The following is a 124,500-nucleotide window of genomic DNA, read 5'->3' on the forward strand; positions in this document are numbered from 1 at the left end:
AGGAAGAAACCATTCGACAAACGCCGAAGGGCTCTTTTTGGTCTCCAGAGGCATGTTCTGGATATATCCCCATCCTGAGGTATTCCTTGATATCATGAAACCAGGGTTCGCCATCTGCTTCTTCTTCTATGGCATTGCAGTAGGTGTGCTGATCACGGACCTGGATGTGTAGAGGATCAACATACATTTTGTCAGGGTGGTGCAGCATTGATGCTAAGGTGGCTAAGGCATCCGCAACCTCATTGTGAACTCTTGGGATGTGTTTGAACTTCACCGATCGAAATTGCTTGCTCAGATCATGCAAGCATTGTCGGTATGGTATGAGCTTTAGATCTCGTGTTTCCCATTCACCCTGAATTTGATGTACCAAGAGGTCCGAGTCTCCCAAGATCAAGACGTCTTGGACATCCATGTCAGCAGCCAAGCGCAGACCCAGAATGCAAGCCTCATATTCGGCCATATTGTTGGTGCAATAGAAGCGTAGTTGAGCCGTAACAGGATAATGCCGTCCTGTTTCAGAAATGAGTACTGCTCCTATTCCAACCCCTTTTGCGTTTGCAGCTCCATCGAAGAAAATCTTCCAACCCGGTTCCTCGGGTAACTCCAACTCATTCGTATGCATCACCTCTTCGTCAGGAAAATACGTTCTTAAGGGCTCGTATTTTTCATCAACGGGATTCTCTGCCAAATGGTCTGCCAGTGCCTGGGCTTTCATGGCCGTCCTCGTTACGTAGATGATATCAAACTCCGTGAGCAGAATTTACCACTTTGCCAACCTTCCCGTGGGCATAGGTTTCTGAAAGATATACTTCAATGGGTCCAAACGGGATATGAGATAAGTAGTATATGAAGACAGGTAGTGTTTCAACTTCTGAGCTACCCAAGTTAGGGCGCAGCATGTTTTCTCGAGTTGAGTGTACTTGACCTCATGTACTGTGAATTTCTTGCTAAGATAGTAGATGGCTTGCTCCTTCCTCCCTGTGTCGTCATGCTGCCCCAACACACAACCAAATGAATTTTCCAAGACCGTCAGGTAAAGAATTAAGGGCTTCCCGGGCTTAGGCGGGACCAATACGGGTGGATTAGACAGATACCCTTTGATTTGGTCGAAAGCTTCCTGACACTCTGCCGTCCAACCTACTGCAGCATCCTTTCTCAGCAGCCGAAATATAGGCTCACAAGTTGCTGTGAGTTGAGCGATGAACCTGCTGATATAATTGAGTCTACCCAGCAAACTCATTACCTCTGTTTTGTTCCTTGGCGGTGGCAAATCTCGGATGGATTCAATTTTGGATGGGTCTAACTCAATCCCCCGTCGACTGACGATGAATCCTAGCAACTTTCCTGATGGAACCCCGAATGCGCATTTGGCCGGGTTAAGCTTGATATCATACCTCCGGAGTCTTTGGAAAAATCTCCTTAGGTCTGCTACATGGTCCTCCTGACGCCAAGATTTGATGATCACATCATCGACGTACACCTCAATTTCCTTGTGTATCATGTCATGAAACACCGCAGTCATTGCTCGCATGTATGTTGCCCCAGCGTTCTTTAACCCGAACGGCATTACCCGATAGCAGTAGGTTCCCCATGGCGTAATAAACGCTGTTTTCTCAGCATCCTCCTCATCCATTAGGATCTGATGATAACCTGCATAGCAATCCACAAAGGATCCAATCTCGCGCCCTGCACAATTGTCGATTAAGATATGAATGTTGGGCAGCGGAAAATTGTCCTTGGGACTTGCTTTGTTGAGGTTGCGGTAATCAACGCACACCCTGATTTTTCCATCCTTCTTTGGGACTGGTACCACATTGGCCAACCACTCGGGATATCGAGTGACCCGAATGACCTTCGCTTGTAACTGCTTAATCACTTCTTCCTTGATCTTTACACTCATTTCTGTTTTAAATTTCCTTAGTTTTTGCTTGACCGGAGGGTATGCCGGGTCAGTGGGTAATTTGTGAACCACTAAATTGGTGCTTAATCCAGGCATATCATCATATGACCAGGCAAAAACGTCTTTGAATTCCCTGAGAGTTTTGATCAATTCTGCTCTGACATTCGGCTCAATGTGGATGCTAATTTTGGTCTCTTGGACGTTATCAGCGTCTCCTAGATTCACAGCCTCGGTGTCATTTAAGTTAGGCTTGGGTTTCTCTTCAAATTGGCACAGTTCTCTGTTTATTTCTTCGAAGGCTTCACCTTCGTCACATTCAGATTCATCGTCACAAACGACCTTTTGCATCATTGAGACGGTTTCAGATTGATTTATTAGACTAGGTCGAAGATCCGTTGTGCATGCCATGTCATCAGAACCAGTAAAAAGAGAACTGTTCAGAAAGAAAAAGAACAAGACAAAAATTAAAATGAGACAAAAGAAAAGAACTTTATTAAATTTGCGAGATAAAAAGGGTTCACACTTGTACAAAACGAAAGTAAAATTTGGATTACACCCTTGAATAATCCGATCAAACAAACAAACAAACAAAACATTAATCAAAGCCTACTACCAAGACTCCCCTCGGACAGGAAGAGGAGTAACCGTCCAATTGTTGGTCTTGGCCTCAGGCCCCACAAATTGTATCTCTGCTCTGCTGGAACCTTCTCCAGCTTCCACCATACTGACATCCGTGAACAGCCTCTCAAAACTCTGATTCAGGTCTTCATTTATACCGATCAAAGGTCCTCGAATCTTTGGGATCGCTGACCCCTTGGCACTTGCTTTAACAAAAGACCTTGAGAGGCGTGGCACTGGTTTAGGCAGAAACCAGACCCTCTTCTTCATTCTTCGCGCCTCCTTCCTGTCTGCTGCGGTTGGTTTGAACCCCAACCCGAAGGTTTCCAGATTCTTAGGAAGGGAGACAGGTTGGACTATCCCTTGAAGTTCAACTCCCAGGCCTTTTCCCGGCACAAACCCATTACCCAGCATTTCTGATACCATCATGACTGTTGCGGCAGCTACCCTAGGGTGCGGGATGATTTCTCCTTCAGAAATTTTGTTGGCCGACCCTGTATCGAGAATCTGGTAGACCCAGGGACCCTTGTCATCAGTGGTCTCTATGAAAGGCACAATGGTTCCGCCCATGGTGCATGTTGTATCCTCGCCGTGCAACACGACCTCTTGTCTTTCCCACTCGAACTTCACTGTCTGATGTAGGGTGGAAGGCACCGCTTTAGCTGCATGAATCCAGGGTCGTCCTAACAGCAAGTTGTAAGATACCGTGGCGTCCAATACCTGGAATTCCATGGTAAACAGGACCAGACCAATGGTCAGTTCAAGTACAACATCCCCCACAGTGGCTGTTCCGTTTCCGTCAAACCCCCGGACACAGATGCTATTCTCCCGGATTCTTCCACGGTCAATCTTTAACTGGTCCAGGGTGGATAATGGACAAATATTGGCGCTTGAGCCGTTATCCACCAATACTCGGGTTACCACCGAGTCTTCACATTTGACAGCTAGGTATAGAGCTTTATTGTGCTCCGTTCCTTCCACCGGCAGGTCATCATCTGAGAATGTCACTCTGTTCACCTCGAAAATCTTGCTGGCAATGGTTTCCAGGTGGTTTACAGAAATCTCACTGGGTACATGGGCCTCGTTCAATATCTTTAACAGGGCCCGACGATGTTCCTCGGAATGGAGGAGTAATGACAATAGTGAGATCTGGGCAGGTGTTTTTCTCAGCTGCTCAACCACAGAATAGTCTTGTACTTTCATCTTCCTCAGGAATTCTTCAGCCTCTTCTTCTGACACTGGCTTCTTGGTTGCCACTGGGTTGGTTTTTCTTAACTCCACCGGAGCAAAACATCGACCTGATCGAGTCAGCCCTTGCGCTTCACAACTGACTTCTTCCACCTGTTTTCCTTGGTACGTCACCACTGCCTTTTCATATTTCCAGGGCACAGCCCTGCTGTCAATCATCGGCAGTTGGACCACCGGCTTTATGGTCACCCGTTCTCTACATACCCCTTTCAACATGACTGCCGGTGTGGGCAGGATCCCTGGTATTACCAACTTGCTTGGCTCGGGTTTGCTTGCTATGACGGACGGGCTCTTCCCCAATATCACTACCGGCTTGACGCCTTCTCCCTGCGACTGTACACTCGTTCCTCCACTGGTTAAGACTTCTTTCGGGGCGGCTTGGATCATCATCACTGTTTGTGAGGGTTTTCTTAATTCTCCTCCCTCACACACCAACTCAATCATGTGAGTTTCGTGGTGCGCTGGCAGTGGGTTTTGGTTGATGTTAGGAGCCTCCGGTGTCTGGACCTCGATCTTATTGGTGTCAATAAGATCCTGTATGGCATGCCTTAACTTCCAGCACTTCTCGGTATCGTGCCCGAGCATCCCTGAACAGTATTCACAACTGATTGAACGATCCAAATTCTGAGGCGGGGGATTTGGTTCCCGAGTATGGACAGGACTAACCAAACCCAATTGCCGCAGCTTGTGGAACACAGCGGTGTAGGTTTCTCCCAGTTCGGTGAAGGTTCTTTGCTTCCGCAACCTGTCATTCCTAGCATCTGGATTTCCCCGGAAACCTGCCCCTGAAGGGTTTCTATATGCCCTTGGTGGAGGGTAGGTGTTTTGTGGCGGTGCATATATGTTCTGGGGAGCCGGTGCGCGCCATTGTGGGCGAACCGGAGGCTGAGTGTATACCTGGGCTTGGTGTACGGAACAATGTGGTTCTCGAGGTGGATAGAAATTTTGTGGTGGGTTGTATGGGTAATTTGACCTGTGAGGCCTGGGTTGGTTGTAGTGCGGCCTGCCAGCCCTGGACCAACTGCCTGCCTCGATCGTGGCAACCTCTTCTTTCTTTCTTCTAAGCGCACCTCCCGTGCCGCTTTGAATAGCCTGGGTTGTGGCCTTAAGTGCCGAATAGTTTAAGATCTTGTCCGACCTCAAACCTTCTTCTATCATGACCCCTATTTTGACCACCTCGTTGAAAGATTTTCCAACCGTTGTCACCAAGTGACCAAAGTAGGTTGGATCCAATGTCTGCAAAAAATAGTCTACCATCTCTCCCTCTCTCATGGGAGGATCGACCCTAGCTGCTTGTTCTCTCCAGCGGAACCCGAACTCGCGAAAACTTTCCCCGGGTTTCTTCCCAGTTCTCAATAACGTGAGACGGTCAGGGACTATCTCTAGATTGTACTGGAAATGACCTGCAAAAGCCTGTGCCAGATCATCCCACGTGTACCACCTGCTGAAATCCTGCCTGGTATACCATTCCAGTGCAGATCCGCTCAGACTTTGGCCGAAATAAGCTATCAAAAGCTCATCCTTGCCTCCTGCCCCTCTCATTTTGCTACAGAATCCCCGCAAATGTGCCATGGGATCACCGTGCCCTTCATATAAATCAAACTTGGGCATCTTGAACCCAGCCGGGAGTTGGACATCTGGGAAAGGGCACAGATCTTTGTATGCCACGCTGACTTGATTGCCCAGCCCGTGCAAGTTCCTGAAGGATTGCTCCAGGCTTTTGAACTTTCTCAACACTTCATCCTGTTCAGGGGCCTTAACCGGCTTCTCAACCTCTGCCGGTACTTCCAAATGGGGATTGTAAGCCTGTGGTTCGGGTGCATGGAATGTAGGCTCAGGGGGATAGTATTGGGTATCGTGAGCCTGAAACAATGGCTCACTAGTCGTTCGCTGCAAAGGGGCTGATGTAGGTCCCACAAAAATGGGAATGTTGGGTGTTGGGAGAGGTTGATGGGGTGGTGGAGCTTGGGAATCGTGAGGGCTTCTTTCTTGATGATAGAGGGGATTTGGGCGGCTTGTGGAAGGGCCAGAGTGCGGGTATTCCGGCATGTGTCCCAGTGTCTCAGGGCTCTTTTGTGTTTTGGCCAGGGCTAGCTGCATTGCATGCATCTCTAGTCCCATCCTTTCAATCTTTTCCATTGCTTCTTTTAGCAACTGGCTCATCGGCCTTTCTTCCTCATTACTATTCTCTGAAGTAGTCATGCTTGTTGCTACCAGTCCTTTGGATCTGGTTTGGTATGAATGTGTTGCCAGAATTCTTTAACAACTAACTGTCTGATATCAGACAACAACAAACTTTGTTAGTGTTAGAGCTTAACAGATTTGATCATAACACATAGAGGATGCAATGCACCTAGGCAGTTAACCGTTTCTACATGCTTTGCTTCAAACAACATGCGTCATCCCGGTTTGCTCATTCGTCTCTTTAAAGTATTTTGCGAAACTCTGCGTTTTATTTTATTTACATTTTCTTTTCTTTATTTATTAAAAGCGGTCGAATCTTATGGGGATTGCCTACGTATCACGTCCCCGCGTGAATCAGACCAGGCGTAGTTCTGCCTCAAAGCAAAGACACACAGTAATTCTTCTGGAGTCACTTAATTTCATTATCAAAATTTGCTATTACACAGTACTTAAAATAAAAATAGCAGAAGTACAGACTCCACGGTTTTAAACTTGGTTTAACGAAAAGAAAACAACATATGGGAAAACAACCAAAGCCAAATAAACAGGACTTGACCAAAACTAATTCTCCAATTTAAGGGCCCGCGAGGCATCATTCGGCCTTTTCGCGGCTCTAGGTGTAAGGTCTCTTTGCAGGCTCTTCAACTCGTTCATAATCCGGCGGACGCAGCCCATGATGGAAACAAGGAGGGTCTTCCGAGGTGTTCGCTCACATGCCAAGCATTTCATGTAGATGTAATGCCCTATTTCATCAATCCTTGCTCGAATGTTATCTCTTTCACTGAGCAACTGCCTGATTTGTTGGTTCTTTAACCCCAGTGCCTGAGCATCGTCGGCAAGTCGATCCTGAAACAACCCCATTTGTCTTTCCATGCAGGCCATTGCATCGTAGCACTGTCTTCTGTCGGCCTGGGCGTCTCGTGCTTGTTTGACGATCCGATCATGTAGAGTGGAGCTCGTCTCCCTTAATATTCTGACGCTCATTTCATAATCCCTTATGACCTGTTGCAAACGCTGCTTCCGGGCCATTGCGTACTTTGCCCCTCTGACCTTCATCCTTGTTATGCAAGCTCTTGATTGTTCTAATTCTTCTTGGCTTTGGATGACCTGATTTCTCAAACTTGCTATCAATCTTTCATCAGAGCGACGCTTCTGTCGGTCAACGTTACTCTTACTGGCTTGGCGAAGGCGGGCCTTCAAGGTTTGGTTTTCTTGGGCTAACTTGTTTCTTTCAGCCTGCTCCGAGGCGACTTGCACATTGTTCTCAAATACAAGCCTTTCAACTTGTTGCTTTAGCTTCCCGATTTCGACCCGGTAACCTTTCTCCCTTTTTAACCATCCCCATTGCTCTTGTGAATCATTGGTGAAGTGTTGGACGTGGGCCCTTTTAGCAGGTCTTTGCCGAGTCTGAAACCTTCTTTCGAACCAAGCATCGTACTTTGGGTCTACCTCACCTTTAGCTAGCTCTCGTACCATGGTTTTGGGCTCCAAGAATCTACATTCATGCCACAGTTTTCTAATCTTCCCCTCGGGGAATATGACTCCCGGGCTTAATTCCAAGGCATGCTTGCTCAGATTTTCATCATTAGGGACTACTTGAAACCTGCCCAGTTGTCGTAATACCCGATGAGGGGCATATGGCTGGATGCTGCGAAGCCCCATTAAGAGAACATGACATTCTTCAGCCGACATGTAGATAACCTCAGTATCAGTCAACCAACCAAATGCCCATTCAATTTGGTCAGATGTTGTTGACCTTAACCGTGTAAACCATTCTTCGACACCTTCAGGAAATCTGGCGCCTGTCATGCGCTTCTTGAATCCGCTGATACAATTCCTCTCGGTCAACCCGTGGTTCATGTATCCTACTCGGTGATGGAGGTGTTCCTGCATCCATAGCTGAAGTAACAGGTTGCAACCTTGGAAGAACGTACCTCCTTCTCGGCATATAGTCAGAGCCCGGTAGATTTCGGACAAAATCAAAGGAACCACAGTACTATTGGTTCTTTTGATTGCCACGTCGGCCATCCCTACCAGACCTATCTCTATCTTTTTGTCCTTCCTTGGGCAGACCATGACTCCCAAGAATGCTGTGATAAAAGCCAAAGTACGTCTTGCTTCCCATTTGTTTCTGTTCCCGCCGTGAGTTAGCCCAAGGTTCGGTTCCTCGAAACCCTGCGGGGTTCCGTACCGCTGATACAAGAAATGGAGATCACAACACCCTCTCGATAAATCGTCATGTTGTACCTTCCGACTAATGCTTAGTAGATCCAGAAACGCATGCGGGGACACTGGCCTTGGCGAAAGCAAATATTGCCCTCTTAACTTCTCATTCAGTCCCGCATATCCGGCAACTTCCTCAAGTGTCGGTGAAAGTTCAAAGTCAACAAAACGGAATACATTGCAGGTGGGGTCCCAAAATGGTATTAGAGCTTCAAGAATATCTGTCCTCGGCTCAACACCCAACAAATTTACAAAACCTCCCAATATTCTTCCTATTACCCCTTTGCTATCGGCTTCCAAGTCATTCCACCACATGTGGAGTTGTAGAGGGACCTCGCTGAGGGCTGAGAATGGTTCATTTTGCTCTGTGTTCATCCTGCACATTTATTAGGGTGACCTTTTAGGTGAAAACAAAAACCTTTATTTTGACTCTAACCAAAAATCTTTGGACAAAAACAAAAAATTTATTTATATACATGTGTATACATATATACATATATGCTTTATGGTATATCATTTTTGGTAAAAATGGAAAAAGAGTTGGACCCGATGAGGGTTGCCTACGTATCTCACATCCGGTGAGAATCAAACCGACGTAGTTCGGGTGATAAACTAACTGGTTTATTTATTTCTATTTTTTATTTATTTATTTATTATATTTTATTTTTTATTTTTTTTATTTTTTATTTTTTTTTGTAAAAATTTCCCAACATTCGAAACCGGTCATCATGCATGTTTGAAGCAAATAGATGCACAAGCAGTGAGTAGGATGCATCAGGATGGCCTTTTCTATTTCAGGTTGCTATTCCTAGACGGACCCAACCCCTGTGTTGAGTCCCCTAAGTCAAATGCACATGATGCAAATAAACGTTCCTACTAGGGATCCGGCATGTGGCTTTGTTATACTAGGTTCAGAACCTGGGTGTTTGTTCTAGACCTGGCTTACCCGAGCGGACAGCTCGAGCCGAGGGGGGCAGCGTACCGGGAATACAGAAGCTTCACCGGCTTAGCAACTTATCCGAACCTCGTTCTAAATTGGGATTTGACACTATACAGAAAAGAAGTCATACGAAGTATGCCCTTCTTCATGATTTAGAAGACTCAGAAAGTATAGGGGTTTCGGCACAGTTTATATACAGTTCAGATAATATTAAAGCGGTAAAAGCATCATTTAGCACATTAAGCATATATCATGTAAAAATCAGATAATAAATAAAGCCAAATAACAACAATTATTCTGAGCTCGAATTCTTAACCCTGAACCAGTGGTTCTGGGTAAGGATCCCCAGCGGAGTCGCCAGAGCTGTCACACCTCCTTTTTCCGCACCAGAGAGGGTGCAAGGGAGTTTTTCCAATTAAAGGACAATCGAAATGAGATTGGTTTATTAATTTCAGAGTCGCCACTTGGGGGATTTAGGGTGTCCCAAGTCACCAATTTTAATCCCGAATCGAGGAAAAGAATGACTCCATATTACAGTCTGCGCACCAGAAATCCGGATAAGGAATTCTGTTAACCCGGGAGAAGGTGTTAGGCATTCCCGAGTTCCGTGGTTCTAGCACGGTCGCTCAACTGTCATATTCGGCTTATTTATCTGATTTTAAATACCATTATGAACCAATGTGCCAATTTTAACTTTTTACCGCTTTATTGTTATTATTTCAAAAGGATGTGAACATCGCTTAAAACATGTCTTTGGACTGCGTCACATGAAATGCACCCACAATCTGGAACATATTTTATTTGATGTTTTGGGATTTGGATCTGGGTCGCATGAAATGCACACCCCAAGTTTTAAGAAAGTAGATTATTAAACACGCACCTAAAGAGACTATCGTGTTATTATTTTGGGAAGGGCCGTGAAATTTGCTAAACGGCCCGTCCCGGAATCTAAGTATTTAATATATACATTTAGAGGGCCCCGCAGCTTCTACATTTTTGTTTGTCGAGGCTCGTCTCATTTTTATTTTAAAGGATAAACCTATAATGACTATATTTCCTATTAAGTTCGTCTCTAAAATAAAAGAAAATCTCTTAATTATTTACATGCTTGCAGATTATTTACAGCAGGATCCGAAATGCTTTTACAGAATAAGGAAACATGACCATGCATACGGACAGCTGATCGAACATTAGGGGCCCAAATCCAGCTCATGCGGAATGGGCCAGACCTGGGCCATTGTTTATCCGAGGCGGGTCTGTTTGGTCTGTTTTGACCTGGGCTCGACCTTCATAAGGTTGAGGGGCGCGGACTTGTGCTAATTGTTATAAGGGTGTGGCTTGATAATTATAACGAGGCAGTTTATCAAAAGAGAATGAAAATTAACTAAGGCGGATAGTTTTATTCTTTGACATGCATTAAAAGAGAATGCTAATTACAAAACACAACTAATTTCCAAGACATAGCCTAGTATACTGCCAATCCTTTTGTCTGTTAACCTAACCAACATATGATATTAAACCATACTACATTTTTTGTATTCACTATATGAAAGGACCAACTCCAATACCCAAACAAGATTGTAAACCATTACACACTACATAATCATCTATATAGCAACTACATGTGGACATAGATGTCTTCAAATCTTCCCTTTTGTATTCATGCTCGACTTTCAAATTACATGGACAGTATTAGTTGTGTACCTGGTATAGAGGAACAAAAGAAGAAGGAAAAGGATCAGCTGAGTAGTACCCAGCAAACAACAGCCACAGCAGATTCACAGCAACAACAACCAGCCAACAATGATGAAGCTCAGCAAGGAGTCGAGCAACAAATAAACAATCCCAGAAAAACAGAGTAGGAAATAACAGCCCAGAATGTTGAATGTAACAGCAACAGAAATCCAATGACCACAAGAAAGCTTGGCAAACGACAGAAAAGCAAAACCACAAAGACAACCTGATCAAACTGGACTCTTACACAGTTTCTTCTAGACAATACTCATTCACAATGTTCTGAAATTTATTTCTGTTTTTCCTTTTTCAGTTTTCTTACTCACAGAATCTCCCAAGACTCCAAAAAATGAACCCCCTTTCTAATGGAAGGTCTGCCTCTTTTATAGCCTAACCTTAACACTTTACAGTCTATTTTACAACTCAAAATTGCCCCCCCTCGTTGTTTTTCCACTCACTTCTTTTAAATAAACAAAACTCCCATCAAATCCCTGACAGGCCCTCTCTCTTTTGTTGTTGAAATGTACTAATCATTTGTTTATTTAACCAAAGTATGGGCAGTAGGAGTATAATCTGACAGCACATGCTGTCCAATTATTTTAATTCCTTAAAGCTAACCATACACATGCTGCCCACGGTCTAAACCAAATGGCATCGTGTTTTAAAATCAAAGTCTGAATCTGCCATTATAACCTTTCCCCTAGATGTTCTTTAATTCTATTTGAACAAAATCAATAGGCAATACAATTCAGTTCCTAATGGGACTCAAATACGATCACAGCAGAAATAAGCAATACGAATCAAGTTGTTACCATTAACGATTGAAACTAATTGACGACATATATCGACTCGACTATATTAATCGTAACACATAACAATCAATCGTTCATATAAACAACACGTATAGAGTCCCGAATGACTTCAGACAAATTTGTTCAAACACTGGGAACTTATTCGTATTGCTAATCTAATTGATGAGCACGTATATCATAGGGTATATTCAGAACACAAACAGAAGACAATTGACCAAATAAAAAGTCCTTTAACAGAGATGGAAGAAATCCGAATGAAAAATAACAAAATAACAAACAAACACAACGAAACATGCTGACAACTTAATTAGAACTAAAACAAAAGAAAGGAAAACTTACCAAAAGAGTTTGAAATAAAAATGACCCAAATCTGACTCAACTTCGAACTCTTGAGGTCGAACAAAACTTTAATCAGGGTGTTCTCACATGAGAACACCTTGATTAAGGTCTATTAGACCTCAAACCCTTGTTAAGACCGGCCGGATTCCAAGGCTATTAGTGTTCTAGGTTTTGGATCTCCAGATCTGATTTTTAGGGAGTTGTGGGTAGATTCGGACCAAACCAAGCTTGGTTTGGTCACGAGGAAGGTCAGGGGAGTGTCTGGTATGAAGATGGGGTAACTTGGCATAGGTCCGGGTTCGACTCAAATCTTCAAATGAAGATTCGAGACGAACGAAAGTGATTCGAGGCAAATGGATAGTAGATCCATGTTCAGGAGAGTGCGGTGGTCCTAGGGTGTTCAGGAGGTGGCCACCGGCGTCCATGCCGCCGGGTTTTGGTGGAAGGGAAACCAGGGCGGCTTGCTAGGGTTTGGAGTTTCAGCTTGGGGAAGGAGACGAGTGAGGGGTGGGGTTCGGATAGGGGGTGTGGGGTGAAGGGTTGAGTTTATATATGGGGAAGGGATTGGATCTGAGCCGTTAGATCAGATGATCTCAACGGCTTGGATCTGATGCTGAGAAATGAGACGGGGTCGTTTGGTAGTTAAACGGGGTCGTTTGGTTTAAGTGAGGGGTTGGATCGGATTGGTTCCTGGGTCGGGTTTTGAAACGGGTTACTGATAGAGGTCCTGAGCCGTTGGATCGAGAGTTTGAACGGCCCAGATCAAACGCATGATGCGGCGTCGTTTCGGGAGGTGGTCAGGGCAGGCCTGGTTTGGACCGGGTCAGATCGTTGGTTTGGGCCTGTTTTTGTCTTATTTTTTGGGCCCAAATTGATTTCAACTTTCTTTTGTTTTCCAATTTAAAAATAAAAATAACTAATAAAACAAATGAAATTAAAACAAATAACAATATAGCACTTCAACATAATTATCATACCAAATAAAAATGTTTAAGTAAGTTAAATCACAACCTAAAACGGACGATGCACACATATATATTTTGAATTTTCTTTTAATGACACATATTTTTTGTATTTTGTTTGATAATGATTAAAATGCAAAATGGACAGACCTACAAACGACTAATAACACATGTCACGAAAAAAAAAATCGAAAAATTGTATAGCGAAATCATTCGTCACTAGTTTTATTTTTTGTTTTCCTTTTGGAGTGATTGCTCGTGAAGCAAAAATCACGTGCTTACACCCCCTTATAGAAATGTGTGTGTGTCTAAATTTTTGGGAATGTTGCACACAACTTTTTTTTTGTTTTTTTTGGTTTTCTTGTGTATTTGTAGTCTCTTAGGTGAAGGAGTCTGTTGTTCTTTTAAGATTAGTTATCTCTTTAATGGGAAGATGGAATTACAAAGGGAATCGAAAAATGGCTGCTTTTTTGGTGAAATTCAAGAACAAACAAACAATCGGACTCCTCTATCTATTTTTTTGGTCTGTTGCGGCTGTCAACTCTTAGGGTGTAGGTCTAGGAATTGAAAACTTAGGGTAGGGTTTCTATAATTGGGTATTTTATATGAAAGTGGGAAGGGATGATGGTCATTGGATTAGAAGGAAATAGATGGCTAGGATTAAATCTTGCATTTAAGTGGCCTAATGGGTTGGGAAGAATGGTCTAAGGGTAATTGGGTTGGACCATGTCTTTTGGGTTTGAACTTAGGCTAAAAAGACCAAATAATACAATGTATCTATAAAAATATAAAAATCACTCTAAATTAAAATAAACTAATATAAAACAAAATACTACGAGTGAAACTAATTTTATTTTTGTATTTTCAAATGTTATAATACTATAAATATAAATATACTAATTGACTTTAACCTAAAGATAAAAAAAATTGTAATTTTTTATTTTTGTGATAAAAATAAATTGAAAGAGCCAACACTATTTAGAATAGCGATACTAAATCTAAATTAAATATTTACGCTAAAATGTATAAAATCTTGGGAAGGTAAAAAATTACATGTCTACAGCTGCCCCTCTTTGACTGGAAACACGAAGAATTTTCAGACAAAGAACGACGAGAAAGGTTTTTTGACCCGACCCTTATTTAGAGAGACCAAAAACTAAGAAAACGGAGAATATGACCGAGCCCTGGTATCTGAGCTGCCTACATATCATTGGCTATAAAGGAATCGGGCCACGTGTAATTCAGAATTAGGAAGAGTGATGGAGTACTGAGGTGGAGAGTCACGTGTAGTTCAGAATTAGGAAGAGTGATGGAGTACTGAGGTGGAGAGCCGATTGAGGTGCTGTTGAGGTTCCGGTCTGCGGTCCTGTTATTACATCAAAATCAAAAAAGAAAAAGACTAATTAAGCATATCAGCTACGAGTTACAAGATTCTTATCTATGAGTTTTCTGAAGCTTATCTCGAGTCTTGGTTGGTTCTTCCTGCAGATTCTGATCTGAATCTTGATGCTCGTTAGCTGCGAATGCTGGTTCATTTTTATTCAGCTCTTCAGATCAAGGCAGGTGCGAAGCTTGTGACTTCAATCATATCTTTGAGCAATCTGCATCTTTTCTCCGCTTCTACACTTCAAGTTCACTTCTTTTCTTGTTTTCTTTTCTTTTATTTGAATCGAGACTTCTTCTTTTGGTCGCCTCGAAACTTGTGCCTCAAGGTAAAAACCTGTTCATGCACCAAAACAAATAAACAAACGAAATTTTTCTGCCTCAGTTTTCATTAGGAAAATTTCGTGAGTTATTGTAACAAAAATCTAAACTACTTTTTTATTGAAAGCAATAAAATCAGGATTGTATATCCTTAGGAAAAAATTGATTAGGGAGTAAAGCCCTATATCCAAAATGAAATCAAATGGGGAACGGAGGCCCTAAGTTGGAAAGATTAGCAGGTTATGCTGGTATCAAATAGGGAGTGAGAACCTTACTGAAAAGACTACCAGTTTATGCTGGCAGGGTCACCGGGTTATATCGGAAAGGTCCTCGGGTTATGCTGGGAAAGTCATCGGGTTGTGCTGGAAAGGTCCTCGGGTTATGCCGAAAAAGGTCCTCGGGTTATGCCGGGAAAGTCATCGGATTATGTAGAAAAAGGTCCTTGGGTTATACCAGGGAGGTCCACGGGTTATGCCCGGAAAGTCATTGGGTTATACCGGAAAAGGTCCTCGGGTTATGCCGGGAGGTCCACGGGTTATGCCGGGAAAATCATCGGGTTATGCTGGAAAAAAGTCCTCGGGTTATGCCGGGGAGGTCCACGAGTTATGCCGAGAAAGTCATTGGGTTATGCCGGAAAAAAGGTCTTCGGGTTATGCCGGGAATCAACTAGGGAGTGGAACCTTGTGCTGGAAAAGATTACCGGGTTATGCTGACATCAACTAGGAAGTGAGACCCTATGTTGGAAAAGATTACTAGGTTATGCTGGCATCAGCTAGGGAGTGGGACCCTATGTTGGAAAAGATTACCAGGTTATGCTGGCAAAGCTAAGGAATGGGACCCTATATTGGAAAGATTACCAGGTTATGCTGGCATCGACTAGGGAATGAGACCCTATGTTGGAAAGATTATCAGGTTATGCTGGCATCGACGAGGGAATGAGACCCTATGTTGGAAAAGACGTAGCTAGAGACTGGAAACCTTATGCTACCATGATTTTGAATTCTTCTTCTTATTTCTTTTCATTTCATATTTTTTATTTAAGAAAATGAGTAAAAATTTCCTTTTGTTGTTGCAGGTTATGCAGGGAAGAATTCGGAGGAGACTTTCCTTTTCGATTGATTATCGTTGCAAAGCTATTTCTAGCCTCTGCGCAGTTTCCTTTTGTTGCACCTGCTTCTTGCAAGGTTGCTTCTGGATTGCACCCGTTTCCTGTTTTCAAACAAAGAACAATTTGTTAGTTTGAAATGGTGGTTGGTTTTGTGGCCATGGGCGCTTCAGTCACTTAATCTCAGCCCGACTTCTTTGATGAAGATCTCAACTACAACTGCTTGTTCCATGAGGACGATTTCATTTCAGGTCCTGGAGAACCTCTGGTTTTTCCAGATTTTCCCATGACGATTGGTCGGTGGAACTCAACCTTATTGGCTTTATTTTGCCTTCGTAGGCCTTTCCCTTTTGACTTCTTTTTTTTCTTTTTTTTTTAATTTCGGAGCATTGGGGAACTTTTGGCTCCTCAAACTTGCTGCAATGGTTAGTCTCTTGGGACTTAATCTTTTCCAACTTTATTTCATCTTCGTAGGCCTTTTATTTCTTGCTTCTTTCTTCCAGCTTTAGCTTCGGAGCATTTGGGGGTACCTTGGACTTTTCAAATCTTTGCCGAGACGATTAGCCACGTGAGACTCAACCTTTTCAACTTCATTTGCCTTTATAGGCACTTCAATTTGATTTTCTCCTTCCAAGAGTTTTCAATTTCATAACATCAACCACCATAACCGGTCGAAGTCGACTTGATGCCCTTGACGAGGCTGGGTGCCTTATTGCACATTAGCTCGTGTCAAATGAGAACCCTATAAATTAGTCATGCCATCCCTTCTTTGTCTCATTTTCTGAATAGAGTTAGACCGAAAAGGATTTAAAGAAAAACAAATAATAGAATGGACAATGAATTTAAACGAGAGGCATCCCTTTCGGGGAGGAGAAAGAAGGACTTATCTGGAGTGCATGCGAATTTCAATGAACATGACATGCCCTTTGGACTGGATGCCTGATCTGTATAAACCGTCCGACTCTCAGAAATTCATCACAACTTTACCTTGAAACCGAGGAACCTCGCTAGGACTCTGTTGATGCTGAGGGTTGCGAGATCCTCTTTTTGATCAGGGGTGACCTTTGCGGGTTTTCACGAGCTGACCTCTCTCATTTCTTTTCTCACCATCGCCTTTTAGTGCTCTTTGCGAGTTTTCACTAATGAGACTCTCTCCTTTTCAATTTCTCTGCTTACCATCGCCTTACGGTGCCCGTGTGGGTTTTCACCGATAAGACTCTCTCATTTTATTTCTCTCATTTTGATTGCATCGGATCCAAGTGGCTGTATTCTCCAATCCTTTAACATTCTCACCGATTGATCGGAAGGACTTGAAAGAATTTGGGTAAAACGAATTTGGACTAAATTACAACTTCGGAACCATTCAGGCGGGATCATCGCCGAACCATTATAACATCTGCCCCAGTTTCACTTTTGGGGGGAATTTGGATTTTTGTTTTGGTGTGACTGAACCCCAGAGAGAGGCTGCCTACGTATCCTTTCTGAATCAAGTCGAACGTAGTTCAGGAAACTTTGTTTTTGATTTTATTTTTGTTTTTGTTGTTTTGTTTTGTTTTCCCTTTCTTTTTCCTTTCCTTTTCCTCTCTTTTTTCATTTTTCATTTCATTTTCTTTGTCGTTTCTTCCCTTTTTTTATCTTTATTTTCTTCTTTTTTTTCATTTTTTTTATTTTTGCCCTTTTCTTCCTTTTTTGTATTTTCCTTCTTTTTCTTCTCTTTATATTTTTTTTCATTTTTTTTTTCACAAGTTTCAAAAAGGGTAATCAAAGAAAAGTAATCGGCTCAAAGAGTTTGCGAAGGATTGATAGTGTTTGGGTAGAGAGAATATAAACCTTCTTCATCCCAACCGGAGAACATTATTGTTATATAGAGGATCCAACATAGTACCTTTTGACTGCACCTGCATTGAGAGTTATTTCAGGATCATTTCCTTCGACGTTTCCCAGGTAGGACGCTCTCTTTGGCAGTACCCTTGTTACCATGTATGGATCTTTCCAATCTGGAGGCAATTTCCTTTAGCTGTTCCAACTTTTGTTTCATTTCATTAAACTTATTTTCATTGCAATCTAATTCTTGATTCATTATTTCAAAGTCCGACAACGTTTTAGGATCTGAGCATGAAAGCATGTCATGTTATTGAAATCTGCATTTAACAGAACTAAAAAGAGAATAAGAAAAACGACAAGATTAAGAAAAGAGACATTCCTGGACAATAAAATATTAATTTCATTTGATTTTTTGATTTTTGAATTTCAAAAGATAGAAGGGTTAACATCGGAAAGTAAGATAATAAAGTAAAACATCCAGATAATACCCTTAAATAGTCCGAATGCAGAAAGGGTAGCAAGACTATCTACCAAGATTCCCGTCTGATGGGGAATTTTCATGCCTGGCGATCATTTTTTGGCCTTTCTTCTGTCTCGACAATGGCTGCAATGGCCTTCAGTGTCGGATTAAGTTCCTCATCTTCATAAATCATTCTGACTATTGGCCCAATGTTGTGGGCATGCAATAAATTATTCATCACATCAGGAGCTTCTTCATCCCGAAAAACAGTTCTTTCAGCTTCAATCAAATCTTCAACTACCCTTTTGAGGGTCCAACATTCCTCTATACTGTGTCCCACTGCTCCAGAGTGGTATTCACATCTAGAGTCAGCTCGGTGCGTTGGGGGCTCGGGGTTTGACCGGTTCGGGGCCACTGGCTGCAATAGATTTTGCCTGATTAGGTTTTGGAACAAGCTTGAATACGATTCACCTATAGGGGTGAACTGATTCTTTCTTAAAGGTTCTCTTGGGCAAGGATTGTATTGGGGATCATTTGGTTGGGGATTATATGAAGCTTGGTAAGGATGGCATTTCTGGGAGGTGGAGCTCAATTTTGCGGATAATGTTGATTGCGCGTTCATCACTGCATAGGGAGGCGGTGCCACGGTATAAGCAGCATCTTGAAGGGGATAATAGTGTTGAGGGACCTAAGGAAGCATATATGATTGGCTGAATGACCTGCGGGTCCCCCTCGAGTTGGAAACCATCATGACTCCTTCTTCTCTCTTGTTTCCATTTATCAAACCCTCTGAACCATTTTGAACATCTGGTAATGTGGCTTTAAAAGCAACATAACTCAAGATTCGACCCGTTTTTAGCCCACTTTCTACCATCTCCCCAATTTTGATAGCCTCAGCAAACGGCTTTCCCATAGCGGACATCATGTTCTAGAAGTATTCCGTCTCTTGGGCCAGTAGAAAGATCGTGAACATTTCAATTTCGTCCATTGGAGGCTTTACCTTGGCAGCTTGCTCACGCCATTTGATGGCATATTCGCGGAAGCTTTCCGCGATTTTCTTTTTCAAATTGGACAAAGTGTTTCTGTCGGGAGTGATGTCCACATTATACTGGAACTGGCGGACAAAATCTCAGGCCATATCGTCCCACATGTGCCAATGGGTAACTTCTTGATCCGTATACCACTCAGAAGCGATTCCGGTGAGGCTTTTCCCAAAATAAGCCATTAGCAGCTCCTCTTTTTCACCAGCACCCCTCATCTGGTAACAATATCGTTTTAGATGAGCGACCGGGTCTCCGTGCCCGTCGTACTTTTCAAATTTTGGCATCTTGAAGCTAGCTAGAAAGTGGACATGAGGGAATATACAGAGGTCAGAGTATGAGACACTCTTTTGGCCACTCAGACCTTGCATGTTTTTCAGGCTTTGTTCCAGGCTCTTCATCTTCCGAGCCATTTCCTCTTGCTCGGGATTTTTAACCACCTTTTCTTGCTCCACCGAAAAATCATATTGCGGAGGTTTAGTGAAGGAGTATGGGGTCACATATGTTATTTTTGGTTGAAATTGTAGACCCTAAAAGATGAACATTGGAGGCGGTGCCCTTGAAGCCGGTGCCTGAGGGAGAACCACAGAAGGCATGCCAGGATCATTGGAGGGTGCCCGCATGGGATGAGCGGGTTGGACACAAGGGCGTTGGTAACCTCATTTGACCTGGGGATCAACTCAGGGAACCCAGAGATTGAACTTGGTGGTTCCCTACCATTAGACCAGACGTCCCACATTTCCAATATGCAGAGACGCAACATCTTATTCTCCTCAGCAGCTACTGATTTTAGCTGCAGAATAGCCGATGTCGGGCTATCTTCAGGACCGATGATCGGTAGATTGCTTGCGGAGGTCATCTGTGCTTTTGGATCTTGTGAAGGAGGGGAGGCTAAACTACCAACAAAATCAACCACCAAAACTTGGCTTGTTTGCACACCCATCAACACTTATTAGTTTTGGGACATCTAACATATAGGAAATCGCACGTTGGGATGCAATGCACCTAACAGTTAAATGCTTCTACCATGTATTTGAACGGTTGCATGTTTCATCCCGCCTTAACTAACTCTTTCAGTATGTAACTCTTTTCTTTTATTTCTGCCTCTCTTTAATCACTCTTGATTTTCTCATTTTGTTTTTGCCGCTCTTTTATTTTGGCACTCTCTTTTTCTTTTCTTTTTTTCATTTTTTTTCACTCTTTTATTTTTTGGCATTTTTTTTCTATTTCTTTCTTTTTTCACTCAATTTTTTTTTCAAATTATTTTTCACTCAGTTTTATTTAATAGCTATGATCGAATCCGATGAGGATTGCCTACGTATCATGACGTCGCATGAATTAGATAATGCATAGTTCGAAAAGATCGAGAATGGAGTAAATAAGCTAACTCTTGTTTTTATAAAACTTAGACCATGAAAGCTTAAAGAAAAAGAAAAACATATTTTTTTTTTGGTGGAATTTTCAAAATAAATGCTTTAAAAGAAGAAAGGAAATATTTTTTGGATTTTTGATTTTGACTCTTTTTTTTTTTTTGAAAGAAAGACTTCTGAAAATTTCTTTTCTTTTGATTTGAACTTTGGGAATTTCAAAAGTAAAAGGAAGATATTTTTGTTTGAATTTTCATTAATTTTCTCTTTTTCTAAAGAAGAAAGAAAATATTTTGAATTTTGGATGTTGCCTCTTAATTTTCGAAAGAGGGACTTTTAAGAAAATATTTTGGATTTCTGAGTTTTTTTTTTAAAACTACAAAAGTACTTCTAATGAAAAAACAAAAATATTTTTGGACAATTTTTTTTCTTTGAAAGAGACTTTTAAACAAGGTTTTTTTGAATTTTTGGGAAAAGACTTCTTAAAAAGGTGGAATATATATTGGATTTTGATTTTACTTGTGAATTTTCGAAAGGACTTTGAAGAAAACATTTCGGATTTCCGAGTTTCTCTTTTTTTTTTCTTTTTTAATTTACGAAAGTACTTTTAAAGGAAAGCGAACATATTTTTGGACTTTTATTTCTTAATTTTTTTTGGACATTTACAAAATAAAGACTTCAAAAGAAGAAAAGAGTATTTTTTGGATTTTTGTTTCTGATTTTTTTTTTGGATTTTCTGGGAAAAATACTTCAAAATGAAGGAAACCCGTATTTTGGATTTTGATTTTTGATTTTTATTTTTATTTCTTTTTTCCCATATGAAAAGGAAACTACTATTTTTTTTTTTTGAATTTAAATTTTTTTTTTTTTTTTTTGAAGTTTCTAAGTAAATGCTTCTAAAGAAGGAATTAAAGGAAAATATTTTGGATTTTTTTAAAAGTGAGGCCGGAACCGATGATGTTTACCTACGTATCTCACATCCGATGAGAATCAGACCTTCGTAGTTCGATCAGTTTTGATAGAAAAGGGGAACATGACACTTGAATATTTTTTGGCTCAATTTGAAATGACCTTTTCTTTTTTTTTCTTTTTTTTTTTCAGAATTTCGGCAGAGTTTCAGAATTTTCCAAATATCTACTTCTCGCTCTTGTTTTTTTTCTTCTGATTTTCTCTCTTTTTTTTTTTTTTTGATTTTCTTTCTTTATTTTAGAAGCCAGTCAACATGCAAGCCGAAACAAACAGATGCGCAAGTAGCATGTAGGATACATCAGGATGATCTTTTAATTTGGGGACACCTGTCCTAGACGGACCCAACCCCTGTGTTGAGTCCCCAAAGTCAAAAGCACATGATGCAAACAAGCGTTCCTACTAGGGATCCGACATGAGGCTGTGTTATTCTAGATTTAAAACCTGGGTGTATTGTTCTAGATCGGGCTTACCCGTCAAGCTAATATTAACCTAAGTGACGTAATGAAAAAAGTCACTTGGTACTTTTAGGACAAAATCTAAAAATACTTAGACAAAATCTAATAAGAATTATTGATCAAATTTAATCTAATGGTATAAATCAATTAGATTGACTCATATTTTCATTGTAAATAGATTCCAAAACTTTTCAAAAATAAGAATTTCTGTTTTAGTAATTATTTACTAACAACATGATCCGTTTTCTTCCATTTTGTAAATTTTTTTTTAGAAACATTATGTAGAAAAAAAAAATGACAGTGGAACCATTATTGTAAAAAAATTGAGATAAGATTTTATTTAATAATAAAATATGATAAGAAAAATCACACTTTGAAATATGAGCAATAGAATCAAAGTTACTATTGAAATATTTTTATATTTATTTTCATTGTATTAGAATAAGTATGGTAAAAATGGATATTAAATTTAAACAAGTTAATGAAAAGCCACAAGACAATATAACAATATTAAGTATTGAATAATATAATAGCAAACTAAGGAACAAATAAAGAAAAAAATTAAATGTTTCATCATACAAAAGAAGAAGGATAAAACTTATTTAAATTTGAGATGAGAAAATTTTGTTTAAGTATGATAAGCAATGACATGCATGTATATAAGGCCATATAATTAAAGTCTAATAGATAAAATAAAAACAATTAAAATTCAAAAAAAAACTATATTGGAAATAAAAGGAAAAGACTATTTGAATTTGAGATTAGAAAGTTCTTAAAATTATGATGAGAACGCTCAAAATACGGATATGACCACAAAATTAAAGCCTTGCTAGATAAGGAAAAATAAAATTTTGATACTAAATTAAAAATTTGAAAATACAAATAAATATCTCATGTAAGTCATTTCACAAATGAAAATTAAAAGTCAAATTTATATCTTGAAACTAAAAGAGAAAATAAAATAAAAGCACGTTATATAAAAAATAATTATAAGAAAATTTAAGAGATTTGAAACACTATAAAAGAAATTATGTATTAATTTTTAGACTAATTCAAAGTTATATTTTAAAATAAAATATGATATTATTTTTAGTATAGGTAAAATATTTATGTAAAAAGCTAATTAATTTTTTTTAATAGGGAAGAGAATGTATATAGAGGAAATTAGAGATAGTGCGAGGATACTTATATTTTTAGATTTATTTAAAAATAAATAAATTATATTATTAAATAATACTAAAAAATATTATTAATAGATTTAAATGATGAAAGAGATCGAATAAGAGGATAATAGTGTAAAATACATTAAATTTCAAGAATAATCTTTTTTACATTTATTGATAATTATTAAATGAGTAATAAAAGATCACATTATAGTATAACAATATTAAGTAATAAATAATGCAAAAACTATAAGCAAGGAACAAAAAAGAGAAAAAATTATGTCTAAAAAAGTAGAAGAATAAGACTTATTTGAATTTGAGATGATAAATAAAGTGGTAATAATAATTTTATTAAAATAATATAATTTAATATGCTCAAACAAGACAGATCACAACGTTTCATGTTTAGTATTATTTAATATTGACCGTAAAATATAATACAAGTGTCAAAATCAAGAGGTTGGGTTATTACGGATATAAAAAAAAATCATGTTATCCATTATGATATTTAAAAAATGGTTTCATGTTCTGCTTCTTAATTAATATCAAATAATTATGGGGTATTATCACTTTTAGCCCGCACCAGAAACTATTTACATCTGGTAGCCGAAAAATTGTATAATTTTTGTATATAACATACAAATGTATATATATACAAAAAATATATAAAATTTATATATTTTTTCGGCTATTATTTTTACAGCGGCTATATAGTATCATTTCCTCGATAATTATTTATAATTTTTATATAGAAGGTTTAATTTTAAGGCTATTTGCATATAATTCAAATAAACTAAATCATAATTTGACATGGTTTATGTCCGCGCATCGTGCGGGTACTAATACTAGTTATATTAGTTATGAAAAAAGTTTTATGTCCAAATTTATTTTCTTTACGCGGTCAATAAAACAATCATTAGAATTTAAATTTTTTATATGCAGATAGTATAAAAAAATTAATAATACATTCAAGTCACTTTAATTTTCTATAACGCTCATAAGCTGGTAACTTATAGAATATGGTAAGTGAGCTTGAATGTGCAATATGGTAAAGCTACTCTTTCATTATGGAATACGGATAGTGTCATAAGACAGGTTTGTTTCAACCTATTAATATAGCAAGAGTGCACATGACCACTAAAGGATGCGGTGCGGTGGATGAAGTTGTTCCTCTCTTTAATCAGAGGTCTCGAGTTCGAACCCTGGGTATGGAAAAATCCTTGGTAGGGAGCGTTACCCTCGAATGGGGCCCTACCCGGCGCGAATCTGGATTAGTCGGGCCCCAATGTGGGTATCGAATACCGGGTGAGAAATCAAAAAAACAAGAGTGCACATGTATTTTACATATATGATAAACTTAAATAGAAAAACACAAACCAAATATTAAAAAGTTAAACCAAACTACAAGCTTAAGAACTGAAAACACATTGAAACAGAAATTGTAATAGAACTGATACAGCTCAAGGATAAGCCAAAATAACAGATTCAATAGCGTTGATGTGCTTAATAGAATGACTATTGAATCCAGCTGCAGTCAAAATTTGAGCCCATTCTTTGGCAGTTCTTTCTTTTCCATTTGTTGTGTGAGCCATCATTACCATATCCAGCATAAAACCAACATCTTTGAGCTTTTCATTTCCTTCTCCTTTTTCTTTCTCAAGCACTACTTCCACCATTATCACTTTTCCTGTGTCTTTTGGGATAATCTTTATGCAATTTTTCAAGATTTGAATACATTCGTCGTCACTCCAATCATGTAAGATTGACTGATATTCACCACAAGAAAGATTCAAAAACAAATTGAAATAGAGAACATTAAGATATGCATATACAACAACAACAACAACCCAATATAATAGGGTAGTGTGTACGCAGACCTTACCCCTACCCTAGGGTAGAGAGACTGTTTTCAAATAGACCCCCGACATCCTTCCCTCCAAGAACTTCCCACCAAGTGGGGGTTGCTTACCATCAGAGCAACCCCTCTAATTGTCAAAAGGAATTGAAAAATTTAGGTACATTCACTTAATTGTCAAAAGTAGAAACAACTCAACAAGCGTATACAACTATCTTTTAAAAATAGTAACCATATACGGCTTGCTTAACTTCCTATAATGGTGATTTTAGCATATAAGATCCATATACTGAGGCGGAACCAGTATTTTAAGATTATGGGTTCTAATCTTGTCACCAAATCATAACTCGTTTTAGTTACTGGATTCACAATTAAATATTTTTACATATTTAATAATTTTTCACTAAACATTTCGAGGGGCGTATACACCATTTCACAGGCAGGCGGAGTCATGTGACATCGCTTGGTCCAAAATTTTACTAAATATACGTTATAGAAAGATGAAATTATTGGATATGAATATAAAAAACGACATTGTCACTATAGTAATTTATTTTATGTTCATTTCTTTAAATATTGACACCGCTTGTCAAAAATTCTACTTACGCCACTGCACATGCCGAATTTAAGCAAAAGCTACTGGGTTTGACCGAACCCGTAGCTACCACACTACCTCCACACCTGTCCATATGCGTCTTAATTATCTCACTACATCATACTATAAACATAAAGAATTAACCTAAATAGCCGTCAACTCAATTGATTAAACTAAAAATAATCGGTGATATATAATATATGTATTGTATGTGTATAATCTATGTACCAACTGTGAAAGTAAACAGTAAATTCGGTAAGCTATTAGCCCTACTTACCATGAGGAAAGCAGCATCTGCTTTGGGAATAGAATCAAACATATTGCCTTCAACATGTTGAACACCATGACAATGAGGAGCAACAGAAACAACATGAGGAAGATCAAAATTAATCCCTCTAATCCAAGGAAATGTTTTCACCAACAGACTAATAGTTGTTCCATCACCTCCACCAACATCAACTAAAGTCTCTATCCCTTTGAATATTTCTGGACAATTATCAACGATGGCAAGGATTGTCACCCGTGCATGGCACGCCAAGGCGTCGTTGATTAGCTTGCTGTGCTCTGGATTGGTTTCTGCGTACTCCCACACATCCTTTCCATGAACTGCGCTAAATGATGCAGTATTCCCTGTTGAGATATAATATAATTAAGTAATATAAAAATGTATATATTTAATGGCGTAATCTTTTAGATGAAACAGTCACATAATTTAGTAAAATATTAAAATTGGAGATGGCAACATCAACCAATTTTTGTTTAATCCGTCTGTTAACTTAACTCAACTAATTGAATCTGAAATGACCCATCAAATCACTGGGCAAGACGGACCAACAACAACAACAACATATCCAGTATAATCCCACAAATGGGGCAAGACGAACCAAACAGTATAATCCAATGGATTCAAATACGACTCAAACACAAATAGACAATCCATGGATGCGAACTCAAATATACAAAATATAATTTGATGATAAGGAATATGAAAGTTTGGTAGAACTTAAACTAACAATTTAAGGAAAAATATAGTACTCCATTAGCTTTCATATTTTTCTTCTTTCCAAAAAGCAAAAAAAAAAGAAAAAGATGTGAGGTTGGATTATACCAAGCGAGTCGAGTTATAACATGATATTTGTACTATTTTAACTCAACTCATTATGATCCAAGCTAACTTTAGACGGGTTGGATCATGATCCACTTATTGATTTAGCCCATTTGATCTGATCTATCTTGTTTGTCACCTTTAGATAAAATGATCATACAATTCAACATGCTCTCACCTTTTGCCAGAGCGCGAGCACTCAGAAAATGCCATGGCGCGAGCATCACTGGACTAGCTTCAAGTAGGACAAGAGCAGCCATGCTATTTTCTCCATCTTTCCTCAGCAAACGAGAAAGAGGTGTTTGGACATAACCAATTTCGCCATGTCCTGTGGATTCCTCTTTGAATATTCCCCTATTAATCAAGAACCTCAGAATGCGGTAGAGAAAATTAGAACAAGAGCAGCCAAGTACAGAGGACAGTTGATTTAAGGTGATGGGTTCTTGATGGTTTTCTAAGAAATCAGGTATTCCCAACTCAATAGCACATTTTACTGCAGCCATTTCAGTGAAACCAAATATGTACTTCCATATATCTTCTTGAGCTTGAGACTCAGCTTTGTCTCCTTCATGGATTCTTGCTACACCATTTGTTTCTTCCCCCATAATATACCAATTCTTGTGACAAAGCTAGAAGATTTTTGCGGTTTAGTGGTGCAAGCTAAGTGATCCAGCTATTTACAACAATAGCAACAACAGCAACAACAACGACCCAGTATAATCCTACAAGTGGGGTCTGGGGAGAGTAATATGTACGCAGACTTTACCCCTACCCCGAAGGATAGAGAGGCTGTTTCCAGGAGACCCTCGGCTCAAAAAAAGCAATAGGAGATGATATATTAGTACGATAAAGGTAATCCAGCTATTTATAGAATTAATTACACCTTACACTAGCTAGAAATTAGAATAGTCTTGTTGCAAGGTGTATGTTCCAAACATTTGAGTTTGATTTTTTATTTAACATGTAACTCGATCATACATCAAATCTAAAGCAAACCAAGCGGTTAAATTCTAAGTGAAGAATTCATTCGTACCGATATATAAAGAGGAGAATCTTACAAAAATATCCCAAATAAGTTCCAGCTTAACGACCTTTAGCTATTAATCATATACTTACTAAAATTAACCAAACACATATAAAAATTGAAAACCCAAACAAATAAGATTCTTTCTCTTCAAGAATCACACGCAAAAATCTCCTTCCATATTTTTAAGCGTGATCAGCAACATTAGATGCAAGATAAAAAAAAAATCATGGATGAGGTAGCAAACAAGGCGATGAAATACAATATATATAAGATTCCAAATCTAAGCAAAAAATGAACTTTTTCAATGGGTATAGTTGAAATTTTGAGGAAGATTGGACGTGATTTGGATTAATTTGGTATCAAAATTCGTAGTTAAAATCGAGTTCAAAAAATTCTTTTGCGACACATCATTTTTTTCATATTTCATCTTCTACTCCGTATTTTCAATTCAAATCATCCCAAAACTGAGATTCAGACTCTTTAAGATATACCCAATCTATTCTAATAACACCCCTCAAAAGAAAACAAAAATTTAACTTTTTTTGGCTACAAATAGCTAATTGGCTAATATTAGTAATATTTTCTGAATTGACCAATTTTTATAATAAGCTACTTATAAATGGACATAATTGGTAGTTCTCCTAACTTAAATTCTTTATTGCTTGCATTATTACACATTAAAGTCATTTAGACTAGACCAAAATCATTGATCCCTCACCCAGAAAATTGACCCAAATCTCACTTAACATGTTTTCTCACTAATCACAACAAAATAAATAGTACCAACTAATAGCATTTATTTGGCAATATCGTACTGGAAAAAGATTGCAAAAGATCATGTTGTCGGAACTTGGAAATGGATTGATGGAGACACGTATCTCATGAATTACGGTGTACCCTCTACTTAGAACATCAAGAAGATAACATTGTGTGCCCATAATCACGTTAATTTAAATAGTAACCCAACATAGTTTGACATATTTCATTCGAGTAAATACATAATCAAGATGACACAAATTCAATCTTTTTTACGAAGATGTTGTCCGGATCAGCTTGCACCATAATTTGACTATTTCACTACCTGACTATCTCCCACCAATATAAGTACTGAGTAACTCCACCCCTTAAAGCTTTGGCAGATGCACATAAATCACCTACTCTTTGTCCCAGTTTATGCGACAGTTTTTTTTTTAGTCCATCCCGAAAAAATGACACCTTTCTATATGTAGTAAAAATTTAACTTTGAAAGATCCATTTTACCCTAAATGAGATAGAATTATAACCACACAAACACATATAGCTCATTTTAGACCACAAATTTTAAAAGTCTTTCTTTCTTTTTTAAACGTTGTGCCCTGTCAAATACCATTACATAATTCGGACGGAGGGAGTAGTATTTTTGGTCTCCGCTAGAATTTGAACATGAGAGACCTCATAATTTTCCTCACTTTATTGATCACTAGGTCACACGGCGACTGACTAGTTTATTAATAGAGATGCACGTTGGTTCCTTACACTTCAAAGCGAGGCGAAATGCTCAACCTGGATTTCTACCAAAGCTTAGATGTGCCTCAAACACGCCTTTAACAGTAGTGTGAGAAAAGGAAGATGTACAGAACCTTCTTTTGTAAGGTAAATAAATTAAAGGAAGATGTACAGAGATTTAATCACCTACATATCAAGATAAATTCATATATACATCACTGGTTATAAGATTGATGTAGAAAATTTTAGCTTCCCACATGCTGTTTCCTTCTAATGACAGAGCTGAGCTTCTCAACCTCACTCAACAATGAGGAATTTCCTTCACAAGCTTCTTTCAAAATCTGTAATCTATTTTCCACATTGCAACTGTGCTGGGGCATCTCAGATATGGTGCCTGGCCTTTGGTACTCCAGTAAGTTAACAAAAAGGCTCTGTAATTGGGAATAAAACAAAAGTATGAACGAAACGTCTCCGAATAGAATCATAAAACCAGAAAATGCACTTCAAGACCAGCTTTAGTAGAGCTATCAGGTTACCTAGTTGAGTGAAGGAGAGAAAGCAAGCATGGATGTAGAATTGTAAAATTTCATAAACACTTGAGACTTTAATGTGCATGAAAACAAACTTACAAGGCAAATCAAATCAGCGAACAGGAGCATTGTTAAAGGCAAAAAGCCACGGGAAAGCATCAAGTTCTATCTAGGCTTATGCACAAAGCTCAATTGAAGTACGATTGTTAGTAAATAATGCCACAAAATGAAGAAAAAATGAAAATGCATAGTGCAAGAAGAATCACTATAAAGTAAACTACAATTATATGTACCAAGGAATTAGAAAAACTGAATTTAAGTTTATACAGAGGATAAACCATGTCAATCGAGTTCAGAAACCATTTTAAAATTCTGAATCAGATACAGAGATGCATTTAAGTTTTTAAATGAAGGTGAGTAAGTTTGCTTAATTTAAATTTCTAATTTCCTGTTAATAATATAATGCATCCATAATTCTTCCCTTTAGGATTAGTGGTACATCTTTTTACCGGCTTTATCTATCTGTTAGCAACGTCCTCTTCAAGATAGGGGACATACTCTTCAAGATAAGGGCCACAAGCCTTATAAATTAACCTTATTTATGAATATGAGAAAATAAACAAATTGTTCGTTGGTGGGAATTTGCTAAGGCGACGCTTTAGAGCCTTGACACATTCACTAATGCGCCATGTAAGCAGCCGAAAGCACATATCCTGCTAACACGCCTGAAAATGAGCCTTTGACAACAGAATAAGGGATTAACTAAACAGTAAGCAAGTCACCAATTTGCACTAATTTGCATACCTCATGTTGCTTCTTACGGGAGTAGTCTCGTAGCAGAGATTTGGCAAGCTTGTTTCGCAAAGGAAGCATATTCCTAGAGCAAGTCTGGAAAACAAATGATGACAGATGGTGCAAGGCCAAAGTGAACGAGGCAGATCCTCGACTTGCTGCTTTGTCTAGAGCTCCTGAAACCCATGATTTACAGTAAGCTTCCAACATCCTCTCGTCATCCTGCATCAAAGTATTAATTATCCGCAAGTTAGCAAAGTATTAACTAATTCTTTGTCTAGAGCAGAAATTTTGTAAGAGCTTTCCTCAACTCAACTTGCCTTATCCTACAAAAATTGAACTACACGAAACTATCTCTCTCAATTCACTCTTTTCCAAACAATGTTTAGTAATGCCATAGTTACAATGCATATTTCTAATAACCTTCCCTTCTACCTTGTAACATTTTGTTGCCATCCTACCTTGTTCTTAGGCATCAGTATCTTGTGACTGGACAAGATTAATTACCATCTTAAATGTTACCTTCTCAAAAAAAAAAAAAAGATTAATTACTATCTGGATTTATATATGAAGACATCCTGAACAACTAACACAAGTACTAAAAAATTTGTGCGCCCGTTATTAACCATCCATAACATACAAGTTATTTTTATTAATGTCACATGGCCAGAAAGAGACCCTCTCCCAAACAACATTTTTCCTTTCCCTTTCCTTTTCCCTGTCTCTCTTTCTCCCATTTCCTTTTTGTTTCAGAATATAAAGTTCAAGGAGGGAGGCAGAGCACAAAGAGGGCAGCCCGGTTCACGAAGCATCCCGCATTCACGCAACGTCCGGAGTAGCGCCGCACCCCAAGGAGAGTGATGTAGCAGCCTACCCTGATGAAAATATCACGGTTGGAACCCGTGACCTATAGGCGATAGGTCACACGGAGACAACTTACCGTTGTACCAAGGTTCCCGTAAGTTTCATTGTATAAATAGTAGTAAATAACCCTAATCCCATATGTATTAGGAGTAGGGCATGTATTGTATATATAGGGCTCATTGTATCATTGTCATTTTTAATATAATATATTTTTTCCCGTGCTTTCTCACATGGTATCAGAGCATCGGTGAGAAGAGATCGTTGTGCGTCATTCCAGCGATATCCAGGAAGAAAGAACTCAGTCACCGTGCAATTTTTCGGTGACCTAAGTGACTAATTGCGTCAAAGTCACTAATTATCAGTGTTGTGCAAAATCCAATACCACCACAAGGTTCCCAAGAGAAATCCGACCAAACCCCAGAAAAATCACCGGAAAATAGTTAGCCACGCGCTGTCACGCGCCCGTAGGAGAACTGTTTCCGGCGGTGCGTCTGTCACATGCGCCGGCGCGTGACCCCTTCCGTCAGATTTAGAAAAAAATTCTTCAGTACAACTTTATCTCCTAGAAATTCCGAGTCCATTGATACTATTTTCGACAGATTCCGACAGCTTTGGAATTTTCCGGCGAGCTACAGTGATTTTTCCGGCGTGAACAGTGATCCCCAGCAATTTTCTGCTTTTTCCGGCACGATATTACAATGGAATTCGTATCTGAAGCCTTTAACTCGCAATCCGTTGGATTAAATGCAATAAATCCAATCCAGATGGTTTCTTTACCGGATTATATTGAGTTCCTTCAGTACAAAGCACGTAAACAGACATCTTCAGGATTAACCTCCGTTGTTCCAACAAATAGTAGCATGACTGGTGTCTCCCAGTCTTCACCTTCTGGGTCTTGGGTAATTGATTCAGGTGCATCTGATCATATTTCTGGTAATAAATCTCTTTTCACTAGTATCTCATATTCTCAATCTCTTCCATCAGTCACAATGGCCAATGGGTCTCAAGTCATGGCAACTGCAATAGGTCAAGCAAGTCCACTTCCTTCCTTACCTTTAGACTCATTTCTTTATGTTCCTGGTAGTCCTTTCAATCTCATAGTCGTTAGTCGCTTAGCCAAATCACTTAAATCTGCTGTTTTATTTCTTGATGACCTTATTTTTATATAGGAACACAGTACAGGGCGGATCATTGATATTGGACGTGAATCAGATGGACTTTATTACCTTATCTTTGCAAAATCACATGGACTCGCATCTTGTCTTCCTCCGATACCTTCTCCCGTTACTGATTCACCATATTTATTACATAAACGGTTAGTACATCTCAGTTTGTCAAAACTTTAGAAAATGGTACCTGGCTTATCTCACTTGTCCACTCTAGAGTGTGAGTCGTGTAAGCTCGGTAAGCATACCCGCTCCCATTTCCCGCGGCGTCTTGACAATCGAGCAGAGTCACCTTTTATTTTAGTCCATTCAGATGTTTGGGGTCCTAGTCGGGTTAGTTGTACCTTAGGATTCCGCTACTTTGTCAGTTTCATTGATGATTATTCCAGGTGCACTTGGATATTTTTGATGAAAAATCGATCTGAGTTGTTTTCTATTTTCCAAACCTTCCATGCTGAAATTCAAAATCAATTTGGGGTTTCTATCCGCATATTTCGTAGTGATAATGCCCTAGAGTATTTGTCTTCCCCATTTCAGCAGTTTATGAACTCCCATGGGATTATTCATCAAACATTTTGTCCGTACACATCCCAACAAAATGGAGTAGCTGAAAGAAAGAATAGACATCTTATTGAAACTGCTCGTACCCTACTCATACAATCTCATGTTCCGCTGCGTTTTTGGGGGGATGCAGTTCTTACATCTTGTTATCTTATTAATCGTATGCCATCTTCAGCTATCCAAAATCAAGTTCCATTCTCTGTCCTGTTTCCCCACTTACCTTTGTTCTCTCTTCCATCCCGTGTCTTTGGGAGTACGTGTTTTGTTCATGACCTTACTCCAGGAAAAGATAAGTTAGCTCCTCGTGCTCTTTAAGTGCATATTTCTGGGCTACTCGAGAACGCAAAAGGGATATCGATTTTATTGTCCTGACCTTCAGCGATTTCTTATGTCTGTTGATGTTACCTTCTTTGAAACTCAATTATACTTCACAGGTCCAGTTAATCACTTAGATATTTCTGAGGTGCTACCTGTTCCTTCTTTTGGAGATTCAGTCCCTTTCTCCCATTCATCTTCCTCCATAGCTCCACCGCCTACAGTTCCAGTTACAACTCCACCACCTATAGCTCCAGTGTCACCACCTAGTCCAATTCCACCAACTATAGCTCCAGTGCCACCACCTAGTCCAGTTCCACCAACTATAGCTCCAGTGCCACCACCTAGTCCAGTTCAACCTTCTACAGCTCCACCACTCCTGACTTATCATCGTCGTCCGCCCCCAGCATCAGGCCCAGCTGATTCACGTCCTGCACCTGACCCTACTAATAATGCGGACTTGTCTCCTTTTAATCAACCGATTGCACTACGAAAAGGTATACCGTCCACACTTAATCCTAATCCTCATTGTATCGGTTTAAGTTACCATCGTCTCTCATCATCCCATTGTGCATTTGTGTCATCTTTGTCCTATGTTTCCATCCCTAAATCTACAGGTGAAGCACTGTCTCATCCCGGATGGCGACAGGCTATGATTGACGAGATGTCTGTTTTACATACGAGTGGTACTTGGGAGCTTGTTCCTCTTCCTTCAGGTAAATCGACTGTTGGTTGTCGTTGGGTGTATGCAGTCAAAGTTGGTCCAGATGGCCAGGTTGATCGACTTAAGGCTCGTCTTGTTGCCAAAGGATATACTCAGATATTTGGACTCGATTATAGTGATATTTTCTCTCCCGTGGCTAAAATTGCATCAGTCCGCCTTTTTCTATCCATGGCTGCTGTTCGCCATTGGCCTCTCTATCAGTTGGACATTAAGAATGCTTTTCTTCACGGTGACCTTGAGGATGAGGTTTATATGGAGCAACCACCTGGTTTTGTTGCTCAGGGGGAGTCTAGTAGCCTTGTATGTCGGTTGCGCCGGTCCCTCTATGGTCTAAAGCAGTCTCCTCGAGCCTGGTTTGGTAAGTTCAGCACAGTTATTCAGCAATTTGGCATGACTCGTAGTGAAGCTGATCACTCTGTTTTTTATCAACATTCTGCTTTAAATCTCTGTATTTATCTGGTCGTTTATGTTGACAATATTGTTATTACCGGCAATGATCAGGATGGTATTAGTAAGTTGAAGCAACATCTCTTTCAGCACTTTCAGACTAAGGATCTGGGCAGATTAAAGTATTTTCTGGGTATTGAGGCCGCTCAGTCTAGCTCAGGTATTGTGATCTCACAACGGAAGTATGCCTTAGATATTCTTGAGGAGACAGGAATGACAGGTAGTAGACCTGTTGACACTCCGATGGATCCGAATTCTAAACTTCTACCAGGACAGGGGGAGCCTCTTAGCGATCCTGCAAGATATAGGCGGTTGGTTGGTAAATTAAATTACCTCACAGTGACTAGACCTGACATTTCCTTTCCTGTGAGTGTTGTGAGTCAGTTTATGGATTCTCCCTGTGATAGTCATTGGGATGCAGTTGTCCGCATTCTTCGGTATATAAAATTAGCTTCAGGCAAAGGCTTATTGTTTGAAGATCGAGGCCATGAGCAGATCGTTGGATACTCAGATGGGGCAGGGTCACTTTCTGATAAACGTTCTACGTCTGGATATTGTGTCTTAGCAGGAGAAAATTTGGTGTCTTGAAAGAGCAAGAAACAGAATGTGGCTGCTCGGTCTAGTGCAGAAGCAGAATATCGAGCAATGGCTATAGCCACATGTGAGCTAAGTTGGATCAAACAGTTGCTCAAGGAGTTGAAATTTGGTGAGATTAGTCGGATGGGACTTGTGTGTGATAATCAAGCTGCTCTTCATATTGCGTCAAATCCAGTGTTCCATGAGAGAACTAAACACATCGAAATTGACTGTCACTTTGTTAGAGAAAAGACTCTCGGGAGATATTGCTACAAAATTTGTGAAGTCGAATGATCAGCTTACTGATATTTTCACCAAGTCCCTCACTGGTTCTCGTATTAGTTATATATGTAACAAGCTCGGTACATATGATTTATATGCACCAGCTTGAGGGAGAGTGTTAGTTTCATTGTATAAATAGTAGTAAATAACCCTAATCCTATATGTATTAGGAGTAGAACATGTATTGTATATATACGGCTCGAACCCGTGACCTATAGGTGATAGGTCACAGGAGACAACTTACCGTTGCACCAAGATTCCCCTTCACGGCAGAGCACGAATAACTCTGGACTATTTCTTCTTCCTCCCAACTTCCAACCAACATGGAGGGGATAAATAACATGAAGCGATAAATGGACGTTGGGCTTAACTCAACCCCAAAAGCTAGCCCAGGAGGTGAGGATTGTCCAAGGCCATATAAGGAGACCAAGTCCCCATCCCACCACCGATGTAGGACTCAATATGAAGTAATCTCATTTCAGTAAGTACTTATAGCTAAACTGGCCCTGTAAGCATACATAGACAATGACATATCTAGATCAGTGTCAAAATAAACATTCACAAGTGAGTCTACGAAATCATCAGCAAGTTACTCAGAGCATCCATCAAGAGAAACACATATCAAACTTGCATTAGGATGGTGAGAGAAGATGTATTTTACATCTAATTTGGATATCTCGTTGTTTCTCGATCAAAACAAAATTATATTAATATCCTTAAACATAAAACAAACTTTCCTGTATGGGCGCCTTTCCAGAATCCCTGTTTTACTCAATAGTCAATATAAAACTCTAGATTACTTGGAATTTGTTGTGTAATTAACAAACATCCATAGAACAGAAAAGGAATTTATATAGCTTTCACTACACTGAAGGACAACTTGATGTTATGTGATTGGCAAGTGTTCAATGAATTTGCTGATAGTGTTTAAGTAAGCAATACCTCAACAGGTTCAAGATATCCACAAGTTGCGGCAATGCACTTCTCCAAAGGAGGCAAAAGCTCGAGAGCACAAGCATTAGACAGTGCATTCCATGCAGCAAGCCTCACAGGAGCTTCAACAAAGTGATGCAGATAGACTCCAACTTGACGACCAAATATCATGTCACCATACGAAACTGCAGCAAATTGCTCCACTAGATTGTCAATGAAGGTGGAGTAGTTCTCATGTATGTCCGTCTTAAATTTCAGTTTCATTGCATCAACTTTTTCTTCCCTATCAAGGAGCTGTCCATAGACATCTTGCAGAGCTTTGTAGAGATCCCTGCTATTTTCCTCCTCAAAAATGTCCATTCCAGAAAGTAAAGTTGCAGACAACGTGTGCAATTTCCATACAATAGGCACATTTCGAACTGGCGTACGCAACTCAGCAGGAAGGGAGGTGGACATTAGTTCAATCCCTAAGAGAAAGAAGAGTCCACCTTTTGCAACTTTAAGAAAATCGAGAGTCTCATGGCTGGTAGAACAAAGCACTGAGAGTGGACTGAGAAACCAATGCAAGGGAAGATGCAACCGTTGGTGAGCCCACTCAGCCACCAAACATTTAGGCTCTTGGCTGGCAGGGATTGATGCAGAAATTTCCTCGGGAATGGTGTCCAATAAAATATTTCCTTTTTTTGGATTCTTTCGGCATACGTGCTCATCTCCAGCAGCAGATTTACGCTTCTGTTTTGCAGACAACCATCTCTTCTTGAAGTGAGAAGCTAAGACATCACTCAACATTAAATAGTCCTCTTCTTCATACACCCTCTCGAGAGACTGATAACCTTGCTTAAGAGTAAGAAATTGGCGTATACTGAAATCGATGTACTTTAGAGTGGGAACTTGAAATAAGAAATCAAGCAGCTTATCTACTGCAGAACTATCCATTGGCCCCAGCAGTAAACACGCTCCCATGACAGAATTTATTTTTTGTATAATAGTGTTCATGCCTTCAGTTGTAAACTGATCTTTGACAGATACGATAGGGAAAACATCAAGCAAGTAAATGAACAATCGTGCATCTACTTGAGCTGATAAAATGTGTTTGGACCAAAAGCCCCCACCAGGGGCACCCCAGCCTACACCAATTCCTGGGGCTGGACCACCTCTACCAAATGTCTCAATTGAATTCATATGATGCCATTTGGAACCATTTGATTCCACTAAACTTGTCATCAAAGTTCTTAACTCAGGCAGAGAGCAGTGAAGAATCCCATCAGCAAGAGTTTCTTCCTCTCTTGTGAAACTCTGATATTTGGCGAATAGATCCCGAGGCTCATTGTTAGCTAGTGAGATCAGCTTATCAACACACCAAGCAACTCGCAACAATCCCTGAAGGCAACTACTGGACGCTATTGACGTTTCTCGTCCGTTTATTTTTCTCAAATAACACAAACACTCAAGGAATGAACCGCTGCCAGCAGAACTATCATGGCTTGCACTAACTAAGCCTGAAAAACTCATAAGTCCATTTTTTAAAATTTCTAGTCCAATCTTAGGGACAAAATCTGGCAGCCATGGAAGACTCCCATGGCGCAACTCTGCATTATCTTCAGGGATTACAGCTTCAAGCACTGCAGAAAGCATGTCCATAATTGAAGATATCAACCACAGCAAGGGAGAAACTGCTGAATCCTGTATATCGCCATTCAATTCCTCCTCATTTTGCCACTCAAATAGACGAGATAGGAGAGGTATCTTCTTTAACCTGATCCACTCTAGGGCAGAATCAATCATAGGACCAACATGGGCCCAACACCAGTTTTCTGCTTCTTTTGTAGTACCCCTGTCCAATTGTTGCATGTGGGAATAAAAAATCGGCAGTCTTCTAGTTAAAGCACCCAGGACAAGGTATGCTTCCTTGGCAATGGCAGCATATTCGCTGAGGACACTGTTCTCAATCAGCTTTTCAAACGCAGGAACATTCAACCAAATGCACAAGGCAGGAAATAAATCGGCAAAGTATGATACACAATACCCATGTTGCACACAAACCTTCCACAACCGTAACTGTTCAACCAGAAGAGCTGATGAAAGTTTACAAGCCTCTTTTCCAGACTTTACCCATTGGTCAAAAGAGGTATATCGATACAATTGCCATATCATCTTTTGAAATATTCCAGTCTTGATAAATTCTAGGCAGTTCTCCTTGTCAGATCGAGCCAAAATCTGTCACATATTAAAGAATAATATTTAAACATCGGAATCAACTTAAAATTTGGATAGATTTATTTCAGACAAAAACGCTTCAAACATGGATTCTTGATGCTTACTCTCAGGAGTGCAACTGACTTGATCTTTGAGATACTAATCTCCATTTGCTCTTTACTAGTGAATCTGTTGATGATCGTTTGAACCAGCCGTTGACACTTCATAATTGCATCTGCACATGTTGGCGAATGCCTAGCTATCGCAATTAATATGGAAATTAGGCATTCTTCCAAAGCTGCTGAAGGCTCAGTCTGGCATTAAAAAAAGATAATATGTCATACTACAGTACACAACGCGCAGTCAGCATTTATGAGGCAGATTTATATATTGGACAAGTTGCTCCCACAATCACAAAGAAGCATGGCTCCTTACAAGTTACAACAGACAGACATACCTCCAAGAGATATTGAACCCTTTGAAGGATCCCCATCCTAATCAGTCCTGCAGCTATATCTTGGCCAGCAACAACAACATCATCCTGAATAGTGCGTTCACTTTCATCATTTTCCACAGAATCCCGGGCAAAAGGAAGTATATTGGAAGGTTTAGTATTGTATTTCCAGAAACCACCATGGACAAAACCATCTTCGATCTCTGGTCGACTTCTAAAGACAGGAGCAGTAGGTGCATCCCTCTGAAGAGTTGGTATCCTCTGATAAAAGCACAGAGGTTAAGTATAAACCATCTTCCAATGCATAGTTCAGAAGAGAGAGAGAGAGAGAGAGAGAGAGAGAGAGAGGCAATAAAATTCATAGTCTTACCTCCACGATTTCAAAAAAATCCTCATTGATCTCAAAGGAAAGAGCACACTGAATAGCTCTAGCACAAGCCAGAACTACGGACCTGTGGTTGTCATCCAGAGACATCCTAAAAGTAAAAAATGCATTTTCATTGAACACTTCCTTTGAGTAAGAAAGAATACAATATTTGTTGTCTGAAAGAAAATTGATCTTGTTCCACGCATAGCAAAGTTCACTATTTCCAGGAATCCTAATTTAACTACTGAAGTACATTATTTTCAGATTGAAGGGCTGTCATCCAGCTATTCCTTTTTTTTTTTTTTTTTTGATAAGGTAAATTGTATTAATCAAAAGGGAGAAAACTCCCGTATACAAGAAGTATACCAAAAAGTAGAGAATTTACATCAGAATATGATTCTCTACAAATGACGCCCAATCTTCTATACAAGTAGAGGGTCATCCAGCTATTCCTAGTTCATACCCTTCAACTATAATGTGAAAAAAAAGGCAAACACAATCAACTTTACTTCTTTGAACACAAACCAAAATCATTCTGGTGTAGATGTATATTTGTCTATGAACCCAAGGTTTTGAGCCAACTGCTAAGGTGAGTAGTTTAGATTGCACAGCAGTAAGGGGACCAGAGTAAATCTCTACTCTTTTTATTTATTTCAGGGTGGATACGCAAGAAATTCACTGTGTAAAGTAGAGTAAATCTCAGATTCTTCTGTAGTAATAAATCCATGAGTCCGCGACATTGAATCTCAACATGAACCATGAACTTCTCAGAATGCTAGGTAGAGCATTTACCATCAGCTGACCTGCCGACCACCCAATCATTTTTAGACGGGCCTATGTATAACAATGCCCATCCAGAAAAAAGGATTTTTAAAGGGCTAATTTGGTTCTGAGATTCTACAAGGAGCCACACCAAAAACAGAAACTGTAGGATGTAATTCTGTTACTTGCAAGTTCTGCAATCAACTTTACACTGTTAATAGATTTTACCAACTTCCCCCCTTTTCTCGACAGTTTTCCACAATTTCCACCTATTTTCCCACTATATTCTTTTTTAGCCTTTTTTCAAATAATGTTGAGGAGTTAACAAAATCGAATAACCCAAAGGTTTTTGCCTTTGACCTAGGAAAAAGATTAACACTTCGTATGATTGTTTTTCCTTCAAAAACAGGTTGTTCTTGCCCTTCCACCACAACAGCCTTCCTACTCCCCATTCCAAGTGGAGGCTCAAAAGAAACAAGTGAAAGCAATGCTAAAAACAAAGAAGATTACCAACAAATGGAGGGGAAAAAATGAATAATTGGGTATGCATGGACAACAACAACAACAACAATATCAATGATGTCTCCAAACCAAAAAACAAGGGCATTACATCTTGAGAACTATTTTGGGGAAAAAAGCATAATATCTAATTCAGGGGAATGAACAAGCATGGCACTATCTCATACAGAGGCCATTATTTAGCATATCACAAGCAAGAGGCGGCCAAGTAAAACAAAGAGGAAGCACTTAAATCTACCTCAATGATAGAGCAAGCTCAGGTTCTGGCCCTAGTATGAAAGCCCAAATGGCCTCCCAGTCATTAAATCCATCTCTGTCCTGAGATCTTAAGATACACCCCAGCTGATTCTGGTGAATTCTGCATATTGCTCTATCAAGCACAGATGCAATAAGATGTAAAGCAAATGTTCGTTGTCCAGCTACCTGTAGCCAAGGAACTCAAAAACTTAAAACACGCAATTAGACTAACATGGACATGCAGACACAAAAAAAATGATATTAAACATCCAAAAGATTCAAATTTAAATATACTAACTGCACTTCTTGTGAGAGCGACTGCTTCTTTGATGGTGTAACCAGCCGCGCCAGGATCACCTTCAGTTCGTAGATAGTCGCGCCCAGAGAGATCTTGCGCAACGGAGACACCTGCGAGGCAAACACTATGTAGATAAATCTATAGGTCCAATATTTGCGAACAAGGCAAGGCCAGTTCTTAGCTACCAGGCTGGAAATAGGCACCAGTTCTTTTAATTTTTTTCCTTGATACATCTGTGTAGTTGGGGTATGAATACACAAGGTCAGTTCTTAACTTTGACAGTTGACATGAGAAACACTGTCCAGTGTCCTCCCTCGAACAAAAACATCAGTCGATACCTGGCAAGTCTAAATATATGCAGATACCATCAAATTCTACAGTACCTAAAGAAATTAAAGTGTGTCCGATCCAAAACGTAGAATAGACAGTCTATCTTCAGTCACCACATAAAATCAACCCCGATGAGACATGTTAAACTGGAAAAAATTTCCTGCAAAAGAATATTTGACACCTTGACGAGCACTGAAAGCAGACAAAACTGATCTGGAAAAGGAAGTTGGATATTCCCCAGCAGTACGAAGAAATGACTTTTACTAAAAGAATATTAAGATAGCACTACAACAAAGTGGTATCCACCATGAAGATAGTCCGGGCATATCTGCACTTAATGAAGACTTGAAGAACTCCTACCCCTCTTGGGAATGAACTATCTTGGTTTCTATTGGTTATATGACAAAGTGATCCATGTGCGCACGAAGTGTTTCCTCAAATGTACCAGAGAGGTCATCCACACTAATCCTTGCTGCAAACTGGGATTAGGAAAGGAATACACATGAACATATGAACCGGAACTTCTTCAATAGGATTAGCTGATGCAACTGCGCCAACCACATAAATGTAACTCATATTAGACATAAGATTGATCTACCTATTCATCTTTGACTGTTTCGACCAGCTTAAGTACAGGAGCCTGCCACTAAACTCGTGATTTCCAGTGCTCACTTATGATGCTTGGTAAATTTATTTCTTCCTCAGATGGATCATGCAGACATACACTAGAAGGAAATAACAAAGAATGAACATGCAGTACCAAATAGTATTAGCTTCGAAGGTATAAACAAACTTAGGCTTACCACTCTTTGGGACCTCAAGTTCACTCTTCACAATATTGCCATCCAAAGAAAATCTTAATTCTCGGACACTCTCAACTCGTTTACTCCATTCATCCCATACACTGGTATTGGTGTTCAACTTTGGAGTATCATCTTCCACATTTTTTTTCTGTGTGCCTTGTGAGGTTTCATTCTTCATCTGATCCAGCAAATTACCCTTTTCTCCACTGAGATGAGACCTGGATCTATAAGATTTTTCTCTTTTCAACTTCTCTTGGCCTTTCCTTTTCAGTGCCTCCAAAACTGCTGGACTTAGTTTTGCCAATAATTCAGCCTGTGCTTCAGCAATTTCATCAGCTGACATTCTCGCTAATTGAGCTCGATTCTCAGCATCAATTTGACTCTCAAGATTACTAGCATTGTGCCTTCCTTCCACTTCCTTGGGGTCAAAGCTAGCATCGACTTTGTTTGCAGAAATGTTACGTTTCTGAGAGTTAACCTGTAAGGTAGGATGCATATCCTCAATTATTTCTTCCTCCTGTTCAGTGATACCATTTCCACATTTCTGCTGTGGTAAAACAGAATGGTTACTTTGTTCCACACCTCCCTGTTCGATACCCATGGCCATGTCCAGATGCTCTTTCTCTTGAACCAGATGCTCATCCTCCATGATGACATCCTGAGATTTTGTACCATCTTCTACAGATAAACTAGCACCATTTCCATTTTCATCTGGTGGACGTTCATTTGAGTTGTTTTTGTTTCGAGATGCTTCTGCAACAGCCTTTCGCTCTTTTGATGTCGAATTCACCTTGCGCTCCCTTTCTTCCCTCTTGTATGGCACAGAACTATTATCACTAGCCACTATCTCCCGCCAGTTACGAAAATCCATCCCTTTCTTCTCTTTTCTTTGCACGGGCTTAGCAAAATTTCCAATCTGGTTGATTCCAGTGAAATCTTCTTCTTCCTCTTCATTCTCTTCATCATCGTGATCATTGTTACCACAAACATCTCCAACCTTTGGTGCCCAGTGCTATACAAATATGGGGATAGATGCACATATCAGTTCAAGTAACAAGTCAGGTTCCTAAATACACTGAGATAACCAAAAAGCTCATTCTTCCTTCTATACATGACTTTAAAAAATAAGCAGTTAATTTATACTATGACGTGCCAAACTTAAGCATATACTTCCTCGTAGCCAAAAAAAAAAGCACATACTTCCATTAATGCAGATGAGTATGTAACACACTCAATGTCTAATTCTATTCCTTAGCTAGTCCATATTTGTACCTCTATTATCTCTATATGGACGATTCTAGTTAGTTGGTAATACGTCTTAGTCTTGTTAGTACATTAACTTCAGGTCTAGAGCTTACTAGGTGTCTTTTAGCCCTATAAGAGATTTTTATGCCAATAGAAAATATAGAAAACTTCTACTAGTACTTTTTATTTTTATTTTGTATAATGTTGGCTAGAGATAGAATTTAAATGGAGAAACATGGTCAATAGGGTTCATAAAGCCGACCCTAACTTGTTTGTGACTGAGGCTTAGTTGTTGTAATGACAATAAAGATCAAATCTTTGCCAAAGTGGGAGCTGAAATTAAACTAGTTAATCAAAATGGACGCAGAATAGCTACAGATTAAGTGATTAACAAAGAGGAGGGGCTTACCGGACCATGTGAGCGGTGACGAGGCACAGGAAAAGGAAGAACAGTGGGGCGAGGGGCAAAAGTCCAACTAGTAGGCCCGTTTAATGGTTGTTCTGAAAACCCCTTTTCAACTATGCCGCCGACTAAGTGGGAGGCATCATCTTCATTTATAACTGTTCCAAAAATTTGCTGAGTGGTGGGATTCTTAGGGTCTGCGTTCTTCATTGATATACAGTTTTATAATATTGGAATAACAGTAATAATAGTATTGAAAGTTTCTTGGAGGAGGTAAGCAAAATGGGTTTTGCAGGTTTATGGGGCTTAAGCAACAAAAGAGACGCTCTTGCAATTGTACCCGAAGGTAATAATAGTGTGAATCTTGCTCGTAATATGCTTTTAAAAGTATATTTTATAGTAACTTTTTATTTCTTATTATCGTACGTGACCAAGAGGTTGTGAGTTCGAATCTCCTCAAGAGCAAGGTGAGAAGTTCTTGGAGGGAAGGATGTCGGGGGTCTATTTGGAAACAGCCTCTCTATCTTAGGGTACGGGTAAGGTCTGCGTACATACTAGCCTCCCCAGACCCACTAAGTAGGATTATACTGAATTGTTATTGTTGTGTAGTTGTTGTTGTCTTTTTCTCGTTTCTTTCAGGAAGAAAATACAGAGAAAAAGAATGTCAATGAAATTTAAGTAACTAGGATTTCTTAAACACCCAACCGTTGACCAAATGTCCATAAACATGGCACTAGTTGGCCACTTTTTGGGTGTATAATTGGAAAATAGCCAATATTTGTTAAATAATTAAAAAACTAGTCATTCTTTATGTGAATTAAAATTTGGACAATGATATTTCAATTTAAAAGGAATTTTTTTCTTATATATACGGAAATTTAAATTTATTTACCCGGTTTACCTAAGAGCCCGTTTAGACATGAGAAATTTTCCTTTTTTCAAATTTTCTTTTTGAAAACAGTATTTGGTTATCAAAATCTTACAATTTTTCCAATCTCACTTGAAAATGCAAGGTAGGGGTAAGGTCTACATACATGCTAGACTCTACGGTGTGGGATATTACTGGGTATGTTGTTATTATTGTTGTCACTTAAAAATGAGAAGGTTGCTAGTTTTAAGTTGCAAAATATGTTAAAAAAAAAGACATCCAAATATGCTCCAAAAATTATAACCAAACACAACTTCATCTTCAACTCAAACTTTAGTGAAATTCCAAATTTGAACAAAAAAAAAATGGACTTCATGTCCAAACACCTACTAAGTTTTTCTATTTACAAAAAGTAACTAAAATTTTTTGCAAAATATATATAAATTCGGTCAAAATTTACAATTTATATACAACTTGAATACAATATTTTTTGCAAATCTGGTAAAAAAAAGTCACCAATTACATAAAATTTATATACAACTTGTATACAATTATGTTAGTTGTATATATTTTGTATGCCATTTGTACACCTAACATTTAAAATATATACAATTTATTCGTATCTTCTTATTCGAGTTTCAATATGAAATTTCAATTAAAACCACTTTGAATCTTCACCAAATTTTCTTAAAAATCAGATAGAAACTCCAAAAGAACATTCTCAACCATTTACAAAAACACCCAATCCAAACAAATAATAATTTTACAAAATTCAATATTATATTCAAAACTTCGAAGCTTTTCAATATTTGTTAGTTTTACGGATTTTCAATTCAATCTACTTGCTTATGATTGGCACTATTTACTACCTCCGGTCCACAATAAGTGATCATTTTACATTTGGTATGCCCATTAAGAAAATACGAAGTCTTAAAGAAAAAAAAGATGTATTCACTCAATTAACCTAAATTAATTGTTACCTTGATAATTTGGAATATGTAAATAAAGGCAAAATTTGAAAAAATAAAATAAAATTAATTCCTTCTTGATTATGTAAATAGACACTTATTTTGGACCAAAATAAAAATTTAAAATAGTCATTTATTGTGAACCGGAGGGAGTAGTTTATTAAGGGTCGTGTGAAAATTAGATTTGTGTTATAAATAGAATTGTATTTAAGGTGAATGTCTATATTCTAGAGAGATTCTAGGGTTTGTTACTTAGTGGTTAAATCATTTTTCCCCTGTAAATAGAGATGTTCTATTCTATTGTAATTGATCCCAAATCAATAAGAATTGTCTCTCTACTTTTCTCTGCAATACTGTTCTTCTGTTATTGTTTCATAACATGTTATAAGTACGAGACTCCAACCAATTGAGTTGAGGCTCTGGGTTACATGCATGGTGCTCAACTTATAAATAATATTGAGCATAATAATTGTCAATTGTTCCATAAACTTCCTTCACCAATAAATTATGGATTTAAAGTAAGTATTTTACCTTATTTTTCTCTTTTAAATTCTTAAAATTCTTTAATTTAATTTTAAATACAAGCAAAGACAATAAAATTTGATTACAACTATAATAGAGTTTGTAAGAAATTATAACCACGTGAAATGGTAAACTTTCTATGCCTCGCCATGATAAAATTCATGTATGATCATGGGCACAAGAAGTGGAAACCCGTCCCATTGAATTTGCTTCATTCTCATTCCATTAAGAGAATATGATAGCAATATGCTTGAAAGAAGATAAAATTATTACCATGAATGTATCAATGGATGTGGACGTGGCAATAGACGAAATTATAATCGTCATTATTGTGGTAATGAGAACAATAAGGATTTTGAGCTTTAGTGCGTTCTTCGGCGGTTTGAGGCCATGAGCAGCTTCACTTTAGGCATTATGACTTGTACGCATGGTTGGAATTTAATTTCGGGGAAGTTCGGAGTTGATTTAGAAAGAAAATTCTCAATTCAGAAGTTTTAAGGTGAAAGAATTGACTAAGATTGGATTTTTGAGTAAACGACCTTGGAATCGGGATTCGAAGGTTCCAACAGGTTCGTATGATGATTTCGGACTTGGGCGTATGTCCGGATCGAGTTTTGGAAGACCCGGAAACGTTTCGGCACCTATTGTGGAAGTTGGCATTTTTTAAAGAATTTCATAAGTTTGGGTTGAAGTGCATTTCAGTGTTATCAATGTCTGTTTGGGATTCTGAGTCTGGTAATAGCTCCATATGGTGATTCTGGTGTTCGGAGCGCGATCGGAAGTGAATTCGAAAGTCTGTGGGTCATTTTGGAGTCATTTAGCTAAAGTTAGAAATTTGAAGGTTTTTTAGGAGTTTGATCGGAAGTGGACTTTTTGATATCGGGGTCAGAATCCAAATCCGAAAGTTGGAGTAGGTCTGTAATGTCAAATATAACTTGTGTGCAAAATTTGAGGTCAATCGGACGTGATTTGATAGGTTTCGACATCGAATGTAGAAGTTTGAAATTCTAAAGTTCATTAAACTTGAATTGGAGTATGATTCACGATTTCGATGTTGTTTGATGTGATTTGAGGCCTCGAGAAGGTTTGTGTCATGTTATGGGACGGTTTGGTGTGACTAGATAGGGTCCCGGGGGCCTCAAGTGTGTTTCGAGATGGTTTCAGATCATTTCGGGTTGTTTTGCTATAGTTGTTGCTGGTGTCTGGTGTTGTTCTTCGCGTTCGCGAAGAAGATTTGGGCTTCAAGGATTTTGTCCTTCGCGTTCGCGAAGAAGAAAATCTCTGTTGCGCATGTCTGATTTCGGAGGCTCATATCTCACAATCTATAAAGAATTTGGAAATAATCAAAATATGAAAGTTGTAGTTCTTTGTATCTAGTTTTCAGAAAAGTAAACCGTTTAGCATTTTGATTTGTATACCAAAAGTTATGGCTGGTATACTATAGGCTGTCCGGGAAGATGAAGAAGAAATTTGTGTTGTACGAGGCTGACTTTGGAGGCTTATATCTAGAAATCTATAAGGAATTGGGAGATGACAAGAACATGAAAGTTCTAGATCTTGGTGTCTAGTTTTCAAAAAGTTAAACCATATAGAAGAGAATTTTTTATGTATAGCCATATAATTAAAAAGTCATGTCTTGGTGATATTACAAATTAAAATATTTTTGTTAGGATTAGAGCTTAGGTAACCTGATTTCATTATAAAAAATTCTTTGAAAATGAAAGGAAAAAACAGAAAAGAACTTTAAAGGAAAATTTTCAGCTTTATATAGTGGTCGATAATGCGCGATTCTCTAAGTGTACTATATAAATGTAGGTATTTATATTGTTCCTCTTATTAAATGGTAAAAGCACATATTATTAACCCTTACCTTAATACTCCTTTGGACTATGTTTTTTAATTCTTAGTCACGAATAAATAATCTTCCTTTCTGATTAAAAAAAAAGGAAAAACCAAACTAAAAACAGAGTTGCAGAGTTACAAATTCTTTCACAAGGATTCAGACAATTTTTTCATTATTTTAGAATTTTACAACACTGAATGCGGCTGACATTTTGATAACCAAAACTCATGATTTGATTGTTTCGCTCTTACTCTTCCTTGTTTACTCAAAATTTTATCTTTCACCTTGTCTTCGCATCCTTATTCCCAAGTCTTGGCACATCATACTGGATTTTATAGCTCTTGTCACCGTCCTTACATCTACCCATAAATTACAAGTGGTTCACGTTATTCTATAATTTAATTTGATAAATAATATAAAAAATACAATTTGAACTAACCTTTTATTTTTGGTTAGGTAGCCACAACACTGCAGCCTTTGTTAATGTTGAGTTCCAAATTTGGTGACCAGATTCTTGATATGAGCCATCTCTTTTCTCCTCTAAGAAAGATGGATTCCACTTTAAAGCAACACTAACAACAACAACAACCCAGTATAATCCCACTTAGTGGGGTCTGGGGAGGGTAGTGTGTACGCAGACCTTACCCCTACCCTAAGGTAGAGAGATTGTTTCCAAATAGACCCCTGACATCCTTCCCTCCAAGAACTTCCCACCTTGCTCTTTGGATTCCACTTCAAAGCACTAAGCTATAATTAACACAGAACTATAAGATGATCATAAGATAACAAACATAAGAAAGTCAAATTTTCAAATTTAATTCACAAAAATACGAACCTGGATGTAGTTTCCGAGGAACAGGAGCATAACTGCATATTCAAAATGAGTTATAAGTAAATAGACCAAAATAATATAAATACTATTTAAAATCTTAACCGGAGTAGTAAATTTTCACAAAAATAAAAAGTGCTTTGTGCAACCAACTTTATATTACTACTGAATGTATGAATAATACAAAGCTTTATGAATGAAATGGGAGGTTACATAAGTAACGGTCAGGTGCGAGCAAGAAGAGGAACAGAGGGACAAGGTTATTAATAACATAGCATAATAAATAAATGGAGGTTATGGACTTGAAAAGTTATAACCCCCAATGAAGAGGTGTGAGTGAGTTATGGCATTATGGTGTGAAAATTTTAAAATAATTAAAATGAAAAAATTGAAAGGAAAATGTCAAAAAAATGAGAAAAAAAAAAGATAAAAAGGATTCCTACACTATAGAGATGCCACGTCACCTCTCTCATGTCCCTCCTTTATATATATATAATTATTTTCTTATAAAAATGGGCTAATTTTCATTAGTTTTGTAATTATGGCTTATTTGCAAACAGCAGACATAAAAGTGGCTATTTGTGAAGTTTGCTGTGGCTGGCCCAAAATGGTTTATATACTAGGCCCGAAACAACCTTGTACACTCGTGCATGTGTCAATGGCAGAAGTTATTTCCAGGAAGTATCTTCTCAGATTTGCATCCCCTTCAAATTACTATAAATAGTACGTACAAATCTCTCTCTATTCTCCCATTCAAGAATCCATCAATCAATCTACTATTCTAATGGCAGAATGGTCTCAACTCCCCCGAGAACTCGTAGACCTCATCTCCAAACACCTCTCTTCTGAAATCGATTTCCTCCGTTTCCGTTCCGTTTGCTCTTCCTGGCGTTCCTCCGTTCCTCCTAAACCCTACCCGAATTCCCCTTCTCGTTTCCCCATTCTCCCTAATAACGGCATCGCTGAAAACAGCTGGGGTTTTAAACTTACCAAAACACCCCTCTACCTCATCACTCCCCCAACTGAAACGACGTCGTCTGATAGTAACCACGGTGGATGGATCATTAAACTGGATAGGGAAAATCCTCAACGTATGCGTTTGCTTAATCCTCTTTCCAGATCCCAATTCAAACCTCTTCCTTCCAATTTTCCAAAAAATTTGGATTCCTCGCAATACCCAATTCTTGAATTAGGCCAGGAGTATACTCTTCAGTTTATAAAGTACCGACCTAGGGCTAATTCAATTGCGGATGCGGGGAATCTTTACATGGAAAAAGTTGCTGTTCGTTTGGAAGAAGATGGGTTTTTGTTACTGACAATTCATGTTTCTGGGAAATTGGTAATGTATAGATCTGGTGATACGAAGTGGTCTATTGTTGATGACTCATCATTGCCGTACGATGATGTTATTCTTAAAGATGGGAACTTTTATGCTGTTGATAATACTGGGAAGGGAGTGCTTGTTAAGTTGAGTGATGGGTCAGCGCCGGAATTGACCATTGTTGGTCAGTCTGTGTTTGGTGGGGATAAGAAATTTCTTGTGGAGTCGTGTGGCGAATTGTTGATGGTTGATAAGTATTTGAGTATTGGTCCAGAAGATGATCTTGGATATAATGAGAATGTTGAGTTTTATGAGGAATTTGATTGTTACATGAGTGAAAGGACAGTTAAGTTTAAAGTTTATAAGCTGGATGGAGATATGCAGAAGTGGGTTGAGGTTACTGATTTGGAAGATAGGATACTGTTTGTGGGGGATAATTGTACGTTTTCTGCATTAGTTTCTGAGGTTGATTGTGGGTGTAAAGGGAACTGTATACTGTTCACCGATCAGTTTTTTTGTAGCACGGAAGATGATGGAGGATTGTGGAAGAATTACGGGATAGGGTTGTTTAGTTTGGATAATGGCAGCATTGGTCCAATTAGTAGTTACAATGGCTATGCTGAGTTGTTTTGGCCTCCTCCTTCTTGGATTTGTTCTCCTCAGCCTATTGATGTAAGTGGTGTTGCTGTTGTTTCTGTTTCAGGTCTGATTGTCTTTACATTGCTTATCCTATAGGATTGTGCATTTGATTTGGCAATGTGATGCTTTTATATTTATTTCCTGCCTGCTGGTTCTTGTGATGGTAGATAGAGGTTCTTCTTTTTGCTCTTTTGTGCATTGGTCCGTATGAAACAGCCTCTCTACATTCACTGTAGGGGTAAGATGTGCTTACTATCTACCCTCCCAAGACCCCACTTGTGGGATTATACTGGGTTTGTTGGTGGTGGTGGTGTGCATTGGTCTGTATATATATCTCACTGCTTTATCTGTTCATCACCATGTTATCTCGATTTAGATAGTGTTAGACCTATTATTTTTGAATGATACTCTGGGAATTAGATTATTGAAATAGTTAAAGATGGATGAACTAGCTATTAGCCTTCCTGTGAAAGAAAATAGTATTTCAACTTAAACAATGTAAACACTGCTACCCCAGCTCCTAAGTGAAAAATATTATGCAAAACTACCGGAAATTGCGTTATGTATTTACTGGCTAAGAATTGTTCTGTCTTGAAAATTATTTCATTTTTTCAACTTCAATTCAAATCAATTACTTATTGTTTTGCATTTTGGTCCTTTATATCAATGTCAACTTAGAAACGGAGAATTTGAAGCTGAGACACTAGTTTACCCCTTTTCAACGTTCAACTTCATATACTCTATATTTTTTCTAACTTCAACCAAATATGCTCCAAACGCCTAATGTTATGGCAACTCCCCGAAAAACGGGAAGGTTGGGGTTACATTCTGCTGCCGCAGCAACTATTCTGCCTTTTCTTTTTCACTGTTTAATGGCTTAAGATTTTATCTTCTTTTAATTACATTTGCTATTTCATGTAGGCTGAGCTGAATGAGCTGAAAATCTAAATCTCTTGGAGCTTAATGGAGAAACAACGAGCTAGCCAAAGCTGATGATATGCTGGAAACTGTACATATAGTTTTCTTTAGAAATTGACATTTAGCTCAAGGTTTAACCTGCAAAGCAACGTGCTTATGATGCACCGGCTTGCACAAACCAATGAATAAGTCGTTAAATTATTTTCATCGTTGGTATTATGGTAAAGAAAAAAGGATCTTCATGTGTTTTTAACTCAATGTGGTTAGCATCAGTTTCACCTTTCTTATTTTAACTATGGGCATATGCTTATTTGCCAGTCATTGAATGGGTGATTTTGCAATTCTGCTGCATTTGCAGATTTATGTTGGTTCTCTCTGTCATTTGATTGCGTCACAGAAGCATGAAATTCGATTGCATTGAGTTTTGAGACTTGGCAGGTTAAAAATATTTTACAAACAAACTAACTGATTTTTTTTATTTCCTTTAGCATTGTTGGGCAGAGTGTGGCAAGTATTCAATGGAATAGTCACATGTTGCGCAAAGTGGTTCCGACACCCTTACTCTCTCTCTCTATATATATACAAGTATATAAGTTGAAGTTTTACTTCTAAATAGCCTACGAGCATTGGTTCTCGTGAGGAGCAAGCCATCTTAATTGCTGTGTAGGGATGGGCTTTTAAGCGTTTTCCTTTGTGGTTAGCATCAGTTCCACCTTGCACTGAAGTACTTTTGGCTTCTTCTAATTCAAGAAAAACTGTGTTAATCCGATATCATTAAGGCCTGAAAACTTATTGATATTGGATTAGCAAACCTTATTACCTGGTGTTAGTTGGATTTGGAGTCCTTGTCAATAGTGGTTTGGGAGTTCGAATTGGAAATGGTATGGGAAAAAACTATTATAAATATTTTGTATGCCCCTCTACTTCCTCTGATCATCTGAAAAATTAGCCATTAGAAAAAATATGGATACGAACCTCGGGAAAATCATGAAGAAGAATGAGTATTCAGAATTATAACCTGCTTGACCAACTCGTGACTTCCAGATGAAATCATCTTCCACATCTTAAGCTACGTGCCCCTTGAGCATCTGCGTAGGTTCAAATTTGTTAATCGCAAGCTTTGGAATACCATACTTGTACACCCTGATTTCACTTACCTTCGCATTCGCCATCGGGATTCCGTGCCGAATGATTCGAATTTAATGTTTGAAAGTCGCTCTTCCCGCATAAGCCAGAGTAGTCAGGGCTTATTTCTGACACAATCATCATATTCTCCTGTGAGATACTGCTTAGTAGGGGCGGTCCTTCCATAAAGCAAATAAAACAACCGTTTTAGGCTCCGTACTTGTGGGAGTCCCATTTTTTGTTACACCTAATAAACTATGTATAAGTTTAAAAAAGAGTTTTGTACAGTGAAAAAGTTTGATTTCTTTCTACCAAGAAAATTGCACTTGAAATGAATATCGAACACAAATTTCGTAAGAAACGTGTGATAAAGTAACAATTTAATACAAATATTGATAATGAAATCTCAAAATATTTCAAAGAGTCCTTTAGAGTTGATTACTTTTATACATAATAGGCAAGACTATTTTTTTACTTCAAAATAGATTTGGACAATTCGAAACATATGAAAATATTTTTGATTTTCTATTTAGCAGTAAAACTAAGATCAGTAGATGTTGGAAATTTAAAAAAACATTGCCTTAATCATGAGTGTTCCTTAAAATATAATAATCAATTCGATATTGATAGTTTAGATTTACTTTTTGAATTAAAAATATTAAGAAAAATAGTACAATTAGAAGATAGCGGTTTAATTAATAAACTTAATCAAATAAAAAGATTTAATTCTTTTCCAAATGCCTAAATTGTGGAATAATATTAATATCTTATGCGATCGTTGCTTCAAAGGAAAGAAGTTTTCAAAATTCAAATTGATAAAATATTACCTAAGAACAACAATGGCACAAGAAAGAGTAAATGGATTAGTTATATTATGAATTGAGAAATACTTATTAGGAGTTATTGATTATAAGAAAATTACTAATAACTTTGTATATAAGAAAAGCTAAATATGGACTTCAAATAAATAATAAAAAAATTAAAAAGTTAAGGCCCCTCATAAAGTTTGACTTTAGCCCCAAAATTCGTCGCGTCGCTCCTGCTTTATTGCACCAAACTATTGATATTCCCTTGTCCACAAAAACCTAGTTTGTGCATCGCCTTGGACTTTGTTCCCTCTGTCCAACCTGTCAAGTTGCTCTCCGTTCATGAAGATCATCATCAATCACTCGGTTATGAAATTCTTAGCATTGGATTTGTTGGCAATACGTATTGGTGGAGAGTTGTCGAGGTGCCTAACCGCAATATGAAGAGGGAGAGAATTCAGGTTTTCTTTAGAAGAGGAGTTGCTTATTGCATTTGGTTTGTTGAAACTGCAGGCGGCCAGGACGATGTGTAAGTTATTTCCTACGTTATATGTGGCCCAATAAGATTAGACCCATAATTAATATTTAATTAATGAGCAAATCTCATCCGTCCGATCGGTTATTTGATGGACGTACCAGATTAAATAAGAACCTCTATAAATTGGTCCTCTCCCCACCCATTAAGATTACTATATTATTCTTTCTTCCATCACTAAAGGCGGCGGTAACATAAAGTTATGGCAAGGGGCGAGAAACCGATTTACCGATTAACGCTTCCGCTTCAAGATAATGGATTCCGCTTCAGGTATGTTTTCTATGACGATTACATGTAAGATTATCATGTTCAAGATTCTGGTATTAATTATAGTTTATGCTTACATGTGGTATCAGAGTCTGGATATTTGAACTGATAATCTTATTGAATAAATAAATAAATAAAAATAACTGTTAAACACATATTTGTATAACATGTGTTCATGTATAAATTCTGTGTCTATTTTCGGACTTCGTATTCCTTCTGAAATTAATAAAATACTGTTAAAGGTAATCATTGATGGAAAAAACGTGAATTTGTGACTGTTGAAACTTTAATTCACGTTTTTCTTCTCAGTTATGGAATTCGTGGTTTTATGGGGAAAACGTTTATGAATTTGTTCCGTAACACTCACAATTTGTTACGGAATCCGTGGTTTGATCTTAAACTATATAACAATTGAAAGTTCTACTTCATGTCAGTAAGACCAAAACCATGATTATTTACTTTTGTCCAAACCATGATTATTTACTTTTGTCCAATGACCTAATTTATTCAAGTATTGACCTCCATGTAAGAATATGGCAAAAATATTTTCTTTGTACTTGAACAATTTTGTATTATATAAGTTGTGAGTGCTATTAGATGTTATGATTGCGTTAATGTGGAAGAATATGATAAATTATTTATTTTATGTATGTGATTAATGTGTATATAGTTTGTTAGTCACCAAAGTGACCAAACTAGATTGTTTAAAGTATTCACATGCATAAAATATTATGATCTCTATTTTGTGTGTGCACTTATGTTATATAGTTTGTTAGTCACCAAAGTGACAAAACTAGTTTGTTTACGAAAATATGCATACATAAAATTATAGTTTATTCATGAAATTAATGAAATGCCTATAATTAAAAATTAGTTGATAAATTAATTTTCACTATTGCTAGAACTTAACGACTTACCCAAAGGTGAATCAATTATTCTATGAATAGTGAATATGATGAGGTAAATTAATATTCTTAGTCAAATATATATTGTTTGTCCAAAGATGGCATATATATTTGGTTAAAAATATTCAATTACCTATTAAAGACTAAAAGACATTTAAATTATGATAGTGTGTCGTAGTATTTACCCAAAGGAAAATTGCGATATGCTTTAACTGTTTTGTTGAATCCATATTGATTTGTGAGCATGTATTATCTATTTTGCAGCTATTCCTTTTCATTCGCTTGCGTCGTCTGTTACTGTGTTCAACGGATTGAACTTCTCTGAATGGCGTGAGCAAGTCCAGTTCCACTTAGGTGTGGTGGATCTTGACTTGGCTCTGCTGAATGATAAGCCCGCTGCCATTACTGATTCGAGCAGTGCGGATGAGAAGTCTTTCCATAAAGCATGGGAACGCTCTAACATGCTAAGCCTTATGTGTATGCGAATGAATATTGCCAACAACATTAAGAGTACTGTTCCACAAACAGAAAGTGCCAGGGAATACCTGAAGTTTGTGGAAGAATGTTTTCGTTCTACAGATAAGTCTCTCGCCGGTATACTAATAGCTGAACTCACGACCATGAAGTTTTATGGGTCGCGTAGTATGCAAAACCATATCATCGAGATGACTAATATTGCAGCAAGAATTCAGACCTTGTGGATGACTCCTTCTTGGTTCAGTTTATTCTGAACTCGTTACCTCCTGAGTATGAACCTTTTCAAATTAACTATAACACTATTAATTATAAGTGGAATGTTAGTGAATTGTCCAGTATGCTTACTCAGGAGTAGTCAAAACTTAAGAAACAAGAGAGTCGTTCAATTAACCTCATGGGTCAATGAGCTGGAAGAGGATTTAAAGTGAAGGCCAACAAGTTCAAAAAGAATAAAGCACGTGATAAAGCTCAACATGATGCTAACAAGGAACATAAGGTACATACGCGTCGTTTCTGTAATAAGGAAGGACACTATCAGAAAGATTGCCTGAAACGTAAAGCTTGGTTCGAAAATAAAGGTACAATTAGTGCTTTTGTATGTTTCGAATCAAATTTAGTAGAAGTTCCTAATAATACTTGGTGGCTTGATTCTGGTGCAACTGCTCATGTATCTACTACGTTGTAGGGATTCCTTACGATCCAAACTACAAATCCAAATAAGGATTTCTTGTTCACGGAAAATCGTATGAAGGCTCCAATTGAAGGTATAGGGACTTATCGTTTGATCATGGAGACTGGACGTCACTTTGATCTATTACAGACTTTTTATGTACCTTCAGTTTCTAGGAATTTGATCTCTTTCAAGACTTGATATTTCTGGATTTGATTTAAAGTTTGGAAATGGATGTTTCAATTTATATAAGAATGCTATTTTTATGGTTCTGGCCTTCTCAGTGATGGTTTATATAAATTGAAACTCGATATTGGTTCTTTTGAATCCCTTTTTACTGTTCAACATAATGTTGGAATTAAACGTAGTTCAATAGATGAAAGTTCTGCTTACTTGTGGAATAGACGTTTGGAGTCATATATCCAAAGAAAGGCTAGAAAGATTAGTAAAGAATGAGATTCTTCCGAATCTAAATTTTACTGATCTTACTATATGTTTGGATTGTATTAAGGGAAAACAAATCAAGCATAGTAAGAAAGGTGCCACAAGAAGCACCCAGTTTTTTGAAATTATACACACTGATATTTGTGGACCCTTTGATGTTTCACCTTTTGGTGGAGAGAAATATTTTATCACTTTTATCGATGATTTTTTACGTTATGGATACATCTATTTGCTGAAAGAAAAATCTCAAGCAGCAGATGCTCTCAAGGTGTTTGTTAATGAGGTTGAAAGGCAATTAGATAAAAAGGTGAAAATCATTAGGTCAGATAGAGGTGGTAAATATTATGGAAAATATAATGAGTCAGGACAATATTCAGGTCCATTTGCAAAGTTCCTCGAGGAACGTGGCATATGTGCACAATATACTATGCCAGGAACACCTCAACAAAATGGTGTTGCAGAAAGGCGTAATCGAACACTTATGGTCATGGTTAGGAGCATGATAAGTAATTCCTCATTACCCAAATCATTGTGGATGTATGCTCTTAAAACCGATGTATATTTATTAAATAGGGTTCCTAGTAATGCAGTTCCAAAGACCCTTTTTGAACTGTGGACATGAAGGAAACCTAGTTTAAGGCACCTATATGTTTGGGGTTGCCCAACGGAAGCTAGAGTTTATAATCCACAAGAAAAGAAGTTAGATTCTCGAGCAGTAAGTGATTACTTTATTGGTTACACAGAGAAATCTAAAGGGTATGTGTTTTACTGTCCAAACCATAGTTCGAGAATTGTTGAAACCGGTAATGCAAGATTCATTGAGAATGGTGAAGTTAGTGGGAGTGTTGAAAAGCAAAGTGTGGAAATTAAAGAGGTGAGGGTCAATTATTACCCAAAAATGTGCCTACTTCCACACAAATACCAAATATTGTTCCAGTTGTTGAAGAACACTTTGAAAACACCGAGCAACATTTGGATGAAACACTTCATGAAGAAACTAACTCACAAATATCTGACACAAATGAACCACAAGAAATGCCATTAAGAAAATCTCAAAGTGTTAGAAAATCGGCTATTTCGGATGATTACGTGGTTTTTTGCAAGAGTTAGATTTTGACATTGGTCTTAATAAGGATCCGATTTCATTTTCACAAGCCATAGGAAGTAATGAGTCTGACAAATGGATTGATGTCATGAAGGAAGAGTTAAAATCCATGGAATACAATAAAGTCTAGGATCTTGTTGAATAGCCAGAAAGTTCTAAAAGAATCGGATGTAGATGAGTCTTTAAGACCAAACGCGATTCAAATGGCAATAATGAGAGATACAAAGCCAGACTTGTTGCCAAGGGTTATACTCTGAAAGGAGGCATTGATTATAAAGAGACATTTTCACCGATCTCAAAAAAAAACTAGTTAAGAATTATTATGGCTTTGGTGGCTCATTATGATTTAGAGTTACACCAAATGAATGTGAAAACTGCCTTTCTTAATGGAGATCTCGAGGAGGAAGTGTATATGGACCAACCAGAGGGTTTTGAAACTAAAGAAAAAGGTCAAATGGTGTGTAAACTGAAGAAGTCAATATATGGACTTAAACGAGCCTCACGACAATGGTATATAAAGTTTAATGATACCATAACATCTTTTGGATTTGTGGAAAATACTATTGATCGGTGTATACACCAAAAGATCAGTGGAGCAAGTTTATATTTGTAGTCCTATATGTTGATGATATTCTACTTGCTGCTAATGATTTAGGCATATTGCGTGAGACTAAAGATTTTCTCTCTAAGAATTTTGAAATAAAAGATGTGGGTGAGGCATCCTATGTGATAGGAATAGAAATATTTCGTGAACGGTCATAAGGATTATTGGGATTTTCTCAGAAAGGCTATATCGAAAGAATTCTAGAGAGATTCAATACGAATAATTATTCAACAGGAATTGTTCCAATTCAAAAGGGGGACAAATTTAGTCTCATGCAATGTCCTAAGAATGATGTAGAATGAAAAAAAATGGAATCAATTCCTTACTCTTCTATTGTTGGTAGTCTGATGTATGCTTAGACTTGCACAAGACCGAATATTAGTTTTGCGGTCGAAATGCTAGGTAGATATCAGAGTAACCCAGGAATTGATCACTGGAAAGCTGCAAAGAAAGTTTTGAGGTACCTAAAAGGAACGAAGGATTATATGCTCATGTATAGGAGATTCAAGCATTTGGAAGTTGATGGATACTCGGATTTAGATTTCGCTGGATGTATTGACACTAGAAAATCCACGTTTGATTATTTGTTCCAATTAGCTGAAGGAGTAATATCGTGGAAGAGTGCCAAACAGTCTGTCATTACTACGTCCACGATGGAAGAAGAATTTGTGGAATGTTTTGAGGCCACAATTCATGCATTGTGATGTCCCATCAAGCTTTTATCATGTAAATGAGGCTCGAAGATAAAATAATACCGCGTTACATAATACTAACGGGTTATAACAATGCAGTAGAGCGGACATCCAGGGAAATAACGCTGCCAGTCCTAGCGGGGGGAGTCACGCTGGAAACCACATTCCACGTCATGAACCAGGAAACAACCTATAACGCCATCATAGGACGCCCATGGATACACGCCATGTGAGAGCTTCTATCAAGTGATCAAATTTCCCACCCCGTGGGGAATATTCAACATCCGAGGCGAACCGCACACTGCCCAGGAATGCTATCGGATTGCCCAAGATTGCACGCACACCAAACAGCTGAAAAGGAGCAAGCATGGAGGCATAGCAATCAGCTATGTGGGGAACTAAACCCGACTCCCCAGCAAAGTCCATTAGACACACAGGCATCATAGAAGCCTATAAGGCAACCATAGAGAACCTCGACCCAGTCCAGTTGGACGACACCGACAATACAAAAAAGCTTACATTGGGCACAATCTTTCGGAGCCAGGTAAGTATCGTGAATTTTTAACTAACAACGCCGATTTATTTGCCTTTTCCCACTCAGATACGCCAGGGATCTCAAAGGACATCGCCACTCATATGTTGAATGTCGACCCACTCTATCCTCCGGTACGACAGATGAGGAGAAAGTTCAATGCAGCGATCAATGAAGCAGTCAGCGAAGAAGTGAACAAACTGCTTGCCAACGGTTCCATCAGGGAATCGAAATACCCCCAATGGGTCGCCAATGTGGTCATGGTCAAAAAGAAGAACGGGAAATGGCGAATGTGTATGTACTTCACCAATCTAAACAAAGCATGTCCCAAAGACTCCTTCCCGTTACCCCACATCGACCAACTGATCGATGCAACAGCGGGGCATGAACTACTGAGTTTTTGGATGCGTACTCCGGTTACAACCAAATTCTAATGGCCGAAGAGGATCAGGAAAAGACATCTTTCATCACTCACCAAGGGACTTACTGCTATAAAGTGATGCCATTTGGACTCAAGAACGTGGGGGCCACCTACTAGATGTTGGTCACCATAATGTTCAAGGAACAATTTGGCAAGACAATGGGGGTCTATATCGATGATATGCTGGTAAAGTCGGCAAAGAAAAAGGACCACATTAGTCATTTGAAAGAAGCCTTCGAGATATTGAGGCAGTACGGGATGAAGTTGAATCCGGAAAAATGTGCCTTAGGCGCAAAGGAATAGATATTTGCTATTTGTAGCACTACCAAATGATCACTTGTCTTACTTGCCTTAGATCCTGCATGTTAGGGTTGTCCATTGAAGCGCAGGTTGTCCTATGATTTGTTATACATTAAGGGGAAAAAATGATGTGATTGCAAAGATTTAGTTGTTGTTGTCTTCTAATTAATCTTTTGAGCAATTTGAATTTCCTATTGTTAGTTTTCTTGAATTTGTATTTAGCTAAGCAAGTTTATATAATCTTCTTTTGATTTTCTCCTCCCTGACCCTCCACTTTTATGCAGAATGATTTTCTTTTAAGGCGTTACTCGATCTTAATCTTGGATGAGGCTCATGAGAGGAGTTTGAACACTGATATACTTATCGGTATGCTTTCTCGTATAGTAAGAGAGCGTCAGGTAAGAAAATAGTTTGCTATCTCCATAAAGTTGGTTGTCATTTCATTATTCATATGTGGCTTTAAAAATATTAGTGGTTACTCTCTAAGACTCCAGTTCTCCTTGACTCTCCCCATCCCCCTCATTTTCTTTAATTACCTTCCTTTGACTTCTCTGCATATTGATTGTTTCTACTTGTGTTGATACATATACTTGAAATTTATTCTATTCTGGGATCTGATAAAGATTAATGGAGATGTTTGGCATAAGTTTCTAATTCATTTGGGACTTGGAATATTGGTGTTCTTCTCGCATTTTTGTTTCTTACTCCAGTATCATTCTTCTTCCTTCTTGTTTTGTATATATGGTAAAGCACCTAACATATTTAATTTTCTTTTCTAGCCTGGATTTGCAAGAGCGAAAATTTGGTGCAGCTTACCATAATTAGAAGCCCCAACTAGAATTCATGACATTTAACTTCTCAATGCATTGTTGGACTTTTTATTTTCTTTCAAACTCTGTTTTTATATTTATTTTTAAATTATTATGGATATCAATATGTGAAGTCATCCACTAATTTCTCAAGTGAAGTACAAGTATCGAATTAGTTCAAAGTGCCCCGGAGAATTATGTAATCCCTTTGAATTTGTCTGCTAAGAGGATAAAGAAATATTTACAAACAGGATGGATTATGTTGATCACTGAGGAGTACATTTGCGAAGTGCATTGTTCTATTCTCTTCCATTCATGTTCTATTTTGCAAACGGCTCGAACTCATGATCTCTTGGTCACATGACAGCAATTTAATATTTATAAAATGTATCACAAATAAACGTAAAAAAGAATGCCAACAACAAACTGAAAATGAAAATAAAAATATACTATTGATTAGGTTGTGGTTGGACCTGTGAAAACATATTGCCTAGGTTGTGGTTGGGCTCATGCTATGCATGGGCTGTTTATATCTAGTATAAGGACAACCCCTTAAAGTTGTTTATACTTTTTATTTAAATACTCCATGTTAAATCTGTTCAATTTGAACACCTTAATAGAGTCTTTACTGTGTCATTAGAACTCGAAATTAATATGCAATAAAACACAAAAAATGCGTGTAATATGGAGTAACGAATAAAAAGAAGACATTTAATTTTTTTAAAAAAAGGTTTTAAATAAAGAAGAAAAACAAGAACCTGCCCGAAAAAAGGTTCTGCCGCCGTCCACCCCAACCCTTCGTTTTCTTCCCCGGCGACCCTCCTTGTTCCGTCTTCTTCTCCGACGAAGAGCTTCACTTGCCTTACCCTAGAGCCTCTTGATTTGGATACCATGATTTATGCTTATTTTTGTCCCTTTTGCAGCTTGAAAAAGAATATAGCGAAGTTATCAATTTGCTTCGACTGCCGGCTGCAAGAGTATTATTATTTTAGTCGTGATAATGGAGCCTAGTGTAGATATTAACCTTGATACAGACATCTGGAGGTAATTGATTTCCTAATCCACTTGCTTTTTTTGCTGCTTAAACAATTGTTGTCTTTGGTTTCAGTTGAGAATATACCTTCGTAGTTATTAACTGGAAAGTATCTGGACTGCTTGTGTTAATAGTCTGAATGATCAAGATAGCAATGCAATTATATTGCCAGAGAAGAAAAAGAAGAAGACAGAAAAGGAACAGGTATAAACAGAAAATCAATATGTTATACATGTTTGAACGTCTTCACAGATGACCGATTACTTTTATTTTTTTCATATCAGGTATCGAAAAAGATTAAAACGAAGAATAACATTAAGTTAAGTCAATCTCAGGAAAACAAAGCTGAAGAAACTCGAGGTAAGTGCATCCAGGAATGTTCATTATTTTTTTATTTTGTTAGTACTACTTATTCTTGTCATCTAGTTTTTGGACTTTGAATAATTCAGTCTTCTCAAATGTAGGAAGACAAGGAGAAATCAATCCTTTTAACTGAAAGCATTAAGACCTTGAAGTAATAATTCTCCTTATTTAGCTTGGACAACTTTTCTCTTTAAGTATCCAGGAATTTTTTTTGTTGGATAATGATAAATAATTCCCATTTCATGAAGTATCAGATCCAAGATGATCTTTATTCACTTATGTGGTCTTCAAGGAACTTGGGTCAGGTTTGTGTAATTGTCCATATTTACTTTACATGTGATAGGTTGTTAGACTTTACCTCTAAAATCATGCTCTGTATGCTGTAGGGTGAAACTAGCCGAGAGAAGTGTAAGAGAGAAGTACAGTTTTCTAGGGCGGGGTTAGAGATGCCACATAGAGATCGACCAGTCAAGAAGAGGACAGCCAACAGCCTAACTAGTGATGTCTTGGATGATTCTAACAAAATGAAGTCGAGTCCAATAGTCAATAGCAGTCTTTTGTAGTCCTCCTTAGGAAAAGGTGAAGTCCAAAGTGAAGCGCTGGTCACTCCAGGGTCTCCTGAAGAGTTGACTTCTCATAGTGGACTTTTAGTTTGCGGAGGAGATGTTTCGGTGCAAAATAAGCAAGAAGAGGATAGAACTACAGAATGTTTAAAGTCAGATTATCAGCAAGATCATCCATCTATTTGTGATTGTCATAACGAAGAACAGAGGAAATCAATGGTATTGCTTCACTCTCAGTTTATAAAGACTTTTATTTTGTGTCAACCATATACTTGGTACCTAATTTTCGTTGAGGCTCTCTCATATGTATGACATCCTTGTTCTGTGTGGGCACTTCATATTGAACAGGATGTTACCAAGGATATTCAAAATGCCATTCTGAGCAATAGTAGCAACTCGGCTAACAGTCTTCCTCAGAGAGCTTTAACAACTCCAAATGTGGTGCACGTTTTAAGACCAACGGAGGTTGAAAATAAGAGGAGCGATCTGCCGATAGTCATGATGGAACAGGAGATAATGGAAGCTATAAATGAGAACACGTGTGTAATAGTTTGTGGTGAGACAGGTTGTAGTAAGACAACCCAAGTTCCTCAAGTGAGATATTCTATTGTTCTCTATATGCTTCCTGTGAGAAAGCATGAGAGAAAATATTATTGATATTGTTCTCATATGTTAAACATGATACAATGAGCCCTATATATATATACACATAACATGTCCTACTCTTAATACATATGTGATTAGGGTTATTTACTACTATTTAGTATTTACATAACTATTCTAACACTTCATTTTCCTTCGGTTGGTAATATAGAGTTTTATTTATTTCATTCTTCCTTAATTTTTAGTTTTGTTTTAGTGTTTTTATCTCTTGCTTTTGGTTTGGGATCTTTCAGTTCCTTTATGAAGCTGGCTATGGTTCAAATCATTCCAATGGTCATGGTGGTATTATTGGTGTGACTCAACCACGCTGTGATGTAGTACTTGCAACTGCCGAACGAGTGGCATTTGAGCTTGGTTTTAGTCTTGGCAAAGAGGTTGGTTTCCAAGTTAGACATGACAGGAGGATAGGAAACAATTTCTCCATAAAGTTCATGACTGATGGAATTTTGCTTCGGGAACTGCAGGTAAGATGTCAGTATTAATGTCTAGGTAAATTGAAATCTTCGTCCCTACCTTTTAAGTGCTTTATATTTAGTCCTTACTATGAAAAATGGTGCACACCATTTGACTGCTAAATATTTAAGAAAAGGTTGAGAAAATTATAGCAATACCTTGAATAGTGAAATAATTGAAACTTTATAAATTACTTTCAAAGAAGCAAGAGAGATGTTTCTATCAATTAGCTGTGTCTTGGTTTCAAACTAGTTGGAGTTGGCTATATGAATCCGCTATGTTCATTCCACTCCATTCAGACCCATTTTTAATCCAATTTTGGAATATCTTAACACTATTGGCTTTTGTTTAGGAGTTAAATATTTTTTTTTTGTCGAGAAAGGTAACAGAAAAGAAGAAAAGTGAACTAGTGACTCCTTTAGTTGTTGAGATAATGTGGAGGGACAGTGGTAACCAGTTTAATTACCAAGCAAAGGTTAAGTCGTTCAGAAGCGGGAACAATAGTAAAATCAGGATACAGTTCAAAGCATGCTTGTGAATGCAACTATAATCCCATTGGTTTTGTTTTTAACCTCTTGCAGTTAGAGGGGGATAGTGCTGCAGGTTGAGGTCTCATTACAAAATTGTTAATATAATTATTTTTGGGAGAAACAATGGATTAGGCACTCCTAGTCATTTTTGCAATTTGCATATTGAGCCGAATAATGTTAAAAAAAGCCCAATATTGTACAGTTCGAAATAATTTCAGTTTTATGTGAACAATTCACATATGGACATAAAACCAACTCCTAACTAATCCTTGATGCTTTCTTATAAACAATAGGATGACTATATGTAAAAAAAATCCTTTTTATGTCATTAAAAGAAAAGGATTAAGGTTCCAAAATATTCGGACTCACCTGAATGAAGCTATTGTTTGGTATGGGGGAAGTTGAGGGACAAAGAGCTCTACCCCTTTGGCGATCATAGTGAGGGTCATATATCAGTATATTCAAGGAGGATTTGTCCATTCAACTTTTGCGCAAGGAAAAAAGATCCTTTCATGCTTTTGTCGTTGTGGTTATGTTGCTTTCCAGTAATTCAGTGTCATACTCAACCAACTTTGTTGTTTCACTGGTGCAATGCCACTTTACATGAGATATTCAATCCATGCTCCCTTTTGTCCATTATAGATGGTTCTGTCTGGTTTTCTTTTATTCTTTACCAATTTGTGTTTAATAAGAATCAAGTTTTAAACTCAAGCGTTGCTGGACCTTGCTTTTCAGATATGAGTTAAAATTCTAATTGCATAAATTGGTATGTTGGAGTTATTTTTTGACAGGTAAGTGACTTTATTAAATTTTTTGGTATATGCTCTATAGAGTTAGAACCAAATAGTTGAATGAAATGAATTAACGATTAGTCTAGGACGACGAACATGGATCAAGAGTGTCTATCAAGACCTTTTTCTTCTTCACTTCAAAGAGGCAATGCACCCTTTGTTTGAATGTTACTTGTTCATAAAGATTGATTTTTTGAAGTTATACATTCTTCTTAAAAAAAAAGGGTTAGGCGCGAAGGAATAGATATTTTGCTATTTGTAGCAGTACTAAATGATCACTTGTCTTACTTGCCTTAGATCCTGCATGTTAGGGTTGTCCTATGATTTGTTATACTTTAAGGGAAAAAAATAATGTGACTACAAAGATTTAGTTGTTGCTGTCTTCTAATTTATCTTTTGAGCAATTTGAATTTCCTACTGTTAGTTTTCTTGAATTTGTATTTGGCTAAGCAAGTTTATATAATCTTCTTTTGATTTTCTCCTCCCTAACCCTCCACTTTTATGTAGAATGATTTTCTTTTAAGGCGTTACTCGATCTTAATCTTGGATGAGGCTCATGAGAGGAGTTTGAACACTGATATGCTTATCGGTATGCTTTCTCGTATAGTAAGAGAGCATCAGGTGAGAAAATAGTTTGCTATCTCCATAAAGTTGGTTGTCATTTCATTATTCATAGGTGGCTTTAAAAATACTAGTGGTTACTCTCTAAGACTCCAGTTCTCCTTGACTCTCCCCATCCCCCTCCTTTCTTTAATTACCTTCCTTTAACTTCTACACTTTTTGACATATTTGATTATGTGCTTTATTGCATAGAGAATATGAGGAGCAACAGAAAAAAGTTCTTTCAGGACAAACGGTAAGCCCTGAAGAGAGAGTATATCCACTGAAACTTGTGCTGATGAGTGCTACACTTCGAGTTGAGGACTTTATATCTGGGGGAAAATTTTTCCGTGATCCTCCCCCTGTAATGGAAGTCCCCACTCGCCAATACCTAATTACTATTCATTTCTCCAAGAGAACTGAGATGGTGGACTATGTCGGCCAAGTATACAAGAAAATATTGTCAATTCACAAGAGATTGCCACCTGGTGGTATACTTGTATTTGTGACAGGGCAAAGGGAAGTTGAATACTTGTGTCAGAAGCTGCGCAAAGCTTCTAAGGAGATAGTTGAGAGAGCTTCCAAAGTGGATAATCAGATGTCTTTGGTATCTGAAGGGAATACCATCGAGGAAAATGTTATCAAGGAGATAAGTGAGGCATTTGATGATGAAATGAGTTCTATGACTGAGATAACTGAACGTTTTAATTCCTATGATGAGGATCACGGGGAGATCTATGAATATGAATCAGAAATTTCCTACGATTCAGCAGATAATAGTGATTTGGATGTTTATGGTGATGATGCACAGTTGTTAAACCAGAAGTCTCTAAGCTCTGATGGTCAGTTAGATGTTTTAGGTGAGGAGGGAAGCCTTACATCACTGAAGGCTGCTTTTGAAGCTTTGGCTGGTAAAAGGACATCAAAACCTGATTCTGGCGAACATGAACTTGTTCCTATCAGTGAAGAAGGAGCTTCTAATAAATCTGAACCTCTCTTAAGTAAGGTTAGGAATGGGGCTAATGGAACCTTTGCTGGTCTGATGTGTGTTTTACCTCTTTATGCTATGCTTCCTGCATCTGCATAGCTTCGCGTGTTTGAAGAGGTCAAGGAAGGAGAACGCCTAGTTGTTGTTGCCACTAATGTGGCTGAAACCTCATTGACAATTCCCGGTATTAAATATGTGGTTGACACAGGCAGAGAAAAGGTCAAAAAGTACAACTCTTCCAATGGTATGGAAGCTTATGAAATACAATTTATAAGTAAGGCTTCAGCTGCTCAGCGTGCAGGAAGGGCTGGAAGAACAGGTCCTGGGCACTGTTATCGGCTTTATTCTTCTGTAGTCTTTAATGACATGTTCTTTGACTTCTCAAAGCTGACAGACTTAGTTAGTGTTTTTAATTTTTTGATTTTGATGTAATAACAGGGTCGCGAACCAGAACCTAAATAAAACGGCACCTCGACCGGCTCTTAATATTAGGCTAGATTTATGTCATTTGACGATTGTTTTTCCCCAGCTTGATTATGTTTCAATGCACTAATATAATCAAATAATGAAAAATGAGCTTTAAACTGTGTTGCATGAATGAGGAGTTTGTATAAGGCCTTAAAGATGTGATTAGAGCTACATTGAAGCAAAAAAGACCCCTAGGAGCTGAGTAAGCGAGAAGACGAGAAAAAGAATCAACCAAATGTAGACCTGGACTAGCGCGGCCATTAGCGCGTCCACTAGCGTGACCGCACTAGCCCAGATGGTCAAGGCAGAATGGTAAGGCTTACTAGCACGGTCATTAGCGTGCCCACTAGCGCGGCCGCGCTAGCCCAGTTCCAAAAAATAATTCCCAAGGGTAATTTTGGAAGTCTGGGGGGCAAATTCACTTAACCTATAGAAGGTCAAGCTCGTCCAAGGTGTGTGTGTGCAACTTTTGATAGCTGAGAGCAAGAAAAGGAAAGGCAAGAGGCAAGGAGGAGTATTCTACATCAAGTTCTTCTCTTCTTCCTTTTGTTTTTATGATTTGTAATGAATTTAATTATTGTGATGAACATCATTGTTATGAGTAGCTAACTCTTTTAATCCAAGGTTTTGGGTGAACTCGTTGTGGATGAACTTGTTGTTATATTTATATAGTTTGAGTTGGTTGTTAATCTCTATTTGTTCAACTACGTTTTGATTTTGGTTAGTTGAAAGGATCCTCAATTAGCCGTTCCTATTTATTATGTATCTGCTTGAGAGAGAGTGCATATTTAGGTAATTGTTTGAACAACATCACTCCCAGAGTATAGGCGAGAGTCATAACCGAGGGTTTAGAGGTTGGAGTAGAGATAACGATATCTTGGGTGCGATCTAAGAGAACTGTAATGCGAATCTAGCTAGCATAGCTTGAGAGAGTGCGTCTAGTAAATTATCATAATTACTTGAGAGAGAGTTATGATAGCTAGAGAGTTCATGATCGATAGAGACAACTAAATCAAAGCTATAAGAAACATACGACTAAGGAATTCAACAACGGGGGAAACCATTACCTTAGACCTTTATTCCAATTGTCTACAACTGTGTATTAGTTAATCTTCATTTTATTGATTTTGTTAATTGTAGACCATAACACCACTTGTTATTTACAAAGTTTGAGAAGGTTGACTAATAAGAATTTAGTACTTTAAAGGCTTCTCTTGATACATTAATTCCCTGTGGGATTCGACTCGGGGCATAATACCCAGGATTATATTTGCAACGCCCGCTTAGTTTTTTAATAGACACAGTTGCACGTGATCAAATTTTGGCGTCGTTACCGGGGAGTTAACGGTATTATCAATTACGATCGAAAGAAGTACAAAAATTCTTAGTGTAGTTAGTTCTCTCTATACCCAACTTTTACATTGAAATTTTTAACGTTTGTCGACTTGGTTGCACAGGTGCATGCCTAGAAACTTATCGAGAACTGGTGAAGTATTTGAAGCATTACCAAATCCCGAGAAATTTTTTAAAGTCTTGAACCGGGCCAACCAGAAAAACAAACAACAACAAACAACTGACCCATTAGAAATAACAATGAGAGATCACGAAGAACACCCAGCTGTACCAATAGCGCCAATGGCACCTCTTGTGCCAGAGGCGGCTCTCTATGACTGGGCATAACCCACAGCTAAAAATCTGGACACCTCAATTTAGTCCCACAGATACAAGCTGAATCCTTCAAAATCACGAATAACATGTTGCATTTGTTGCAAAATAAGGGACTATTTTCGGGGTTACAAGTCGAAGATCCTCAATAGCATTTGAAAAATTTTCTGTCAATCTGCAAAATCCAAAGGCAACCCAATGTAACTCCGGAAGCAATCAAGTTGCTATTATTCCCATTTTCAGTGACAGGAGCTGCTCAGACCTGGTTAAACTCACTCCCCATAAATTTCATAACAACCGATTGGTGACATTTTGAGTTTTAAACAGAGACCAATGGAAATATTGCATGAAACATGAGGGCGTTTTAAAGGGATGCTGGTCATATGTCCGCACCATGGCATTCTAGATTTGATGTTGGGACATCAGTTCTACATAGGATTGTTAGATAGCGTGAAGAACATTGTTGATGCTTCAGCTGCTGGAGCATTTTTGAGTAAAACATGGAGAGAAGGTCAAGGTCTGCTTGACAAGATGGCACAAAATTCGGGATGGATAACCAGAAATGCACCAATCACTCCAGTGGTGCACTCAATGCCTTTAGATCCATCCAATTCAATGGTTGAAAATATGGCCACCTTATTGACACAAATGAGCATACTCACCAAAAAAGTGGAAGAGTCAGGGCAAAAACAACAGGTACATATTGTAGATACTACGAATGGGGTCTTGCGCACATCTTACATTAGTCAGCCAATTGGTAACCAGTGGAAAGCAGAACACGATCATCAGCATTACCCTGAAGATATGAACTATGTGACTAATTATGGGGGCCAGAGACAGGGTAGTCAGAATTGGGGCAAGCAGAATCAACAGTACATGCCATCCCAATCACAGTTCAACAGTGGGAATATGGGACGTATGAGACCCCCCAACAATATAGCACCTTACCCAAGGCCACAGGGATACAATAATCAAAATCAACAGTAGGGGTATCACCCTTCTCAACAGCAGTATATTGGAAGGCAGGAAGATGAGTTTGCTAGACTGGAAGCAATGATGCAACAGGTTATTGGGTCTAATGCAAAGATTAGTGAGAGAGTAGATGCACATGATTCAGCGATCAAAAATATTAAAATGCAGATGGGCCAAATTTCGATGTCTCTGAACAATCTCCCTCATGAAACACTATCTGCAGATACCCAGGTAAATCCAAAAGATTAAGTCCCGAAGCAGCTGATGGCGGTGATCCTACGGAATGGCAAAGATTTGGATGTCGATCAAGAAAAGGATCGAGAAGCCAGAGAGCCTGAGACACTCATATCAGTGCCCATTGAGTTGGATGAATCAATGAAACTGATAGAGGTGACAGTCCAGCCTGCCCAGGAAGAAAGTAGCATTCAAATGGAGACCGAGAAAGAAGCTGAGATAGCACATGAACCAGTGGTTGATGTGGCGGATGATAAAGATCGAACACAAATGATTGGAAAGAAGAGACCTCCTGCACCCTTCCCTCAGAGTCTAGCTAAGTACCAAAAAGAGGAGCAATACAAGAAGTTCTTGGAGATGCTAAAACAAATCCAAGTAAATATTCCCTCAATTGATGCTTTGAAAGAGATGCATGGGTATGCAAAAATGGTGAAGGATTTAATGTCCCGAAAATTTGATTTCCAAGACTTGGCCACAGTTACTCTTACTCAGACCTGTAGTGTAGTGGTGACTAGACCAATTGCAGAAAAGCTATCTGACCCAGGGAGCTTTACAATCCCATGCACTATTGGTGATTTTGCCTTTGCTAAAGCACTGTGTGATCTAGGGGCCAACATTAATCTTATGCCCCAGGCAATTTATAAGAGGCTGGGTATTGGAAAAGCTAGACCTACATCTATGTTGTTGTAACTGGCTGACAGGACGGTAAAGCGACCCTCTGGAATACTAGATAATGTGTTGATTCAGGTAGGGAAATTTGTGTTCCCTGCAGATTTTGTAATCTTAGACTGTAAAGTGGATGAAGAGATTCCTATAATTTTGGGAAGCCAATTCCTGGCCACGGGTAGAGCTTTAATTGATTGTGAAACTAGGGAGTTAAAGATGAGGTTGAACGATGAAGATATAACATTCAACGTGCAGAAATCTATGAGGCGACCAAGTGAATTCGCCAATTGCTCTCTTATTGATGCCGTGGATGTAATCGTAGAGACCGATGATGAACTACTGACTATTGAAAACACCCTAGTTGCATGTTTAATGAATTTAGATGAGGTAAAGGGAGAAGAACTAGCTGGATGGGTGATGGCATTAGAGGGTAGAGGGTTCTAGGATAGAACTCTTGAATTTGAGCCCTTGCACTTGGAAAACAAAGAAACTCCTCCAGCCAAGCCATCAATCGAAGAACCACCAAAGCTGGAGTTAAATCCATTGCCAGCCCATCTCAGGTATGAGTTTCTTGGACCTGACTCCACATTACCTGTTATTATCTCATCTAGTTTGTTAGATGTGCAGGCTCAACAACTCTTGCAGTTACTTAAGGAATGCAAGACTGCCATTGGGTGGACCATAGCAGACATAAAGAGTATCAACCCTGTATACTGTATGCACAAACTTTTATTGGAAAAGGGACACAAACCTTCCATGGAACACCAAAGAAGGCTGAACCCCAATATGAAGGAGGTGGTGAAGAAAGAAATGATCAAGTGGTTAGATGCGGGAATCATTTTCCTAATTTCTGATATTAGCTGGGTTAGCCCAGTTCAATGTGTACCTAAAAAGGGTGGCATGACGGTAGTTAAGAATGATAACAACGAATTGATCTCTGCAAGAACCGTCACAGGCTGGAAAATCTGCATGGATTATAGAAAGCTAAATCTAGCCACCCGGAAGGACCACTTACCACTTCCTTTCATTGATCAGATGTTAGATAGATTGGCAGGGAGGTCACACTTCTGTTTTCTGGATGGATAACAACCAGATTTCTATTGCCCCGGAGGATAGGGAAAAGACTTCATTTACTTGCCCTTACGAAGTGTTTGCCTTCAGGAGAATGCCATTTGGTCTTTGTACTGCACCTGCAACATTCCAACGGTGCATGATGGCCATTTTCACAGACATGGTGGAAGCCATTATGGAGGTCTTCATGGATGATTTCTCAGTGGTGGGAAATTCGTTCGATGAATGCCTAGCAAATTTAAACTGTGTACTGAAGAGGTGCATCGAGACGAATCTAGTGTTGAAATAGGAGAAGTGCCACTTCATGGTATAAGAAGGAATAGTCTTGGGGCACTTAGTGTCGAGTAAAGGGATTGAGGTGGACAAAGCCAAAGTCGACATTATAGAAAAACTTCCACCTCCCACATCAGTCAAGGCTATTCGTAGCTTCCTAGGACACACCGGCTTCTATCAGCGATTCATAAAGGACTTTTCCAAGATCGCCAATACCCTCTGTAAGCTGCTCAAAAACGATAACCCATTTGTGTTTTCTGATGATTCCAGGGTGGCTTTTGAGGAACTAAAGAAGCGGCTAGTCACAATACCAATTATAATTGCTCCCGACTGGGAGCAACCATTTGAACTCATGTGTGATGCTAGTGACTATGCTGTGGGAGCCGTGTTGGGACAGCACAAGAATAAGGTAATGCACCCTATTTACTACGCAAGTAGGACGTTGAATGGCGCTCAACTGAATTATACGGTAACTGAAAAAGAAATGTTGGTTGTTGTATTTGACTTTGATAAGTTCAGGTCTTGATCAGATCGAAGGTAGTCGTGTACACAGATCACGCAGCCATTCGGTATTTAGTTGATAAAAAAGAGTCCAAGTCGTGCCTAATTCGTTGGGTGCTGCTTCTACAAGAGTTTTATTTGGAGATTCGTGACCGTAAGGGCACGGAGAACCAAGTCACTGATCATTTGTCACGCCTTGAAGGTGCTGAAAATGCAATTGAGTTTGAGGATATTCTGGAAACCTTTCCAGACGAGCAACTGCTAGCCACAAGTGTGGAAGATATGCCATGGTATGCTGATATTGCAAACTATTTGGCCTGCGGCATTGAACCATATGAACTCTCCTATGTTCAAAAGAAACGATTTTATCGTGACTGCCGAAACTACTACTGGGATGAACCGCATTTGTTTAAAATTTGCATTGACAACATGATCCGGAGATGCGTCCCCGAGATAGAACAATGTTTTGTTTTGCAGGCTTGTCACGTGTCACCTTATGGAGGACATTTTGGAGGAGTTCGGACAGCAACGAAGGTGTTAGAGGCCGGGTTCTACTGGCCAACAATCTTTAACGATGCTTATCAATGAGTAAAGGGCTGCAACGAATGCCAAAGAATGGGAAACATATCCCGTAGACATGAGATGCCCATGAATCCAATTCAATAAGTTGAGGTGTATGATGTTTGGGGAATTGATTTCATGGGTCCCTTTGTCAGTTCTTACGGCAATAAGTACATACTTGTTGCCATAGATTATGTATCCAAATGGGTGGAAGCTGCAATATTCCCCACCAATGATTCGAGAGTGGTGGTGGGGTTCTTGAAGAAGAACATATTCACCTGATTCGGGATTCCAAGATCCATCATTAGTGACGGGGGCGTACTTTTGCAATCATGTCTTTGAGAAGTTACTAGCCAAATATGATGTGCACCACAAGGTGGCAACCCCGTATCACCCTCAAACAAGCGGACATGTAGAGATCTCAAACTGTGAGATCAAGAGTGTGCTCACTAAAACTGTAAATGCCACAAGAACTGATTGGGCGAAAAAGCTTGACGATGCACTCTAGGCCTATAAGACTGCATTCAAAACACCTATCGGTATGTCACCGTACAAGTTGGTATTTGGGAAGGCCTGTCACCTGCCTGTGGAGCTAGAACATCGAGCTTGGTGGGCACTAAAGCAATTGAACATGAACCCTGATGAGGCTGGAGAAAATCGACTGACAAAGTTGCATGAGTTGGAGGAATTCAGATGTCACGCCTTTGAAAGCACGAGACTTTACAAGGAAAGAATGAAGAGTCTGCATGACAAACACATTGTGGACAGAAATTTCAAACCCAAAGACAAGGTATTACTGTACAATTCAAGGTTGAGATTGTTTCCTGGTAAGCTTAAGTCCCGATGGTCTGGGCCATTCAGGGTGACCGAAGTGTTCCCGTTTGGGGCTGTAGAGATAACCAGTGAAGATAGCACTAACACCTTCAAGGTTAATGGACAACAACTCAAACTGTATGTGGGGATGGATGAAACAAAAGAGTTTTCTGTCATACTTCTCGTTGAACCACAAAGGTCGAGCTAGATTTAAATGCGATTGATCTACGTCGTGCCACGACGTTATCTAAGGCGCTGGTCGGGAGGCAACCCGACAGTAGTAGTGGTTAATTGTGAGTTTTTGAAAATGCTAACCAATACAGGTGACAATGGGCGGGTGATAAGGCAATCGAAAATGGAAAAATCAGGTGAAAAGTTTTAAAAAAAATTCGAAGCCTACTAGCGCGGTCGCGCTCATGAACGCGCTACTGGCCGCGATACTAGTGCGACCGTGCTACTGAACGCACTAAGACCGCGCTAATTTGTCATAACTTTCTGCCTGGTCCGTGCTAGTGAATGTGCTACTGGTTGCGCTACTAGCGCGATCGCGCTAATTTGGCAAAACTTTCTACCTTGGACGCGCTAGACTAGCGCTATCACTCGTATGGTCGCGCTACGCAGTGGGATTTAAGCACGAATTTACACTTGTTCTAATTTTTTTTTATCATTCAATTTTCTTTTTTTCTTTAGTCTAAATTCCCTCCCCCCCACCAAAACACACGCCCTAAAAACTTCAGAAACCCTCCCCAATCTCTCACAACTCAATTTCTTTTCTTCTTCTAGAAAATTTTCATCTCTTTCAAGTTTATCTAAGTCTCCAGCAACATTCCCCTTTAACCCTCTTCTCTACTTCTCACTCTCACTACAGGTATGTTACTCTTGTTTCAATTTTCTTTCTTTGTTTTCACATAATCTCTGCAGATATTTGTGTGTTTAAATGTGCTTTCTTTTATATGGTTATTTCTTTATTTGTTTGTTAATAGTAGATTTGGTAATAATTATTGTAGTATTTGTGGGTGGTGCGAATTGTAGAGTGTTGTTTTACTTGAATTGTGACCTTTGGAAGATTTGGTGGTGGGTTCATGTTGTAAATTGCTTTGAATAAGTTGTGAGTGCCTAATGCCCACAAGGTGTTTGTGAAAAGGCCTCAATGAGTGTAATTATGTAATTGTGACCACGTATGCATGTGAAGTCTGAGTAACCGCAGCGTATCACAATTTTTGGTGTTGGGAAGTACTTATTTGTTCCTGTTTTTCAGGTACCATGGATCCATCGAAGAAACAATGCACAACCGGTCCATCTTCTAGCAGACAAGCCAGCTCATCCAGGACACGCGGGGCTGCCCCTAAACGCCCTTTCGATAATAACAAATTTGTCTCGGCTAAAGCCCAATACCGCTTTGCTGAGAAGGCTTCTAAAAGCCAATTCCTGATAGAGGTATTGATGTTCGATCGCTCAGTGACATTGCCCTCACATGTACGATGAGCTAATGAGACGGTGGCTACAAACATTCATAAATGAGCCCGGTGAGGGTAATGTAATGGTTGTGAGGGAATTTTACGCCAACGCACCTGAAAATGACAATGGCATCGTCACAATATGACGAAAAGCGGTAAATGCCTCTGTTGAGGCGATAAGGACGGCTTACCATCTACCCCCGTCCTGTGATTGATTATGACGATTTCTATGAGTATGGTCGTAACCCAACACAGGAAAAGTGGCAGCGATTCTTTGAAAGAATCTATGCACCGGGGAAAGATGTGGTTTGGATGCAATATGGTGAGAAGTTCCACTCCTCCGCACTCACTTTTGAAGCGAAATGTTGGCTTTATCTCATCAACAACCGTTTGATTCTATCCCACAATACTACAGAGGTAAATGGGCCCAGAGCTGCTTTGATTTAGTGCTTCGTCAATGGGTACAACTTCGACGTGGCTACACTAATACATGACGAGATGTTAATCTGCAGCCGAATAAAAAGGTATGGATTCTTCTTCCCTTCTTTAATAACTCAACTTTGCAGGTATGCTCGAGTGCATGAAAATCCAGCTGCGGATGGGCTCATAAAAAAAGACCGCAAGTTCCAAGCGGACAAAGTAACCACAGGAAAGAAACCAGCAGCAACAAAGGAAGAGAGTAGTGGTAGCTCTGACGACTCAAACGATAAGGATGAAGAAGAGGAGAATGCGAGGGCCGAACCCCAGTCCCCGGAGCACCCTGTAGCAGCTGCAGTACCATCTAGGGCATCCACATCTTCACAGCCACGCAAGAGCACCCGCATGACCGCTTTGGAACAAGAGATGGCTGGGTTACGTACTTCAGTCATAGATTTAGGTACCCGTGTTGAGGTCGTGGCTGACAAACAGGTGAAGTCTGAAAAGAAGTTCTTGGGCTGGTTGAGAGCTCTGGGTCGCGCGTGCAATGTGAACCCAGACACCGTCCCCGACCAGGAGTGAGCCATCAGGGAAGTAACTCTACCTCACTATTCTTTAATTTTTAAAGCCATGGGGACATGTCTTCAATATAAGTGTGGGGTGAGGATACTTCATTGTATATATGTAATTGTAACCTTTGACTAGTTGATTTTGGTTGGTTTTGTTGTGTTTTGATTGTTTTGGTTGTTTAGCTTTGATGACTAAGTAAGAGTTGATTGGTTTAAAGTAGGTAAGTAGCTTGGACTAAGTCGAGCATAAAAAATAAAATAAAAATGAAGACTCTTCCTGATGACGGATCCTTTAGATAATTTTCTTGAGGGAATTTAGTATAAAAAAATTAAAATTAAAAAAAGTTTTTTTATGATTTTCTTTTTTTTATAGGTAGTGTAGTAACTCCCCCATGGTTTTTCTTTGGACCACGGTTCTTTTTCAAGGGTTTAACTTGAACCGGTTATAGGTAGTTTTTATTCATTTTGTTTTCTTTTTAGTTTCTAAATTAGGATTAATGGGCTAATGATCTGAATTCGAAAAGAAAAGCCTCTAGCGTTATTACACCTGAACACAATAGACACTAGAGTGTAACGCTTATTCGCAGTAGTTGATTCTTGCTAAAGTGCCCTAAATTGTATATTTGTCACTGACTTGAATACTCAGAAGAGAGTGTCTTGATAAGCCAATCTTGAATGAGTCATGTGCCATATGTGTGAGTTTTACTGTATTCCATGATTCATATTTGATGCCTAGAACTTGCCATGTGTGTTTGCAGAGCGAAATAGTAGCTTTATTCAGTCTTAGAAGTGATATAGGCAATTCCTTGTTGAGCCAGACTTATTAAACCCACCTAACTGCAATACATCTTAGTTAACCCCGTTGAGCCTATAAGCCTATTTCTTTGGCAACCACATTGCACACCTTACCCAATTGTTTGAATAGCCTTCTGTTTGAACCCTCTTTCCTCACATAAGCACTTGAATGGTATTGAGAATTATGCAAAGGCAAAAGTGTGGGGTGGGGTTTGGTTTTTGAGTGGAACCACAGAAATTGAAAAAAGGTGTAGAATTTTGTCGCATAAAAGATGAAGCACCACCACACACAAAAAAAGAGAATAATATAGTGGTTGAGAAGTGGTGGTTTGCTATAATTGCACCTAATTGATGGGGTTGTGGTAAATAAAAGAACGGTGGTGAAATGTTTGGTTGATAGAAGTATGGTTTTGAATGTTAATGTAATTGTATTAAAAAGTGCTTAGGGAGGTTAGTCACTATACCAAATATATCATACCTGTCCCTTAGCCTACATTACAACCAAGTGAAGTCCTATTGATCTTAGACTGAGTGACTCAATTAGTAGAGTAGTACACTACGTGCAAGCTTATGGTACATCTTTGTGACATGTGAATGTTCTTTTTTTGAGAGTGAGTGAATTTCATCTATCTAAGTTACTAATTGTTCTAAATATCATTATATGTGGAACTACTCTCTTGTGTGAATGTGAGGGCATGTGATTCATGAAGGAAAGGCAAGTCTTGACTTCTGTGTAGAGTAGCTTGAGAAAGTATGAATATTGCACAACACGTGAGAGTCAACTTTTGAGACTAAGATTGTTCACTACTAGGTGTAACTCATGTGATTTGTTCGTGGTGTGATGCGTTAGAGAATAATGCTTAGTGAAGGAACCTTCATAAAGGGTGGTGGATTGCTCGAGGACTAGCAAAGATTTAAGTGTGGGGTGTTGATATTAGGCTAGATTTATGTCATTTGACGATTGTTTTGCCCTAGCTTGATTATGTTTCAATGCTCTAATATAATCAAATGATGCAAAATGTGCTTTAAATTGTGTTGCAGGAATGAGGAGCTTGTATAAGGCATTAAAGATGTGATTGGAGCTACATTGAAGCAAGAAAGACCCCTAGAAGCTGAGTAAGCGCGAAGACGAGAAAAAGAATCGACCAAATAAAGGCCTGGACTAGCGCGGCCATTAGCGCGACCGCGCTAGCCCAGATGGTTGAGGTAGAATGGTAAGGCTACTAGCGCAGCCATTAGCGTGCCCACTAGCGCGGCCGCGCTAGCCCAATTCCAGAAAATAATTACCATGGGTAAATTTGAAAGTCTGGGGGGCAAATTCACTTAACCTATAGAAGGTCAAGCTCGCCCAAGGTGTATGTGCAGCTGTTGATACCTAAGAGCAAGAAAAGGAAAGGCCAGAGGCAATGAGGAGTATTCTACATCAAGTTCTTCTCTCCTTCCTTTTGTTTTTATGATTTGAAATGAATTTAATTATTGTGATGAACATCATTGTTATGAGTAGCTAACTCTTTTAATCTAAGGTTTTGGGTGAACCCGTTGTGGATGAACTTGTTGTTATATTAACATAGTTTGAGTTGGTTGTTAATCTCTATTTGTTCAACTACGTTTTGATTTTGGTTAGTTGAAAGGATCCTCAATTAGTCGTTCCTATTTATTATGTATCTTCTTGAGATAGAGTGCATATTTAGGTAATTGTTTGAACAATATCACTCCCGGAGTATAGGCGAGAGTCATAACCGAGGGTTTAGAGGTTGGAGTAGAGATAACGATATCTCGGGTGCGATCTAAGTGAACTGTAATGCGAATCTAGCTAGCGTAGCTTGAGAGAGTGCGTATAGTAAATTATCATAATTACTTGAGAGAGAGTTATGATAGCTAGAGAGTTCATGATCGATAGAGACAACTAAATCAAAATAAGAAACATACGACTAAGGAATTCAACAACGGGGGAAACCATTACCTTATACCTTTATTCCAATTGTCTACAACTGCGTATTAGTTAATCTTCGTTTTATTGATTCTGCTATTAGCTGTAGTAGTGACCATAACACCACTTGTTATTTACAAAGTTTGAGAAGGTTGACTAATAAGAATTTAGAACTTTAAAGGCTTCTCTTGATACGTTAATTCCCTGTGGGATTCGACTCGGGGTATAATACCCGGATTATATTTGCAACACCCGCTTAGTCTTTTAATAGACACAGTTGAGCGTGATCAGCTCTCCATCTTAGTATACTTCATCACCTCATTCACTCCTGAACTACACTTGGCCTGATTCCTTTATAGCCAAGGATATGTAGGCAGCTCAGATACCAGGGCTCGATCACATTCTCTTCCTTTCTCTTAGTTTTTGGTCTCTCTAAATAAGGGTCGGGTCAAAAAAACCTATCTTGTCGTTCTTTGTCTGAAACTACTTCGTATTTTCAGTCAAAGAGGGGCAGCTGTAGACATGTGATTTTTGATCCACCCCAAGATTTTTTATATTTTAACATGTAAATATTTAATTTAGGCCTAATATCGCTATTTCAACTAATTTTGACTCTTTTACTTTATTTTATTACAAGAAAAATGAAAATTACAAAGAAAATTGTTCCATTAATGTTTTGTAGTCATTTTTAATCTTAAAAATAAAAATAGTACCTTGTTTCATAAAATAAAAATATTTAAAAAATAGTATCTTATTTTTATCTTTATATAATCTAGAAAATAATAAAAAAATAGTTTCGTGTTTTAATATAGTTTAATTTAATTAATTAGAATTAATTTTTGCATTGTGTAGTATTTTTATCTTTATTAAAGGGAGTTAAATAAGGTTTTGGACCACAATTTTAAGAGTTTTAGAACCCAGTTCTTGGCCCAAGTTGGATTAGTTCATTCTAAAGAAAAAGAACGCCCCCCGCCTTCTTCCGCCACCACCAGCCACCAAACCGCCGGAGATCCGGCAACCACCAACAGCCACCACTCCTCTTCCGCCTCCAACTTCCAAAAATCAGCCACACACAGCAGAAATAAAAGAAATTTTATTTTGCTCCTTAAGCTATCAGAAAATCGAACAAAAAATAGGTTTCAATCGCCTTCTTTCTGATTTCAATTTCCGTTTTGTTATGGAATTTGTTTAAAGTTGAGTCGAGGTGCCGATTCGAGTTTCTGTCTGGGATTCGAGCGTGCGGTTTCTTGTTCTTTGGTTGATGTTTCTTTAAATTCCCATTGTCAGATTCACTTATATTTGATCCCAAGCGAAATTTAATTAAAAGTTTTGCGTGCTCAGGTCTGTTTCTTTTTCCCTTTCCCCCCCCCCCCCCCCTCTGTTTTGATGTATGAGTTAAATGTGTTACTGGCTTTTTTTTCTGAATTTCAATCTCATGTCATTAGTGTATATTTGATATTCTCATGTCCAGTTTCTTTCCAGTTAGGCTTATTGTGTGTTTGAGTTTGTATTTTGAATTATTATTTTTTTTCAAAAGAGAGAAAAAGGAAAACGTGTTAGTATTTGTTGGGTGTTGGCGATTTCTAAATTCAAGAAGTAAGTTTTGAATCCATGGTGAGAGTATGTTACACTAAGGATTAGACACAACATCAAACAATTCATAAATCCACAATTTAGTATGTTACTTTAAGAGGCTTCTATTTTTATCTTTAAATTAAGTCACAGATTCGGTATGTTTGAGGCTTTTGAGGTTGATTGAAAATTGGTTTGAATGTATTTAATTCTTCTACAATCATTTGTTTGTCAGGTTGTGAGCCTTTAAGGTGTTAATCCTTTTAAATGTGACTGAGTATTATTGTGGTGTCAATATGTTGAAAGTTTGCCTCAAGCTTAGCTATGACCATGACATATTGACAACTTGTTTGTCCATGAGCAAATTAGTTGGTTGTTTGGTTTGATTTATTCTTATCATGAAAGATGAACGTAGGTTGCGGAAGGGGAAAAAGATCGAGTCCGTAGTAATTTAATTTTTTGCCTCGCATGCTTTAGGGTTGGACTCAGTATGAATATATAAAAAATGAAAAATTAAAAGAATTTGAGCACGAGTTGAATCTTCCTTCTACTTAATTCTTTTATTTACTTTATTTACTCCATTATCCGCTAGTAGCATGTTTACGCCGTCATCATTTGGGTAGGCAAGCCTTAGGATGTTTAGTTTAATTTATAATGTTTGAACGTAAGGTGAGAGGTTGTCCCTTAGATAAATTCATCCGGGGAATGCCCGTGGACTTTGTAAAAATTTTAACCCGGGGAATGCCCCGAAGTAAATGTAAATAGAGGTCATGGCATCATCAATGGAGGCGTAGTACAGGCTAGGAGGACTTATTTCATTTTGTTTTATTTTTCTTTTATTAGGAAGGGACGACCTCACACCTTTTGGATGTTTATTTTCCTTTGTGTGTTTTTACCTCAATTCGAATATTCTAAAAGCCGACCAGATCAAGTATGCAATCGTATTAGTTACGGGACTTGGGGAATGCCTAACACCTTCTCCTCGAGTCAAATGAACCTCCTTACCCGAATCTCTGATGCAGACTTAGTTTTGGAATCTCAAGTATTTTGAAAGAAAAAAAATTATCTTTAGAAAAATGATGACCTGATACACCGAAATCAAATGTTAGGTGACGACTCTGAGTTATTTCCTTTTGAACACAATTTTTGTCACTTTCTAATTGAAAAACCCTTTTGAGCTTTACTAAATCATTTTATTTATAATAAGAGGTTTAGTGAGGTTTGTTAAAAAAAGGTGTGACAGGAGGTACCAATTCCCGCAAATACAACCTGGACTTTTGTCTTGGTATATTCTTGATGTTGTGAAAAACCAAAGTTCTGCCCTGGTTCCTAACGCCTCTGTTGTCTTCCTAATGTCCCGACGATGATGCCTAACCGCTACTGCCCTTGGAAACCTGAAAGGGTCCGAAGAAATGGCTGCCCAGAGTTTTTGGTACCGCTGGTTGAGGACTGAGTGTCGTTACCTGTGTGGGTCGTGGTTGCCGGAGACTGGTCTATGGTGTTTGGGTATTTGCCGGAAGACCGAATCTAGAAAAGGGGGGGAAGAAACAAAGAGAGAGATCGCAGAAGGGAGAGAATGTAGAAGGAGAGAGAAAGTAAGAAAAAAGAGAGTTACCTAGGCGGCTCTACGCCAATTTTATCAATAATTGTATAAATATAAATTACATATATTATATAATATATAATGATATAGTAATACTTTATATTTTGGCGAAATTTCTATTATATAGAAGAGCAAAGATGGTCGACCATGGGTAAAATTGACATTTCCCATTGTCATAAAAGTGCTTAAGTATAAATTGCTCACTCCAGTATCCTCCCTTCCACACAATTTGGTCTAGAACCATCTTCTCTTCTATTCATGCTTTCAAGAATACTCCATTCATTTTCTTATCTATCTTCTACAAGTTCAGGTATGATTCTCTCCCAATTTTCTGTCTATTTTTTCTTTTTTTGATTTTTCGAAATCTCTGAACAAATTTCAATTCGAGGCTTCAGGTTCGCCCAAGAAAAAAGCCCTAATAGTGCTCAATTTAGCCTTTCCGGACTCCGCTCCACTTTTTGTTTGATTTTAGGTAACTTTTTAACTAATCTATTGATATTCTTTATTATTTTGAGTTATGGGGACTATATATATATATATATATATATATATATATATATATATATATATATATATATATATATATATATATATTTACACCGAGACATTTTGAATTCCCGTTGATTTCTACCATTTTTATTTTTGAGGAATGTCTACGTGTTGAATTTTTCGGATTCCCGGATGCCATTGTGCACTATTAGGGCTTTTTTCGGATTCCCGTTTATTATTTCATTCTTATATATAGCTTTTGCTCAATTTCATCTCAAAGTTTGCCCCTTTTGTTCCTCAGATTCTGTATTGCGTACTGTTGCTTTTGTGTAATATTTTCCTTGGTTGTTGTTCTTCTTTGGTGACATATTATTCTGCCTTTTGAGGGAAGGAAAAATTAAAATTTTAGTTTAGGCTGAAAAAGCCTTTTGTTGCTTTGATATAGTTTGCCTTGCTATTTTTAGTGTCATGGTTTATTCTTCTCTTCCAACTTTCCTTTGCTACCTAAGAAGTAGAAAATAGAGAAAACGAATACCAAATACAGTACAAAGGCAGATTATAAGTTGTCTTATTCGGGAAGAAACTCAAATCAAAATGCATTTCAAAATACCTATCAATAAAAATCATAGCGTCTTTTGGATATGATTCCATGGAGTAACTCACATGTTGATCCTACATCACATTCAACATTCAAAGCTTTTCTCTACTTTTACTGGTGTTGATGTTTCAGTGGCAGATAAATTCAACAATTCCTACCTTTCTCATTTATTTCTACTTCCATTAAGCAGACTTCCACTCATACTTGCAGTTTGCATTTTCATCAGACAAACTGATGATAGTACGAAGGATGAATAATTCTTTGTTTCCACCTTCCGTTAGTTTCTTCCATTCATTTTTTCTGTTACTAATTCTCTCTGGAATCATAAAAATGATCAAATTGGAAAAAATCATGATGACAGAAGGTTTAGGCGGCACGAATAATATAGACTGATGTCACATGACAAAAAAGCCCTTTTAATGCAACGATGAGCAAATAGAGTTGAATTAAAGAAGGAATTTTTGTTGCAATGCATTTATTGCATGGTCGCAATAACACTCTGCATAGATGAGCATAATTAGCTGAAATATTACGAATCATTGGTGTATTTTAATTCCTTGTTCAATTTGAACTGAATCTGAATAGTAAGAATGTTCCTATGTACAAACCTTCAGTATATATATTATGCAGTTCCTCTTTACTCTTGATTAGTAAATTTGGCTTTAGCATTTTTTACATGTCAAAGAATAATTTTATCTCTGCAGGAGAATATTCATGTATGATGGTTTTAAGCACTGGTTGCACGATATAGAAGCCTAGCAAAAGATAACGTTAATATTCTGTCTAATATCTTCACTTTTTCACGTCAAAATTTCGTTATTTTGGCTTTTGCTTAAATGTTATAGTTGTTTTCATAAAGAGGATATTTGTGAAATTGAACGTCGCATCATAGAGATAAATACAACAACAACAACAACCCAGTATAATTCCACTTAGTGAGGTCTGGGGAAGGTAGTGTGTACACAGACCTTACCCCTACCCTGGGGTAGAGAGATTGTTTCCAAATAGACCTCCAGCATCATTCCCTCCAAGAACTTCCCACCTTGCTCTTGGGGAGACTCGAACTCACAACCTCTTAGTTGGAAGTGGAGGTTGCTTACCATCAGAGCAACCCCTCTTGTCCGCACCATAGAGATAAATGGTAACTTGAAATAGGTTTATCTATTGATTGCATGAATTTTATGCTTAATACTCATTTTCATCTCTTCTACTGTAGGTGCGCTTTAAAATACATATCCTGCATTTTGATATTGCAAATTTTGGAAGAAACTTTACCATGTAAATTCTCGAAAAAGCTACTTAAAATATCAGCATCTCCTAATAGATAATTGCATAAAGAACTGATGCATAAGTTTTAACCCAATTAGATGTACCCCTTTTCTAGATTGGTTAATCTAGAATTCTTCACTTTGATCATCTACCAATCTTGCTATATATTAAACTACTATCTGTTGTTACATAATATACTTTCGGATCGATTTGTGGCAAAAGCTACGTTTTATTTAAGTTTTGAGATTTTTTTAATTTTTTTAGATGAAGTTAGTGGCCAGGCCAAAGCAATTAGCAATTGAAAGGTAATTCACAATTGATAGAGTTGGAGGGACAACAACAACTAGCAGGTAAAATGGTTGTGACTATTCCTATCAATTCTACTGGATAGTGAGTTCACTTCAACCCAACTCTCTTGGAATGATGCTGTAACACATGATGTTGACGTAGTACCTTTGTCTAGACAAGAAATAAACTATGATGTTACACATCAATATCAGGTCTACAGTGATTTAGAAAATATTACATGTGAATGAAAGGTTGTGAAATTTGAGAAATCTCATGAGTACATTGAACTACGGGAATAGGCCATAAGAGGATATACAGCTTTTTGAAAAGGATGTTAGGAAGATATGCAAAACATTGAAGGTGCATACTCTACATATTGATTGTTGCTACTTGTGTTGATACATATACTTGAAATTTATTTTATTCTGGGATCTGATAAAGAGTAATGGAGATGTCTGGCATAAGTTTCTAATTCATTTGGGACTTGGAATATTGGTGTTCTTCTCGCACTTTTGTTTCTTACTCCAGTATCATTCTTCTTCCTTCTTGTTTTGTATATATGGTAAAGCACCTAACATATTTAATTTTCTTTTCTAGCCTGGATTTGCAAGAGCGAAAATTTGGTGCAGCTTACCATAATTAGAAGCCCCAACTAGAATTCATGACATTTAACTTCTCAATGCATTGTTGGACTTTTTATTTTCTTTCAAACTCTGTTTTTATATTTATTTTTCAATTATTATGGATATCAATATGTGAAGTTATCCACTAATTTCTCAAGTGAAGTACAAGTATCGAATTAGTTCAAAGTGCCTCCGAGAATTATGTAATCCCTTTGAATTTATATGCTAAGAGGATAAAGAAATATTTGCAAACAGGATGGATTATGTTGATCACTGTGGAGTACATTTGTGAAGTGCATTGTCCTATTCTCTTCCATTCATGTTCTATTTTGTTTAAGAATTCTTTATAGTTATGAAAAAAGGGGCAACACGGTGTATTAAGTTCCCGTTATGCGCGGGGTCCAGGGAAGGGCCGGATCACAAGGGTCTATCGTACACAATCTTACCCTGCATTTCTGCAAGAGACTGTTTTCACGGCTCGAACTCATGATCTCCTGGTCACATGGCAGCAATTTAATATTTATAAAATGTATCACAAATAAACGTAAAAAAGAATGCCAAGAACAAACTGAAAATGAAAATAAAAACATACTATTGATTAGGTTGTGGTTGGACCTGTGAAAACATATTGCCTAGGTTGTGGTTGGGCCCATGCTATGCATGGGCTGTTCATATCTAGTATAAGGACAATCCCTTAAAGTTGTTTATACTTTTTACTTAAATACTTCATATCTAGTATAAGGACACCTTAGTCTTTACTGTGTCATTAGGACTAGGACTGTTCAAAACCGATCCGAAACCGAAAACCGATCCGAACCGAAGCTTAATGGCTTACTGGTAACGGCTTAACGGCTTAACGGACGGGGAACAGATTGAAATTTTTTTATTAACGGCTTATCGGTTTGGGGGCGGATTATTCAATTTTCTTAACGGATAATCCGTTAACCCGTTAAGAATATATATATATATATATATATATTTTTATATAAAACAAACTCATATTAGATATATAAAAAAAAAGTTGAACTTGAATAATAAAAAAACAAACCCATGTGGCCATGTATACTAAATTACTAACCCATGTATTCTAACTTCTAAGACTAAAACAGTAAAACTATTAAACTAACGCACTCCTCCTAATTCCTATCCTAATCCAAAGAAACCAGCAGTCCAGGCGTCCAGCAGTCTCATTCTCATTTCTCAACCATAACGCCCAAGTCCTAACGACAGTCGACAAAAATCAAAATCACAGAAACCCAACCCTAACGCCTAAACCAGCAGCCACCGCCCACCAGTCGTCGTCGACTTCCACCACTACCAGGCACCAGTCTCATTCTCTCCGTCTCGCCTCTCCTTCTCGCGGCTTCTTATCTTCTTATCCAGGTACTCTTACTTATGATTCCCATCAAAATCAACATTATCAGGAGTTTGTTAGTCATTTTTTTCTTTTCAATTTTTTTGTTGTGGAAATGTTGTCTCTCTGTCTCTGGCCCCCGCTCTGGCTCCAGTTGTTGTGGATGAGAAGGCAAAGGGTGTGGTGAATAAGGAGAAGAAGAAGGAAGGGTTTAAGACGATTATTGCACATGGTTATTCTTTTATAATTACAAATACTTTTTGTTGTCTCTAGTAGGTGGAAGAAGTCCAACAGATGCTTTTAGTAAACTTGAAGGTAACCATCTATGACAGCTGAATCAAAATTTTGCATTTTATGACAAATTATGCCCCAGTTACTAGAACATTCTGTTTATATATCTAAGGGAAGTGATGTAAAATACTATAATTAGAGTATTCGTTTGTCCAAAAAAAATGTATTCTGGCAAAGCAAATTGAATGCATCATATTGCCTCTGAAATGTTTTTTTTTATGGCAATTCATTATTTCTAAGACGAGGAGAATGGGAGATATTTAGTTAATATGTATGTTAGCCGTTAGGCCGATAAACCGCCCGATAAGAGCTAAACCGATACCAATCCGTCCGATATCTTATCGGGTGGCTAACGGATTAATACATTTAAAAGCCGAAAACCGTTAAGCCAAACCGTTAAGAGTAAAAAGCCGCCCAATCCGCCCGATAAGCAGCCCTAATTAGGACCCGAAATTAATATGCAATAAAACATAAAAAATGCGTGTAATATGGAGTAACGAATAAAAAGAAGACATTTAATTTTTTTTAAAAAAGGTTTTAAATAAAGAAGAAAAACAAGAACCTGCCCGAAAAAAGGTTCTGCCGCCGTCCACCCCAACCCTTCGTTTTCTTCCCCGGCGACCCTCCTTGTTCCGTCTTCTTCTCCGGCGAAGAGCTTCACTTGCCTTACCCTAGAGCCCCTTGATTTGGATACCACGATTTATGCTTATTTTTGTCCCTTTTGCAGCTTGAGAAAGAACACAGCGAAGTTATCAATTTGCTTTGACTGCCGGCTGCAAGAGTATTATTATTTTAGTCGTGATAATGGAGCCTAGTGCAGATATTAACCTTGATACAGACATCTGGAGGTAATTGATTTCCTAATCCACTTGCTTTTTTTGCTACTTAAACAACTGTTGTCTTTGGTTTCAGTTGAGAATATACTTTCGTAGTTATTAACCAGAAAATATCTGGACTGCTTGTGTTAATAGTCTGAATGATCAAGATAGCAATGCAATTATATTGCCAGAGAAGAAAAAGAAGAAGACAGAAAAGGAACAGGTATAAACAGAAAATCAATATGTTATACATGTTTGAACGTCTTCACAGATGACCGATTGCTTTTATTTTTTTCATATCAGGTATCGAAAAAGCTTAAAACGAAGAATAACATTAAGTTAAGTCAATCTCAAAAAAAAAAGCTGAAGAAACTCGAGGTAAGTGCATCCAGGAATGTTCATTGTTTTCTTATTTTGTTAGTACTACTTATTCTTGTCATCTAGTTTTTGGACTTTGAATAATTCAGTCTTCTCAAATGTAGGAAGACAAGGAGAAATCAATCCTTTTAGCTGAAAGCATTAAGACCTTGAAGTAAGAATTCTCCTCATTTAGCTTGGACAGCTTTTCTCTTTAAGTATTCAGGAATTTTTTTTGTTGGATAATGATAAATAATTCCCATTTCAGGAAGTATCAGATCCAAGATGATCTTTATCCACTTATGTGGTCTTCAAGGAACTTGGGTCAGGTTTGTGTAATTGTCCATATTTACTTTACATGTGATAGGTTGTTAGACTTTAGCTCTAAAATCATGCCCCGTATGCTGTAGGGTGAAACTAGCCGAGAGAAGCGTAGGAGAGAAGTGCAGTTTTCTAGGGCAGGGTTGGAAATGCCACATAGAGATCGACCAGTCAAGAAGAGGACAGCCAACAGCCTAACTAGTGATGTCTTGGATGATTCTAACAAAATGAAGTCGAGTCCAATAGTCAATAGCAGTCTTTTGCAGTCCTCCTTAGGAAAAGGTGAAGTCCAAAGTGAAGCACTGGTCACTCCAGGGTCTCCTGAAGAGTTGACTTCTCAGAGTGGACTTTTAGTTTGCGGAGGAGATGCTTCGGTGCAAAATAAGCAAGAAGAGGATAGAACTACAGAATGTTTAAAGTCAGATTATCAGCAAGATCATCCATCTATTTGTGATTGTCATAACGAAGAACAGAGGAAATCAATGGTATTGCTTCACTCTCAGTTTATACAGCCTTTTATTTTGTGTCAACCATATACTTGGTACCTAATTTTCGTTGAGGCTCTCTCATATGCATGTCATCCTTGTTCTGTGTGGGCACTTCATATTGAACAGGATGGTACCAAGGATATTCAAAATGCCATTCTGAGCAATAGTAGCAACTCGGCTAACAGTCTTCCTCAGAGAGCTTTAACAACTCCAACTGTGGTGCACGTTTTAAGACCAAAGGAGGTTGAAAATAAGAGGAGCGATCTGCCGATAGTCATGATGGAACAGGAGATAATGGAAGCTATAAATGAGAACACGTGTGTAATAGTTTGTGGTGAGACAGGTTGTGGTAAGACAACCCAAGTTCCTCAGGTGAGATATTCTATTGTTCTCTATATGCTTCCTGTGAGAAAGCACGAGAGAAAATATTATTGATATTGTTCTTATATGTTAAACATGATACAATGAGCCCTATATATATATATACATAACATGTCCTACTCCTAATACATATGTGATTAGGGTTATTTACTACTATTTAGTATTTACATAACTATTCTAACACTTCCTTTTCCTTCGGTTGGTAATATAAAGTTCTATTTATTTCATTCTTCCTTAATTTTTAGTTTTGTTTTAGTGTTTTTATCTCTTGCTTTTGGTTTGGGATCTTTCAGTTCCTTTATGAAGCTGGCTATGGTTCAAATCATTCCAATGGTCGTGGTGGTATTGTTGGTGTGACTCAACCACGCCGTGTTGCAGTACTTGCAACTGCCAAACGAGTGGCATTTGAGCTTGGTTTTAGTCTTGGCAAAGAGGTTGGTTTCCAAGTTAGACATGACAGGAGGATAGGAGAGAATTGCTCCATAAAGTTCATGACTGATGGAATTTTGCTTCGGGAACTGCAGGTAAGATGTCAGTATTAATGTCTAGGTAAATTGAAATCTTCGTCCCTACCTTTTAAGTGCTTTATATTTTGTCCTTACTATGAAAAAGGGGGCACACCATTTGACTGCTAAATATTTAAGAAAAGGTTGAGAAAATTAGAGCAATACCTTGAATAGTGAAATAATTGAAACTTTATAAATTACTTTCAAAGAAGCAAGAGAGATGTTTCTATCAATTAGCTGTGTCTTGATTTCAAACTAGTTGGAGTTGGCTATATGAAGTAAAATCAGGATGCAGTTCAAAGCATGCTTGTGAATGCAACTATAATCCCATTGTTTTTGTTTTTAACTTCTTGCAGTTAGAGGGGGATAGTGCTGCAGGTTGAGGTCTCATTACAAAATTGTTAATATAATTATTTTTGGGAGAAACAATGGATTAGGCACTCCTAGTCATTTTTGCAATTTGCATATTGAGCCGAATAATGTTAAAAAAAACCCAATAATGTACAGTTCGAAATAATTTCAGTTTTATGTGAACAATTCACACATGGACATAAAACCAACTCCTAACTAATCCTTGATGCTTTCCTATAAACAATAGGATGACTATATGTAAAAAAAAATCCTTTTTATGTCATTAAAAGAAAAGGATTAATGTTCCAAAATGTTCGGACTCACCTGATGAAGCTATTGTTTGGTAGGGGGAAGTTGAGGGACAAAGAGCTCTACCCCTTTGGCGATCATAGTGAGGGTCATATATCAGTATATTCAAGGAGGATTTGTCCATTCAACTTTTGCGCAAGGAAAAAAGATCCTTTCATGCTTTTGTCGTTGTGGTTATGTTGCTTTCCAGTAATTCAGTGTCATACTCAACCAACTTTGTTGTTTCACTGGTGCAATGCCACTTTACATGAGATATTCAATCCATGCTCCTTTTTGTCCATTATAGATGGTTCCGTCTGGTTTTCTTTTATTCTTTACCAATTTGTGTTTAATAAGCATCAAGTTTTAAACTCAAGCGTTGCTGGACCTTGCTTTTCAGATATGAGTTAAAATTCTAATTGCATAAACTGGTATGTTGGAGTTATTTTTTGACAGGTAAGTGACTTTATTAAATTTTTTGGTATATGCTCTATGGAGTTAGAACCAAATAGTTGAATGAAATGAATTAACGATTAGTCTAGGACGACGAACATGGATCAAGAGTGTCTATCAAGTCCTTTTTCTTCTTCACTTCAAAGAGGCAATGCACCCTTTGTTTGAATGTTACTTGTTCATAAAGATTGATTTTTTGAAGTTATACATTCTTCTTCTTCAAAAAAAAAAAGGGTTAGGCGCGAAGGAATAGATATTTGCTATTTGTAGCAGTACCAAATGATCACTTGTCTTACTTGCCTTAGATCCTGCATGTTAGGGTTGTCCATTGAAGCGCAGGTTGTCCTATGATTTGTTATACTTTAAGGGGAAAAAATGATGTGACTGCAAAGATTTAGTTGTTGCTGTCTTCTAATTTATCTTTTGAGCAATTTGAATTTCCTACTGTTAGTTTTCTTGAATTTGTATTTGGCTAAGCAAGTTTATATAATCTTCTTTTGATTTTCTCCTCCCTGACCCTCCACTTTTATGCAGAATGATTTTCTTTTAAGGCGTTACTCGATCTTAATCTTGGACGAGGCTCATGAGAGGAGTTTGAACACTGATATACTTATCGGTATGCTTTCTCGTATAGTAAGAGAGCGTCAGGTGAGAAAATAGTTTGCTATCTCCATAAAGTTGGTTGTCATTTCATTATTCATAGGTGGCTTTAAAAATACTAGTGGTTACTCTCTAAGACTCCAGTTCTCCTTGACTCTCCCCATCCCCCTCCTTTTCTTTAATTACCTTCCTTTGACTTCTACGCTTTTTGACGTTTTTGATTATGTGCTTTATTGCAGAGAGAATATGAGGAGCAACAGAAAAAAGTTCTTTCAGGACAAACGGTAAGCCCTGAAGAGAGAGTATATCCACTGAAACTTGTGCTGATGAGTGCTACACTTCGAGTTGAGGACTTTATATCTGGGGGAAAATATTTTCCGTGATCCTCCGCCTGTAATGGAAGTCCCCACTCGCCAATACCCAGTTACTGTTCATTTCTCCAAGAGAACTGAGATGGTGGACTATGTCGGCCAAGCATATAAGAAAATATTGTCAATTCACAAGAGATTGCCACCTGGTGGTATACTTGTATTTGTGACAGGGCAAAGGGAAGTTGAATACTTGTGTCAGAAGCTGCGCAAAGCTTCTAAGGAGATAGTTGAGAGAGCTTCCAAAGTGGATAATCAGACGTCTTTGGTATCTGAAGGGAATACCATCGAGGAAAATGTTATCAAGGAGATAAGTGAGGCATTTGATGATGAAAGGAGTTCTATGACTGAGATAACTGAACGTTTTAATTCCTATGATGAGGATCACGGGGAGATCTATGAATATGAATCAGAAATTTCCTACGATTCAGCAGATGATAGTGATTTGGATGTTTATGGTGATGATGCACAGTTGTTAAACCAGAAGTCTCTGAGCTCTGATGGTAAGTTAGATGTTTTAGGTGAGGAGGGAAGCCTTACATCACTGAAGGCTGCTTTTGAAGCTTTGGCTGGTAAAAGGACATCACAACCTGATTCTGGCGAACAGGAACTTGTTCCTATCAGTGAAGAAGGAGCTTCAAATGAATCTGAACCTCTCTTAAGTAAGGTTAGGAATGGGGCTAATGGAACCTTTGCTGGTCTGATGTGTGTTTTACCTCTTTATGCTATGCTTCCTGCATCTGCATAGCTTCGCGTGTTTGAAGAGGTCAAGGAAGGAGAACGCCTAGTTGTTGTTGCCACTAATGTGGCTGAAACCTCATTGACAATTCCCGGTATTAAATATGTGGTTGACACAGGCAGAGAAAAGGTCAAAAAGTACAACTCTTCCAATGGTATGGAAGCTTATGAAATACAATTTATAAGTAAGGCTTCAGCTGCTCAGCGTGCAGGAAGGGCTGGAAGAACAGGTCCTGGGCACTGTTATCGGCTTTATTCTTCTGCAGTCTTCAATGACATGTTCTTTGACTTCTCAAATGCAGAAATATTGAAAGTACCAGTTGATGGTGTTGTCCTACTTCTGAAGTCCATGCATATTGATAAGGCAAGTTTCTTGCTTGAAATAGGTTATTATTCTTTCTGTTCCAAGACTTGGTTGAAAGGATATGATCTTGGAGTATTTGCCAAAGTCACCAGCATTGAAGATGTGTTTTAATGAAGTTCACACACCTTTGCCTGCAGTCCTGTAGGTTGTAAATGCTGTCAGGCCCTCCCCTCCCCCCCCCCCCCCCCCCGCCCCAAACAAAACAAAGTATTTCTTAGATTGAAAAAATTTTCAGCTGGTCGACTTCCTCACTCCCACCCAATTAAAAAAAAGAAGGGAAACTGTCACTATTTGTCATGCTCCTTGCTTGCCTCTAGCAGATTGATTTTTCTTCTAGGTGGATCTGTATGTGTCTTGGTATTTATTGATTACCACCATTAATATTTATCCTTTGTTATCTCAGGTTGCTAACTTCCCTTTCCCAACTCCTCCTGAGCCGACTGCCTTAGTTGAAGCAGAGCGTTGCTTAAAGGTTCTTGAAGCACTTGATAGCAAAGGAAGACTGACACCTTTAGGGAAGGCCATGGCACAATATCCTATGAGTCCTCGCCACTCCCGTATGCTCCTTACAGTAATCCAAATTATGCAAAAGGTGAAAGATTATTCCCGCGCAAATACAGTCTTGGCTTATGCAGTTGCAGCAGCATCAGCTTTGAGCTTGTCAAATCCTTTCCTTATGGAGTTTGAAGGAAACTACAAAGATCCAGATGGCTTGAAACAGGATGAGAAACCAGGCTCAGTGGAAAGCGAGCGAGACTTAGGAAAAGAGGAAAGAATGAGGATAAAAAAGCTGAAAGAAATTGCTAAAGTGTCTCGTGCAAAATTTTCAAACCCCACTAGTGATGTTCTAACGGTAGCATATGCTCTACAATGTTTTGAACTTTCTGGTAAACCACTGGAATTCTGCAATGACAACACCTTACATTTTAAAACAATGGAGGAAATGTCCAAGTTGAGGCGGCAGCTCATTAATCTTGTCTTTAACTCCAAATTATGTGATTCGCAGCAAGATTTCTCTTGGCGTCACGGGACTTTGGAAGATGTAGAATGTGCTTGGAGGATTCCTTCAAACAAATGCCCTCTTCAACTGAATGAGGAGGAGATTTTGGGCCAAGCTATTTGTGCTGGCTGGGCTGACAGGGTTGCTAAACGCATTAAAAATGTTTCATCCTTATCGGAATCTGACAGAAAAGTCCATGCTGTTCAGTATCAGGCTTGCTTGGTAAAAGAAATCGTATTCCTCGGTCGACGGTCATCTATTTCAAAATCTGCCCCTGAATATTTGGTCTACACTGAACTACTGCATTCAAAAAGACCATTCATCCAAGGTGCAACTAGCGTGAAAGAGAATTGGCTTGTTAAATATGCTCCATCCTTGTGCAGTTTTTCTGCACCTCTCTCAGATCCAAAACCTTATTACGACCCGCTGAATGACCAGATCCTCTGTTGGGTCAGTCCAACTTTTGGTCCTCATCTATGGAGGCTCCCTCTGCATAGTTTGCCAATCGAAAATGATATGAGCCGGGTGGCAGTATTTGCTTGTTCCTTGCTTGAAGGCAAAGTTCTGCCATGCTTAAAATCTGTACAAAAATTCTTGGCAGCCTCGCCAGCTAGCATTTTGAAGCCTGAGGCATCAGGTCTTAAGCGGGTTGGAAATCTTTTAAACAAGATGAGGACCAAGAAGAGAACGATTGATAGTTGTGCCATGCTAAGGAAATTGTGGGATGATAATCCTCGAGAATTGTTTTCAGAAATTTTGGATTGGTTTCAGCAGGGATTTCATGACCATTTTGAAGACCTTTGGGCAAAGATGCAACTTGAAGTATTTTTAGACCCAAAAAAACGGCTTTCCAAGAAGGTCAAGAGAGAGAAAAGGAACCCATGAACTTTCTATGATTAGGGATATTATATGCCTTTCAGAATCTAAGCTGGATGGAGAGATGCAGAGGTGGGTTGAGGTTACTGATTTGGAAGATGGGATACTGTTTGTGGGGGATAATTGTACGTTTTCTGCATTAGTTTCTGAGGTTGATTGTGGGTGTAAAGGGAACTGTATACTGTTCACCGATCAGTTTTTTTTGTAGCACGGAAGATGATGGAGGATTGTGGAAGAATTACGGGATAGGGTTGTTTAGTTTGGATAATGGCAGCATTGGTCCAATTAGTAGTTACAATGGCTATGCTGAGTTGTTTTGGCCTCCTCCTTCTTGGATTTGTTCTCCTCAGCCTATTGATGTAAGTGGTGTTGCTGTTGTTTCTGTTTCAGGTCTGATTGTCTTTACATTGCTTATCCTATAGGATTGTGCATTTGATTTGGCAATGTGATGCTTTTATGTTTATTTCCTGCCTGCTGGTTCTTGTGATGGTAGATAGAGGTTCTTCTTTTTGCTCTTTTGTGCATTGGTCTGTATGAAACAGCCTCTCTACATTCACTGTAGGGGTAAGATGTGCGTACTATCTACCCTCCCCAGACCCCACTTGTGGGATTATACTGGGTTTGTTGTTGGTGGTGGTGTGCATTGGTCTGTATACATATCTCACTGGTTTATCTGTCCATCACCATGTTATCTCGATTTAGAATAGTGTTAGACCTATTATTTTTGGATGATACTCTGGGAATTAGATTATTGAAATAGTTAAAGATGGATGAACTAGCTATTAGCCTTCCTGTGAAAGAAAATAGTATTTCAACTTAAACAATGTAAACACTGCTGCCCCAGCTCCTTGGTGAAAAATATTATGCAAAACTACCGGAAATGCGTTATGTATTTACTGGCTAAGAATCATTCCGTCTTGAAAATTATTTCATTTTTTCAACTTCAATTCAAATCAATTACTTATTGTTTTGCATTTTGGTCCTTTATATCAATGTCAACTTAGAAACGGGGAATTTGAAGCTGAGACACTAGTTTACCCCTTTTCAACGTTCAACTTCATATACTCTATATTTTTTCTAACTTCAACCAAATATGCTCCAAACGCCTAATGTTATGGCAACTCCCCGTAAAACGGGAAGGTTGGGGTTACATTCTGCTGCCGCAGCAACTATTCTGCCTTTTCTTTTTCACTGTCTAAGGGCTTAAAATTTTATCTTCTTTTAATTACATTTGCTATTTCATGTAGGCTGAGCTGAATGAGCTGAAAATCTAAATCTCTTGGAGCTTAATGGAGAAACAACAAGCTAGCCAAAGCTGATGATATGCTGGAAACTGTACATATAGTTTTCTTTAGAAATTGACATTTAGCTCAAGGTTTAACCTGCAAAGCAACGTGCTTATGATGCACCGGCTTGCACAAACCAATGAATAAGTCGTTAAATTATTTTCATCGTTGGTATTATGGTAAAGAAACAAGGATCTTCATGTGTTTTTAACTCAATGTGGTTAGCATCAGTTCCACCTTTCTTATTTTAACCATGGTTTCAACTACTGTCAGCATAAGCTTATTTACCAGTAAATTTTAAGAAGCATGAAATTCAATTGCATTGAGTTCTGAGACTTGGCAGGTTAAAAATATTTTACAAACAAACTAAGGGGTTCGTTTGGTTTGAATACGGCTTATGCCGGGATAAGTTATGTTGGGATTAGTTATCCTGGTATTGTTTTGATATGTTGTATTAAAAATGACAATTGCATAATTTCTAAGAAGAATGTATAAGTTATCCCGGCACTAATTACCCCACCCTCTGCAAGGTATAAGATATCCCGGTACTAATTTTAATCCCGGGATAACTTATACCAGGTTTGCTAACCAAATAAAGTATTAAGATGATATTAAATTTTTATACCAACACTATATCTTCTTATACCTCGTACCAAACGACCCCTAGTTGAATTCTTTTCATCTGCTTTAGCATTGGTGGGCGGCAAGTATTCAATGGAATAGTCAGATGTTGCGCAAAGTGGTCCCGACACCCTTAAATTTTACTTCTAAATAGCCTATGAGCATTGCCTCTCGCGAGGAGCGAGACATCTTAATTGCTGTTTTGGGATAGGATTTTAAGCGTTTTCCTATGTATGTTCTAATTACTTTTGGCTTCTAATTCAAGAACAACTGTGTTAATCCAACATCAATAAGGCCTGAAAACTTATTGATATTGGATTTGCAAACCTTATTACCTAGTGTTAGTTGGATTTGGAGTCCTTGTCAATGTTGGTTTGGGAGATGTAATTGGAATTGGGATGGGAAAAAACTATTACAAAAATTTTGTATGCCCCTCTACTTCCAAGAGGAGTTGCTCTGATGGTAAGCAACCTCCACTTCCAACCTCCACTTCCAACAATGTATAAGTCTTCCCAATAGCAAGGTGGTAAGTTCTTGGAGGGAATGATGTCGGAGGTCTATTTGGAAACCTCGGGAAAACCATGAAGAAGAATGAGTACTCAGAATTAGATTCCTTGACCAACTCGTGCCTTCCAGATGAAATCGTCTTCCGTGCCGATTCGCCATCGGGATTCCGTGCCGAATGATTCGAATTTAATGTTTGAAAGTCGCTCTTCCCGCATAAGCCAGAGTAGTCAGGGCTTATTTCTGACACAATCATCAGATTCTCCTGTGAGATACTGCTTACGCCACCCTTTATTGCACCAAACTATTGATATTCCCAGTCCACATAGCCCTAGTTTGTGCATCGCCTTGGACTTAGTTCCCTCTGTCCAAGCTGTCAAGTTGCTCTCCGTTCATGAAGATCATCATCATCAATCACTCGGTTATGAAATTCTTAGCGTTGGATTTGTTGGCAATAGGTATTGGTGGAGAGCTGTTGAGGTGCCTAACCGCAATAGGAAGAGGGAGAGAATTCAGGTTTTCTTTGGAAGAGGAGTTGCTTATTGCATTTGGTTTGTTGAAACTGCAGGCGGCCAGGACGATGTTGATATTTTGAATATGGAGAATGAGAGCTATATCGGTCATACTACTTTTCCTAAAAGTTTCTTCCCAAAGTTGAGCAGTACTAATCTCTTAGATTGGAGAGGATGAGCTGCATGTGTTGGTTTTAGAAGATCACAAAAAACTGAAATGGGCGGAAAGCAAACGCATCATCAGGCAGCTGCCATTCTATAAAATTACGGATACAGTCGTTTGTGCTGACAAGTCTAGTTTGTTCTTTCTTCGGAAAAACAAGATTTGTGACGACAAGGAAAATGAGACATCTGATTATCACCTGGAAAATAATCTCTATGACTGGGAAAAAGAGACATCTGATCTCTGCAACTATGACATTGATACTAGCAAGTTAACTACTCTGCTGCCCGGCTACTTTGAAATTCGTGGTGCTGAACTTGCCGCTATCATCACGATGCATCTTCATGTCTAACTGTTTACCCTAAAAATTAGATAACAATTAAACTTATAATGTGGTTTTAAGTATACGTAGTTTCACCTAATACCAATTGATTAACTTAAAGATAAGTGATGGGCATTGACAAGAATGTAAAACAAACCAATGCATGGACAGTGCCCTCGAGCTGATGAACCCTCGAGCTTAGTAAAGTAAGAACAATTAAAGAACAACAAGTTGATAAACCAGAGAAAAAGAGAAATATTATATTGCCTTAATTTGTATGAATGTAACATGTTTACAAATGATGGGGACTCCCTTTATATAATAGAGGAGTCCTAATTAAGGTATAACTCTAATTACAGAAGTAAATCCCATGATTGACACAAATAACTGCCCTTGATTTGATCCGTTCCGAGATTTCCGCCATGATACTCGACCGGTTACGGATATCTCGCTTTTCCATAACTGTGCTTCGTTCAAAGTCTGTCACATATGGCCTTGGTTGCTATACCTCTCGGTTTCGACGAGCACTTCGATCTTTAGACTCGATGCCTCGTCTTCGAGCCCGGGTCTGATTCATTACGAGGTTACCCCATATGCAACCTTGTCTCGATCAAATAGCAAAATCGGGAAAGAATAGGAGAAGAAGGGATATTCCAGGCTAATATACTCAAATATGCACTTAAAAGGCTTCTGAATTCGACTCTTTTAAACGTTTCTCACGCACAACAAATTTTCATGCTAGAAATGCCTTTTTCATATTCCAACAGGGCATAGTGTGGGACACTAAACAGATTGGAGACGATAAAAGTAAGACGATCATTATTGGAAAATTTGGAAGTACGCCCCACAGCCCATTAGAGATGGTGAACTGAGGGTGATAATAATTGAGATATTTGGTTAAGTACTAAAAACACCTACTTAGCTTCCGGCTAGTATGTCAGAGTGCAAATATTGTAGACTGAAATATAAAACGTTATGCCACGGAGCAATCACCATTAAGATGCAATCACTTTGCTACATCTCATGGTAGCCAGTCAAGCAGCAATTTCTTCTTTCTATACCACAAGAAAGCTGCTATCTTTCACTTGCCAGGCGAAAACTGTGCAACTACATTAATGCTATCCTTCTCAATGTAACAACCGATGAAGATCAGGTTGAAAATTTTAAACAACGCACTACCCTAAAAGAAATATACATGATAAAGAGCAAAATCGAGATCACGGCAGCCTCGACTAGTCATCTGTTAGTTCTCTCAGTCTCGTTCAGGAGCATCCTTAGAAGGTCTTCTTGCACTAAGGTTCCCTGCATATGACCACAATTTATCCAAATCAGTTGGCATCGCTTTCTCCAGTTTATCCATTGGTGGTACCTTGGAACCAGCCTTAGAAGGAGAAACTGCCTTCCCTGGGCTACCAATCAGGGGAGATAAGCAAAAGGTTGGTGTAGCAAATGGAGAGGCATAAGGAGAGTGCTGAATAGAAAAAGGGCTTGGTGACATCCGCTTTTGGACTGGAAGACCACCCAAACCTCCCCTATTGAAAAGGGATATGGACTCTGCGGCAGCACAGCGTTTTGTTGCATCATCTACATATAATACATCATCAATTCTCGCCATTATGTTAAATGCCAAGCTCTCCATGACCCTTGAGTAGCTCTCAAGTATTGACTGCCCAACATCCTGCAGTAGAACACATCACGTTTTCAGAGAGCAGAATAGATAAAGACAGTTGTGTCCCCTATCTAGCCAATTGTTATTGCATTTGCGATAAGTGGACTAAAGATTCATTTCCTCTCTTCTCACACTACTTTATATGCTGCTTCTGATGCCATAGAAACATTTCACGAAATCACTATTCAAGATATAGAAATAGTACCAAGAATAAAGTTCCATAACATTAGATTAAAGGTACTCTTCACATCTTGAGGCCATGTATAACTAGAATTTCCGCTGCCTAAACACCCCATTGCATAGTCAGTTATTATAAAGCAAGAAATGACTCATAATAATTCTTTTCTCAAAATAAATATGGCACTATGTCTCCTATCTGCTCTACTTGTCACTTGCTCTACATAAGAGTTTGCATCACCTACCTTGTTATACTGTATCTTGTTCATGTCAAGTGAAGTTTGAGGAAGACCAGGGAAGCGAAGCCTGAGACTATGCAAGAGTGTTTCTGCTCGTTCTGCCAGATACTGATTCTTATCACCATCTCCAACAAGGCCCTTGACCTTCCCTCCCCATGATTTGCGTTTAGATTTCCTTTTATGTGGATGTTTCTTCTGGTCCTTGAGCGTCCAAACATGCACAGCAGCCTCAATTCTATTTGCCACTTCCAGCGTATGGTGCTCCGATGACAAGTCCAGGCAATCAAGAAGACATTCAGGTGAGAACTTGTCAGCAGTGATGTAGCGATAGATGATATCACCTAAACAAGCTTTTCCACTCTGCAATAAGAATTTAAGAAACACTTAAAGAAATGAGCAGTTGCAACTGACAAGTAAAAGAACAATTCTTTTCATCAAACATGTACTCTTAATTGTCCTCGGGAGGATATCTGAATACCCATATGCAGACAGCAAGCATTAACTTGCATTATACGTGCTCCCAAACTTTGAGAAGAATGTTCATTCAATGTTCGAGTGCATGCACTTAAACAGCTAATCTTGATGAAGAATAAAGCCACATATAAATGGTACTAAATGCTCGAGAAGCTCCTTGTCAAAGGGATGGGCCCAAAAGCTGTTGGAACTACACAAGGATAACAGCTGTGAATGCAGGGAAAAAAGAAAGGAATTATCTGAAAATTAATTTTCGAGATTCTTTATATAACAAGGAAACTTTATTTTGTTTCCTTTAACCAGTATTAAATGCTCAAGAACCTCCTTCCCAGAGGATGGTCCAAAAAGTTGTTGGAACTATATGAGGAGAAGAACTGCGAATTCAGGGAAAAAGGAAGCAGATTTTCTGAAAATTAATATTAGAGATTGTTTGATATAATAAGGAAACTTCATTTTGTTTCCTTTAACAGGTTTTTCTTTTCTATACCATCAATTTTAGACCAAATTTACATTAGACACCAGGGAACCTACTTCAACTCATTTTTTGGAAGTGATTTAAATAATACAGCAACAATAACGAGTGGTGCGCAATGAAGAAGGCAAAAGAATCACAGCAAGACAAGATATAGTATTTAAAATAACTGACATAGGCTGTGTATACCAGCCCTTTTTTCAGATTAAGGCATGCCAGTAAATTTAACTTTAAGTAAGCCATTCAACTGGATTCCAACCTTCGGCAAAGTTTCGACATAGGCACTTGGAGTCTCCATCTCAGCAAGTACATTACTGTTGATCGCCAATGCTGCCTTCAATATCTGGTTTGTGCAATCCCTACATTGTTGCAATCTCTTCCTAGCTTCTTCTGACAACCCTTTGGGGGGAACTTTAGGGCATGGCAGCCACCACTTCTCTTCCTGCCGAACTGAAGGCCTACCAAACCCAATGCCCGAAGTATAGGAGTCACAGTCTTCTCCATCACCTAAAACTATGCCTCGATCCACATACCAAAACTCTGTGTCACGAAATCCATCAAGTATGCTAATCAACATGGCATCAAGTTTCTTCAAAGCAGGCAAGTTCAGATATAAATCAGAACGTGGTTGCGTCGCCATTACTTCATACGTGCCTCCTCCAGGAAACTGTTGAATAGAAGGCACAAGCTCCACAATAGAGTCACTCACACACAACAACCACTCCATTTCCCTACACCACATTGCCTTCTTTTGAGCAGCCAATGGTTCCAACCTCCATAATTCCCCAAATATAGTAGCTACAGTCATCACACACAAAAAAACCCAATTTCAATACAAAACCAGATGTAGAATTTTAATCTCTTTTTTCTTTTTTCTTTTTACACTAACCAGATAGATTTGTGATAGCGTTTGAGATTGCAAGTGCCGTACAAACCCCTTTACCCCCTCCAGACATGTCCTCACCAAGTAACAGCTTAGCAAATCTCTCCTTCATCAGATCAATTTCTAAATCAAACAAAACCCAAAAAAATCAAAACAATAACCTACATACTATAAAAATAAGAATAAAGGTACAACAACAGTAAATGTAACACACATCAACATATGAAGTAACAAATCTAGTCAATAAAGGCAATAATGAAGTCCATTACAATCTCTACAAGTCAAATTTCATAAAATGCACAAACCAGATAAATCTGCTTGGCGTTTCTCGGACTTGTCATTACAGAGCACTACATCTTTCCCGCCAATGACCGGGAACATGAATGGTGGTATCATTGGGGCTGGGAACTCCGATTTTGCGGCGAATCTCCGACAAGCGAGTGGAGACGACGCCATAGAGCTGGACGCGCCCTCAGCGTCATAGCGCCGACAGGAGAAACTGCTAGAAGAACTTTCGGACTCACTCACATCAGCACTTAAACTGTAGCTCCCACACCGCTCACTCTGCTGATCTGAACCTTCTTCAGATGATACACTCCCCATAGTAAAATCCCAACACCCACAATTTTTGTCTAAAATGCAGTAGTAAAAAGCAAGATGCTAGATGCAAATGATTGTAATAACAATGAAGTAAACGGGCTAAAATGGACAGACAGATTGTAAAGATATGGCAGTGGAGTTGGAGGAGGAAATGGTGGAGAATGAAAAAGTGAAAGAGAAGATAAAGCAAAGAGAGCAGGTTCACATACAGTAGTAGTACTATTTCACTCGCATTTTCTCTCTCTAACAAACACTGTGAAAAGAGTGGTGCGTACTGTACGATAAGACTATGAGAGAGAAAATGAGACGGCGTTAATAGTGACGGCGTCCGTTTAGGTAAAAGAAAAGAACGGCGTTACTTGACGACAAAAGGTTACCCTGCCTACTATAGTAGCTACCACCCGACACGGTCCTTTTCTTCGTTACGGAGCACTTGCCTTTGCCAGTTGCCAGTTGCCAGTTGCCACCTCATCCCCTGGAATTTTGATGACTTGGGTAAATTTAGCGGATGTGTCTTAAATATGAATTTTAAGAAAATAATTACTTAGCAAAAATATGGTGAAAACTTAATCCAACTTGGTTATTTATCCGAAATAAATAATTAAGTTACATTTTAAATATTAAAATCACTTAATCATGATAATTTTTTTAGCAAAAAAGATTGTCGTACAATGTGCCAGATATAATCTACCCATGAATTTTGATGTTTGCTAAAATATATCCATGTAATTTATCCATTAATTAAATTGAGACAATTTTTAAATTATATGATTAATTATTTAATTACCGGATAATTAGCCATTATCTAGTTAACCAATAAATGAATAAGAATTACATGTGGCAAGAAGCCACAATTCAAGAAATGACTAAATAGTCATTTATACCATGTGGCTACCTAAGGAATTAACCAAAATAAGACTTATAATCAAGTCTTATCTCATCAGGATCAAAATCTTTTAAGGGTCATTATTGATGGGTCATTTGGTACTTCAAAATTCAAAGGAGCAGAAGCTCACTTCGTTCTTCAAAATTCAAAAGAGCAAAATCTCATTTCGTTCAAGAAAAATTCAAAGAAGCAGAAGCTTATTTTCGTTCAAAAATACCTTAGCGTAATTCCATCAAAATTTTGCGGCTACAAAAGAGTACGGTGTAATATTCGCCAAGAATATTATACGGAGTTTTCCCTACTCCAAGTATATTAAGGCTATCTCTTCTTTTTTTTGGCATGATCCATACAATACGAACGAAACATGTAAATGCACAAATTTAATGAATAACTTTATTCATAGAAGTATTAGAGATATCTATGTACTTGAATTTCCGTGTGTCATAATATTTTATCTTCTGCTTGTGGGTCTCAGAATAATACGCAGTTGGAAAAATTTATCCGGAAGGAATATTGAGATTATTACGTATTTTTCATGCATTTCATATATGTGCATTGACCCATGATCAGATGGCGTTATATACGCGTATATATTTAAATATATGTATATGGGATATGGGAAAAGGTTACGACGTTATATACGCACCACCACCTGATCATCTGGTATATGATGATGATGTTGCCCACAGTGGCTAAAATATGATTCAAACGGCGTTATATACGCATATATATGTATGTATATGGGATATGGGAAAGGTTATGGCGTTATATATGCACCACCACCTGATCAGTTGGTATACAATGATGATTTTGCCCACAGGCCGATATGATATGATGGGATGCCCTCAGAGGCTGATGATGTTATGAAACATGTACCTATGCACGACATGACATTCATGTGCATATGCATGACGCTAAAAGTAATTCATGATTTACAAAGTTATTCAGACTTACAGGTTGAGTCATGTACTCTATATTTCTTCCAAGTATCTTATGTATTTATTTATGTGTCTTACATACTCGGTACATTATTAGTACTGACGTCCCTTTTGCCCGGGGACGCTGTGTTTCATACCCGCAGGTCCCGATAGACAGGTCGAGAGCCCTCCAAGTAGGCTATCAGCTCAGCGGAAGATGTTGGTGCACTCCATTTGCTTCGGAGTTGCTTGTTTGGTTAGTATGATTTAGACGTGTATTGTTTGGTATGGCGGGACTCTGTCCCGACCTTTATGACATTTATGTACTCTTAGAGGCTTGTAGACATATGTCGTGTACGTGAAAGATTATACGGCCCTTTCGGCCTATGTTTTGAGTTTATAAATGATCATGTTGTCCTATTAGGTCCGTATGTCACGTGTATATGATGATGTAATAAGAAAGATACGTTACGTTGGTACTCAGTTGAGTAAGGCACCGGGCGCCCGTCGCGGCCATCGGTTTGGGTCGTGACAACTTGGCTCTCCTTCCCTTACTACGCTGCTCTCATGTCTCGCGTGGGTTGGATTCTCTCTTCGTGCTTCTGTTGGTGGGTGATTGTGTTTCTTAGCTTTGATCTTGGAGAAACTAGGAATTTTCACTAAGAAATCCCCACAGACGGCGCCAAATTGTTTGACTCAAAAGATATTAAAACTTTTTTGAACAAATCAATCAAAGATGAAGGGGTAAATCTTAGTCAAACATAATTAATTCCAGATCGAAAAGTTAACAACAATAATCGCATATGGGGTGAAAGAGATATGATTGATCCTATTAAGATTCGACATTGTCTTTCTCATCAATCGATGAGGAAGCAGATTTACACATTTTCTTCGAGGTAATTTCCTCATTTTCTAGAATACAAGAAGGGAGCTTTTTGTCTTCCTTTTGAGAAATCGGAGAAGCCCCCCAAGTTGAGAGCTTTCCCTGGCTATATATAGTTAGGGTATCCTTGTCCTTTGTTTGACTCGACATTTTCTTGCCACTGATGTGTCTTGGTCATGATTTTAGGCGCCACTCTTACCGATTCATCAGATGCCATAGAAGAGAAATGGAGTGGGCTCTGTTGATCTTCACTGCCCAGTTACTGAGACGGGGTATCGGTCAGCTTGGTCGTGATGGTCAGATTTTGACCAATACATATACCAAAAATGGTAAATACATGACATGTGCATGTGTTGCAAATATATATTTTTATTTAATTATAATTAAGTAATATATTTCTACTGTAATTTTTAATAACTAAAGTTAGTTGTTGGTTTAAGGTAAAACTTTGAGTGCGAGTTTTACTGAATATTACGAGGCCATGACTTAAAGTCGTACATTCACATCTCTCCAAGAATCCAAAAGGTTAGACTAATTTTTTGCTCTGCCTTCCTTAGGGAATTGGTCTTCATGCACGGAGCTTTCTCTTGTGGATATTATTTCTAATTAAGATTAAGAGCCATAATCAATATTTTTTTGTCAAACACAGTGTTCAATAAAAATATAAATATTTCTATTTATAAGTTTGTCTAAAGTGTATTATCACTAAAAATTTACACACATTTGGTGTTTACACCAAAAATGGTAAATACATAACATGTAAAAGTGTTGCAATAGCACATTTTTATTTAATTATAATTAAGTGATATACTTTTACTATAATTTTTAATAACTAAAGTTAGTTGTTGGTTTGAGGTAAACATTGAGCTCGAATTTTTACTGAATATTACGTGACCATGACTTAAAATCGTACATTAACATCCCTCCAAGAGTCCAAAAGATTAGACTAATTTGTTTGCTATGCCTTCCTTAGGTTGAATTAATTGAAATTATAGAATGTTATTTAAGTCTAACAAAGAATGCTACGTAAATCACTGCAAGAAGTCATAAATAGCGGGAATTGAAAAGGCCCAAAAAAAACAAAAAAAACAAAAATATATCCGGAGGGAATTGCGTGTGAAATAGACGAAATCGATACGGCGGTTATAGTGAAGAAAACCAAATTAAAAACGTGTACTTGCGATAAAGAGGGTATTTGGCTAAGCTTATATATATGTCCTTGTGATAAAAAAAGTGTTTGGCTAAACTTATAAGCTGGTCAAACTAGCTTATAAGCACCTTTTGGCTTATTTATGCGTTTGGTAAACATTCAAAGTGTTTATAAGCCAAGTGCTCATAAGCTAAAATCAGCCATAAGTCGTAAGTTGTCACCCTCAACATATGAATTTCTTGACTTTCTCTTCATTTCATATTCGTTGTTAATTCTTTTATTATAATTTTTTGAAAAAATATCAAGGGTATTTTAGTCATTTTAACAAAAGAACAGCTTATCAACAATTTTAATCAAACACATCAATTGTTTATTATCAGTTTCAACTCTTTTATCCAAACACGCAAATGCTTATTTTAGAAAAAATTTGCAGCACTTAAAAAACTTTTAAGCACTTCAAGCTTATCAGCTATTTACAATCAGCTAATCCAAGCGGGCTAAAAGATATTATAAGTTCTCCTTCTCCAAGACGAATCTAGAATTTAAACTCTATAGGTTTAACTTTTACTTTTTTAGTATTGAACCCATTATAGTTTTAAAGTTATGAGTTTATATCTACTACTAGTGAATCAACTCGCGCTTCGCGCGAATTATTAGATCTTATGAATCCCAAAATTTTAAAATTCCTTTTTTTTTAAATTCAAATATTTCAAGTTTTAACCAATTATATTATCCACACTTAGCTTTAAAAGAATTTCAAGAAAAACTTCTTCTGTGCGTATGTTTAACAAATTCAAGACATGATTAGTTCGTTGTACATTTTTTATGTGCATATAAATACTTAATTATATGAATCTGTTATATAATTTTTATTTTTTATTTTCATTTCTTTTCCTTTTTAAACCCTTTATCTTTAACTTTCTCCTTTTTTTCCCCCCCCCCCCCCCCTTCTCTACCCATTCATTTTCTTTAAATATGTCAGAATCTTTTTTCCTTTCTTCAACGGTCTACTATAAAGATAACTAACCAAAAGATATTAATTCTCAAGTCTTAACATACACTATGAAAAAAGATTTTAAAATAGTGCATAAAAATATACTCCATTATAGGATATGATTATTGTTACGCATTGATTATCCAATTTAATTAGTGAATACGAAGAGAATCAGTTTAATTAGAGAACAAATAGTTAGCAACATGAAAAGCACCAACATTTAATAATTTTTCTTTTTTGATCATTGGACTTAAACAAATTTTCTTAGAATCCATATATTAATTTGATGCATGTCTTCTTTGTGCTGCTAGCCACATCCTTATTTTTCAATTTCGTTTTACCATTTGACCGTTTTAATGCTTCCCTTGTGAATTATGTTTGGTTTATGATTATTAGGTAACCATGAAGATGAATCTTTCCATAGAACACCTATATACAATTTTGGGGTTGATGAAAGATAACATGAATAATCTTTCAGACAATTTTTTTTAATTGGATGCCGAAATAATTACCAAGTGGAGCAATCCAATGGACAATAAAAAGCATTCAAATGGATCTAATTACTTTGAAGAAAAGCATTCAATGTTAAGGTAGATACCACAGGATGTTCCACGCGCATAATGCATATGAGATAGCACGAATTACCAAAATCTAGCAAAATTGGGTAAGAAACAATTATGAAACTCAAAAGTATAAACTTTTCAAAAAAAAACGTAGGCATATTTTTGCCAATAAAGAAATGGGTCAATTTGAATGTGCAGCGAAGATGGAACATTTATATAAGTTCAATCAAGTTAGAACATCAATGCTAACACATGAATATAACAGTACAAATGACCAAAAAAAAGAATATAACAGTGTAAATTATGATTACGCAATAGGAAAAAATAAGAATATCGTAGACCTCACTGGTGTACTTGAATAGAACTTTCAGATTCTATAGCATACTTATCGAACTTTCAGATCCTATAGCATATCATTAAGTGCCAAGACAATATGCTGGAGAATTTTTCAATGCACATTTTAAACTAAAACGGATGGATCATATCTTGATAGCACATGAGACTTACCTTATATTGTCCTTTTATCTCATACCTTTAATGCATTAATACACATTAATAGAAATTAATTCTAATGGGAGGGGAGAAGAACCATAACGTTTTGAAAATTTAACATAGACTTTTTGGCTTTTTAATATAAGCTAAATTAATAGAATGGAGAAGGAAAAAAAATCAGAAAAATCATGAAAAAGATAAATATGAAAATTGTCCAAATATGGATGTCACATAGCTTGGAGAAGGAAAAAAAATCAGAAAAATCATGAAAAAGATAAATATGAAAATTGTCCAAATATGAATGTCACATAGCTGGTCAATTCCCAACTTTTTATTTATATATAGATTTTTGTATTTTAATAAATTTTTACTCCGCGAAAAGTTATAGATTTAATTGAATCCGTTTTTATCCCTTCGCCCCTGGTCCATCCTAAGCGTCGGATCTTTGAATCTATTGGGGAATACAACTTTTCCCCTTCCTTTTTGTGGTACTAGTTTCTCTGCTTGGTTTTCATGATTTTCCTTTTCTTTCCTTCTTATGCAGAGATACTTGTTGCGGAAGCCAAATGTATATAGTGTGAATAAGTCACAACTACTATACCAAAAATTATGACAGCCACCAAATAATAAATAAGACAATAAAGCAACAATAAAGGGAACACCAGAATTTACGAGGTTCAGCTAATTTTGCCTACTCCTCGGACACAACCAATATTTTATTTCACTCCAAAAATACAAGTGAAATAATACTAAAGAGAGAAGATACAAATGCCTTAAACAAATGAGAAGGCAAATGAGAGGTGTATTTCAATCCTAAACATTACGCCTTCTTTTATAGGGGAAAAATCCCTCCCAAACTTAACTCCCAACCAATGTGGGACTTTGGCATTTTGCCAAACTTCAACAAATCTCCACCTTGGCAAAATTCCACATTTTTAATTCTCTCTCAATAACAAATTTTGGTTGTGTCTTCATCTTCAATCTTCAGTGTTCAACAATGTTGATCAAATCCAAACAATGTTGAAACTTGACCGCAGTCACCACCTTTGTCAGCATATCAGCAGGATTCTCTATAGTATGAATTTTCTTCACCGTGACTCCACCTTCTTCTATGATTTCTCGTACGAAATGATATCGAACATCAATGTGCTTCGTCCTTGCATGATAAACTTGGTTCTTCGCTAATTGAATAGCACTTTGACTATCACAAAAAATTGTGATACCTTTTTGTTCAACACCAAGCTCCTTTAGCAATCTTTGAAGCCAAATTGCCTCTTTCACAGCATCTGTAATAGCCATGTACTCTGCCTCTGTTGTAGACAAAGTAACTGTTGACTGCAAAGTAGACTTCCAACTAACTGGTGCCTTTGCAAAAGTAAACACATAACCAGTAGTTGATCTTCGTTTGTCCATATCACCCGCAAAATCTGAGTCACAATATCCAACTACAGACTGATTGTCTTCCTGCTCAAAAACTAACCCGACATCTATAGTATTATGAATATACCGTAGAATCCACTTCACAGCTTGCCAATGCTCCTTCCCTGGATTGTGCATATATCTGCTAATAACTCCAACAACTTGTGAAATGTCAGGCCTTGTGCAAACCATTGCATACATCAAGCTACCAACAACATTTGCGTATGGTACCTTTGACATATACTCTCGTTCAGCTTCATCCATTGGCGACATAGTAGTACTTAGCTTAAAATGGGAAGCAAGTGGAGTACTAACTGGCTTAGTCTTGTCATCTATGCCAAAACGTTGAAGTTACTCTCTTCAAATATTCCTTTTGAGATAAACAGAGTTTCTTTGAACGTCTATCTCTAATTATCTCCATGCCAAGAATTTTCTTTGCCTCACCAAAATCCTTCATCTCGAACTCCTTCTTCAGTTGAATCTTCAACTTATCAATTTCTTCTAAATTCTTGGAAGCTATCAATATATCATCAACATATAGGAGAAGATATACAAAGGAACCATCTTTAAGCTTGTGCAAATACACACAATGATCGTATTTGCTTCTCTTGTACCCTTGCCGTAACATAAACTCGTCAAATCGCTTGTACCATTGTCTAGAAGATTGTTTCAATCCGTACAATGATTTTTCAAGTTTGCACACCATATTTTCTTTTCCAGCAACTTTGAATCCTTCTGGCTGAGTCATGTAGATTTCCTCCTCCAAGTTTCCATGTAAAAACGCAGTTTTTACATCCATCTGAACTAGTTCCAAATCCAATTGTGCTACCAAAGCCAACATAATTCTAATGGAGGAATGTTTTACAACTGGAGAAAACACTTCATTGTAATCAATTCCCTCCTTTTGAGCATATCCTTTGGCCACCAATCTTGCTTTGTAGCGAACATCTACTTGGTTAGGAAATCCTTCATTCTTTGCAAATACCCATTTGCACCCAATTGTTTTCTTTCCCTTCGGGAGATTGGCCAATCTCCATGTATGATTCTGATGAAGGGACTGTATTTCATCATTCATGGCAATCCTCCACTTATCTTCTTCTGAACTTTGGACAGCGTCTTTATAAGTAGTAGGAACATCATCAGCTACAATTGAGGTTGCACAAGCAATCGTCTCTATGAGACGAACAGGTTTCGTTATTGTTCTTTTTGGCCTGCTGGTTGCTATTGATTCAAGTTGTTGTTGAGATTCCTGAGTTGGAATCTCCTCTACTGGCTCTCCTTCCAGAGGGTAATCTTCATTTGTTTCCTCCTCTACTTCTTGTGTAGGAAAAATAAATTTTCCCTCAAATTCCACCTGCTTAGAAGCACCTTCATTTTGTTTGGTATCTTCTGTTACCTTATTTACCATAGCAAATTCATCAAAGGTAACATCTCTGCTGAATATTACTTTCTTTGTCATAGGACACCTTAAGCGATATCCTTTGACCCCAGAAGTAATTCCCATAAAAATAGCCTTCTTTGCCCTTGGATCCAATTTTGACTCCGTCACATGATAATATGCAGTTGAGCCAAACACGTGCAAAGAGTTATAATCTACAGCAGGTTTTCCGTACCATTTTTCAAATGGTGTTTTGCCATCAATAGCAGCAGATGGTAGACGATTAATGAGGTGACATGCATATGTAATTGCCTCAGCCCAAAATTCTTTGCCCAAGCCAGCATTGGACAACATACACCGTACCTTCTCCAGCAAGGTCCGGTTCATACGTTCTGCCACTCCATTCTGTTGTGGTGTATGTCTAACAGTGAAGTGTCGGACGATGCCATCATTTTCACAGACCTTATTGAAATGATCATTTTTGTATTCACCTCCATTGTCTGTGCGAATACACTTGATTCTCCTGCCTGTCTGATTCTCCACCATCGTCTTCCATTTGAGAAAAATTCCCAACACTTCATCTTTGCTCTTCATTGTATACACCCATACTCTTCGGGAAAAATCATCAACAAAGGTTACAAAATAGTGCTTCCCACCCAATGAAGGTGTTTTGGAAGGACCCCAAACATCAGAGTGTACATAATCCAAAATGCCTTTAGTATTATGGATCGCTGTACCAAATTTAACCCTTGTCTGTTTCCCTTTAACACAATGCTCACAAAACTCCAAGTTGCAAGCTTTTACTCCTTTTAACAATCCTTGATCTGATAGAGTTTTCAAGGATTTTCCTCCAGCATGTCCCAAGCGCATGTGCCATAGCTTGGTTGCTTCTGCCTCTTTGTCGTCACTGGATGTTACTGTCGCTATCCCAATAACTGTACTGCCACGATAGCGGTACATATTATTATTCTTCCGATTAGCCTTCATTACCACTAGTGCACCGGAGCATACTCTCATCACTCCATTTTCTGCAATGATTTTGAACCCTTTTGATTCTAGGGCTCCCACAGAGATGAGATTCTTCTTCAAATCCGGTACATATCGAACATCTATCAATGTTCTGATCATTCCATCATGGTTCCTTAATCGTATTGAACCAATGCCATATGAGGTAAGAGGGCTGTTATCCGTTGTGTGGATGACTCCATATTCTCCTTCTTGAAATTCCACGAACCAGTCCCTGTTGGGACACATATGATAGCTACAAGCCGAGTCCATCAACCATATGTCTGATGATGTTGATGACTTTGTTGTAACTAATGAGAAGTCTGAATCATCACAATCAGCTACATTTGAATCCATAATGGCCTTTCCATTGTTATGTTTGGCCTTATTCTTCAACTTCGGACAGTCTTTCTTCCAGTGCCCTTTTTCTCGACAAAAGGCACATTCATCTTTGCTGGGTCTGGATCTTGACTTGGATCTTCCCTTCTTTGTCCTCGTTTGATTTTGAGGACGACCCCTCACAAATAGTGCTTCTCCTTCTCCGCCCTTCTGTTTTTCTCGCTTTCTTTGTTCATAGCTGTACAAAGCCGAACAAACTTCTTTGAGAGAAACTTCGTCATTTCCATGGAGTAGAGTAGTTTCAAGGTGCTCGTACTCATCAGGAAGTGACGCCAACAACATCAAGGCCAAGTCACCATCATCATAAGTTGTATCCATATTTTGCAAATCTGTAACCAACTTATTGAAACTGGTGATATGTTCATTCATCGTGGTACTAGGAACATAGGTGAAGTGAAACAGTCTCTTCTTCATGTACAATTTATTTTGACTATTTTTCTTCAAAAATTTATCCTCCAGTGCTTTCCATAATTTACTTGCAGAAGTTTCCTTTGTGTATGGATATTTCTGCTCTCTAGCAAGGTAGGATCGAATGGTACCGCAAGCAACACGGTTGATAATTCTCCAATCTTCTTCTCCAATAACATCTGGTTTCTTTTCTTCAATGGCCAGATCTAGCCCTTGTTGAAAAAGGACATCTAGAACCTCGCCTTGCCACATCCCAAAATGTCCGGACCCGTCAAATATTTCGACCGCAAATTTCGCATTTGACACAATTCTTGTCATAAGCGAAGATGCCAATGATGACGTATTGTTGACACTTGATGTAGATTCTTCTTGTTTATTGTCTCTCATCTTTGACACAAATATTATTTAATAGATGACGACACAAATCAAGATTATTTCCTTTCTGGTGTGGAAGATCAGACTAAGCTGCAACCACAGAGCATACTCAGACAGAACCTTGACTCAGTTACCAAGATAAATCTTTTCTGATGTGGAAGATCAGACTATGCTGCAACCACAGAGCATACTTAGACAGTACCTTGGCTCTGATACCAATTGTTGCGGAAGCCAAATGTATATAGTGTGAATAAGTCACAACTACTATACCAAAAATTATGACAACCACCAAATAATAAATAAGACAATAAAGCAACAATAAAGGGAACACCAGAATTTACGAGGTTCAGCTAATTTTGCCTACTCCTCGGACACAACCAATATTTTATTTCACTCCAAAAATACAAGTGAAATAATACTAAAGAGAGAAGATACAAATGCCTTAAACAAATGAGAAGGCAAATGAGAGGTGTATTTCAATCCTAAACATTAGGCCTTCTTTTATAGGGGAAAAATCCCCCCCAAACTTAACTCTCAACCAATGTGGGACTTTGGCATTTTGCCAAACTTCAACAATACTTCCATTCACGAGAAAGATATTTCTTTTTCGGTCTTTAAGGCAAAAGAGATTGGAGAATTTTATTCGTTTGGAAAAGGATATCATGTTTGCCGAAAGAAGATGGAAATGAAGAGAAATACCAGCAGGAAATAGCTTTTTACATTCCAGTTTAAGCTTTAGATGATGATGATGATGACAATGAAAATATTGACACAGACGTAAACGGATTCAACAAATAAAAAGACAGTGGAATAATATATATCTCGGGCTCTGAGATTAAAGATTTTCACGACGTCATAATGCTATGATGATTCGATTTGACTGGAGGAAAATAAGATGAGTACTAGTTATATCGTGAAAATAATGGTTTTGTTTCCAGAATTAATGGAATTCAGCCATTAATGGGACCTCAAATGATTGGAACTGTGCATAATTGTTACTCAAATGGGAAGAGTTGAGCCATTTTTCGGGCTGGGAAACTTTGAGAAGCGGCCTTTGCACGTGACGGAGCTTTTTCGTGGCAGAGACCATAGGTCGGCTGGTCTGAGGAGTATAGGATTGCAGTTTGCGTGATGGACCCTTCTTTGTCCAGCGTGCTTATGGCAAAGCCATTTCCCAAATTTCCAGCACAGACAATTACTCCTTTAATATTTTTGTACTCCTTTTGTTTTAAAAAATTTCCTAAACTTCAAAAATAATTTTTAAAACTCCACGCTCAATTTAATAATATCACATTAATTAGAACGGAAAGAGTAAGTATTATTATTCACAACAATACTAGAATAAAGATCAGGGCCAGCTCTACTATTATCACAAGTAAGGATTGTGCCTTAGACAGAGGCGGACCTACGTTGATGGTTGAGGGATCACGGGACCCTATTAACCTCGACAAAAATTCTGTATATATATCTGAAATCTCTTAAATATTTTTCGTGTGCCTCAGGACACAAAGAGGCGAATTAGAGGAGTGGTTTTGTAGGGCACTTAAGTTTTCCCCACTTTCTCCTCTCCTTTTTATTTTACTTTCTTTTGAATTCAACTAGTTTGTACTTAATATAGCAAACTGCTCCACTTTTTACTTTTAGCTTTTTTTAAATTCAAATATAATTTAGTTTTAATATATAATAGTCAACTTACTTAATTTATTCTTTTTCATATCCTTTCCTTAAACTTAAAAGTCTCAAATTGCAATTTATCACGCTTCAGAAGTAGAAAAATACAAATCCTTCTTCCACAAATTTCTTCAACAATCACTTTGATAAAGTAGTGGATATCCGTCAACTCTGATTCGGCAATGACAACTAATTAAAAGTTTGATGTTTTTCTTCAGTCCTTTAACTATTAGCACACCCTTAATCTTGATTTGTTTAGTAAGTTTTTTGATAATTTTTGAAGTTTGAACACCCTTTTGATCACAGACTCCTTTTCTAATTGAGAAAAAGCTCGAAATTTTAAAGAATCTTAAATCAAATATCTTCCCTTTCGTAGCACATTTTGCAAAGAACTCCATTTCTTTGTTAGATGCTTTCTATTTCTTTAGAACTTCTTTTTATTTGTACTTGGATGATAAGTCATAACAATCATTGAGTTTTCAAAGAGTTGCTCGCCAAATTTTATCGCTAATAATTAGCATACAATGGTGCCCCCATCATGCTCAAATCCTGGGGCCGCCTCTGACCTTAGACCCCAAATTTAGGGCACCATCTTTTAGAAATAATAAGTTTGTAGGTATTTTAAAAAAATATTTAATACTTTTAATACAAAAAGTAGAATTTTCCCTAATCTTTTCGTATTTGAGAAACTTCTTACATTTTCTATGTCTTTCTCTTTGATATTCTTATTCACCTTTTTTCCTTGATCCAATATTTCATTACTCACCTTTTTTTTCTTAGACTTCATTAGTTCACATGTTCAACAATACTTTTAAAATTTTAGGTCTCACATTAAACTTTGACTTTAGGTCACACATGTGCTTGAGCTGCCCCGTAAAGATACAAATTTAAAATTAAGAACTTTCAATTATACATAAAGTTCGAAGTCATGACGATTAAAATGCAAGCATTCACGATCAAGAAGCTATTGTATTTATCTGGATCAAAAATTTTATTCCTTTGCTTTGTTTGTGCTACTTCTCCGGTCCAAAAAAAGGTCGTCTATGGATTTGGGCGCACTAATTATGAAAATTATTTAATTGTATTAATCATAATAACAGTTAGACTAAATTATTTGTACCTCCTCAAATTCTGCAGTATCTCTTCTTAGACTTTTTAGCTCATTTATTAGTGTAAAAAGTAGATTTGCATAGAAATAATTTATGTCTCCTTGATTTCCAAATCAACACTTAATTTGGATCAAATAGTTTGACCAAAATAATACTCCCAGATAACATTTTTGGAAAAGCAAAACCCCCATTGCATTATTAGAGTTGTAGATCCTATTAGAACAGTAAAGTTGAAGTAAGGATCTAGTAATGATGACGATTTAATCTAATATTGTAAATGAATTTAACGTCGTTGGTTACCAATCAAAGGTCATTCGTCGGCTTGTAGTTGTTGATTTTGAAGGCCTCGTGCTATTTTCGGTGTGCAATCAATAATTTGGTGCACTTAATTACTTCAGAAATTAAACATGAGTCAACTGGATGACTGAACTTAATGATGCTGATTCCCATGTGCATTAAACCATCTTGATCTACTTTTTCTGATCCAAGAAAAGTTTTATTTTGTATTTCGTACAATTTATTTTAGTTGTTTTTTATCTTATAAATTTGTGGACCCCAATCTTACATTTCTGGATCCACAAAAATCTGGATTCACAAAATTATGAGACAAAAAAATTGTCTCATACAATTAGTGTCAGTTGTTTGAGACACAAAATAAAATTTTCCAACTGCCACCAATTTTTAACTATGTCTGTTCCAAAGTTACAGTCTTACTTAAACTTTACGCAACTCTTAATAAAATGTTAATCGAATATTTGGTAGTTGTGCTCGAAATGTAATTTATAAGAAGTTGAATTGGAAATAATGGTAAATTACATATATCTTCCTTTAAATTTACCTAAATAGGTGTAACCTAAATTTTATCGTCACAATCCAGCTAAAACTAAAAGTTACCCTATTATTTACTAAATTTTAACAAAATTAGAATGGTCACTAAGTACATGAGTTTACTCTCTAGTGATCTTTTTAGTAGGTAGAACTATTTTGAGCAGCAATCTAAGAGCCTGTTTGGTCAAGCTTTTAGAGGCCAAAAGTATTTTTTTCGTCTAAAAAAGTGCTTTTAAAAAAAATTAAGTTGTTTGGGCAATATAGAAAAGTACTTTTGGCCAGTAGCAGAAACAATTTTTCTGTTTTTGGGAAGAAGCAGAAAATTCTAGCTTCTTCCAAGAAGCAGAAAATTCTAGCTTCTTCCAAGAAGCATAGGCAGAAGTGACAAATTAATGTCTTCAAGACAAAACTATCCTCACCATAAATTTATATTTTTCAAATTATCACTTACAAATGTAAGTTTTTTCTTTTCATTTTTGTTTTTAGTTTTTACCATTCTTTTAAAATTAAAGATATCATATACATGAATCATATTGTAACTTTCCAACTTCTTTATTGTTTTTTTCTTTGTTTTTGATTTGTTCTTTGTGTAATGTCTTGTAATTTTTCAAATTATCTTCTTCTTTTTTCACACTAAAGCAAATTATCTACATCCTTCTTTGGATTATCAAATCTCTTCTTAAAAATAATCATTTATAATTTCTTCTGTTATATGCTATTAGTTCCCGAATTTTAAAATATTTATCAAATCTAATTTGTGAAAATTACCTACAAATAGGTAATAAATTTACAATTCCATCGCATAATAATTAGTAAGATTAAGTAATACTAATTAGTTTCTTTTTGAATTTAAAAAAATTATATATTATGTGTTGTTAATAATTAGTTACTCTTTTAGAATTTAAATTTAAACATAATAAAGTATTTTTTTACCAAAAAATTATTTTTATATATTTAAAATTATTTCTATTTTACGTGAAATTCCATCTTTCAAGTTTGACACTCATAATCATTTAGTTACAATTACCATGACTATACATAATTTCATCCGATGATATTCTTCTACCGATAAGGAATTCAATTATTATGCTAATTAAGACATTACTGCTGAAATTGAGGAAGGATATGGGCCTTTTGATATTCCTATAGAAATGCAAGGCAATTCTTCTACTAATATGAAGGCGTTGTGTGATAGACGTAGAGATGAAATTGTGGAGAAATATTATCATATGTGAGTGACTTTACTTATTATTTCATGGTAGATTATCAATATATGGTAATTTGTAGAATAGACTTCTAATTTATACTTAATGATATATTTTGATTATTCAAATCATCATGTAACAAAAAGTAATTATACTAGATAATAATATATGCTTTGGTATAACTATATATGTAAAATTGATTTAAATCTTTAATATGTTTGTTTACTTTATGTTTTATATTTTAATTAAATTAAATAAAAAATAGTAAAAATCTGTTACAATAAATATTTGAGTTCATTTTTATCTTTAAAAGAATTATAAGATCTTGGTACTATCCTTTTTGGTAATTTGACACTCAAAAATACTTTTTAGAAAGATTGGCCAAACACAATTTGTTTACCAAATGTTGCAAAAAGTACTTCTTAAATGAATTGGCCAAACACAAACTGTTTTTTTTTCAAAAGTACTTTTGAAAAAGTACTTCTCAAACAAAATACTTTTCAAAATAAGCAGATTTTGGCAGCTTGGCCAAACGGGCTATAAATTTATTGGACTTGTCCAAATCAGTAAGAATTAAGTCGCCTTATTTACTACTAGTACTTGTGAATTGTTCGTGCTTACGCTTATGAGTTACCTATCGTATAAGAGAAATTTTCATAAAACACTATCTTTTAATGGTAATTAGCTATCTATAGATATCATTTGCTATATTACGGATTGTAGATACGTTTTTTGTTGTTATAAGATGTATTAGACGTATTTAAGCTATTGCATTCATGAATACAGTAGCAAAAATAGGCATGAATCGGGGAAGTCCAGCTAATCAGTTGTTGTATTCGAGTGTATTCGACTGTATTCATGGCGTGAAACATGGGATTACAGCTGGACAAATTATTATATTCGATTGTATTCACGGTGTGAAACAGGGGATTACATTGTTTTTAAACAGAAAGTGAATCAATTAACATAACAGACTCCTAATATAACTCAACAAACTCAATTATAACACACAAATTTTGTATTTCAATTTATAAAAAAGATTCTCAACCGAAAAATACCCCAAAAAATATAGCAATTTTCAGAGAAATTATAAAATACATCTGAATTATATTAATTAAAAAATATATATAAATACATTCATGGCATATAGCGAGACAGTGAATACAATGAAATACATAGAATACAACGGGATACATTGAAATACAATGAAAAAAAGACAGTGAATACAATGAAATACAACGAGATACATTGAATTACAATGAAAAAAAAAAGACAATGAATACAATGAAATACATGAAAATACAGCGTATAAACCAAGAACCAACAACTCTTTTCATCGCAAAAACCATAAACCCATCAGATCTTCGTCTAGTATATTGTCTTCCTCTGGCTCAAAACTCACTGTTTCCAAGTTTTGATTTTGACTCTGATTCTTCATTTATTTACTAAATAATAATGAAGATGAATCTTCATATGGCTCGAAATCTACTGCGTCCTCTCTCTTTTTCTCTCTGTTTTTGTGTTTTGGACCTCCCTTCCCTTATGTAAATCAGACTCAAAGTAAAAAAATTTGATGATAAAGTTGGAATTTTGAAGGCAAATCAGAGCACAATTGAGGCTAGAAAGTCTCCAGTTAATGTAAATCAAACTGAAAATTCAACACCAAAGTCCTCATCTGGGGACAAAATTACAAATGTGAATGGAGAAAAGGGAATTATAGATAATGAAGTGAAGAAAATTTTCAATTCTTCTTTGGTGAAGATGCAGAGAAATGGGACAAATTTGGATGTGTCACTGAAGAAAGGAGATGAAGATTTGGTTAAGTCTTTGTTGAATTGTGACTTCTTTGATGGAAATTGGGTTATAGATGAGTCTTATCCTTTGTACAAACCCGACTTTTGTTCTCTTACTGATGAGTAATTCAATTGTGCTGTCAATGGTAGGCCTGATAGTTTGAAGATCTGAAGGGTGAAAGTACAAGAGGGGGGTGAATTGTATATTTTTAAACTTAATCTCTATTAGTTGACTGGTTTGTCAATTAGTCGACTAGATGCAATAACCTAACAGTTATAATAGCAGAATGTAAAACACAGAAAGTAAGTGCAGGAATTAAAGACATCGAAATTTTATACTGGTTCGGATTCAATGTGAATCCTAGTCCAGTCCTCTTCGGTTGCAAGGGAGTTCTCTTTACTAAATGTGTTTCTTCGAGTACAATGGAAATGACGTGATAGCTCAGTTCCTATAACACTCGTCTCTTTTGATACAATACCTCACCAGTGTTGTACTCTCCTTTTTTTCTCTGACTTGTTACATAGCAGATCTTAGAGAACTACAATGTTTGTATACAGTATAACAAAGAGAGGATGTCTAAGGCTTGATGCTGAGTATAAATACTTTGGTGAAGACCGTTTGCTGACGAGACTTGACAACCTAAGAGATTTGATCCTTGGAAAGAGATTGATTCTTTCCAAGAATAAGATTGCTTGCCGTTGCTCTTCCTTGATGAGAGAAAATTAACAGCTTTCCTTCTACGTAGTTAATGATGAGGGTTTACTCCTTGATTGTTGGTCCTTCCGAAATTAGCCGCTCAACTACTCTTCTCACAGAATCTTTGATGCTTTTTGACTGTTTCAATCTTACGGATTTGAATGTGCTGGCCTTGATTAATGCCTTAAGTTTAGGCTTACTTGATTCTTTCCATCGCAGCTGCGTGTATTCTTTGCTGATTGATTTCTTTTCTTAAGCATCCAGATTTGCGGATTGATTTCTTTCCTTAAGCATCAAGATTGACTTCAACAATCTTGTAGTAGCTCCTTGATTCCTTGTTCTTCTGTAATTGATTTCCTGCACAGATATATTATTTACATCATTAAAATTAGATCTAACAAAGGGTCATCTGAAAGTGCATAAGGGAGGAGAGAGCGTGGGTTTTTTGACTAATGGTAGGTGATGTGAGTGAGAGAAATTTTGAGATTGAGCATCGTGTTTTCTGGGAATAGGGGAAGAGAATGACATGTATCAAAGTAGAGAGAGAGAAAGAAAATAGTGTAACTGAATAACGTATTTGATGGCTTAGGGTTAGGAGGTAACCAAAATTAGATATTTTGCTATAAACATTAAAAGGTATCTATAGAATATAATTTTTTAAAATGGTATTTATTTAAAATAAATAAGGTGTTAACCTTTGCTATAGGTGGTAAAAATTCTTTTTATTTTTTATTTTTCCTTATTTTATTTTACAAGTATTAAATATTTTATGTTTTTAATCACTTTGCGAGAGATACTGAGCTAACAAGAAGATTTAGGTGGTTTTTTCATCGTTTTGTTCGAATTTTCCTACTCTTGTAAGCTCGATTTGTCATGGTTATGTTCAGTTACTCCTTATTTGACAAGCCATTTCCGATCATCCTGACCACACATGTCGTTGTAGATTCGAACTAATTCGAGGCATTTCCAAAACCATCTCAGGCACCAATATATTACCACATAGGTAACATTCTGTTCTTCATAAGATATGTTAAAAAGTTAATACTCCCGTTTTCTAGATTCATCTTCTTCTTGGCACATATTATTGAGGTTAGGTAAGCTAGAAACATATTTGATTTATTAAAGTGAATTTATTGTGTTTTATAGTGAAATTTCTCACATATAGATATTTCAATAGATAATTAATAGATTAATTTATTTGTTTGATTCATGTAAGCATATAACGACATATGAGTTTATTTCTATAGATTGAAGGAAACTAACTTGTATTTCATGTAAAAGAAAAAGTCAAAAATAATAAAATAAAAAACTAACTATATTTGGTTTCATTTGAATTTTATCAATTCAAACTTCAAGGAAAATTCATGAAGTTTGAATTGTGGAATTTCAAACTCCAAAAGCGACAACAACAACAACAATAATATACCTAGTACTATTCTACACTACGAGCTCAAGGGAAGGTAGTGTGTATGCATACCTTACCCCTACCCTGTGAGGATAGAGGGGTTGTTTCCAATAGACCTTCAGCTCAGGAAAGTATAAGGACCACGATAATTAAAATATAGACAAGCAGGGACAACACCAAAAAACCATATAAAAGCAGAATGAAAACAACAAGATCATAAGATGACTAACAATGAAAGAAAACAACGGTTAGTCATAAAAGCATACTGCAAACAGAATGTAAGAATGTGCGCCAATACTACCGGTATGAACATTCTAGACCACCTACCCTACTATCCTAATTCCCGGCCTTCACACCTTCCTATCAAGGGTCGTGCTCTCGGTCAGCTGAAGCTGCGGCATGTCTTGCCTAATCGCCTCTCTCCACTACTTCTTCGACCTACCTCTACCTCTCCGTAGACCTTCCAATGTCAACCTCTCATACCTCCTCACCGGGGTGCCTGTGCTCCTCCTCCTCACATGTCTAAACCACTTGAGCCTTGCTTCTCGCATCTTGTCCTCAATAGGGGCCATGCCCACATTGTCGCGAATAACCTCGTTCATAATCCCATCTAATCTGGTGTGCCCGTACATCCATCTTAACATCCTCATCTCTACTACCTTTATTTTCTGGTCATGAGCGATCTTGACTGGTCAAAACTCAACCCTATACAACATAGTCAGTCTGGCCACCACTCTGTAGAACTTACCATTAAGTTTTGATGTCACCTTTTTATCACGCAAAACACTGGAAGCGAGTCTCATATTCATCCATCCCGCCCAATACGATGCATGACATCTTCATTAATCTCCCCACCCCCTGTATAATATACCTAAGGTACTTAAAACTTCCTCTCCTAGAGATGAGCTGCGAGTCCAGCCTCACCTCCCCTTCCCTTTCATGAGTTCCACCACTGAACTTACACTCTCAGTATTTTGTCTTGGTCCTACTCAACTTGAAACCTTTAGAATCCAATTTCTGCCTCCATACCTCTAACCTCACGTTCACATCGCCTCGCGACTCATCAATCAATAAATATCATCTGCAAATATCATGCACCATGGCACCTCCC

The 124,500-nt window shown here is 37.7% G+C and overlaps 7 protein-coding genes, 1 non-coding gene and 1 pseudogene across 9 annotated transcripts; 5 read left to right on the plus strand and 4 right to left on the minus strand.

Annotated features, from left to right (window-relative positions):
• Positions 1-24,399: 24,399 nt before the first annotated feature.
• LOC107791659 (acetylserotonin O-methyltransferase-like) lies at positions 24,400-27,709 on the minus strand. Its single transcript, XM_016613757.2, has 3 exons — positions 26,781-27,709; positions 25,775-26,127; positions 24,400-24,813 (listed from the first exon to the last, which is right to left on the minus strand). The coding sequence occupies exons 1-3, from the start codon at positions 27,205-27,207 to the stop codon at positions 24,508-24,510; spliced, it is 1,086 nt and encodes a 361-aa protein (XP_016469243.1). The 5' UTR covers positions 27,208-27,709; the 3' UTR covers positions 24,400-24,507.
• Positions 27,710-29,240: 1,531 nt separating this feature from the next.
• LOC107791649 (transcriptional elongation regulator MINIYO) lies at positions 29,241-44,300 on the minus strand. Its single transcript, XM_075218226.1, has 10 exons — positions 43,925-44,300; positions 42,271-43,282; positions 41,138-41,247; positions 40,841-41,025; positions 39,325-39,430; positions 38,958-39,215; positions 38,626-38,814; positions 36,314-38,521; positions 30,449-30,658; positions 29,241-29,545 (listed from the first exon to the last, which is right to left on the minus strand). Exons 1-10 carry the CDS (start codon positions 44,126-44,128, stop codon positions 29,360-29,362), a joined length of 4,668 nt encoding a protein of 1,555 aa, XP_075074327.1. The 5' UTR covers positions 44,129-44,300; the 3' UTR covers positions 29,241-29,359.
• Positions 44,301-49,592: 5,292 nt separating this feature from the next.
• On the plus strand, positions 49,593-52,098 carry LOC107826340 (F-box protein SKIP23-like). 2 transcript variants are annotated; one of them, XM_075218227.1, is made up of 2 exons: positions 49,593-50,972; positions 51,830-52,098. In XM_075218227.1, the coding sequence occupies exons 1-2, from the start codon at positions 49,733-49,735 to the stop codon at positions 51,832-51,834; spliced, it is 1,245 nt and encodes a 414-aa protein (XP_075074328.1). In that variant the 5' UTR covers positions 49,593-49,732; the 3' UTR covers positions 51,835-52,098. The 2 variants fall into 2 exon arrangements, with proteins under 2 accessions (XP_075074328.1, XP_075074329.1); XM_075218228.1 differs by having other exon boundaries at positions 49,595-50,941.
• A 6,384-nt stretch (positions 52,099-58,482) lies between these two features.
• LOC142162451 (secreted RxLR effector protein 161-like) lies at positions 58,483-59,468 on the plus strand. Its single transcript, XM_075218813.1, has 2 exons — positions 58,483-58,617; positions 59,124-59,468. Exons 1-2 carry the CDS (start codon positions 58,483-58,485, stop codon positions 59,466-59,468), a joined length of 480 nt encoding a protein of 159 aa, XP_075074914.1.
• Positions 59,469-62,214: 2,746 nt separating this feature from the next.
• LOC107760655 (ATP-dependent RNA helicase DEAH13-like) lies at positions 62,215-68,006 on the plus strand (annotated as a pseudogene).
• A 1,924-nt stretch (positions 68,007-69,930) lies between these two features.
• LOC142162483 (small nucleolar RNA R71) lies at positions 69,931-70,036 on the minus strand. Its single transcript, XR_012693745.1, has one exon. It is a non-coding gene; the product is annotated as a small nucleolar RNA R71 (small nucleolar RNA).
• An 835-nt stretch (positions 70,037-70,871) lies between these two features.
• Positions 70,872-74,195, plus strand: LOC107811421 (uncharacterized). The gene is made up of 8 exons (XM_075218814.1): positions 70,872-71,474; positions 71,589-71,685; positions 71,830-71,921; positions 72,135-72,215; positions 72,562-72,836; positions 73,122-73,260; positions 73,371-73,642; positions 74,069-74,195. Exons 1-8 carry the CDS (start codon positions 70,872-70,874, stop codon positions 74,193-74,195), a joined length of 1,686 nt encoding a protein of 561 aa, XP_075074915.1.
• A 13,286-nt stretch (positions 74,196-87,481) lies between these two features.
• On the plus strand, positions 87,482-97,427 carry LOC107770815 (ATP-dependent RNA helicase DEAH13-like). Its single transcript, XM_075218229.1, is given in 15 exon segments — positions 87,482-87,719; positions 87,967-88,005; positions 88,709-88,829; positions 88,953-89,022; positions 89,103-89,177; positions 89,282-89,331; positions 89,425-89,485; positions 89,567-89,962; positions 90,092-90,337; positions 90,640-90,870; positions 92,479-92,592; positions 92,784-92,915; positions 92,917-94,014; positions 94,418-96,249; positions 97,138-97,427. Coding segments are annotated over 12 exon segments (3,999 nt in total). The 5' UTR covers positions 87,482-87,719; positions 87,967-88,005; positions 88,709-88,785; the 3' UTR covers positions 95,900-96,249; positions 97,138-97,427.
• A 2,822-nt stretch (positions 97,428-100,249) lies between these two features.
• LOC107770816 (rop guanine nucleotide exchange factor 1) lies at positions 100,250-104,083 on the minus strand. Its single transcript, XM_016590146.2, has 5 exons — positions 103,518-104,083; positions 103,219-103,335; positions 102,589-103,127; positions 101,390-101,743; positions 100,250-100,976 (listed from the first exon to the last, which is right to left on the minus strand). Exons 1-5 carry the CDS (start codon positions 103,813-103,815, stop codon positions 100,551-100,553), a joined length of 1,734 nt encoding a protein of 577 aa, XP_016445632.2. The 5' UTR covers positions 103,816-104,083; the 3' UTR covers positions 100,250-100,550.
• Positions 104,084-124,500: the final 20,417 nt, after the last annotated feature.

Source organism: Nicotiana tabacum, chromosome 7 (genome assembly GCF_000715075.1).
Source record: "Nicotiana tabacum cultivar K326 chromosome 7, ASM71507v2, whole genome shotgun sequence".
NCBI classification, from domain to species: domain Eukaryota; kingdom Viridiplantae; phylum Streptophyta; class Magnoliopsida; order Solanales; family Solanaceae; genus Nicotiana; species Nicotiana tabacum.

What these genes read in the sequence shown, in the direction of transcription:
- LOC107791659 (XM_016613757.2), bottom strand. Translation starts at nt 27,207, where the DNA reads ATGGGGGAAGAAACAAATGGTGTAGCAAGAATCCATGAAGGAGACAAA. An exon ending in TGCTCGCGCTCTGGCAAAAG is followed by an intron (nt 26,128 to 26,780) that starts GTGAGAGCATGT and finishes ATATCTCAACAG; the next exon opens with GGAATACTGCATCATTTAGC. An exon ending in CAGATGCTGCTTTCCTCATG is followed by an intron (nt 24,814 to 25,774) that starts GTAAGTAGGGCT and finishes GGTGAATATCAG; the next exon opens with TCAATCTTACATGATTGGAG.
- LOC107791649 (XM_075218226.1), bottom strand. Translation starts at nt 44,128, where the DNA reads ATGAAGAACGCAGACCCTAAGAATCCCACCACTCAGCAAATTTTTGGA. An exon ending in GAGCTTGCTCTATCATTGAG is followed by an intron (nt 39,431 to 40,840) that starts GTAGATTTAAGT and finishes TTTTACTTTTAG; the next exon opens with GATGTCTCTGGATGACAACC. An exon ending in CCCGTAAGAAGCAACATGAG is followed by an intron (nt 29,546 to 30,448) that starts GTATGCAAATTA and finishes TCCCAATTACAG; the next exon opens with AGCCTTTTTGTTAACTTACT.
- LOC107826340 (XM_075218227.1), top strand. Translation starts at nt 49,733, where the DNA reads ATGGCAGAATGGTCTCAACTCCCCCGAGAACTCGTAGACCTCATCTCC.
- LOC142162451 (XM_075218813.1), top strand. Translation starts at nt 58,483, where the DNA reads ATGGCTTTGGTGGCTCATTATGATTTAGAGTTACACCAAATGAATGTG. An exon ending in CTAAAGAAAAAGGTCAAATG is followed by an intron (nt 58,618 to 59,123) that starts GTGTGTAAACTG and finishes ATGTATGCTTAG; the next exon opens with ACTTGCACAAGACCGAATAT.
- LOC107811421 (XM_075218814.1), top strand. Translation starts at nt 70,872, where the DNA reads ATGGCGGTGATCCTACGGAATGGCAAAGATTTGGATGTCGATCAAGAA. An exon ending in GAGAAGAACTAGCTGGATGG is followed by an intron (nt 71,922 to 72,134) that starts GTGATGGCATTA and finishes TTAGATGTGCAG; the next exon opens with GCTCAACAACTCTTGCAGTT. An exon ending in TTAAACTGTGTACTGAAGAG is followed by an intron (nt 72,837 to 73,121) that starts GTGCATCGAGAC and finishes TGATGATTCCAG; the next exon opens with GGTGGCTTTTGAGGAACTAA.
- LOC107770816 (XM_016590146.2), bottom strand. Translation starts at nt 103,815, where the DNA reads ATGGGGAGTGTATCATCTGAAGAAGGTTCAGATCAGCAGAGTGAGCGG. An exon ending in ACGCCAAGCAGATTTATCTG is followed by an intron (nt 103,336 to 103,517) that starts GTTTGTGCATTT and finishes TGTTTGATTTAG; the next exon opens with AAATTGATCTGATGAAGGAG. An exon ending in ACAAGATACAGTATAACAAG is followed by an intron (nt 100,977 to 101,389) that starts GTAGGTGATGCA and finishes GTTCTACTGCAG; the next exon opens with GATGTTGGGCAGTCAATACT.